Source organism: Coregonus lavaretus (assembly GCF_964263955.1).
Source record: "Coregonus lavaretus genome assembly, chromosome: 35".
Lineage (NCBI taxonomy): Eukaryota > Metazoa > Chordata > Actinopteri > Salmoniformes > Salmonidae > Coregonus > Coregonus lavaretus.
Genome location: NC_140022.1, coordinates 1 through 144,179, shown reverse-complemented (window position 1 = coordinate 144,179; position 144,179 = coordinate 1). Strand labels below are relative to the sequence as shown.

General features: G+C 44.1%; 3 protein-coding genes and 2 long non-coding RNA genes across 10 annotated transcripts in view; 1 reads left to right on the top strand and 4 right to left on the bottom strand.

Annotated features, from left to right (window-relative positions):
- LOC311109678 overlaps positions 1 to 7,268 on the bottom strand; it is a 13,227-nt gene extending 5,959 nt beyond the window's left edge. The window contains exon 1 of the long non-coding RNA XR_014610621.1: positions 7,176 to 7,268. This is a non-coding gene — a long non-coding RNA (uncharacterized lncRNA). The remainder of the gene's footprint in view (positions 1 to 7,175) is intronic.
- Positions 7,269 to 54,122: 46,854 nt separating this feature from the next.
- LOC311109657 (uncharacterized protein) lies at positions 54,123 to 101,987 on the bottom strand. 3 transcript variants are annotated; one of them, XR_014610620.1, is made up of 4 exons: positions 70,949 to 71,042; positions 69,895 to 70,131; positions 58,855 to 59,103; positions 54,123 to 56,610 (listed from the first exon to the last, which is right to left on the bottom strand). XR_014610620.1 is itself a non-coding variant. In XM_084152611.1 (3 exons), the coding sequence occupies exons 1-3, from the start codon at positions 101,959 to 101,961 to the stop codon at positions 55,610 to 55,612; spliced, it is 1,518 nt and encodes a 505-aa protein (XP_084008737.1). In that variant the 5' UTR covers positions 101,962 to 101,987; the 3' UTR covers positions 54,123 to 55,609. The 3 variants fall into 3 exon arrangements, 2 of the variants coding, with proteins under 2 accessions (XP_084008737.1, XP_084008738.1); XM_084152611.1 differs by lacking the exons at positions 69,895 to 70,131; positions 70,949 to 71,042 and adding an exon at positions 101,694 to 101,987; XM_084152612.1 differs by lacking the exons at positions 54,123 to 56,610; positions 58,855 to 59,103; positions 69,895 to 70,131; positions 70,949 to 71,042 and adding exons at positions 81,603 to 82,898; positions 85,674 to 85,922; positions 101,694 to 101,987.
- A 5,569-nt stretch (positions 101,988 to 107,556) lies between these two features.
- Positions 107,557 to 122,433, bottom strand: LOC311109848 (LIM and senescent cell antigen-like-containing domain protein 1). The gene is made up of 10 exons (XM_084152853.1): positions 122,241 to 122,433; positions 120,885 to 121,044; positions 120,575 to 120,641; positions 120,274 to 120,394; positions 119,156 to 119,305; positions 118,530 to 118,680; positions 115,264 to 115,356; positions 111,868 to 111,916; positions 111,714 to 111,789; positions 107,557 to 109,159 (listed from the first exon to the last, which is right to left on the bottom strand). Exons 1-10 carry the CDS (start codon positions 122,267 to 122,269, stop codon positions 109,045 to 109,047), a joined length of 1,011 nt encoding a protein of 336 aa, XP_084008979.1. The 5' UTR covers positions 122,270 to 122,433; the 3' UTR covers positions 107,557 to 109,044.
- On the bottom strand, positions 111,926 to 114,288 carry LOC311109849. 4 transcript variants are annotated; one of them, XR_014610643.1, is made up of 3 exons: positions 113,612 to 114,288; positions 112,479 to 113,456; positions 111,926 to 112,446 (listed from the first exon to the last, which is right to left on the bottom strand). It is a non-coding gene; the product is annotated as an uncharacterized lncRNA (long non-coding RNA). The 4 variants fall into 4 exon arrangements; XR_014610644.1 differs by having other exon boundaries at positions 111,926 to 112,972; positions 113,005 to 113,456; XR_014610645.1 differs by having other exon boundaries at positions 111,926 to 113,456; positions 113,612 to 113,653; positions 113,864 to 114,288.
- Positions 122,434 to 135,349: 12,916 nt separating the features above from the next.
- LOC311109495 (growth arrest-specific protein 6-like) lies at positions 135,350 to 144,057 on the top strand (the record flags this gene model as incomplete). Its single annotated transcript, XM_084152414.1, has 5 exons — positions 135,350 to 135,995; positions 136,271 to 136,431; positions 140,115 to 140,139; positions 141,633 to 141,695; positions 143,935 to 144,057. Coding segments are annotated over exons 1-5 (442 nt in total), but the record flags the coding sequence as incomplete, so codon positions are not given.
- Between the last annotated feature and the right edge of the window lie 122 nt (positions 144,058 to 144,179).

Genomic DNA, 144,179 nt, shown 5'->3' with positions numbered 1-144,179 from the left:
TTATAGATAAAGGTAGAAACAACAGAATGTGTCTGAATATTGCTACACATGTAGAAAACCGATTACCATTACATTCAGCTTCAAAACTGTAGTGCAACCGTGAAATTGTCTCTCTCTCTCTGATCAGAGTGTGTGAGCAGAGCAGAGCGGAGCGGAGCAGAGCGGAGCGGAGCAGAGCGGAGCAGAGCGGAGCAGAGCAGAGCAGAGCGGAGCCCACTTTGACTGGAGAGTTAAGGGAGATTCGCAACCGCTGGAGCGTCGGCCTTCTCGCCCGCTTCAATTTCGCTCCAATAGCGTTCCAGTAGCGCTTACTTCATGAACTTTAATCCATTTTAGAATAAGGCTGTAATGTAACAAAATGTGAAAAGTCAAGGGGTCTGAACGCACTGTATATGTTAAATTTTTAGACTGATTTAATACAACAAAAATGCTGTTTAAATGCTGAGTGCTTAATGTCCCTGACTCCCTACCAGCCTAGTGTCGCACTCGCAAATGCTTCACAATGTATTTCTTTGTAGGCTATAGCATTGAAATAATATAGCCTAAATAATTATATTATGTTCCTTCTTAGGCTCCCTGTCTGGCTCCTGACCCATTTAGAGTGTTTATATGCTGTTTAATATGACATTTAGCCTATTTGAAATGATGAGCGCTTCTTACGTTCACCTTTTCATGTTAATTAAAATACGTTTCTTTCAAATCATATGGTTTGCTTTCAAAACTTAAAAAACAAATGGTAGGTCCATGTAGTCACAAAAAAATTTGATGGGTGTTGGTTAAATTGTGATTTTAATGAATGGAGCTGCATTTTTCTTTCCTGTGAGCTGGGTGCGGTTTTTAGCGGAGCAGTTGGAAAGGACGTGGAGGACCTAGCTCTGTTCGAATACCCATACTAATATACTGTATACTACATACTTAATGAGTATATACTACATACTATTAGTTGTCTTGTTTTGTATGCTTTGTACAAAATAATAAAATGCAGGACAACAGGATATTTATAAACGTAGCTCTTTATTAACTAGCTATAACTGGCATGTCCATGTGTCTCTGGCCATGATCATCTAAGTATGACCTCACCACCTGGGTGGTCTTAACCAATCATAGCACAGTATGATATGACAGTATAATGCATCCAATTACAATTCAGTATGCTGACACATATGAATATTACATCCCCCTTCTTTAAAAAAAAAGAAAAAAATATGTAGAACAATAAAGCGTTTCTTTTGAATATATGCTCTGTAGTTTGAACTCGAGGTAAGTAACCATTTAAACTGCACCAACTGCATCAACATAACAGACAAACAATGATTCAGCATACTGTTACTTTTAGAACAAATATTTCTCAGCAACTCAGCTTTTCACTGTAGCAATGACATCTCAACATATCAAACAAATACCATACCAAAGCATTTCAAGTTACCTTTCAATAACAAGTTTACAATCTGGAACTCTTTTAGGGCAGCGATCCGCCTACACCCTTTGACATTTCACAGGTCTAGGACAGCTCTAGGCTTGACCTCTCTTCCTGACCTTGTGTGATATGAAGCTGAGCATGCTTCTGTGTCAGTCAACAGTTCTTGTGGTGTTGCAGGTAAGTATGGTGTATGTTGTGTTGTGTCTGTGTTTAGTCCACCCCGTTCTCTTTCAGGGGAAAAGATCATCTCGTCAGTGTGTTGTTCTTTTGTGTTCAGTAGGTGACGACGATTGCGGCGGTACACCGCTACTTCTGCGGTGCGAACGAGATATGAACGTTCAGTGTCAGCTGGTTGGATGACGACTGCTGGCTTCCAGTAGCCATGCTCCTGGATTCTAACTGACTCTCCGTCGTTCAGTGGTGGCAGTGGTCTGGCTGACCTGTCGTAGTATCGCTTTTGCTGTTGTTGTCTCTGTGCACGTTTTGCATGCACTTCCTTGTAGCTGACGACCTCAGGTTGCAGCTGCTGGTTGGTGCTGGGAAGGATTGAGCGAAGTCTGCGGCTCATCAACAGCTGGGCTGGTGATTTGAAGTTGTCAACTGGAGTGTTGCGGTATTCAAGGAGACTGAGGTAGGGGTCTCTCTTGTCTGCTTTTGCTTTGTCCATGAGTGATTTAGCGATCTGCACAGATTTTTCAGCAAGGCCATTACTTTGAGGGTAATGTGGGCTTGTGGTGACGCGTGTGAACTCCCATGCTTTTGTGAAGGATTCAAACTCATTTGATTTGTAACAGGGCCCATTGTCAGATATTAAAGTCTCTACAATGCCATGCCTGGCAAAGGCTGCTTTCAGCTTGTGTATCACAGCTGCAGATGTGGTGCTGTGAAGCTTGTCGAGTTCGAAGTATCTGCTGTAGTAGTCCACTGTTATAATGTAGTCCTCGTTGTTCCACGTGAACAGATCGTTTACCACGACCTGCCAGGGTCGGTCTGGGATACGGTGAGGTAACATTGGCTCTTTGGTGTTTGAGGGGCGTCGTTCAAGACAGGTGGGGGATTTACCAACCATGTCCTCTATTTGTTTGCACATTCCGGGCCAAAACAAAATGTCCCGTGCTCTCTGTTTGCACTTTTCCATGCCCATGTGTCCAGCATGGATCTTTGTCAAAATCTCTTCTCTGAGACTGGTAGGAATGATGATTTTCTCTCCTTTGAAAATTATTCTGTTGATCTGTGATAGTTCGTCACGATGGTTCCAGAACTTTGAGACGCTCTGAGGGCATTTTCTCCTCTCCTCAGGCCATCCTGACTGTATGACTTTCCTCAGCTGTGTGAGTTGTGTGTCTTTTTCTGTTTCTGCTCGGATCTCCTTCAGTTTTGTGTCACTAACTGGTAAGTTGCTGTACACAGTGTGCACCTGCATGTCCATGCCTTCACTGAGGCTGCTGTCCTTGTAGGTAAGAAACTTCCTGGAGAGTGTGTCTGCGACAGGGATGTCTTTGCCTGGACGGTGAGTGATTGTGAAGTCGTATTTTTGTAGTTGAAGGATCATTCTCTGTAGCCTTGGCGGGGCTGCGGCTAACGGTTTCCTCATGATTGACTCGAGGGGCTTGTGGTCTGATTCCACAATGACTTGTCGTCCATAGACATACTGATGGAAACGCTTACATCCGAACAGAATGGCGTACAGCTCCTTTTCGATTTGAGCGTAGTTGATTTCACAGTCTGTGAGAGATTTGGAAGCGTAGCCGATGGGTTTTCCTTCTTGCAGTAGCACTGCCCCTAGTCCATACTTTGACGCGTCCACCTGGAGTCTGAGCTCTTTGTTGGGGTCGTAGTATGCAAGGATTGGTCCTGGTTCTCTCGTGATCAAGTCTTTCACTTTCTGGAAAGCGATGTCGTGTTGGTTGTCCCAGAGGAACTCACTGGACTGCTTTAGCAGCTGACGCAGGGGTGCATTAGCATTGGAGAGGCTGGGTGCGAACTTGGCTAAGTAGTTGACCATGCCAAGCACTGTTTCCAGCTCTGCGTGGTTCTTTGGTGGCTCCATTTCCTTTATGGCTGAGATCTTCTGCGGATCTGGCTTGATTCCATTCGCTGTGAGAAGATGTCCGAAGTAGCTGACCTCTGTAGCGCCGACTGTGCTCTTCTCGGGGTTGAGCCGGACTCCTCTCTCGCGGGACCTTTGCAGCATCGCGTTGAGGTTTCTGTCGTGTTCCTCTTTGGTTCGACCATAGACAAGGATGTCGTCCACAATTGCCACGACTCCGTCGAGGCCTTCGTACACCTAGTCGATCTTTCGCTGAAACTCGTCTTGGGCTGAGATAATCCCAAAAGGCAGGCGACGGAACCTGTAGCGTCCAAACGGTGTGTTGAACGTTGTGAGCTTAGATGACTCTTCTGTGAGCTTGATAGCCCAGTAGCCTGATCTGGCGTCCATGACACTGAAGTAGCGTGCGCCCGCTAGCTTGTGTGTGATGCCATCTAGCGTCGGTAAGGGGTAATGGGGGCGTTTGATAGCCTTGTTCAAGTCTCTTGGGTCGAGACATACTCTGAGCTTGCCTGTGCGTGGTTTCTCCACCACCACTAACGCGTTGACCCAATCTGTCGGTTCTGTAACCTTGGTGACAATGTCAGATTGCTCCATGCTCTCCAACTCTTTCTTCAGACGGGCGCGGAGAGCAAGTGGAATCTTTCTCGGTGGGTAGACCACAGGGGTTGCGTCTGGGTCAAGGTGAATGGTACATTCTCCTGGGAATAGTCCTATTCCTGTAAAAACATCAGCAAACTCCTCCATGACATTCTCTATCTCTACTGGTGCTGTCACTGATAAAACTAGCTTGATAAGGTCCATGTCTAAACATGCTTTAAGACCTAGCACTGCAGGTGCTCGAGTGTCAACAACGTAAAAGTCCAACATCACGTCCCTTTCCTTGTATTTGCATTTGAGAGTGCATGTTCCTTTTACTGGGAGCTGTTCACCACCATAACCAGTCAGTCTGCGCGTGGTGGGCTGTAGCTCACACTCAGATGTCAAGCTTCTGTACTTACTCAGAGAAATAATGTTTACTTGTGCACCAGTGTCTAGTTTGAATTTTAGCTCTGTGCCTTGTCTTCCTATCTCAATGTCAGCAAAGGCTTGCTCTGTCTCTGATATGTGACTTTTCTGTGTCACTGAATCAATAAACAGTTCATCAGCATTTGACTCTTTGATTGACATTTCATCTTCACTCACTGTATGTACTGTTTTTCCACGGTAAACTCTGCACACTTTTGCAAAGTGATTCCATTTTCCACATTTAGTACACTGTTTGCCTTTAGCTGGGCAATTCCCCTGTTCGCCATGCACTTTGTATCCACAATATTCACATGTTTTGGGGCGTTTGGAGTCTGTGTCGCTCTGTTTTGGAGTTCTGTCTGTCTCCGTTCTGAAACATGCTCTCTGGGCACTGGAGGTGTGCTTTGATGTCTGCCTGACTGCGTGCACTGCTTGTTCACGTGATGCGCTCGTGCTGCCGCCTGAAATGGTTTTCATCTGAACCTGTGCTAGCTCGTGAGATCTGGCTATGTCGATAGCTTTGTCCAGCGTTAACTCTGATCCAACATTCAAAAGTTTCTCTCTCACTCGCGGTGAGTGTATTCCAAATACAATACGGTCCCTGACCATCTCATCCTTGTTTGCATAATCACAGTCGTTCACAAGCAGTCGCAGCTCAGTGACAAACTGTTCAAACGATTCACTAGCGCCTTGTACTTTCTCATGGAATTTGTACCTAGCGAAAATTGTATTGGTCTTTGGCAAAACATATGCTTCAAAACGATCGTAGTATGTTTTCAGTACCTTTGATTCAGCCTCGGTAAGTGTCCATGTGTTGTAAATGTCTCTCCCTTTTTCACCGATCCAGAGGAGCAGGTAGCTGCACTTTTCCTCTTCTCCTCTTTCCTTCAGAGGACCCGTGAACATCAGCTCCACATGCTGTTTGAACTTACGCCATGCATCGGGTAGATTTGTAGACCCCCAATCCATTCGAGGTGAAGGAACTCCAGCAAAATCCATATTTTAGTCCTTTTACTCTGACACCATGTCTTGTTTTGTATGCTTTGTACAGAATAATAAAATGCAGGACAACAGGATATTTATAAACGTAGCTCTTTATTAACTAGCTATAACTGGCATGTCCATGTGTCTCTGGCCATGATCATCTTAGAATGACCTCACCACCTGGGTGGTCTTAACCAATCATAGCACAGTATGATATGACAGTATAATGCATCCAATTACAATTCAGTATGCTGACACACATGAATATTACATTAGTATACTGTAAACGAACGGTTTCGTTTCAGTTGAGCGTACTAGAGCTTCACCTGTCTACCGGAAGTTGATGCTGTTGCTATGCAACCTCTTGTTAGCTTGTTAGCATAACAAATGACTAGCTAGACATTTGACGATTTTGGGTGTGTTCGTAAATTCAATCTGGAGTGCCAGAGTGCTCTCTGGGCGTTCGTAAATTCAAAGCAGGGTTGATCCGAGCTTTCTGACTATCACAACGGCAGTCACAACAAGCTAACTCTGACCATTGTACTCCCCCTAGCAGAGCTGGTTAGGCTGTTTTCATGTTATCCAGAGCGTTGGTGACTGTAACTGTGCTGCTGGCAACAATTTAAATTAGGCTTTTTTGCCGACGTTAACTAACACTGCCCATTTTCAAAAGGGTGTTAAGCATTCGTAAATTCATCAGTTATTCTGTGCTCTGGCAAACTCAGACAAGAATACTCTGAAATTGGAGTAGATGGCCAGAGCGAATTTATGTCCATTGAGAATGCACAACGACTATACCACTTCGCTAAGAATGACGTGAATAACCAATAAATGTTGGATAGTTAGTTAGATATCATATCATTAATATACTTGCAAGCTCGATGTATTAGTAGCCAACTAACGTTAGGTAGCTAGCTAACATACAGGTACACATTGCTGTAATGATATGCTATACTGTGCGTAAGGATAGCGTAGCCAACAAAATGATAGCCAACACAATGTGTAGTGTAATTTATTTGAAAAGTCATTACTTTATTAGATTACTTAACATTTTCTTAACATTTGTCATAATTAAGTTAAAGCAATGAATTTGTATCTGCTCTCGTCGAACTTCGGCTGCATATTTTCCGCAATTTTCTTAAAATATGAAAACCTGAAGCCACGCCCATTTTCGGAATAATTGCATTACGGGCCCTAAAAGCACGGAAATAGTGTCCACTGCTTGTATACTTCGTATTTTGGCGAATTTAGTACCACATCCGGGAACTTTTGGCATACTAACTCTATCCATACTATGACCAATAAGCATACTACATACTCAATTTACGTCACAAATAGTATGGTTAAGTATGAGTATTCGAACACAGCTTCTGCCTCTGCATCCACACTGCCTGTACTGAAGTCTGGTGATGCAGATTTGGGCTCCGCCATTTTGTCTGCTCGCATCACGAATTAAAAAATCTCAAATAAATGGATCCTTTATGAAATGACCTTGATGAAATGAAGTACATTCATTCAGACAAACCAACGTCTCTAACTATGTCACTTGTAAAATAACTTATCGCGTTCTTCACTCATTCGGTTTGACATAAAAAATAACACATAAAACCTTTACCAAACGTTATACCCAACATGATAATAGACATATTTGTTACCTAGTATGTTATGAAATGTTCCTACGATATTAGAAGGTTTAAACGTGCTATTACATACCTTTAGTAATACAGAAGTGATCGTTTCGACAACACAGTTCTGTTTGTTTCTTTCTTTCTTTCTTTACTTCCTGTTCCCCGCAAGTGCGACAGCAACTTCACAGATAGAACAATGAGACAGATATTTCACTGGATGTATAAATGTGAAGCATCCGCTTGGCGTTTCCACTCACTACCAAATATGGTAGTGAGAGGAAGCCCACTGGCCGGCAGTGGGAGAAGAAAGAAGAAGATTGATTTTGGCCGACATTTTGCTAATTTTCTCATCGATGAAACATCTGATCTCAATACCGTTATAATGCTCTAGTCTACCTTGGTTGAGTTATAAAAACCTTTGGAGACATCTTCTTCTTTTTCAGTATAATGGCGTTTGCAACAATTACATGTGCATTCTGCCACCTACTGTACAGGTGGATAATACAGATCCCCAAAATGAAATAATGTGGGGTACATTTTAAAAATAAAAATAAAAGATTCCATACAAACTATCAAACTATCAAAATGTTAATTAAACTAAATCAGCCTGCTTTCTGTTCTAATCAGGTCTGTAGGCAGAACATTTTCTGGCGACAGTAGTCCTTGCAGTCTTGGAGGCCCAAAAACTTCTCAGCTGCAGATATGATGATGTCCAGCTTCTTGGACTTCTTGTGCAGTACAATTACTAACAGTGGCTATAAATGCAAAAAAATCCACCTTCTTCACAATAAGTGTATCCAGATCACTTGAATGACATATAACATTTGCAAGTGGTTGCGGTGCATCCACCGCCATATATTCTTCAGAACTGTGGTCTCTTTCCCCTTCAACTCTCTTCACTGTCTCCACATAGGAGATTTGCTGTACAGCCCTGATCCTTGACCCCACCACCTCTTTCACCCTAACAAGGCACTCATGGAATTCGGGAATATTATCCCCACCACAGTTGCAACATTTCAATAACGTATTCCTTCTGTCTGCAAAAGCTCTACTGACTTACTATGGGCATGCGACCTACGCACGCTATAGTGGGTATTGTAAGCAGGTAACCATGCCAAAATTAACACAGCATGTATTTATTAACGTATCAAAATAAAATACTGTAGTCAGGCAACATTTGAGATGTGAATGGGCAACATTTAATTCCAAAGTCAGTGTATTTTCTCTTGCTTCAGGTCAAATATTGGCCGCCATTGATTTCAAGAAAATGTGTGTCATGTATTACGTAGTCGCGTCATATTTATTTGCATACGTTCGGTTGAAGTTTGCATCGATACATGCTTCAAAATATGTACAAACGGAGTACGAATTCGAGAAGTGCCCTCCGTGTTCCGTTTCGCATACTTTGATTAGGACTCCGTTTGTTCCGACCCTCCCGTGTTCCAATTTGCGTGCTCGGAGTAGGATGCATTTTGAGGAACACACAGTGTGTAGTAGTGAGATTCTGCTGGGTCCCAGCCCATTCAGGAGTGACTGGGAATGAAATAGTAGACCTGGTAGCCAAAAGGGTGTCGTGTATGACGATTATGACTAGTCTTGAGGGACAAAGAAGAACTGTTTATCTTAAGTTTGAATGTAGCCGTTTGGAGGGTGACGCCCCAGGGGAGACTGGTGATTGGCCAGAAGAGGGAGCCACCCATCTTTTTGCATTGTTTATAAGTAAGGGGCTAGACAAAGAGAGGCAGAGCGGCCATTCTGAGGCGTCGCTCTCCGGGTGGGCATGACATCTGTCACTTATGCTGAAGCTTGTGATCTGAATAAACCTTATGATCAAAGTTCAGTATGAGCGGACTCCTTTGTTTATCAGCAATAATTGCCACCATTCACCCGATACGACAAATGGCGCCCAACGTGGGGCTGGTCTGCATCTCCCCTTTGTTTCATTCAGCCGCCAGGCTAACTCGCTTTGAAGCCATGGCCAGACAAGGGTGAGTTTTTCTTACCGCTTTGGAGCTTGTTAGATTGGATCCTGCTTGTGTACACTGGAGAAATGTACCATACGACCGTGCCTCGTGTGGCGTTATTGCTGTTGACTAGGAGTCTGGTAATAATTATTCTAAAATTGTACAGCGATTGAAGGCAGATATTAACGGCAGATATTGGCAGAATAAAGTCAGGGATACGTATGCAATTATGGCATTGTGAATCTGTTAAAGACCTCGAAACGAGGCGACTCCTTATGAGTGGGCCATAAAATCCTTGCAACGCGCTAGTGTGGGGTCAGGTTGGTTCTGGGAACCATGAGGTGGACGATTATATGTATGTTATGCTCATCTTATAGTCGACGGATTATTCGTTTGGGGTAACCGCTCATATGATTATCCAGAACTTACGGCAGCATAAAGTTAGCGGGGATAAATGGACAATGATTTAGGCACAATGCAGGGTACTTAGGGCGTGGTAGGCCGCAGTTAGCTAAAGGCTAAGGCTAATGTTAATGCTAAATGCTGGATTGGGTTTCATGCTACATGGTACATAGCGGCTAATGCTAAATGCTAAGGCTAAATGCTAATTGTGTTGTGTGCTACATGCTAACGTATCCTTAGAGGTCCTATTGCGATAGGATAAGCCTCTTAAAATATGTCTGTGTGTGTGGAATTTAAAGTTCTACGCAAATGTGAGCTCTGTTATGTGTAATTGTGTGAGTATAAGGTATAAAATAGTGAAGCTGTAGCGTAATGCTATCGTTCTATTGTCTGGGAATCGTATCATTGAATGCATTTGCGCATGCGTTTAATTTTATGACACTAAACTACAAAACGTGGGAGTTGTAGTTTATGGCACGAGATTATGAGACGTTGGGTTCCGGTACTAAAAAACTACAAAACGTTGTTTGCTAAAACTACAAACACGGCATTGTGGGTAAGGGTCATAGGTCTGTGGGGTTACCCTGCAGGGGGAGAAATAGCCACAGAAGAGGAGAGATTTTAACACAAATCTTATAGTTTTAAAGCGGCTGGTGTTTGAACATTAAACTATTTGTTGAGATGTAGTGAATTTATACATTAAATATATGTTGACGGAGTATAATGAATTAAATTAAATGACGGATTAAAATAAAATAAAAATGTTTTTGAGCGATCGATAATTATTCCTGAGTTAATTCTTAGAGCGAATGTAGAACGAACGAATATTGAATATGGTTGAAATAACTCAGTGATTGCATTAACTACAAAAATCTTTTTGTGTCTCTGTTCTTTTGTCATATGAGAGGAGCAATGGAGAGAGAAAGAGAGGGGGTGCTGACGTGCGTCACGTGACAAGGTGTGACGCAGGCAGAGGATCAGATATCAGGCTAGTTCACAAAATCTTCCCCTACAATTTCACATAGGCTTGGCAAATTCATTAAAAATGGCATTTGGGAGGCTCTGTGCATCACTGGGGTTTGATTGGAGTTGTGTTGGGAATCAAGGACTGACATTATTCTGTAAATTTAAGATAATTAGGTGCTTATAGAGCAAGGGGTTATAGAGCAAGGGGTTACAGGCTTTGTTTATGGGTGTTGTAGTCTGAAGTTGACTACTTGCATTTGATGGGTTGTGGTAAGATAGCCACCACTAATTGATAAATTGGTGACATAGGATATAGGAATAAAAATTGGTTTTAATTATTCATGATTTTTAATTGATTTATAAAAAAAAAAAAAAAAAAAAAGTTTTCTTTTTTTTTTTTGGGTTGTTTAGGGTTATATTAATAATTAAAGGGGGGAAGCCATAGGCTATATAGTCTAAAATAAAATAATTAACGATAAAGGAATATAAAAGGGTTGTTACAATGGGGAAAAACGACATCAAGGCTATAAAAAGTCATTACACCGGTTGATATAATACAAAATGGTAATCCTTTAACTAAAGTATTGCTAGGTTATCCGGCAAATGAAACAAAAGTTGCCCTTCATTCTCAAACAAAAACTGATAAAATATTCCAGCGATAAGATAAACAGAGGTATAGAGAAAATGCTAAAGGAAGGAAAGGCGATAGGAAAACTAATGGCAGAAGTTAGTACACCTTTCTCACATACGGATTCAGCAAAAAGACACCCACCTTATGAGAAGGAAGTAGAGCTTAGGGATGTTTATCCTCAGCTTCCAGTGATCATCCAGCAGGGTGATTATTGCATCAGAGATGAAGATGAACGAATAATAGATAGAGGACAAGCAGAAACGACGATAAAGATGAATCCAAACTCCAGAAGGAAGAAAATGAGATGTCTGGAAGAGAAGAGTGAGGTTAAAGAAGACGAGGATGATGAAGATGAGAGTGATTGAGAAGAGGTCATGGGTGGATATGACTCTGTGATCAGAAGGAAGTTGGCAAGAGAGGAAAGAAGAAGGATACTAGAGATTTGATCTCTGATGGAAGTTGAAGGAAGAAGGATACAAGAGATTCGAGTTCAGATGAAGACAGCGATAAAGAGGGGACTAAAGGTGCTGTGTATTCAAAAGGAGGTTATCCTACAATGACTAGCAAAGAAGAAATAGAGATATAAACCGATGTTTATCATGCCTGGATAAAGCAAATAGTTTAGAAGAAGTAACACAGCTGAAGATACAGAAGAGGAGAAACTGCTGAGAAAAGGATCCCAAGAATTGGAGAAGAAGAAGGAGAAGAGAAGCTTTGGTTATGAAGAATCAGAGTGAACCAAATCAACAATCACTGCTACAGCTTCAACTGAACAATATCAAATGCAATTGTACCAGCCAAGGGGGGTACCAGGTGTTTCATATCCACAGCCAGTTTCTGGACAGACACAGAATTGGAGAGGAAGAGGACGAGAAGGCTTAGAAGGAGGAGGAAGATTTCAGCTACACTTCCAGCAACTTTCAGAAGACTGTTATAATTATGGACAGGTTGGTCACTTTACCTGTTAATGCAATGGGCCAGGAGGAAACAACAGAGAACATTTTTAAGGAAGATACAGGGGCCATTCAAGATCACCTGTTCTCCAGGTGAACCCTAAGGATTCTAGAGTGCCTAGAAGATACGAAGGGGGGTGTCAGCTGGTAGCACCAATTAGGAAGAAAATATCTAACAATTGAAGTAAAAACAGGACTATGAGAAGTGATAGTGAATAGTGGAAAAACTTATCTGTGTTCAGCCTAAAGAGGTTAAACATCTCACTATGTAAAATTAACTAATTAGGATAGGGATTTGAGGTAGTAAAACAGCTAATTACTCTTAGGGAACCAATTGAGCTATGCTATAAGAACTCAAAGAGAAATTAAAATAGACATACTAATATTAAAAAATATACCTATTGCATTGTTGGGAAGAGATGCATTGTTTAAATTGAATTGTACAATAAGATGTACACTAAACGGCTGTCTGGTAGAAGATTTAAAAAGTAGGGTTTTTGGGAATCATATTTGCTTAAAAAGATAATATCATAGGAAGGATGATAATCTATTAGACTGCCTATTAGACAATCTGTCTGGAAAATAAAGTTAAAAGGGGTGACTGTTATTCTGGGTTACATTCTTACACCAAGAGATTTCAGGCTAGGCTAAAAGGTGTTTAGTTGTTTGCCAAGTCTGTGTGTAAAGAAGTCAGAAGCAGGTGGGGACTTTCCCAATCACATGTCCTAAAATTAGGTGGTAAAGGGATTTTGTGAATAAATCAGTGGGAAAAGGTTTTTAAAGGTTAGGAGAAAAGATTAGATTAAAAAAAGTTAGGAGAACTAGGTTGAAGGAACTCTAAGACAGTAAGTTAAGTTTCAAAGTTAGTAGTAAGAGAGAGAGAACAGTGGTGAAGGACACTTTAGAGCAGGGAGATCAAGGTAATTATAGGTGTATTTTTTTATAATCAAAAGTTTGAAAGTCAGGGATTAGAGATAGGACTGAGAGTTGGGAAAAAGTGACACTAGTGGTGATAGATGGAAGTACAAGCAAAGAGTTCAAAGCTTTGGGGAAAATGGATGAAGTAACAATAAGGACATTAACACTTCAGTCTATTATAACAACAGTGAGAAGCAATTTAACTCTTTCAACATTGATAGTTATTAAAGCCATAAATATATCGCATTTGATTATAAGGGAACCAATAGCTCCAGCACCAATTTTAGGGGGAAAAAGACTTATTAGGGTTAGGATGGGGACGTTCCTCCCACATGGAGAGATAATTATGGAGAATAAGTATTGTTATCAGGACCAGGAGTAGAAGCTGTTGCACCTAATCAAAGGAGGTATAGTTTGGAAGAGGGTTATGAGTGACTGTTCACTTATGTTGCGTAATGTTACAGAGAAAGGTCAGGGAGAATATATGTGTACTTATCTAGTGCAAGCATTAAAATTTGTTCCGGTTAAGAATTATTGGTTAAAGGGCTATGTAATTCGTAAAGTGACGCTTATAATGGAAGATTTGAAGTCTGTTGAAGTTTCCACAGTCACCAAAGGAGTTCAGGAAGAATATGTTGCAGTAGTCACTCCAACAGTAAATAATGTATATAGGATATCGGTAGCTTTCGCACTAGAAGTAGTTAAAGGTGTTAATACATCAACTAAATCAACTACTTTAATGGTAACTTTGGAAAGCGATTAATGATACGATGGCAATAGCAAATGTAGGAAGTATGACACCGACAACAACTTTCCTGAAATTAAAGGAGGTAGCAAGAAGGACTCAGGGGTTTATGTTACGGATGGAGAGTGCTGTCAATGATAGTACGAATAGGGTTAAAATAGGAGAGCAGATAGTAGTAGAGAACAATATAGATTCATCTGAAATAGTGATATTATCATGGAGGTACAGGATGAGGTCTTTGATTTTAATGACAGACAAGGAGAGGTATCTGCAGTACCGCTCGTTAGGGAAGAGAGAAACTATATGCATGTAGTTTGATTCTTCTGTTGTGAAAATTAGAGATGGGAAGGTAGGAATCTTTGGTTCCAGCGGTTAATTCATTCTGTAAGATCAGTGAGGAATCTTGAGGGTCCATGTCTGTTGAGAATTCCAGTCAAACATTTTAGAGACGGTCGCTCGACCTCTATCAAGTATGTGTAAATCTTATGCTTTGTCATGACTGTTGTATCAGCAACAACACTCAGTAACAGATAAAATAATGTAGTTGTCAAAACATTTGTTTAAGCCTAGGGTTAGGTGGTATTGGGTTAAGTGAATTAACTTGTGTGCATTTGTTAGATGGGAAGAAAACTCAGGTAACAGTATTGGAGGTGAAACCAGTGAGGGCTAAAAGTTGTTTTTGTTCTAATAAAACATATGATGTAAGGGGTATGTTTATGGGAATATCAGATTGTGATGAGTATATGATAACTTTGGATAAGCACGAACATAAGGTTAGAGAGGACAAATATAATGTAACTTTTTATGTACCAGGTAGTAAGAAGAGCAGGACTTTGATGTTAAAAGATCAGCTTTTGCCTGTCAATGTGACTATTGGGAATGTTAAAGATATTTAGAGGGTTTGTGGTGATAAAGCATATATATTCTTACCCTATTGATGGACAGGATGTTGTTACATGTCAACGTTGAAGCTTCCATATGAGGTTTTACCATTAAAAGAGGGGTAGCACCGGACACAGAAATCTGAAGCTAGGTTTGAAATTGGATGAAAAGAGACATGGAGACATGTCATAGTCTTCAAGCCTATCATTGAAGGATGAGTCTAAGGGAGAAGGGGGGACTTTTTCCATGGTATGGTGTAACATTTGGGAAGATCATATTGATAATATTAGTTATACTTTGAGTCCAGATAGTTCAGATATTATCACTAGGTTATATATGCATTGAAGAATATAAGGGATGCGTTTGGGAGATCTGAGGGAGCTGGATGGTCAGCGAAGTCTTGGTTGCAAGATCAGTTAGGTCCAATAGGAGCAGTGATGGTTCAGATTGTAGTTGCAGCTCTGATAGCGTTGTGTGTCATGTTTTGCTTTTGTACTTTGTTACTGACCTTTGCAAAAGCTATGATATTAAGATGGGTTGGTGTTGTGATGCCTGGAGACAACACACAGATGCCGTTGTTGATTGTTCCTGATCTGGACGAAGATGGACGAGGGGGTCTGGATGGACTACTAATGGATAAATATCCTTTTTGATTATTTGATCATTTTTCAATTTTTTCAATATTAGTGTGATTTTTAGTATGATTTTATGAATCAAGGGGGGAAGTGTATGAATGAATAATGAATAATTATCCTAGTTCATTATTCTATCATTTAATGTGATTCATACATCATTTATATATAATTTTTATATTCTTAGTTGATATTGATGGTCAATTTGAAAGTGTTGTTTTGCAAAAGATACTGTTTGGTCTTTCCTTTTCTTCCAGAAGCATTTGGGGGAACATGTGGAGATTGAAATACTCAAACAAGGACAATATGAAGGGACAATGTAAAAGGACAATGACTGGAGGAGATGAAACAAGAAAGGTGTGGAGAGATTCCGATTCCATCATCAACAATCCATTGGAAGTCGAGACTACGGAGGAGATGAAGTGTAGTGGACTACATTCCAGTGTCTGCAATGAAATATAGACATATTTGCATGTATAATACATAATTGTGTCATATTCTTAGGTATTAATTTTTGTAGAATGATATTTGATGTTATTGAATACATGTGAGGAACTTAGATGTTTTTGTTTATTTCGTGAATGCTTAGGGACAGGGAGTCTAGGCAGGGAGAGGTCCACTGTAGGGTCCAATGGGTTGACCAGCCTTAGAGTGGATATTTTTTGGATAGGATTTTGTTTGCAGGGGCTTACATGTGTATTTAATTGCATCATAGTTTCAAATGCATTTACATGGTTTATGAGTTTATTTGGAGTACCGTGGTGGTTGCCTGGGGCAGAGGGACCGTGAGAGAATTTTACTGTCTTGATTGATGGATGGATATCTGAAAAGATGGCTGCCGGACAGTTTTTCGCTCTTACACTCCATAAAGATTTGTTCATATTTCATAGTAATGTATTCACACTTCATAAACAGTTATTCATATTTCATAGAAAGGTATATACACTCTAGAGGAGAATGTTTTTTGGTTTAATGTTAAAGATACTCAATAAGATAAATTGTTACTTGTCATAATCCTATTCTGTTTGTTTTCGAGACTTTTAGTTCGTCTCGAAGGGGGGATATGTCGTGTATGACGATTATGACTAGTCTTGAGGGACAAAGAAGAACTGTTTATCTTAAGTTTGAATGTAGCCGTTTGGAGGGTGACGCCCCAGGGGAGACTGGTGATTGGCCAGAAGAGGGAGCCACCCATCTTTTTGCATTGTTTATAAGTAAGGGGCTAGACAAAGAGAGGCAGAGCGGCCATTCTAAGGCGGTGCTCTCCGGGTGGGCATGTCACCTGTTACTTATGCTGAAGCTTGTGATCTGAATAAACCTTATGATCAAAGTTCAGTATGAGCGGACTCCTTTGTTTATCAGCAATAATTGCCACCATTCACCCGATACGACAAGGGCTTTAAAACTAGATATAATTTATATTCGTGCTCCACTGGGCCACCCTTATGAAAAATATTGCAGTTAGAGTGCAGTAGCACTGCAGTGTGCTGCAAATACTGAGTCCAAAATAACACCGTTTTTTCTTACTGCATTAATTTTGCAGTGTAATGCAGTTAGAGTGCAGTACAATGCAGTTATTCTGCAAATACTGCGTCCAAAATACCACAGTCGACTGCAGTTATTGCACTTTTACTGCAGTTTCAAAACTGCAATCTTTTTTTGTAAGGGCAAATATAAGATTAGAGACATTATTATAGATTTTTGGCAGATGAGGTGGGACACAGAGCCAAAGCGACGGCATTTATATTCCCTCCAAATAAATGTTGGTGGACTAATATTCAAGGGTCAGATTAGGGAGGAAGAGGTGGTGTTTGCTCGGTTGCATCTAGGACATTGAACTCGTCATTATGTTTGGTTGGCAAGCATGTGAATGGTTTGTATACGGAGTGTATGGTTGATGAAACAGTGACGCATGTGTTGATGTATTGTTGTACAGTGGGGGAAAAAAGTATTTAGTCAGCCACCAATTGTGCAAGTTCTCCCACTTAAAAAGTTGAGAGAGGCCTGTAATTTTCATCATAGGTACACGTCAACTATGACAGACAAAATGAGAAAAAAAAATCCAGAAAATCACATTGTAGGATTTTTAATGAATTTATTTGCAAATTATGGTGGAAAATAAGTATTTGGTCAATAACAAAAGTTTCTCAATACTTTGTTATATACCATTTGTTGGCAATGACACAGGTCAAACGGCCACTCCAGGACCTTGAAATGCTTCTTACGAAGCCACTCCTTTGTTGCCCGGGCGATGTTGTCACGGTTTCGGCCGAGACTGCTCCTCCTCCTGGTTCGGGCAGGCTTCGGCGTTCGCCGTCCCCGGAGTACTAGCTGCCACCGCTCTATGTTTCGTCATTTGATTGCTTTTGTCTGTCTGTTACACCTGTGTCCATTTGTGTGTTGATTACGTGTCTTATAAGTTCCTTGTTTTGCACTAGAATGATTGTGTGTTGTTATGACTGCCACTGTGTCGGAGCTACGTGTTTGCACCCTGTTTGTTTTGTGTTTAGTGTTTACGCGTGTGCGTAATTTCCCCTCGCCTCTTGGTGTATTTTGAGGTCGGGGTTTTTTCTCGTAAACATTAGACTATTAAAGTCTGTTGGACTTCACCTCTGTGTCCTGCGCCTGACTCCTCCACCACATCCACATCGGTTCTAGTGACAGAACAACACACCACCATGGAGTCAGCAGGAACAGCGGTGGCACCCGAATCCCTGGAAGACCGGATCAACTACCAGGACACCATGATCCGGCAACTCGGGGCCGCCATGGACGAGGTGTCCAACACTCTGCGCCGATTGGTGAATCGAGAGGTGCCCACGCACTCTTACAACATCCCATCACCAACGGCCAGTCCTCCTCTCTCAGCACCGGAACCCAGTGGCATTCGGCTCTCGCTCCCGAGGGCATATGACGGTTCTGCAGCCGGGTGTCAGGGATTCCTCCTGCAGGTGAAACTTTACCTTACCACCATACACCCGGCGCCCTCGGGATACGAGAGCGTCTCCGCCCTCATCCCCTGTCTATCCGGCAAGGCGTTGGAGTGGGCCAACGCCGAATGGAGGGGAATAGACGGCGCAACCATCACCTACACGGAGTTCTCCCGCCGCTTCAGGGCTGTCTTCGATCATCCACCTGAGGGGAAAGCGGTGGGAGAGCGTCTATTCCACCTCCGATAGGGGAAGAGGAGCGCACAGGAGTTCGCACTGGAGTTCCGGACACTAGCGGCGGATGCGGGGTGGAATGAGAGGGCCCTCATCGACCACTACCGGTGTAGCCTACGAGAGGACGTTCGTCGTGAGCTGGCCTGCAGGGACACCAACCTGTCGTTCGACCAGTTGGTGGACATTTCCATCCGTCTAGACACCCTGCTGGCTACCCGCGGACGTCCCGAGTGGGGGTCGTCCATTCCACCCTCCAGCACCTCCGAGCCGATTCCCATGGAGCTCGGGGGTGCTGGCGCTAGAGAGAGGAGGAGAGGGAACCCGAGGGGGGCCATCCCCTGCACCACCTGTGGTCGTGGAGGACACACCGCGGCCAGGTGCTGGGGAGGGTCTCCTGGGAGAGGTGACAACAGGCCACGCACTGGGGAGTCATTTCAGGTGAGTAGGCGCCCCACTTACCCAGAGCTTTCTGTTGGTCACATGAGTATTCCTGTGAGATTTCCACAGGTGGCACCTCATTCCCAGCATAAGGCGCTAGTAGATTCAGGCGCAGCTGGGAACTTTATTGATCGGGCATTTTGTTGTAGGTTAGGAATTCCCCTTCGGCCGGTAGAAGCTCCATTTCCTGTCCACGCATTAGACAGCCGGCCGTTGGGGTCGGGCCTGATCAGGGAGGTCACAGCACCACTGACGATGACGACGCAGGGGGGTCATGAGGAGATCATTCAGTTTTATCTGATTGGCTCTCCTGCGTACCCCGTGGTGTTGGGCCTTCCCTGGTTAAGCACCCATGATCCTACCATAGCGTGGCAACAGAGGGCTCTTATGGAGTGGTCTGCCCAGTGTGTAGGGAGATGTCTAGGTGTTTCCGTAGGGGCGACCTCGGTAGAGAGTCCGAACCAAGTGCCCGCACTGCGCATTCCCCCTGAGTATGAGGATTTAGCACTCGTGTTTAGCAAATCGAGGGCAACACGGCTACCTCCTCATAGACAAGGGGACTGTGCGATAAATCTCCAGACAGGAGCGGCTCTTCCACGGAGTCGTGTGTATCCCCTGTCTCAAGAGGAAACAGCGGCTATGGAGACTTACATAGCCGAGTCCTTGGCACAGGGATACATACGGTCCTCCACTTCCCCGGTCTCCTCGAGTTTCTTCTTTGTGAAGAAGAAGGACGGGGGATTGCGCCCGTGTATTGATTACCGTAGTCTCAATCAGATCACAGTTAAATACAGTTACCCACTTCCACTGATTGCGACGATGACGGAATCATTACGCGGAGCGCGGTTCTTCACAAAGTTGGATCTCAGGAGCGCGTACAATCTGGTGCGCATTAGGGAGGGGGATGAATGGAAAACAGCATTTAGCACCACCTCGGGTCATTACGAGTATCTCGTCATGCCATACGGGTTAATGAATGCTCCTTCAGTCTTCCAATCCTTTGTTGACGAGATTTTCTTCACCGTAGGGATGGTACCAGGTTTCCTCCAGTCATGACGCTTGGCATTCAGGCCAAAGAGTTCAATCTTGGTTTCATCAGACCAGAAAATCTGGTTTCTCATGGTCTGAGAGTCCTCTAGGTGCCTTTTGGCAAACTCCAAGCGGGCTGTCATTTACCTTTTACAGAGGAGTGGCTTCCGTCTGGCCACTCTACCATGAAGGCCTAATTGGTGGAGTGCTGCAGAGATGGTTGTTCTTCTGAAAGGTTCTCCCATCTCCACAGGGGAACTCTAGAGCTCTGTCAGAGTGACCATCGGGTTCTTGGTCACCTCTCTGACCAAGGCCCTTCTCCCCCGATTGCTCAGTTTGGCCGGGCGGCTAGCTCTAGGAAGAGTCTTGGTGGTTCCAAACTTCTTCCATTTAAGAATAATGGAGGCCACTGTGTTCTTGGGGACCTTCAATAGTGCAGAAATGTTTTGGTACCCTTCCCCAGATCTGTGCCTCGACACAATCCTGTCTCGGAGCTCTATGGACAATTCCTTCGCCTCATGGCTTGGTTTTTGCTCTGACATGCACTGTCAACTGTGGGACCTTATATAGACAGGTGTGTACCTTTCCAAATCATGTCCAATCAATTGAATTTACTACAGGTGGACTCCAATCAAGTTGTAGAAACATCTCAAGGATGATCAATGGAAACAGGATGCACCTGTATAAATGAGCAAAGATATTTAAAAACCTGTTTTCGCTTTGTCATTATGGGGTATTGTGTGTAGATTGCTGAGGATGTTTTATTTTTTTATCCATTTTAGAATAAGGCTGTAACGTAACAAAATGTGGAAAAGGTAATGCACTCTGCATGCTTTCTGAAGGCAGTTGATGTATCAATATATCACTTTGTTTTTTATTCAACATTGGTCTTTTTATATAAAATCGATGCTGCTGTTCCAGTGAACAGCTTTGGAAGATTGAGCCATTGACTGCACCAGTTGGCTATGTAACGAGTGGGTTGCATTTTGACAATAAGGCACCGGACTGTCTACATCCATAAAGTTTAGAACCTAGATGAAGGCCCGAGAGACTGGAGTAGGTAAGAAGGAGTTGGCCTGGGATTAGCAAGAGGAATGTCGAGCAGTCCTGAAAAGCATGGTAAGTGAGTGTCTAGCTAGCTAGCTTGTTGGTTTTACAGCCAGACTGTCAGTTTTACACGTACCTAGCTAGATAATGAACTAAACTGCAATTATTCTAAATCCTACCAGCTCTCACAGTCTCACACCAGAATTAAATGTCTCTCGAACATCACATTTCGAAGTTGTTCCAAATGTCACATTTTAAAGTGTTTAAGGTTAAGTTTAGGAATTAACTCAGAATTTTAAAGGTTAGGGTTAAGTTTAGACATTAACTCAAAATTCTTAAGATGAGGCATTAACTCTGAATGTTTAAGGTAAGGGTTAAAGTTTGGGGAAGGCTTAAAACAAAAATAACTTACTAATCGCTGGATTCGAACATACAACCTTTGGAATCAGAGGCAGATGCTTACGCCCATCTGCCATAAACCTACTACAGGAGGTTGGTGGCACCATAATTGGGGAGGATAGGCTCGTGGTAATGGCTGGAGCGGAATAGGTGGAATGGTATCAAATACATCAAACACATGGTTTCCATGATAAGCAGTGCTCACTTTGCCAAAGGCAGGAGCGCAAAATATTGAGCTTGTCCAGGATGCTCTTGGAGAGACACAGCGCTACGGCTCTCCACCAACGCTCCAACAAATTCCTTTTAACGTATATTATGTAGCATACGGTAGAAAGAGTAGTAGCCTACCCTATGAGGTTTTTCTGTAGCCGATAGACTGGAGACCAAATGTATTACAATGTCATGACAGACTTTTAAAATCATTAACGTATTAATGAGGAGAGAGAGAGAGCGTGCAAGAGAAAGTCAACTAAAAAGGCAAACGGGCAGACATCAGCTTTGGAGCGGCATAATCAAACAGAGGTGGACAGCAAATGGTGCTGAAAGTAATTAATTTAAACAATTGTTTTCATTTTAATTCGACTTCACCTAATGACAAGAAGGTAAGAATGGCTATTTCTCTGTCCGTTCTTTCCTGAAACTTCAATCCACACGCAAATAAATAGAGACAACTAATTTAGAGGCAATGGTGATTTTATCAGTGTAATCAGATAGAAAATATTAGGAGATGTTATTGACATTGAACTGATTATATAGCCTACTAACCAGATGTGTTAAAATTGTGTTTAATTTCTAGCGTAGGCCTACGAATTGGGCTGCTAATATGTGCTGTTCTGCCGACCATTAGCTGAGACAATTTTTTGTCCCAAGACCAAACCTATTGAAGACCACTGCTGTACGCTGTTCTAGTTCAGCAGGTGGCCATTGTTTTGTCTGGCCTAGGGAGACAGAACGTACTGGGGTGCTGATGATACATGTGTTTTTGGTGCACGCGTGTGTCCAGGAGGTCCGGTACCGAGAATAAATAAAATCTACTTCAAGGCAAAGGGTGGCTACTTTGAAGAATCTAAAATATATATATTTGATATGTTTAACACTTTTTTGGTTACTACATGATTCCATATGGGTTATTTCATTACATTTTAGTCATTTAGCAGACGCTCTTATCCAGAGCGACTTACAGTTAGTGAGTGCATACATTATTTTTTTAATTTTCATACCCACAACCCTGGCGTTGCAAACACCATGCTGAGCTACATCCCTGCCGGCCATTCCCTCCCCTACCCTGGACGACGCAGGGCCAATTATGCGCCGCCCCATGGGTCTCCCGGTCGCAGCCGGCTACGACAGAGCCTGGATAGTTTTGATGTCTTCACTATTATTTTACAATGTAGAAAATAGTAAAAATAAATTAAACCCTTATATGAGTAGGTGTGTACAAACCTATGACTGGTACTGTATATGGTTTGTTAAACTTTGAAAATCAATGGTTTTTGTTTGGCATACATTTTAAGTGAAAACTTGAAATTGCACATTTAATAATTGAATAATAATAATAGTAAATGCCATTTATCCAAAGCGACTTAGTCAAACGTGCATACATTTGATGTATGGGTGGTCTATTCACAGATGGATGACATGCACTTTGAAGTGAAGAGCTGGTTCTCACATACTGCGCATTCGTAAAGTTTTCAGACCCCTTGACTTTTGCCACATTGTTACGTTACAGCCTTATTCTAAAATGGATTCAATAAAAAAAAATCCTCATCAATCTACACACAATACCTCATATGGACATTTTTTGCAAATGCATTAAAAATAAAAAACTGAAATACCTTTTTTACATAAGTATTCAGACCCTTTGCTATGAGACTCGAAATTGAGCTCAGGTGCATCCTGTTTCCATTGATTATCTTTGAGATGTTTCTACAACTTGATTGGAGTCCACCTGTGGTAAATTCAATTGATTGGACATGATTTGGAAAGGCACAAACCTGTCTATATAAGGTCCCACAGTTGAAAGTGCATGTCAGAGCAAAAACCAAGCCTTGAGGTTGAAGGAATTGTCCGTAGGATTGTGTCGAGGCACAGATCTGTGGAAGGGTACCAACACATTTCTGCACTATTGAAGGTCCCCAAGAACACAGTGGCCTCCATCATTCCTGAATGGAAAAAGTTTGGAACCACCAAGACTCTTCCTAGAGCTAGCCGCCCGGCCAAACTGAGCAATCGGGGGAGAAGGGCCTTGGTCAGGGAGGTGACCATGAACCCGATGGTCACTTTGACAGAGCTCCAGAGTTCCTCTGTGGAGATGGGAGAACCATTCAGAAGGACAACCATCTCTGAAGCACTCCACCAATCAGGCCATTATGGTAGAGTGGCCAGACGGAAGCCACTACTCAGTAAAAGGCACAGGACAGCACCTAAAGGACTTTCAGACAATGAGAAACAAGATTCTCTGGTCTGATGAAACCAAGATTGAACTTTTTGGCCTGAATGCCAAGCGTCACGTCTGGAGGAAACCTGGCACCATCCTTACGGTGAAGCATGGTGGTGGCAGCATCATGCTGTGGGGATGTTTTTCAGCGGCAGGGACTGGGAGACAAATCACTATTGAGGGAAAGATGAAAGGAGCAAAGTACAGAGAGATCCTTGATGAAAACCTGCTCCAGAGTGCTCAGAACCTCAGACTGGTGCGAAGGTTGAATTTCCAACAGGACCCTAAGCACACAGCAAAGACAACGCATGAGTGGCTTTGGAACAAGTCTTTGAGTGGCCCAGCAATAGCCCGGACTTGAACCCGATCAAACTTTTTTTTTTTTTTTTTTTAAAGCCATTTAGCAGACGCTTTTATCCAAAGCGACTTACAGTCATGCGTGCATACATTTTTGTGTATGGGTGGTCCCGGGGATCGAACCCACTACCTTGGCGTTACAAGCGCCGTGCTCTACCAGCTGAGCTACAGAGACTTGAAAATAGCTGTGCAGCAATGCTCTCCATCCAACCTGACAGCGCTTGAGAGGATCTGCAGAGAAGAATGGGAGAAACTCTTCAAATACAGGTGTGCCAAGCTTGTAGCTTCATACCCAAGAAGACTTGAGGCTGTAATCGCTGCCAAAGGTGCTTCAACAAAGTACTGAGTAAAGGGTTTGAATATTTTTCCTATTTTGTTGCCTTACAACCTGGAATTAAAATGGATTTTTGGGGGGTTTGTATCATTTGATTTACACAACATGCCTACCACTTTGAAGATGCAAACTTAACACCAACACAAATACATGTACAAACTTTATTTTTCATTTGCAGATCATTAAGTTCAATGCAGTTATCCAAACACATTCGTCATCCAAACACAGTTTTAAAAGACACATTTCATAAATAAATGTAGTCATTTCATAGCCAGTGTACCATTAAACAAATAGTAATTTAGTAGCGAAAAATAATCCAGCCAAATGTATGCTGAAAACTGCTCATCACACCATCTCTGTCTGATACATGTTGTGTCTACAAGTTCATTCCCACAGAAAACTTTAGATGGAAGCAGTACCACACAGTCAACCCTCAGACTATTGTTTCAATGTCAGAAGCCTCAGAGGGTATTCAACTTAAGGGTAAATCCAAGGTGATCTCAATATCTCTACAGTAGAAGCTAACAAAACACATTGATCAGTAAAGTAGAGGCTAACATTGTTTAAAACGCTCCCTTTCTACTGCACAGTGAGAAGCAATGGTGTGCTACTTGTGGTGGAAATTCTAACCAAATGGGGAGAGACAGAGATTTCTTCCAACAAACTAACTTCCAGCTTTATTTAAGAATTGCAATAATGGAGCTGGTCAACAAATCTGTTGAGTGCCCAATAATACAGAAAATACAGAGGTCTTATATAGTAGACCTAAAAATGCTGTGTAATGGTTGGTTCCACCCCTCCCTGGCAGATCGGGGCATCACGAGCTACCTTGTGTTCATCTTGTGGTTATGTGTATCGGGTGTGTGAGATCATACAGCACAAACAAGTGATAACGTTCTGTTACTCCTTTCTGCTCAAGCTAGCCTCTGTTCTCTTCATATCTCCACACTGCCCTTGAAAGATACGAAAATAACAGAATGGACTGAAAAACTGTGGTCACTCTGAGAGGCTCTTTGTCTTTGGCCACGTGACCAAGTTTCTCAGAAGCAAAGATAATTGAAAACAATAACAGGTCTGTTCTGTTCCTCACGCTATCTCTATCCCAAATCACACTATGTCCTTGACTATACGCCTAGACCAGCTGTGGGGAGCTAAAGGGAACCATCCTTATGAAAAGCACAGTAGTTATGAAATCCCCTAGCAACAGTAAGACATCTTACAATTGCCAAGCACATAGTTGTTAACTATCAACATTCATACAGATATAATCAACAAAGCAGGTAAATACGCACTTTTTCCCTCACATACGCTTTCTTACTGTTATCAAATTCACTGTTACCACTTCCTTTATGAGGTGAGAATGAAGTGATGGAGTGACTTTAATCTTAACTGGTCTGAGAGACCTGATGAGGCTTCTCTCCTTTATGTATATGTTGGTGTGTTTTTAAGGTATTCAATCTGGAGAAACTCTTCCCACAGTCACAGTGGTAAGGCTTCTCTCCTGTGTGTGTTCAACGATTAACTTTTACCTGATGTTTTGAAGCATTTCCCAAAGTCAGAGCAGGAGTAACGCTTTTCTCCTTTATGTATTAATTGGTGACTTTTTAAGTTATCTAATCGGGAGAAACTCTTTCCACAGTCAGAGCAGGAGTAAGGCTTTTCTCCTGTGTGCATTCGCTGATGAATGGTTAATTTAGCTGATTTAATGAAGCATTTCCCACAGTCAGAGCAGGAGTAAGGCTTCTGTCCTTTATGTATTAATTGGTGACTTTTTAAGGTATCCATTCGGGAGAACCTCTTTCCACAGTCAGAGCAGAAGTAAGGCTTTTCTCCAGTGTGCATTTTCTGATGAACTGTCAGAGCCCTTGATGTTGTGAAGCTCTTCCCACAGTCAGTGCAGGAGTATGGCTTCTCTCCAGTGTGCACTCTTTGATGAATGGTTAAGTTAGCTGATTTAATGAAGCATTTCCCACAGTCAGAGCAGGAGTAAGGCTTCTGTCCTTTATGTATTAATTGGTGACTTTTTAAGGTATCCAATCGGGAGAAACTCTTTCCACAGTCAGAGCAGAAGTAAGGCTTCTCTCCAGTGTGCACTCTCTGATGAATGGTTAATTGAGATGATTTAATGAAGCATTTCCCACAGTCAGAGCAGGAGTAAGGCTTCTGTCCTTTATGTATTAGTTGGTGACTTTTTAAGGTATGGAATTGGGAGAAACTCTTCCCACAGTCAGAGCAGGAGTAAGGCTTCTCTCCAGTGTGTACTCTCTGATGAACTGTCTGAGCTTGTGATGTTGTGAAGCTCTTCCCACAGTCAGTGCAGGAGTATGGCTTCTCTCCTGTGTGTATACGTTGGTGTGTTTTTAAGTGGCACAATTGGGAGAAACTCGCCCCACAGTCAGTGCAGGAGTTTTTCTTCTCTCCTGTGTGTATACGTTGGTGTGTTTTTAAGTTGCCCAATTGGGAGAAACTCACCCCACAGTCAGAGCAGGAGTAAGGCTTCTGTCCTGTATGTATTAATTGGTGACTTTTTAAGGTATCCAATCGGGAGAAACTCTTTCCACAGTCAGAGCAGAAGTAAGGCTTCTCTCCAGTGTGCACTCTCTGATGAAAGGTTAATTTAGCTGATTTAATGAAGCATTTCCCACAGTCAGAGCAAGAGTAAGGCTTCTGTCCTTTATGTAATAATTGGTGACTTTTTAAGGTATCCATTCGGGAGAAACCCTTCCCACAGTCAGAGCAGGAGTAAGGCTTCTCTCCAGTGTGCACTCTCTGATGAATTGTCAGAGCTTGTGATGTTGTGAAGCTCTTCCCACAGTCAGTGCAGGAGTATGGCTTCTCTCCTGTGTGTATAGGTTGGTGTGTTTTTAAGTGGCCCAATTGGGAGAAACTCTTCCCACAGTCAGAGCAGGAGTAAGGCTTCTCTCCTGTGTGCATTCTCTGATGAACTGTCAAAGCCATTGATGTTGTGAAGCTCTTCCCACAGTCAGTGCAGGAATACAGATTATCTCCTGTGTGTATTTGTAGGTGTATTTTTAGCTTTGATGGAAATGGGAAAATCTCCTCACAATGTGGGCAGTGGTGAGACCTCTTCGCTCTGTGATCTTCCTGCTGTTGCTCTCTGAATGTAGAGAATGTCTCAACATGGTCTCCTGTGTGAACAACATCAGAACAACCAGTCAGCTGGTGTGATATACAGTGGGGAAAAAAAGTATTTAGTCAGCCACCAATTGTGCAAGTTCTCCCACTTAAAAAGATGAGAGAGGCCTGTAATTTTCTTCATAGGTACACGTCAACTATGACAGACAAATAGAGAATTTTTTTCCCAGAAAATCACATTGTAGGATTTTTAATGAATTTATTTGCAAATTATGGTGGAAATTAAGTATTTGGTCACCTACAAACAAGCCAGATTTCTGGCTCTCACAGACCTGTAACTTCTTCTTTAAGAGGCTCCTCTGTCCTCCACTCGTTACCTGTATTAATGGCACCTGTTTGAACTTGTTATCAGTATAAAAGACACCTGTCCACAACCTCAAACAGTCACACTCCAAATTCCACTATGGCCAAGACCAAAGAGCTGTCAAAGGACACCAGAAACAAAATTGTAGACCTGCACCAGGCTGGGAAGACTGAATCTGCAATAGGTAAGCAGCTTGGTTTGAAGAAATCAACTGTGGGAGCAATTATTAGGAAATGGAAGACATACAAGACCCCTGATAATCTCCCTTGATCTGGGGCTCCACGCAAGATCTCACCCCGTGGGGTCAAAATGATCACAAGAACGGTGAGCAAAAATCCCAGAACCACACGGGGGGACCTAGTGAATGACCTGCAGAGAGCTGGGACCAAAGTAACAAAGCCTACCATCAGTAACACACTACGCCGCCAGAGACTCAAATCCTGCAGTGCCAGACGTGTCCCCCTGCTTAAACCAGTACATGTCCAGGCCCATCTGCAGTTTGCTAGAGTGCATTTGGATGATCCAGAAGAGGATTGGGAGAATGTCATATGGTCAGATGAAACCAAAATATAACTTTTTGGTAAAAACTCAACTCGTCGTGTTTGGAGGACAAAGAATGCTGAGTTGCATCCAAAGAACACCATACCTACTGTGAAGAATGGGGGTGGAAACATCATGCTTTGGGGCTGTTTTTCTGCAAAGGGACCAGGACGACTGATCTGTGTAAAGGAAAGAATGAATGGGGCCATGTATAGTGAGATTTTGAGTGAAAACCTCCTTCCATCAGCAAGGGCATTGAAGATGAAACGTGGCTGGGTCTTTCAGCATGACAATGATCCCAAACACACCGTCCGGGCAACGAAGGAGTGGCTTCGTAAGAAGCATTTCAAGGTCCTGGAGTGGCCTAGCCAGTCTCCAGATCTCAACCCCATAGAAAATCTTTGGAGGGAGTTGAAAGTCCGTGTTGCCCAGCGACAGCCCCAAAACATCACTGCTCTAGAGGAGATCTGCATGTAGGAATGGGCCAAAATACCAGCAACAGTGTGTGAAAACCTTGTGAAGACTTACAGAAAACGTTTGACCTGTGTCATTGCCAACAAAGGGTATATAACAAAGTATTGAGAAACTTTTGTTATTGACCAAATACTTATTTTCCACCATAATTTGCAAATACATTGATTAAATATCCTACAATGTGATTTTCTGGATTTTTTTTCCTCATTTTGTCTGTCATAGTTGACGTGTACCTATGATGAAAATTACAGGCCTCTCTCATCTTTTTAAGTGGGAGAACTTGCACAATTGGTGGCTGACTAAATACTTTTTTTCCCCACTGTACATATGACTTCATATACAGTGTCTTCAGAAAGTATTCACACCCCTTGACTTTTTCTACATTTTGTTGTGTTTCAGCCTGAATTTAAAATGGATTAAATTGAGAGTTTGTGTCATTGGCCTACATGCAATACCCTAATACCACACATATACACAGCCATGGATACATAATAATAATAATAATAATAAGCCATTTAGCAGACGCTTTTATCCAAAGCGACTTTGACTAGATATTGGATGTTGTTGTACCAAGATGAATTCTACTACGACTCTCTAGCATCTGAATATGAATACCACATCTGTAGATTCTAAACGGCCAGTTGGAGGACAGATGGAACTAAAAAGCAGACATTGAATATCCCTTTGAGCATGGTGAAGTTATTAATTACACTTTGGATGGTGTATCAATATACCGAGTTACTACAAAGATACAGGTGTCCTTCCTAACTCAGTTGCCGGAGAGGAGGGAAATCGCTCAGGGATTTCACCATGATGCCAATGGTGACTTTAAAATAGTTAGACTGAGGATGGATCAACAACATTGTAGTTACTCCACAATACTAACATAAATGACAGAGTGAAAAGAAGGAAAGCTGTACAGAATACATGCATCCTGTTTGCAATGCAATGAGGCACTAAAGTAAAAATGTGGCAAAAATAATTAACTTTATATCCTGAATACAAAGCGTTATGTTTGGGGCAAATCCAACACAACACATTACGGAGTACCACTCTTCACTCTTCGCATGGTTGCGGCTGCATCATGTTATGGGTATGCTTGTCATCGGCAAGGACTTGGGAGTTTGTTTTGGATAAAAATAAACGGAATAGAGTTAAGCACCGGCAAAATCCTAGAGGATAACCTGGTTCAGTCTGCTTTCCAACAGACACTGGGAGACAAATTCAACTTTCAGCAGGACAATAACCTAAAACACAAGGCCAAATATACACTGGAGTTGGTTACCAAGACAACATTGGATGTTCCTGAGTGGTCTAGTTACAGTTCTGAATTAAATTGGCTTAAAAATCTATGGCAAGACTTGAAAATGGCTGTCTTGCAATGATCAACAACCAACTTGAGCTTGAAGAATTTTAATTATGTGCAAATATTGTACAATCCAGGTGTGCAAAGCTCTTCAAGATTTACCCAGAAAGACTCACAGCTGTAATCGCTGCAAAGGTGCTTCTACAAAGTATTGACTCAGGGGTGTGATGTAAATGAGATATTTCTGCATTTCAATTTTAATAAATTTGCAAACATTTCTAAAAACATGTTTTCACTGTCATTATGGGGTATTGTGTGTAGATGGCTCAGAAAAAATATAAACGTAATCCATTTTGAATTTAGGATGTAACACAACAAAATGTGGAATAAGTCAAGGGGTATGAATACTTTCTGAAGGCATACTGTACAAGTATACTGTACAATACAAAAGGGGAATACAACTATTCTAAAAGTGGATAACAGTTGATTGCAAAAAGGAGTGAAAATTATGAGCCATATCATCCTCCACTAACCATCACAAGGCTTAGTAAGTACACAGACACATTTCATAGAACTTTAAAACACTGCCAATTTGTCTACTTCACTTCTTTAGTCTACTCTCTGATCACTCCAGATAACCCAGTGAATAAAACACATGCTGACAATAATGGTGTCAAACCATGCACGTCTCAGTAGCATGAAATAACATCTACCTTCTCATTGAAACAGTTCTACTGGAACTTTTCATGCACAGTGGGAAGTTGGAAGGAACAACACAAGCTTTGTTGTGCAGTCTGGAGTTCTTCAGGGATGTGATATCAAAATGAATGAATTCAACCTATCAATAGACTGGGTCATAACTTATGGAGGTCTAACTTATGAAGAGAACTTATAGATAAATGAATAGAACAAACGTAGTTAGATAGAACCTGCTCTTACCATGAGAAACAGATTTCCCAATCTTCTCCTCCTCTTCTTCATCATCTTTAATGTTGACATTCAGCTCCAGTGTTTGACTGCAGTCTTCCAGCTTCACTGATGCCATCTCTGGATCCTGCAGTGCAAACAGGGCTCCACTGTCACAATCTGGACCCAGTGACTGTAGGTTTAGACTAAGTGTGGAAGGAGAGAGGCAGGCTGGGTTTGTCCTCACTGTTGATGTTACCGGCCTCAGACTTAATCTGAGTCGGCCTGTAGTAATAAAGAGAAACGGACACAATAGTTATTGTCTGGACAGTTCTGGCACTTTCTTTATTCTCTAAAAACATATTATATTTTTTCTTGTTCAATTCTCACTTCAATAGATCAGGTAGCTAAGCACTGACAACAAAACATTCATTAATTCACATTAGACACAAAGTACACACATTACACAACGTAAATGCACTTAACCTATAATAGATTTCCTGAATCCACATACATACATAAATGACTCAAAAACCATTTAGTACAAGGTTTGTTTTAGACAACACTATTAATTATTTTCTTGAATAACCTTGTCTTCATTGTATTATTTCAGTCACAACCAATTGTATTTCCCGATCACACCATAGTAACAATTATAGATAAATATAGAAACAACAGAATGTGTCTGAATATTACTACACATGTAGAAAACCGATGAACATTACATTCAGCTTCAAAACTGTAATGCAACCGTGAAATTGTCTCTCTCTCTTGGAGTTTGCCAAAAGGAACCTAAAGACTCTCAGACCATGAGAAACAAGATTCTCTGGTCTGATGAAACAAAAATTGAACGCTTTGGCTTGAATGCCAAGCGTCACGTCTGGAGGAAACCTGGTACCATCCCTACGGTGAAGCATGGTGGTGGCAGCATCATGCTGTGGGGATGTTTTTTAGTGGCTGGAACTGGGAGACTGGTCAGGAATGAGGGAAAGATGAACGGAGCAAAGTACAGAGATCCTTGATGAAAACCTGCTCCAGAGCGCTCAGTACCTCAGACTGGGGCGAATGTTCACCTTCTAACAGGACAATGACCCTAAGCACACAGCAAAGACAACACAGGAGTGGCTTCAGTCAAGTCTCTGAATATCTTTGAGTGGCCCAGCCAGAGCCCGGACTTGAACTCGATCAAACAACTTGGAGAGACCTGAAAATAGCTGTGCAGCGACACTAACCATCCAACCTGACAGAGCTTGAGAGGATCTGTAGAGAAGAATGGGAGAAACTCCTCAAATACAGCTGTGCCACGCTTGTAGTGTGTCAAGGGCTGATGTAAGTGTGGTGTGGAAGTCAGGCGCAGGACACCGAAGCTTAGTCCAACAAAGTTTACTAGTTAACCACTAGGCAAAAATACAATAAACGGCCTCAAAAACACACAGAGGCGAGCGATTACGCAAACTGTGCGTAAACACCAAAACAACAAACGGAGCAAACACGCAGCACTAACTGACATGCGAAAAACAACACACAACCTAACCAATACAAAACAGGCAACTTATAGAACACATAATCAGACACAAACGGACACAGGTGCAATAGACAGACAAAAGCAATCAAACATAGAAACATTCAACGGTGGCAGCTAGTACTCCGGGGACGACGAACGCCGAAGCCTGCCCGAACAAGGAGGAGGAGCAGCCTCGGCAGAATCTGTGACATAGTGTCATACCCAAGAAGAATCAAGGCTGTAATCGCTGCCATAGGTGCTTCAACAAAGTACTGAGTAAAGGGTCTGAATACTTATGTAAATGCAAAATGTTTTTTTTATACATTAGCAAAAGTGTCTAACTACCTGTTTTTGCTTTGTCGTTATGGGGTATTGTGTGTAGATTGATGAGGGGGAAAAAACAATTTAATCAATTTTAGAATAAGGCTGTAATGTAACAAAATGTGAAAAAAGTCAAGGGGTCTGAATATTTTCTGAACACACTGTATATGCGCAATTTATAGACTGATTTAATACAACAAAAATGCTGTTTAAATGCTGAGTGCTTAATGTCCCTGACTCCCTACCAGCCTAGTGTCGCACTCGCAAATGCTTCACAATGTATTTCTTTGTAGGCTATAGCATTGAAATAATATAGCCTAAATAATTATATTATGTTCCTTCTTAGGCTCCCTGTCTGGCTCCTGACCCATTTAGAGTGTTTATATGCTGTTTAATATGACATTTAGCCTATTTGAAATGATGAACGCTTCTTACATTCACCTTTTCATGTTAGTTAAAATAAGTTTCTTTCAAATCATATGGTTTGCTTTCAATACTTAACCAAATGGTAGGTCCATGTAGTCACAAAAAATTGATGGGTGTTGGTTAAATTGTGATTTTAATGAATGGAGCGAATATGGGGAGCAGCATTTTTGCTCGCGGTGGCACTAAGGGAAGGGGTTATACTTCTTTGTCTTCCACCACACTGCACCCATGTCCTGCAGCCGCTGGACGTGGCATACTTTGGCCCTTTAAAGGCTGAGTTCTCCAAAGTAGCTGGAGACCTTAGCCATTTTGACCACTCCTACACGGTAAACAAATCAGAATTTGCCAGAGTATTCCGCTACCCGTACCAGCGATGCAAGGAAATGCGCTATGTGGTGGAAGGGTTTAAGAAGTGTGGCTTCTTCCCTTTTGACCCTTCAGCCATTGAAGGGTCCCGTTTAATGCCATCTCGGTCCCTACCGGGTCCCACCACCGCCTCTCCTGGAACCAGCAGCACTGTGCCATCCATCAGCACCTCCTCCCCAGTGACCACAGGAGGACCCTCAGCCCCTGCTCCAGTCCCAGCCCCTGTTCCCAGCCCTAGCTCTAGAAGAGCACCCCCTAATAGAGGGGGGGCTGATAGCGAAGGACCTGGTGCACATCCTTACTGTCCTGAAGTATCGGCTGGACCGATACAGAAGACTCCCTGTGGTCGCCACATGCCTCACAGGGGAGGAATACACGTGCCAGTGGCAGGAGAGGGGTGAGAAGGAGAGGGCCGAGGCAGAGGTGAAAGAGCGTCAGGCAGCCCTCAGAACACAGAGGGCACAGGAGAGGGCTGCCATGGATGAGACCATTGACGCCATCGCCTCTGCTGGACCACCTGCTGGAACCACTGCTGACAGCTGCATCACCAATACCAGTGCCTCCCAGTGTGCAACACCTGTAGGAGCCGCCGGAGTCCCCAGCTGCAGAAGAAGGCCACGTGCCTACTCTCCCGGCCACACCATTGTCGGCCCCTCAACCCCACCGTTACAAACACCAGCTCCTCCAAGCCATCGTCGGCAGTTTTGTCCACCACCACCACGATGCACACCACCCCCCCTTTCTGTCACCACCACCGCCTCGTCTGGTGTCCCTTCCCCCTGCAATTTGAATACCGCCACCTCCACAGGTAAACACATGCTAAATTACGAAAAAATGACTGTTATCTGTTTTATAAAACAGCAATGTAAAAAAATAAAAAATCTCTCTTTACATATCTACAGTCCATAGCACCAGCCCTCAAGTCATCTCCACCTCCTCCAAAACCCCTGCAGCTGCCTCCAGAGGTATTGATGTAAAAAAGTTGAAAAGGGTTTTGATGAAACATGCTCTGTCTAACACTACTTTTTCTCAAACTGAAGCACAGAAAAGGAAGAGAAAAGCTCCACCGGTCACACCACCCATGGCACCGTTCTCAGATACTTCATAATCTGTTTTTCTCTCTCCGTTGTATCAATTACTATTGTTGTTGAAAAACTTCTACATTTTGCAAAACCACATGATCCGCCTGCAAGCTCCCTCAGGAGTGTAGATCCGAGGTGCCATGGGTTCCACGCTACTGCCTGGCAAGTTCCATGTATTAGTAGCCAACTACCGTTAGGTAACTAGCTAACATACCGGCACATACTGCTGTAAGGATAGCGTCACTAACAAATTATCAACATAACGTAACTTATTTGAAAAGTCATGACTTTATTACATTGCTCAACATTTTCTTAACATTTGTCATAATTAGTTAAAGCAATGAATTTGTATCCGCTTTCGTCGGACTCGCCAGGACCGTCTCCTAAAGTTGATTCAGCTGCGGGATCGGGGCACCACCAGTGCAGAGCTTGCTCAGGAATGGCATCAGGCAGGTGTGAGTGCATCTGCACGCACAGTGAGGCGAAGATTTTTGGAGGATGGCCTGGTGTCAAGAAGGGCATCGAGGAAGCCACTTCTCTCCAGGAAAAAACATCAGGGACAGACTGATATTCTGCAAAAGGTACAGGGATTGGACTGCTGAGGACTGGGGTAAAGTCATTTTCTCTGATGAATCCCCTTTCCGATTGTTTGGGGCATCCGGAATAAAGCTTGTCCGGAGAAGACAAGGTGAGCGCTACCATCAATCCTGTGTCATGCCAACAGTAAAGCATCCTGAGACCATTCATGTGTGGGGTTGCTTCTCAGCCAAGGGAGTGGGCTCACTCACAATTTTGCCTAAGAACACAGCCATGAATAAAGAATGGTACCAACACATCCTCCGAGAGCAACTTCTCCCAACCATCCAAGAACAGTTTGGTGACGAACAATGCCTTTTCCAGCATGATGGAGCACCTTGCCGTAAGGCAAAAGTGATAACTAAGTGTCTCGGGGAACAAAACATCGACATTTTGGGTCCATGGCCAGAAAACTCCCCAGACCTTAATCCCGTTGAGAACTTGTGGTCAATCCTCAAGAGGCGGGTGGACAAACAAAAACCCACAAATTCTGACAAACTCCAAGCATTGATTATGCAAGAATGAGCTGTCAATAGTCAGGATGTGGCCCAGAAGTTAATTGACAGCATGCCAGGGCGGATTGCAGAGGTCTTGAAAAAGAAGGGTCAACACTGCAAATATTGACTCTTTGCATAAACTTAATGTAATTGTCAATAAAAGCCTTTGACACTTATGGAATGCTTGTAATTATACCTCAGTATACCATAGTAACATCTGACAAAAATATCTAAAAACACTGAAGCAGCAAACTTTGTGAAGACCAATACTTGTGTCATTCTCAAAACTTTTGACCACGACTGTACTTCGTATTTTGGCAAATTTAGTACGACATCCGGGAACTTTTTTCATACTAACTATATCCATACTGGTAAGATAATGGGCATAATGCCAACCCAGAGATGGCGCTAGTGGTTCACCTATCTAGGATATGGATTCATTTTTAACCCGTGACTCAAGCAGAAACGTCTGGTGAACATGTTGTGAGGCTGCGTCAATTGTCTGATTCATGTAATTTCGGGTCAATGAGAGATGAATGATCAGAGACATACTTGTGATTGGCTGTAAAGATTACAGAGTAAGAGCAAGTATGCTGCGCCAACTATAACTCACACTGACTAAAGCTGTAGATATATGACGAGCAAGCGAACAGACACAGCTCCATTTAAAAAAAGATGAACACTGTCCCTGAACAGGTAGAATCTGTTAATTAAGCCACTCAGAACAAATACAGAGACCATGTCGACAAAAAATGGAAACATAATTCATCGGACAGTGACGCAAGGCAGAAAAATACAAAAGATGGATGCAAGAGCCAAATGCCCAGCATATGGGGTTATACGCAAAGTCTGTGGGAAAAAAAGAACCATTTTGCAATAGTGAGCAGACAAAGACAGAAGTAAGCCTGTCAATCTGCTAGAACAGGATACATGCAGTGATCATAATGATGATGAAGTTAAGCCTGTCAATCTGCTAGAACAGGATACATGCAGAGATCATAATGATGATGAAGTTAAGCCTGTCAATCTGCTAGAACAGGATACATGCAGAGATCATAATGATGATGAAGTTAAGCCTCTCAATCTGCTAGAACAGGATACATGCAGTGATCATAATGATGATGAAGTTAAGCCTCTCAATCTGCTAGAACAGGATACATGCAGTGATCATAATGATGATGAAGAAGAAGCTGACATGCTATACATGACAGGTGTCAATTCTGTTCAAAGTGGCAAAGATAAATGGTCTACAAACTTAAAAGCTTGCCCCACTGACATGTGATAACTGTGATTATGATCCAAGTGAAACAGTGTTGCTTCCGTCCCTCTCCTCGCCCCTACCTGGGCTTGAACCAGGGACCCTCTGCACACATCAACAACAGTCATCCTCGAAGCACCGTTACCCGTCGCTCCACAAAAGCCGCGGCCCTTGCAGAGCAAGGGAAACAACTACTTCAAGGTCTCAGAGCGAGTGACGTCACCGATTGAAACGCTACTAGCGCGCACCGCTAACTAGCTAGCCATTTCACACCGGTTACACAAGCAGCACTATAAAATGCCAGCTAGACAGTGGCTCAACTGTTAATATACTCGGCTACAGAGACTTTATACAAGTAATGCAGAATGGAGATGCAAAGCCACAACCAAGCAAGGCTAAGGCTGTTTTTTGTTTGTTTTTTTGTCATTTAGCAGATGCTCTTATCCAGAGCGACTTACAGGAGCAATTAGGGTTAAGTGCCTTGCTCAAGGGCACAGACAGATTTTTCACCTAGTCGGCTCAGGGATTAGAACCAGCGACCTTTCGGTTACTGCCACAACGCTCTTCACCACTAAGCTACCTGACGCCCTACACCAGTAGGGGAGTGTGAACTACAAGCCAATCATGATGGGGAAACGTGCTAAAGTTCCAAGTGGTGAAAACCTTGCAAAAGCCTCTCCTTCCAGCAGAAACGTGTGAAAAGCTTAAGTTGCTCCAGCTCAACCACCAACATGTTGTTCATCATGTCAGCACTAAAGAAAAACTAAAAGGTCCCATCAGAGGCAATACTGAAACAGTTTGAGGATGTTTTTAAAGGGATGGGGGCTCTGCCAGGAGAGCTCCTCCGGGTGGTTGATGAGTCTGTTAGACCAGTTCAACAGTTTCCCCACCAAATCCCCATTCCACTGAAGGAAAATATACTAAAGGCTGTTGATTCAATGGAGGAACAGGGTGTCATTACGAAGGTCACCAAACCTATTAAGTGGATAAGCAACATGGTTGTGGTGGAAAACCCTGGCAAAATAAGAATCTGCCTCGATCCAAGAGCCCAGAACAAAGCCTTATGTAGGGCACATTACCAAATGCATACCATTGAAGAGGTACTGCCAAGCCTGGCAAAAGCGAAAATCTTTTTGGTTATGGATGCAAAAAATGGGAACTGGCAGGTACGTTTGGATGAAGAGAGTAGTTACCTCACCACATTTTGGACCCCCAATGGTAGATACCGGTGGACAAGGTTACCATTTGGAGTGATACCAGCTGCTGAGGAATATCAGCGAAGGCAGCATTATGCACTTCAGGGACTGCCAGGAATAAGCGTCATAGCTGATGACATCCTGGTATACGGCTGTGGTGCTACAAAGGAAGCAGCAGTGCAGGACCATGACCACAACCTGACTCAGCTCTTACAAAGAGCAAGGGATATTAATCTAAAGCTGAATAAAGACAAAGTTAAGCTCAGGCTCACAAGTATTACATACATGGGACATCTCTTGACAGCTGAAGGCCTGAAGCCAGACCCCAAGAAGGTGGAGGCAGTACAGCAAATGCTGCCACCTACAGACACTGCTTGGTTTTGTAAATTACTTAGCCAAATTCTTACCTCATCTGTCTGACATATGTGAGCCATTGCGTCAGCTGACCAATAAAGATGTGCTGTGGGCATGACTTCCTCAACATGATGCTGCATTGGAGCAAATCAAGAAATTGACAAGAAACCAACCAATACTGAGGTATTATGACCTCTCTGAGGAAGTGACCCTACAATGTGATGCAAGTGACAAAGGCCTAGGGGCAGCCCTCCTGCAGAAGGGGCAGCGCACTGCATTTGCTTCAAGGACATTGACACCCACGGAGCAAGGATATGCCCAAGTTGAAAAGGAGTGCTTAGCCATAGTGTTCGCTTGTGACCGTTTTGATCAATGCCTTCATGGTAGGGACTTTATCACGGTGCACACTGCTCACAAGCCGCTTATCTTCAAAAAACCTCTTCTGTCTGCCCCGAAGCGACTTCAAAGGATGATGCTAAAGCTTCAGCATTATCAACTACAGGTAGTATACGAGAAAGGAATAGAGCTTCACATTGCAGATTTATTGTCTAGAGCAGGACTACCAACAACTAGTCACCTGCAATATCGGACAAATGAGACTGTATATGCTCTACAGGCTGAGTTTGAAGATGTGAACCATGCTACTGATCAAAACATCTCCCCGCAGACACGGGATGCTATCAAAGTTCATTCAGCAGAGGACAAGACTTCTCGAATTGCTTCAGTCTTTTATCCTAAGAGGCTGGCCGGACACAAGGAAGAGTACGCCCATCCTGGTGAGGGACTACTGGACATACAGAGACTAACTCACAATGCAGGAAGAGGTCGTCTACAAAGGCGACAGGGTGGTAGTGCCAGAAACTCTACGCCCGATGATTCTCTCTCGTATCCATGCAGGGCACTCATGTGTCGAAGCCAGTTTCAGGAAATCTAGAGACTCAGTATTCTGGCCCAACATGACCCAAGAAAATAATCATTTTGTGGCCGTGTGCGGCATCTGTAATGGTAATCTACCTAAGCGGCAAAAGGAAACGCTGCAGCCACATGACATACCAGCACCTCCTTGGTCTAAAGTGGGAATGGATCTGTTCACAGTCAAGAACATTCCTTTTCTGATTATAGTGGACTACTATTCAGATTTTTGGGAGGTGGAGAAAGTGATTGACACAACAGCCGCTTGCATCATCGACTGTTGTAAGCAGCAGTTTAGCAGATATGGCATACCTGACATTGGTGTAGTTATGGCCCCAGTTCACGAGTCAAAACGTTGCTTTGTTTGCAAAAGCCTGGGAGTTCCATCATGTGACCTCCTCACCCTACCACAGTCAGAGTAATGGTAAGGCAGAGTCAGCAGTGAAAATAGCAAAGACTCTCATCACAAAGGCTATGCAGGAAGGCACAGATGTGTGGGAAGATATTTTGGCATGGAGAAATACTCCCACAGAGGGCTTCGGCAGCAGTCCTGTACAGCGCTTAATGTCTAGACGCACTCGTTCTCTGTTGCCAACAACTCCCAAGCTCCTCGCACCAATTAGGGATGTTCAGGCACACAAGCGTGCACGTCAGGACAAGTCAAAACATTACTGTGACCAGCATGCAAAAAATCTGCCTGTAATAAAACAAGGCCAAGCTGTCAGAGTGCTCCTGTCCCCTTATGCCAGGGATGCCACATGGAGTCTTGGCACATGCATAGGGCACATCAGAACAAGGTCATATGAAGTGGAAGTAAAGGGCCGAAAGTATGGAAGGAACCGGAAGGACATACGCCCAGTTCAGGAGAGCATAGGGCACAGGAGGGCCACATGGGAAGACTGTGAATATCCTCTGGATGGTGTGGGTAGGACACATGAGGAGACTAGGAAGACCCCACCAGGGCAGTTATCAGTTATTTCAGGAGGCTGTGGAAGAGGAAGGAAAGGCCCTGAGGCTCCCAGGGGCGCCCAACGTCCCAGAGGCGCCCAACGTCCCAGAGGTGCCCAATATGCTACTAGTGTGACAAACTAGGACATGGGCTAAAATAAGACCATCCCTGCGGTACGGGGACTATGTCCCTTAAGAGATGGACAATTAATTGTATCTTATTCAAAATATAATTTTAAAAAATTTGTTGATAATGTAAATACATATTTTCACTGTGTTATTAAAATGGTATGAAGTCTTCGAGCTAATTCTATATGAAAAGAAATATGTTAAGATAATGGGCATAATGCCAACCCAGAGATTGCGCTAGTGGGGCACCTATCTAGGATATATAAACAGGTGCATTATGAGTGTCGGATTAGGATGTCATGACCTGTAACACCTTAGTAAAGGATTATGCTTGCAATATAAAAACTCTACGACATGAGTTATTCACATACACATAACACATACTATGACCAATAAGCATACTATTTACTTAAATGACGTCACAAATAGTACAGTTAAGTATGAGTATTCGAACACAACTTCTGCCTCTGATGCAGCCGCACTGCCTGTACTGAAGTCTGGTGATGTAGTCCCGTGTAGCTCAGTTGGTAGAGCATGGCGCTTGCAACGCCAGGGTTGTGGGTTCGATCCCCACGGGGGACCAGTATGAAAAAATGTATGCACTCACTAAGTCGCTCTGGATAAGAGCGTCTGCTAAATGCCTAAAATGTAAAAATATGATGCAGATTTGGACGCCGCCATTTTATCAGCTCGCATCACGAATTAAGAAATCTCAAATAAATGGATTCTTTATGAAATGACCTTGATGAAATGATGTACATTCACTCAGACAAACCAACGCCTCTAGCTAGATGACTCTTTCGGTTTGACAGAAAAAATAACACCTTTACCAAACGTTATACCCTAACATGATAATATACGGATTTGTTACCTGGTATGTTATGACATGTTCTTTAAATATTAGAAGGTTTAAACGTGCTTTTACATACCTGTAGTAACACAAAAGTGATCGTTTCGACAGCACAGTTCTGCTGCTTTCTTTATTATTATTTGTACTTCCTTTTCCCCCTAAATGCAACAGCGACGTCACAGATAGAACAATGAGACAGATATTTCACCGGATGTATAAATGTGAGGCATCCGCTGTGCGTTTCCATTGGCCGGCAGTGGGAGAAGATGGAAAGAGATGGAATTTGACTGACGTTTAGCACATTTTTTAATCGATGAAACATCTGATCTGAATACAGTTTTTTGTTCCCAAAACTAAAATCTGTTATGAACAGAGTGGACTAAGTCTTGTAGACTTCACCCTTTGCAAAAGTTTTTTTTAATTGCATTGTTTAGGAGTACAAAGGCGAATTGAGTTATTTCAAACCCGCGCTTCACAGAGGCGTTCCCTAACGGATATATGCAGATGATGCTAGAAAGCGCCAATAGGATCTCGCTAGCTCGTGCTTGGCTCTGCCCACCTCCTTGCTTGTTCTGCCCACTATGATTTATTTGGTCCCGTTGGAAGGCTGTAGTTGATCTTGGTTTAGTTATTAAAAAATCTTTGGTGACATCTTATTTTTCAGGATAATGGTGTTGGCAATAATAAAGATCCCTAAAAATAAATAGCGCGGGGTAAAAAAAAAAAACGTTTTCTTTATTTTTACATTGTGGAATTTATTTTACCTTAATTTAACTAGGCAAGTCAGTTAAGAACAAATTCTTATTTACAATGATGGCCTACACCGGCCAAACCCTTGTGCCTGGAATCGAACCAGGGAGTCTGTAGTGACGCCTCAAGCACTTAGATGCAGTGCCTTAGACCGCTGCGCCACTCCGGAGCCCAATAATAGTGAAGACATCAAAACTATGAAATAATACATATGGAATCATGTAGTAACCAAAAAAGTGCTAAACAAATCTAAATAGATGTTATATTTGAGATTCTTCAAAGTAGCCACCCTTTGCCTTGATGACAGCTTTGCACACTCTTGGCATTCTCTCAACCAGCTTCATGAGGGCATTTCAATTAACAGGTGTGCCTTCTTAAAAGTTAATTTGTGTGGGGGGGGGGGGGGGTATACAGAAGATAGCCCTATTTGGTAAAAGACCAAGTCCAACAGCTCAAATATGCAAAGAGAAACGACAGTCCTTCTTTACTTTAAGACATGAAGGTCAGTCAATATGGACAATTTCAAGAACTTTGAAAGTTTCTTCAAGTGCAGTCGCAAAAACCATCAAGCGCTGTGATGAAACTGGCTCTCATGAGGACCACCACAGGAATGGAAGACCCAGAATTACCTATGCTGCAGAGGATACATTCATTAGCGTTACCAGCCTCAGAAATTGCAGCCCGAATAAATGAACGGATTATCTCTGCATGTATATTTCCCACCGTAAAGCATGGAGGAGGTGTTATGTTGTGGGGGTGCTTTGCTGGTGACACTGTCTGTGGTTTATTTAGAATTCAAGGCACACCTAACCAGCATGGCTACCACAGCATTCTGCAGCGATACGCCATCCCACCTGGTTTGGGCTTAGTGGGACTATCATTTGTTTTTCAACAGGACAATGACCCAACACACCTCCAGGCTGTGTAGGGGCTATTTTACCAAGAAGGAGAGTGATGGAGTGCTGCATCAGATGACCTGGCCTCCACAATCCCCCGACCTCAACCCAATTGAGATGGTTTGGGATGAGTGAAGGAAAAGCAGCCAACAAGTACTCAACATATGTGGAATCTGCTTCAAGACTGTTGGAAAAGCATTCCAGGTGAAGCTCATCAAAGCAAAGGGTGGCTATTTGAAGAATCTCAAATATAAAATAGATTGATGTCAGGGACAAGATTGTAGACCTACACAAGGCTGGAATGGGCTACAAGACCATCGTCAAGCAGCTTGGTGAGAAGGTGACAACAGTTGGTGCGATTATTTGCAAATGGAAGAAACACAAAATAACTGTCAATCTCCCTCGGCCTGGGGCCCCATGCAAGATCTCACCTCGTGGAGTTGCAATGATCATGAGAACGATGAGGAATCAGCCCAGAACTACACGGGAGGATCTTGTCAATGATCTCAAGGCAGCTGGGACCATAGCCACCAAGAAAACAATTGGTAACACACTACGCTGTTAAGGACTGGAATCCTGCAGCGCCCGCAAGGTCCCCCTGCTCAAGAAAGCACATATACAGGCCTGTCTAAAGTTTGCCAATGAACATCTGAATGATTCAGAGGAGAACTGTGTGAATGTGTTGTGGTCAGATGAGACCAAAATCGAGCTCTTTGGCATCAACTCAACTCGCCATGTTTGGAGGAGGAGGAATGCTGCCTATGACCCCAAGAACACCATCCCCACCGTCAAACATTATGCTTTGGGGGTGTTTTTCTGCTAAGGGGACAGGACAACTTCACCGCATCAAAGGGACGATGGACGGGGCCATGTACTGTCAAATCTTGGGTGAGAACCTCCTTCCCTCAGCCAGGGCATTGACAATAGGTCTTGGATGGGTATTCCAGCATGACAATGACCCAAAACACACGGCCAAGGCAACAAAGGAGTGGCTCAAGAAGGAGCACATTAAGGTCCTGGAGTGGCCTAGCCAGTCTCCAGACCTTAATCCCATAGAAAATCTGTGGAGGGAGCTGAAGGTTTGAGTTGCCAAATGTCAGCCTCAAAACCTTAATGACTTGGAGAAGATCTGCAAAGAGGAGTGGGACAAACCTGGTGGCCAACTACAAGAAACGTCTGACCTCTCTGATTGCCAACAAGGGTTTTGCCACCAAGTACTAAGTAATGTTTTGCAGAGGGTTCAAATACTTATTTCCCTCATTAAAATGCAAATCAATTTATAACATTTTTGACATGTGTTTTTCTGGATTTTTTTGTTGTTATTCTGTCTCTCACTGTTCAAATAAACCTACCATTAAAATTATAGACTGATCATGTCTTTGTCAGTGGGTAAACATACAAAATCAGCAGGGGATCAAATACTTTTTTCCCTCACTGCCATTAGGCCTTGATGTTGTCCTAGAATACTAAATAAAGACTTGCTCACCACAATAATGTTATAAATCTATAGAATTAATGCTTCAATCTAGTTGACATCAGTAACGTTCTCTGTCATCTCTGGTTCTTTCACAGAGCAAAGACGTTTAGGGACCGGGGAGAAAATGCAATAACTCTTAAAAGATTTACTGTGCAAAAATCAGTTTGACCGGTTGTAAGGTACTAGAAAGCTGTAAAAACGACCCAACATGTTTCTGATAAGATATTTTATGTGGTTGAAAAATACTATCAGCTTTTATGATGCTGATAAAGATAGCATCTCTACAGACGGTATCTAACTGCGTATTCGCATTCTATAAAGATGCTGAGAGAAATATCTGTAGCTCAATTGGTAGAGCATGGCACTTGTAACGCCAGGGTAGTGGGTTCGATCCCCGGGACCACCCATACGTAAAAATGTATGCACACAAGACTGTAAGTCGCTTTGGATAAAAGCGTCTGCTAAATGGTATATTATTATTATTATTATTAAATAAATAATTTATCCACTCCTGTTCCCGAGTAAAAATGTTGCATACATTGGTGTATCATGTTACTGCAAGAAATTGAGTTAATATTAAGGCTATGTGAGAGGTTATAGACCTAGAGTCAGTGTCCAGATTCCATTCAACCCATCTGAACAGTAGGCTACAGTTCCCTTGACGTTCCATAGGACTAATTGCAATGTGGTCTCAGAGCATTTCGTAATAAACACTCCATTTAGTATGATATGTTATGTATGTTTCGTATAGTTTGTATACATATGTGGATGTCCATTATCTACTTCGTATGATATGGTACTAATTACAATTTGTACAATATGTTACGAATTGCAACTCGTACAATATGTTACAAATTGCAATTCGTACAATGTTACGAATTTGCGAAACGTACAATATGTTACGAATTTGCAAAACGTATGATACTGTATGTTAAGAATTCAAAATGGCTAGGTTGCTAACGTTAGCTAGGCTAGGGGTTAGGGTTAAGGTAAGGGTTAGGAGTTAGGTTAAAGGGTTAAGGTTAGGGGAAGGAATAGCTAAAAGGGTAAAGGTTAGGGATAGAGGAAGGTTTAGCTAACATGCAAAGTAGTTGCAAAGTAGCATGTAGTTGCAAAGTTGCTAAAATGCTGTCAGTGATGAGATTCGAACATGCAACCTTTGGGTTGCTAGACGTTCGCGTTGTACACCCACCAAACCAGCCTCCTTTAATTTTAGCCTTAAGTAACCCATCTTATGTAACCATACCAAACGTGACATACAGTAGTGTCACGGTTTCGGCCGAGGCTGCTCCTCCTCCTTGTTCGGGCAGGCCACCGCTCTATGTTTCTGTGTTTGATTGCTTTTGTCTGTCTGTCACACCTGTGTCTGTTTGAGTGTTGATTATGTGTCTTATAAGTTCCTTGTTTTGCTCTATGGTAATTGTGTGTTGTTATTTTTCCGTTGCCTCTTGTATTTTTGATACGTGTTTGTTTTCCGTATCATTTTTCTATGTTTAGTGTTTTACGCGTGTGCGTAATTTTCCCTCGCCTCTTCGTGTTATTCGAGGTCGGGGTGTACACTATTGCTTTTGAGACTATTAAAAGTCTTGTTGGACTAAACCTCTGCTTCCTGTGCTTGACTCCTCCACCACATCCACAACGGTTTTATGACAGAACAACACACCATTATGGAGTCAGCAGGATCAGCGACGGCACCCGAATCCCTGCTGGACCGGATCAATTTCCAGGACGCCATGATCCAGCAACTCGGGACCGTCATGGACGAGGTGTCCAACGCCCTGCGCCGATTGGTGAACTCTGAGGTGGCCAAGGACCCTTACAACTTCGCATCACCAACGGCCAGTCCTCCTCTCTCAGTACCGGAACCCAGTGGCATTCGGCTCTCACTCCCGAGGGCATATGACGGTTCTGCAGCCGGGTGTCAGGGATTCCTCCTGCAGGTAGAACTGTACCTTGCCACTATACACCCGGCGCCCTCGGGATACGAGAGCGTCTCCGCCCTCATCTCCTGTCTCTCCGGCAAGGCATTGGAATGGGCCAACGCCGAATGGAGGGGAATAGACGCCGCTACCATCACCTACGCGGAGTTCTCCCGCCGCTTCAGGGCTGTCTTCGATCATCCCCCTGAGGGGAAAGCGGCGGGAGAGCGTCTATTCCACCTCCGACAGGGGAAGAGGAGCGCACAGGAGTTCGCACTGGAGTTCCGGACACTAGCGGCGGATGCGGGGTGGAATGAGAGGGCCCTCATCGACCAGTACCGATGTAGTCTACGAGAGGACGTTCGTAGGGAGCTGGCCTGCAGGGACACCAACCTGTCGTTTGACCAGTTGGTGGACATTTCCATCCGTCTGGATACCCTGCTGGCTACCCGCGGACGTCCCGAGTGGGGGTCGTCCAGTCCACCCTCTAGCACCCCCGAGCCGATTCCCATGGAGCTAGGGGGTGCTGGCGCTAGAGAGAGGAGGAGAGGGAACCCGAGGGGGGCCATCCACTGCACCACCTGCGGTCGTGGAGGACACACTGCGGCCAGGTGCTGGGGAGGGTCTCCTGGGAGAGGTGACAACAGGCCACGCACTGGGGAGTCATTTCAGGTGAGTAGGCGCCCCACTCACCCAGAGCTCTCTGTTGGTCACATGAGTATTCCTGTGAGGTTTCCACAGGTGGCACCTCATTCCCAGCATAAGGCGCTAGTAGATTCAGGCGCAGCTGGGAACTTTATTGATCGAGCATTTTGTGCTAGGTTAGGAATTCCCCTTCGGCCGGTAGAAGTTCCATTCCCTGTCCACGCATTAGACAGCCGGCCGTTGGGGTCGGGTCTGATCAGGGATGTCACAGCACCACTGACTATGACGACGCAGGGGGGTCATGAGGAAATCATTCAGTTCTATCTGATTGACTCTCCTGCGTACCCAGTGGTGTTGGGCCTTCCCTGGTTAAGTACCCATGATCCTACCATAGCGTGGCAACAGAGGGCTCTTATGGAGTGGTCTGCCCAGTGTGTAGGGAGATGTCTAGGTGTTTCCATAGGGGCGACCTCGGTAGAGAGTCCGAACCAAGGGCCCGCACTGCGCATTCCCCCCGAGTATGAGGATTTAGCACTCGTGTTTAGCAAATCGAGGGCAGCACGGCTACCTCCTCATAGACAGGGGGACTGTGCGATAAATCTCCAGACCGGAGCGGCTCTTCCCCGGAGTCATGTGTATCCCCTGTCTCAAGAGGAAACTGCGGCTATGGAGACCTACATAGCCGAGTCCTTGGCACAGGGATACATACGGTTCTCTACTTCCCCAGTCTCCTCGAGTTTCTTCTTTGTGAAGAAGAAGGACGGGGGATTGCGCCCGTGTATTGATTATCGTAGTCTCAATCAGATCACAGTTAAATACAGCTACCCACTTCCACTGATTGCGACGATGACGGAGTCATTACGCGGAGCGCGGTTCTTCACAAAGTTGGATCTCAGGAGCGCGTACAATCTGGTGCGCATTAGGGAGGGGGATGAATGGAAGACAGCATTTAGCACCACCTCGGGTCATTACGAGTATCTCGTCATGCCATACGGTTTAATGAATGCTCCTTCAGTCTTCCAATCCTTTGTTGACGAGATTTTCCGGGACATGCATGGGCAGGGAGTAGTAGTGTACATAGACGACATCCTAGTGTACTCTGCTACTCGAGCCGAGCATGTAGCCCAGGTACGCCGAGTGTTGAGACGACTGTTGGAGCATGACTTGTATGTCAAGGCAGAGAAATGCCTGTTCTTCCAGGAGTCCGTCTCCTTTTTGGGTTATCGGTTGTCCGCGTCTGGTGTGGAGATAGAGGTAGACCGGGTATCGGCCGTGCGTAATTGGCAAACTCCAACCACTGTAAAAGAGGTGCAACAGTTCTTGGGTTTTGCTAATTACTACCGGAGGTTTATTCGGGGTTTTGGACAGGTTGCAGCTCCCATTACGTCCCTGCTAAAGGGGGGTCCGGTTCGCTTGCAGTGGTCGGCTGAGGCGGACAGGGCATTTGTCAAACTTAAGAACCTGTTCACCTCGGCTCCTGTGCTGGCGCATCCGGATCCCTCTTTACCATTCCAGGTTGAGGTAGACGCGTCCGAGACTGGTATTGGGGCAGTTCTATCACAACGGTCCGGCACGCCACCTAAACTCCGCCCCTGTGCGTTCTACTCTAAGAAGCTCAGTGCGGCGGAGAGTAACTATGATGTCGGGGACAGGGAGCTGTTAGCCGTAGTCCAGGCCCTAAAGGTGTGGAGGCATTGGCTTGAGGGGGCTCAACACCCTTTCCTCGTTCTGACGGATCACCGTAACCTGGAGTACATCCGGGCAGCTAGGAGATTGAACCCTCGTCAGGCTAGGTGGAACATGTTCCTAACCCGGTTCGTTTTTAAGATCACATACATCCCTGGGTCCCAGAATGGTAAGGCAGACGCCCTGTCCCGGCGATATGACACAGAGGAGAGGTCCAACGAGCCTACTTCCATACTGCCGGAGTCTTGTTTGGTGGCTCCGGTGGTGTGGGAGGTCGATTCAGAAATCGAGCGGGCACTGCGTACCGACCCTACTCCCCCCGAGTGTCCTGTGGGGCGGACGTACGTCCCGCTCGAGATTCGTGATAGACTTATTTATTGGGCTCATACATCACCCTCCTCTGGACATCCTGGTATTGGCCGGACATTGCACTGTCTTAGCATGAAATACTGGTGGCCAACGTTAGCCAGGGATGTGAGGGTTTATGTCTCCTCCTGCTCGGTGTGTGCCCAGTGTAAGGCGCCTAGACATTTGCCCAGGGGTAAGCTACATCCCCTGCCCGTTCCGCAACGACCATGGTCACACCTATCGGTGGATTTCGTAACCGACCTTCCCCCCTCCCAGGGGAATACCACCATTTTGGTCGTTGTGGATCGGTTTTCCAAGGCCTGTCGTCTCCTTCCCATGCCGGGTCTCCCTACTGCCCTACAAACCGCTGAGGCCCTATTCACCCATGTTTTCCGGCACTATGGGGTCCCCGAGGATATTGTGTCTGACCGAGGTCCCCAGTTCACTTCCAGAGTTTGGGGAGCGTTCATGGAACGGTTGGGGGTCTCGGTAAGCCTTACCTCGGGGTACCACCCAGAGAGTAATGGGCAGGTGGAACGTGTCAACCAGGATGTGGGTAGGTTTTTGAGGTCCTATTGCCGGGACCGGCCGGAGGAGTGGTCGAGGTTCATCCCCTGGGCAGAGATGGCCCAGAACTCTCTCCGCCACTCCTCCACCAACTTAACACCTTTCCAGTGTGTTTTAGGTTATCAGCCGGTCCTGGCACCGTGGCACGAGAGCCAGATCGAGGCCCCTGCGGTGGACGAGTGGATTCGGCGCTCGGAGGAGACGTGGGACGCTGCCCATGTCCATCTGCAGCGTGCCATACCTCAACAAAAGGCGAGCGCCGATCGCCACCGCAGCGAGGGGCCGGTGTACACACCGGGAGATCGAGTCTGGCTCTCGACTCGAAACCTGCCCCTCCGCCTGCCCTGCCGGAAGCTGGGTCGGCGGTTTTTGGGGCCCTTCAAAGTCCTGAGAAGATTGAACGAGGTGTGTTACAGGTTACAACTGCCAATTGAGTATAAAAATATTAACCCCTCGTTCCATGTGTCTCTTCTCAGGCCGGTGGTAGCTGGCCCACTCCAAGAAGATGAGATAGGAGAGACCCCTCCGCCCCCTTTGGACATCGAGGGGGCCCCGGCGTACAGGGTCCGGACCATCCTGGACTCGAGGCGCCGGAGGAGTGGTCTCCAGTATCTCGTGGAGTGGGAGGGGTACGGTCCGGAGGAACGGTGCTGGGTGCCCAGGGGGGACATACTTGATCCATCCCTCCTGACTGAGTTTCACCATGGGCATCCCACGCGCCCGGGTCCGCGTCCTCCTGGCCGTCCCCAAGGCTGGAGCCGCGCGTCAAGGGGGGGGTACTGTCACGGTTTCGGCCGAGGCTGCTCCTCCTCCTTGTTCGGGCAGGCTTCGGCGTTCGCCGTCCCCGGAGTATTAGCTGCCACCGCTCTATGTTTCTGTGTTTGATTGCTTGTGTCTGTCTGTCACACCTGTGTCTGTTTGAGTGTTGATTATGTGTCTTATAAGTTCCTTGTTTTGCTCTATGGTAATTGTGTGTTGTTATTTTTCCGTTGCCTCTTGTATTTTTGATACGTGTTTGTTTTCCGTATCATTTTTCTATGTTTAGTGTTTTACGCGTGTGCGTAATTTTCCCTCGCCTCTTCGTGTTATTCGAGGTCGGGGTGTACACTATTGCTTTTGAGACTATTAAAAGTCTTGTTGGACTAAACCTCTGCTTCCTGCGCTTGACTCCTCCACCACATCCACGACGGTTTTATGACAAGTAGTCCTTGTGCATAGAGTTATATGGTTTGTTAAACTTAGAAAATCAATGGTTTTTGTTTGGCATACATTAAGTGAAAACTCTTCTCTCAGCGCACTTACAGTGGGGAAAAAAAGTATTTAGTCAGCTACCAATTGTGCAAGTTCTCCCACTTAAAAAGATGAGAGAGGCCTGTAATTTTCATCATAGTTACACGTCAACTATGACAGAGAAATTGAGAAAAAAAAAATCCAGAAAATCACATTGTAGGATTTTTTATGAATTTATTTGCAAATTATGGTGGAAAATAAGTATTTGGTCACCTACAAACAAGCAAGATTTCTGGCTCTCACAGACCTGTAACTTCTTCTTTAAGAGGCTCCTCTGTCCTCCACTCGTTACCTGTATTAATGGCACCTGTTTGAACTTGTTATCAGTATAAAAGACACCTGTCCACAACCTCAAACAGTCACACTCCAAACTCCACTATGGCCAAGACCAAAGAGCTGTCAAAGGACACCAGAAACAAAATTGTAGACCTGCACCAGGCTGGGAAGACTGAATCTGCAATAGGTAAGCAGCTTGGTTTGAAGAAATCAACTGTGGGAGCAATTATTAGGAAATGGAAGACATACAAGACCACTGATAATCTCCCTCGATCTGGGGCTCCACGCAAGATCTCACCCCGTGGGGTCAAAATGATCACAAGAACGGTGAGCAAAAATCCCAGAACCACACGGGGGGACCTAGTGAATGACCAGCAGAGAGCTGGGACCAAAGTAACAAAGCCTACCATCAGTAACACACTACGCCGCCAGGGACTCAAATCCTGCAGTGCAGGACGTATCCCTGCTTAAGCCAGTACATGTCCAGGCCCGTCTGAAGTTTGCTAGAGTGCATTTGGATGATCCAGAAGAGGATTGGGAGAATGTCATATGGTCAGATGAAACCAAAATATAACTTTTTGGTAAAAACTCAACTCGTCGTGTTTGGAGGACAAAGAATGCTGAGTTGCATCCAAAGAACACCATACCTACTGTGAAGCATGGGGGTGGAAACATCATGCTTTGGGGCTGTTTTTCTGCAAAGGGACCAAGACGACTGATCCGTGTAAAGGAAAGAATGAATGGGGCCATGTATCGTGAGATTTTGAGTGAAAACCTCCTTCCATCAGCAAGGGCATTGAAGATGAAACGTGGCTGGGTCTTTCAGCATGACAATGATCCCAAACACACCGCCCGGGCAACGAAGGAGTGGCTTCGTAAGAAGCATTTCAAGGTCCTGGAGTGCCCTAGCCAGTCTCCAGATCTCAACCCCATAGAAAATCTTTGGAGGGAGTTGAAAGTCCGTGTTGCCCAGCGACAGCCCCAAAACATCACCGCTCTAGAGGAGATCTGCATGGAGGAATGGGCCAAAATACCATTAACAGTGTGTGAAAACCTTGTGAAGACTTACAGAAAACGTTTGACCTGTGTCATTGCCAACAAAGGGTATATAACAAAGTATTGAGAAACTTTTGTTATTGACCAAATACTTATTTTCCACCATAATTTGCAAATAAATTCATAAAAAATCCTACAATGTGATTTTCTGGAAAAAAAAATCTCATTTTGTCTGTCATAGTAGACGTGTACCTATGATGAAAATTACAGGCCTCTCTCATCTTTTTAAGTGGGAGAACTTGCACAATTGGTGGCTGACTAAATACTTTTTTTCCCCACTGTATGTTACCGTGAAATTTCACATTTAATAATAAATGCCATTTAGCAGACGCTTTTATCCAAAGCGACTTAGTCATGCGTGCATACATTTTATGTACGGGTGGCTCTGGTTCTGGTGGTTGTATTCACAGATGGATGACACGCACTTTGAAGTGAAGAGCTGGTCCTCACCTGGCCAGATCTACATAGTGGACATGTATCTGGAGAGATCGTCCTCACCTGACCAGATCTACATAGTGGACATGTATCTGGAGACATGCAGTTGTCCAGTGGGACAGGTACCCATGCAAGCACCAGGCTCCTTAATTATTTTCTTGGCCTTCCTTTGACACCGGGTGCTGTGGATGTCCTGGAGGGCAGGCAACATGGCCCCGGTGATGCGTTGGGCTGTCCGCGCCACCCTCTGGAGAGCCATGCAGTTGAGGGCGGAGCAGTTTACGTACCAGGCGGTGATGCAGCCCGACAGAATGCTCTCAATGGTGTATCTGTAGAAGTTTGTGAGGGTGTTAGGGGCCATGCCACATTTCTTCAGGCACTGTTGCGCCTTCTTCACCACAACGTCGGTGTGCTGAGATCATTTCAGGTCCTCAGTGATGTGCACGAGGAACTTTAAACTTTTGACCCCGGTCAAGGAAGATTAAGAAGAAAATGGGGGCGTGCACCCTCTTCTGTCTCCTGTAGTCCACAACAAGATCCTTTGTTTGTTGATGTTGAGCGAGAGGTTGTTTTCCTGGTACCACTCCGCCAGGGCACTAACCTCCTCCCTGTAGGTTGTCTCGCCGCAGTTGGTAATCAGGCCTACTACTGTCGTTTCGTCAGCAAACTTGATGATTGAGTTGGAGTCGTGCATGGCCACGCAGGCATGGGTGAACAGAGAGTACAGGAGGGGACTGAGCACACACCCCTGGGGGGCACCAGTGTTGAGGATCAGCATGGCGGAGGTGTTGTTGACTACCCTCGCCACGTGAGGTCGGCCCGTCAGTAAATCTAGGACCCAGTTACACATGGAAAAGGTCAGACCCAAGGCCCTGAGCTTAGTGACGAGCTTGGAGGGCACTATGGTGTTAAAAGCTGAGCTGTAGTCAATAAACAGCATACTCACATAGGTATTTGTATTGTCCAGGTGGGATAGGGCGGTGGGCAGTCCAATGGCGATTGCGTCGTCCGTGGATCTATTGGGGCGGTATGCGAACTGTGTGGGTCTAGGTTCTCGGGTAAGGTGGAGGTGACATGGTCCTTAACTAGCCTCTCAAAGCACTTCATGAAGACAGAAGTGAGTGCTACGGGGCGATGGTCATTTAGTTCAGTTACCTTTGCTTTCTTGGGTACAGGAACAATGGTGGACACCTTGAAGCATGTGGGGACAGCAGACTGGGAAAGGGAGGGATGGAATATGCCCGTAAACACTCCAGCCAGCTGAATAATACAAAAGAGGAGGTTGCCCAACACAAATACATTTTATTTTTCATTGGCAGATCAATTAAGTTCAATGCAGTTATCCAAACATATACATCATCAATGACAAAAATAACAAATCTAGTTTTAAAAGACAAATTAATAAACATGTAGTCATTTCATAGCCAGTGTATCATTAAACAAATAGTAATTTAGTAGCAAAAAATTATCCAGCCAAATGTATGCTCGTCACGAACGTTGAGAGACGGGTCGGACCAAGGTGCAGCGTGAAAAGCGTACATGTTTATTAACTCAAATAAACATTCAACAAAACAAGAAACACCGTAAACGTGAAGTCCAAATGGCTATACACACACCAGCCTAACAGGAACAAGATCCCACAATACACAGCAGGCAATGGGCTACCTAAGGATGATCCCCAATCAGAGACAATGAGCGACAGCTGCCTCTGATTGGGAATCATACCTGGCCAGACATAGAAACAGAAAAACTAGAACCTAAACATAGAATGTCTAACATAGAATTCCACACCCTGACTCAACAAACAAGAGTTCTATAGGTCAGGACGTGACAATGTTGAAAACTGCTCATCACACCATCTCTGTCTGATACATGTTGTGTCTACAAATTCATTCCCACAGAAAACTTTAGATGGAAGCAGTACCACACAGTCAACCCTCAGACTATTGGTTCAATGTCAGAAGCCTCAGAGGGTTTTCAACTTAAGGGTAAATCCAAGGTGATCTCAATATCTCTACAGTAGAAGCTAACAAAACACATTGATCAGTAAAGTAGAGGCTAACATTGTATAAAACGCTCCCTTTCCACTGCACAGTGAGAAACAATTGTGTTCTATGCTTTCTTCAATTGATCAAATTCACTGTTACTACTTCCTTTATGAGGTGAGAATGAAGTGATGGAGTGACTTTAATCTTAGCTGGTCTGAGTCAACTGATGAGGCTTCTCTCTTTTATGTATACGTTGATGTGTTTTTAAGGTATTAAATCTGGAGAAACTCTTCCCACACTCACAGTGGTAAGGCTTCTCTCCTGTGTGTGTTCTCCGATGAACTTTTACCTCAGCTGATGTTTTGAAGCATTTCTCACAGTGAGAGCAGGAGTAAGGCTTTTCTCCTTTTGTCACGACTTCCGCCGAGGCTGCCTCCCTTCCTTGTTCAGGCAGGTTTCGGCGTTCGTTGTCACCGGCTTACTAGCTACTGCCGATCCCATACTCATCACTCCACTTGTCATGTCTTGTCTTGTCAATCACACACACCTGGTGCTCAGTCCCCTAATTAGTATGTGTATAAGTGTTCCCTCTGTTCCCCTTGTCTTTGTGAGTGATTGTTTCATTGTGAGATCGAGGAGCTCGGTTGAGCTACTCTTCCATTTGTTATTGCTAAGGTGGAATATTTCCCTTGTGTTAGTTTCGTTTTGACGCTGGGTGCGTTTTATTTATGTAAACGGAATAAACTCTTGAGTTCGGTATTTTACCTCCTGCGCCTGACTCCTTCATTCACACCTCGTCACACCTTTATGGATACGTTGGTGGGTTTTTAAGTTACCTGACATGGAGAAACTCTTCCCACAGTCAGAGCAGGAGAATGGCTTCTCTCCTTTATGTATACGTTGGTGGGTTTTTAGGTTGCCCGATACGGAGAAACTCTTCCCACAGTCAGAGCAGAAGTAAGGCTTCTCTCCTGTGTGTATACGTTGGTGGGTTTTTAAGTTGCCCAGTTGAGAGAAACTCTTCCCACAGTCAGAGCAGAAGTAAGGTTTCTGCCCTTTATGAATTAGTTGGTGACTTTTTAAGGTATCCAATCGGGAGAAACTCTCTCCACAGTCAGAGCAGGAGTAAGGCTTCTCTCCAGTGTGCACTCTCTGATGAATGGTTAATTTAGCTGATTTAATGAAGCATTTCCCACAGTCAGAGCAGGAGTAAGGCTTCTGTCCTTTATGTATTAATTGGTGACTTTTTAAGGTATCCAATCGGGAGAAACTCTTTCCACAGTCAGAGCAGAAGTAAGGCTTCTCTCCAGTGTGCACTCTCTGATGAATTGTCAGAGCCTTTGATGTTGTGAAACTGTTCCCACAGTCAGTGCAGGAGTATGGCTTCTCTCCTGTGTGTATACGTTGGTGTGTTTTTAAGTGGCCCAATTGGGAGAAACTCGCCCCACAGTCAGAGCAGGAGTAAGGCTTCTCTCCTGTGTGCACTCTCTGATGAATGGTTAATTTAGATGATTTAATGAAGCATTTCCCACAGTCAGAGCAGGAGTAAGGCTTCTCTCCTGTGTGCATTCTCTGATGAACTGTCAAAGCCCTTGATGTTGTGAATCTCTTCCCACAGTCAGTGCAGGAATACAGATTCTCTCCTGTATGTATTTTTAGGTGTATTTTTAACTTTGATAGAATTGGGAAAATCTCCTCACAATGTGGGCAGTGGTGAGACCTCTTAGCTCTGTGATCTTCCTGCTGTTGCTCTCTGGATGTAGAGAATGTCTCAACATGGTCTCCTGTGTGAACAACATCAGAACAACCAGTCAGTTGGTGTGATATACATATGACTTCATATACAGTGTCTTCAGAAAGTATTCACACCCCTTGACTTTTTCTACATTTTGTTGTGTTTCAGCCTGAATTAAAAATTGATTAAATTGAAATTGGCGCAGTGGTCTAAGGCGCCGCATCACAGTGCTAACTGTGCCACTAGAGATCCTGGTTCGAATCCAGGCTCTGTCGCAGCCGGCCGCGACCGGGAGACTCATGGGCGGCGCACAATTGGCCCAGCGTCGTCCAGGGTAGGGGAGGGAATGGCCGGCAGGGATGTAGCTCAGTTGATAGAGCATGGCGTTTGCAACGCCAGGGTTGTGGGTTCGATTCCCACGGGGGGGCAGTATAAAAAAATAAAAAAATATGTATTCACTAACTGTAAGTCGCTCTGGATAAGAGCGTCTGCTAAATGACTAAAATGTTGATGTAGTGCTTATGAAGCGTATATTAATGCTTTATGAAGCCTTCATAAGATGCACTTAAAATAAAGCGGGACCAAAATATGTACTTTCTACTTAATAACTTTTCCCACCACTGTACTTGAAGGTGCAGTGGTGGAAAAAGTTATGGGATGGTTGGTGGGCAGCTCTCAGGGAACTGTGGAGGGGTCGTGGATGGTTGGTGGGCAGCTCTCAGGGAACTGTGGAGGGGTCGTGGATGGTTGGTGGGCAGCTCTCAGGGAACTGTGGAGGGGTCGTGGATGGTTGAGGGGCAGTTATTAATTACACTTTGGATGGTGTATCAATACACCCAGTCACTACAAAGATACAGGCGTCCTTCCTAATTCAGTTGCCGGAGAGGAGGGAAACCGGTGCTTAACTCTATTCCATTTATTTTTATCCTAAAAAAAACTCCCAAGTACTTGCCGATGACAAGCATACCCATAACATGATGCAGCCACCACCATGTGAAGAGTGGTACAAACATAACGCTTTGTATTTAGGATATAAAGTTAATTATTTTTGTCATATTTTTACTTTAGTGCCTCATTGCAAACAGGATGCATGTATTCTGTACAGCTTTCCTTCTTTTCACTCTGCCATTTATGTTAGTATTGTGGAGTAACTACAATGTTGTTGATCCATCCTCAGTCTAACTGTTTTAAAGTCACCATTGGGAAATCTGGTTCAGTCTGCTTTCCAACAGACACTGGGAGACAAATTCACCTTTCAGCAGGACAATAACCTAAAACACAAGGCCAAATATACCAACCAATACTGAGGAGACCATGTTGAGACATTCTCTACATGTTATAAACATAAACATAAATGTTGCTTACCAAGACAACATTGAATGTTCCTGAGTGGTCTAGTTACAGTTCTGAATTAAAATCGGTTTAAGAATATATGGCAAGACTTGAAAATGTCTGTCTTGCAATGATCAACAACCAACTTGACAGAGCTTGAAGAATTTTTAAAATAATTATGTGCAAATATTGTACAATCCAGGTGTGCAAAGCTCTTCGAGACAGCTGTAATCGCTGCCAAAGGTGCTTCTACAAAGTATTGACTCAGGGGTGTGATGTAAATTAGATACTTCTGCATTTCAATTTTAATAAATTTGCTAACATTTCTAAAAACATGTTTTCACTGTCATTATTGGTATTGTGTGTAGAAGGCTCAGAAAAAAAATACTAATTTAATCAATTTTGAATTTAGGCTGTAACACAACAAAATGTGGAATAAGTCAAGGGGTATGAATACTTTCTGAAGGCACTGTAAGTACACTGTAAAATACAAAAGGGGAATACAACTATTCTAAAAGTGGATAACAGTTAATTGCAATAAGTAGTGACAATTATGAGCCATATCATCCACAACTCACTATCACAAGGGTTAGAAACTACACAGACTCATTTAATAGAACTTTAAAACATTGGCAGTTTGTCTACTTCACTTCTTTAGTCTACTCTCTGATCACTCCAGATAGCCCAGTGAATAAAACAAATGCTGACAATAACATCTACCTTCTCATTGAAACAGTTCACAATGAATCAGTTCTACAGCAACTTTTCATGCACAGTGGGAAGTTGGAAGGAACAACACAAGCTTTGTTGTGCAGTCTGGAGTTCTTCAGGGATGTGATATCAAAATGACTGAATTCAACCTATCAATAGACTGGGTCATAACTTATGGAGGTCTAACTTATGAAGAGAACTTATAGATAAATGAATACAACAAACGTAGTTAGATAGAACCTGCTCTTACCATGAGAAACAGATTTCCCAATCTTCTCCTCCTCTTCTTCATCTTTAATGTTGACATTCAGCTCCAGTGTTTGACTGCAGTCTTCCAGCTTCACTGATGCCATCTCTGGATCCTGCAGTGCAAACTGGGCTCCACTGTCACAATCAGGACCCAGTGACTGTAGGTTTGGACTCAGTGTGGAAGGAGAGAGGCAGGCTGGGTTTGTCCTCACTGTTGATGTTACCGGCCTCAGACTTAATCTGAGTCGGCCTGTAGTAATAAAGAGAAACAGACACAAAAATTAGTCTTGACATTTCTGGCACTTTCTTTATTCTCTAAAAATAAATTATTGTTCAATTATCTCATTACAATAGATCAGGTAGCTAAACATTGACAACAAAACAGTGCACACTATAAATTACACAACGTCAAGTGCACTTCAAGTGGAACTGACAGCGTTTTAACTACTTTGCAGATATGAAACAGACAATGATAATAGCAGTCCAAAATATACAATTCCCCGTATATTCTACAAAACTAACTTTATGAGGTTTTAAAAATAGGTTTTATTTGACTCAACATTCCATGACATAGAGTAAGACATTGTTGGCAGAATAGATGGATGCAGTTCAATGCATGATTAGTATAATTCACCAATACATTTTTTTCATTGAATATTAAAAACATACAATCTACCTGCAGTGAAGACGCTCAACATTTACATTACATTCAGTCATCTAGCAGACACTCCTATCCAGAGCGACCCACAGGAACAACCAGGGTCAAGCTCCCCGCCAAGGGCACGTCGACAGGTCTCCCACCAAGTCAAATAGGGGACCCAAACCAGGGACCTATCGGCCACCAGCCCAAGCTCCCAACTGCCAGGCCACCAACCATCCATGACCCCTCCACAGTTCCCTGAGAGCTGCCCCTCAACCATCCACGGCCCCTCCACAGTTCCCTGAGAGCTGCCCACCAACCATCCACGACCCCTCCACAGTTCCCTGAGAGCTGCCCACCAACCATCCACGACCCCTCCACAGTTCCCTGAGAGCTGCCCACCAACCATCCCATAACTTTTTCCACCACTGCACCTTCAAGTACAGTGGTGGGAAAAGTTATTAAGTAGAAAGTACATATTTTGGTCCCGCTTTATTTTAAGTGCATCTTATGAAGGCTTCATAAAGCATTAATATACGCTTCATAAGCACTACATCAATTGGTCACAAATCATCTATAACCGTATTTCATGCTCTATAAAGGATGAATAAATGTGAACAACTAAATTGATGGTTATGTCACACAGTTAAGCCACATTATGAATATTTATTGAGCATGATATTAGGGCAAACAACGTTTCCACTCCAAGAATGATGTACGATAAATGACTGTAATTAACCCATGCATTAACAGCACTCATTGTTATTATAGCCTGCACATCTAACTTTTTACAAAGCTTTCACAAATCCTGTTGTGATTTTGTGGTAAAATATTTGCTTCCATTTAGGTTCAAAATTGTTTTTGGCATGTTATTATAATAATATAATGTAGCTTTTTATATATCTGGAAGTGGTCCAGCTTATACAACTCAGTAGTTTATTGTCTTGTCTAAATAAAAAAATACTAAATATGTCTATGCTCCAATTTGCCCATATTTCTTGGACATCCTGAATGGTTTTGTGATACTCTCAACTCTGCAGTATTAAGCACATTCATCACTGTTTTATAACACCTCAGATGAATGTCACTCTATTATAGTGCACACTATAATGGCATATGACATGGTTATAACATGGTTATGTCATGGTTATGACATGGTTATGACGCCCATCATTCCATACAATGTAATAGTTGCGTAATAAGGCATGAGAACCCAGGGATTATCGTGTGATAACTCCCGGAGGGCTGTTCTTAGGCCCAAGGCAAATAATGACATGTTTTCATTAAAAACATTATTTCATCCTTTCACCAGACAATGGGTGTGATCATAAATTCACCCTGGCAATCTACTCCCGATTTCAGAGCACTCTGGTTTGAGAGTGCCAAAACGCAGAATAACTGAGGAATTTACGAACGCCCTGAACTCGGGATGTTATGACAGGTGTAAGTAAACAGCAGCTATAAATATGAATTAAATAGTTTCCAGTAACACAGTTAGTCACTAACCTCTTGATAACATTAACCAGCTCTGCTAGGGTGAGAAACATTTTCAGGGTGAGGTGTTCTCATTTGTGTCTGGAAGTAGCTAGCAAGCTAGCCAACTTTAGCCTGTTATAACGGCAGTCAAGCCGAGGTCAGAACTCTCGGAGCAACAGTACTCCTGCCCAGAGTGCACTCTGGACGCACTGACACTCCAGAGTGAATTTTCAAACACACACGATATAGTCCGGGCAAATGGCAGTTATTAGTTCTGAAGTTGCTAACCAAACAGGCTGGTCGTTAAATTATTTTGGGATGTTTTGACCCAGTCACTCATTCTATTCATTCCACGTAGGGCTGTGGCGGTAATGACATTTTGTCAGCCGGTAACTGTCATGCAAATGACTTCCGGTCTCACGGTAACTGACCGTTAATTAACATAAACATGTTTAGCATCTCCGGGCTGCCATGCATACAGGCTGCTGATGCGCCTTTGGAACATCCACATTTGAAAAAGTCTAATAAATCCATGTAATATATCCTCCACCTGGGCTCTCCAACCCTGTTCCTGGAGACCTGCTGTCTCTTTAAAGCAATAGCTGTTTGCTTTGACAAACTGTTTTCCGCGATTGCATTTTTAAATATTGTGATATGTCAGGCTGGGTCGCTCTGCTTCAATGACAGTCGCAACTCAACAATCATCTACTTGACATTTGCTGCGCGCCCAAATTGCAGGGTCCTTCCGACTGTAGGCTATGCAATTTAAAACCATCCACAGCTTTTTTCTTTTAAAGAAGCTAAATGATCCTCTGTGGCCAAATCATGCTTTCTGGTGTAGTAGCCTATTTTGAATGATTTGATTTATTTCTGTAAAGACAGACTGTCTTACTCACACACACACATTCACACACACCGCATGGCCTCGGCTCTCTAATAGCCTACAACTGCTCGCTCTGTGCCCCTAACTCTCTCTTCTTTTCACAAACGTCTCGCTCTGTGCCCCTAACTCTCTCTTCCTTTCACAAACGTCTCGCTCTGTGCCCCTAACTCTCTCTTCCTTTCACAAACGTCTCGCTCTGTGCCCCTAACTCTCTCTTCCTTTCACAAACGTCTCGCTCTGTGCCCCTAACTCTCTCTTCCTTTCACAAACGTCTCGCTCTGTGCCCCTAACTCTCTCTTCCTTTCACAAACGTCTCGCTCTGTGCCCCTAACTCTCTCTTCCTTTCACAAACGGCTCGCTCTGTGCCCCTAACTCTCTCTTCCTGCTCAGTCCCCTCCTGTACTCCCTGTTCACCCATGACTGCATGGTCAGGCACGACTCCAACACCATCATTAAATTTGCCGACGACACAACAGTGGTAGGCCTGATCACTGACAATGATGAGACAGCCTATAGGGAGGAGGTCAGAGACCTGGCCGTGTGATGCCAGGATAACAACCTCTCCCTCAACGTGCTCAAGACAAAGGAGATGATTATGGACTACAGGGAAAAAAAGAGGACTGAGCACGCCCCCATTCTCATCGACAGGGCTGTAGTGGAGCAGGTTGAGAGCTTCAAGTTCCTTGGTGTCCACATCACAAACAAACTATCATGGTCCAAACACACCAAGACAGTCGTGAAGAGGGCACGACAAAGCCTATTCCCCCTCAGGAGACTGAAAAGATTTGGCATGGGTTCTCAGATCCTCAAAAAGTTATACAGCTGCACCATCGAGAGCATCCTGACTGGTTGCATCACTGCCTGGTATGGCAACTGCTCGGCCTCCGACCGCAAGGCACTACAGAGGGTAGTGCGTACGGCCCAGTACATCACTGGGGCCAAGCTTCCAGCCATCCAGGACCTCTATACCAGGCGGTGTCAGAGGAAGGCCCTAAATATTATCAAAGACTCCAGCCACCCTAGTCATAGACTGTTCTCTCTGCTACCGCACGGCAAGCGGTGACGGAGCGCCAAGTCTAGGTCCAAAAGGCTTCTTAACAGCTTCTACCCCCAAGCCATAAGACTCCTGAACAGCTAATCAAATGGCTACCTGGACTATTTGCACTGCCCCCCCACCCTAACCCCCTCTTTTACACTGCTGCTACTCTGTTTATTATTTATGCATAGTCACTTTAACTCTACCCACATGTGCATATTAATTCAATTACCTCAACTAACCGGTGCCCCCGCACATTGACTCTGTACCGGTACCCCCTGTATATAACCTCCCTACTGTTATTTTTAATTTACTGCTGCTCTTTAATTATTTGCTTTTTTTTTTTTTTCTTAAACTGCATAGTTGGTTATGGGCTTGTAAGTAAGCATTTCACTGTAATGTCTACACCTGTTGTATTCGGCGCATGTGGCAAATACAATTTAATTTGATTTGATTTCCTTTCACAAACGTTTCACTCTGTATCCTTAACTCCGGTTGAATTAAGTTGCTTTTCTGCTGCTTCCCTCGGATTGGATGTCCTTTAGGCCCTTTCGGAACAGGTTAAAAAAATTAATTCATATTGGGTTCAGGGATTTCCTGTGTCCATTTCAGAAAGGGAGCTCTAACTTCCCATCACCATTTCTCCTCATCATTCAGATTATTCCAATTCAATCATGAAGTGTTTAGAGAGTGATTTGAGGGACAATAGACTGCTGAGTACCAGGCCGTTAGTGAGGGCCGTTAGCCAGTTGGTAGGGTACCCAACAGCGCCATTCATTTGCACAGTTTTGATGGGAATACCATTACCAACGGCAGCAGGGAATTTGACTGCGGTCATGACTCCAGTGGGCGGTAATACAGTCACCGCAACAGCCCTAATTCCACGTTGCTATGCTAAACAAATCATTGGCATGTAGCTAGCTAGCTAACAGTGGTTCAATGACGAGAGACAATAACTTAACAAACTCAATAAATAATGATTTCATAAATAATTTATAAATAGGCAACAACCATCTGATTGTCAAGTCAATAAGATACACTTAAATATACACACAAAGGTATGTGGACACCCCTTCAAATTAGTGGATTCAGCTATTTCAGCCACACCCGTTGCTGACAGGTGTATAAAATCAAGCACAAAGCCATGCAATCTTCATAGACAAACATTGCCAGTAGAATGGCCTTACTGAAGAGCTCATTGACTTTCAACGTGGCACCGTCATAGGATGCCACCTTTCCAACAAGTCAGTTCATCCAATTTCTGCCCTTCTAGAGCTGCCCCGGTCAACTGTAAGTGCTGTTATTGTGAAGTGGAAATGTCTAGGCGCAACAACGGCTCAGCTACGAAGTGGTTGGCCCCACAAGCTCACAGAAAGGGACGGCTGAGGTTTGAAGCGCGTAAAAATCGTCTGTCCTCGGTTGCAACACTCACTACCGAGTTCCAAACTGCCTCTGGAAGCAACGTCAGCACAAGAACTGCTCGTCGGGACCTTAATGAAATGGGTTTCCATGGCCAAGCAGCCACACATAAGCCTAAGACCACCATGCGCAATGCCAAGCGTCAGCTGGAGTGGTGTAAGGCTCACCACCAAATCAAATCAAATCAAATCAAATTTTATTGGTCACATGCGCCGAATACAACAGGTGCAGACATTACAGTGAAATGCTTACTTACAGCCCTTAACCAACAGTGCATTTATTTTAAACAAAAAAAAGTAAGAATAAAACAACAACAAAAAAAGTGTTGAGAAAAAAAGAGCAGAAGTAAAATAAAGTGACAGTAGGGAGGCTATATATACAGTAAAATAAAGTGACAGTAGGGAGGCTATATATACAGGGGGGTACCGTTGCAGAGTCAATGTGCGGGGGCACCGGCTAGTTGAGGTAGTTGAGGTAATATGTACATGTGGGTAGAGTTAAAGTGACTATGCATAAATACTTAACAGAGTAGCAGCAGCGTAAAAAGGATGGGGTGGGGGGGCAGTGCAAATAGTCCGGGTAGCCATGATTAGCTGTTCAGGAGTCTTATGGCTTGGGGGTAGAAGCTGTTGAGAAGTCTTTTGGACCTAGACTTGGCACTCCGGTACCGCTTGCCGTGCGGTAGCAGAGAGAACAGTCTATGACTAGGGTGGCTGGAGTCTTTGACAATTTTGAGGGCCTTCCTCTGACACCGCCTGGTATAGAGGTCCTGGATGGCAGGGAGCTTTGCCCCAGTGATGTACTGGGCCGTACGCACTACCCCCTGTAGTGCCTTGCGGTCAGAGGCCAAGCAGTTGCCATACCAGGCGGTGATGCAACCAGTCAGGATGCTCTCGATGGTGCAGCTGTAGAATTTTTTGAGGATCTGAGGACCCATGCCAAATCTTTTTAGTCTCCTGAGGGGGAATAGGCTTTGTCGTGCCCTCTTCACGACTGTCTTGGTGTGTTTGGACCATGATAGTTCGTTGGTGATGTGGACACCAAGGAACTTGAAGCTCTCAACCTGTTCCACTACAGCCCCGTCGATGAGAATGGGGGCGTGCTCAGTCCTCTTTTTTTTCCTGTAGTCCACAATCATCTCCTTTGTCTTGGTCACGTTGAGGGAGAGGTTGTTGTCCTGGCACCACACGGCCAGATCTCTGACCTCCTCCCTATAGGCTGTCTCATCGTTGTCGGTGATCAGGCCTACCACTGTTGTGTCGTCGGCAAACTTAATGATGGTGTTGGAGTCGTGCCTGGCCATGCAGTCATGGGTGAACAGAGAGTACAGGAGGGGACTGAGCACGCACCCCTGAGGGGCCCCCGTGTTGAGGATCAGTGTGGCAGATGTGTTGTTACCTACCCTTACCACCTGGGGGCGGCCCGTCAGGAAGTCCAGGATCCAGTTGCAGAGGGAGGTGTTTAGTCCCAGGATCCTTAGCTTAGTGATGAGCTTAGAGGGCACTATGGTGTTGAATGCTGAGCTGTAGTCAATGAATAGCATTCTCACGTAGGTGTTCCTCTTGTCCAGGTGGGAAAGGGCAGTGTGGAGTGAAATAGAGATTGCATCATCTGTGGATCTGTTGGGGCGGTATGCAAATTGGAGTGGGTCTAGGGTTTCTGGGATTATGCTGTTGATGTGAGCCATGACCAGTCTTTCAAAGCACTTCATGGCTACAGACGTCAGTGCTACGGGTCGGTAGTCATTTAGGCAGGTTATCTTAGAGTTCTTGGGCACGGGGACTATGGTGGTCTGCTTGAAACATGTTGGTATTACAGACTCAGTCAGGGACATGTTGAAAATGTCAGTGAAGACACTTGCCAGTTGGTCAGCACATGCTCGGAGTACACGTCCTGGTAATCCGCCTGGCCCTGCGGCCTTGTGAATGTTGACCTGCTTAAAAGTCTTACTCACATCGGCTACGGAGAGCGTGATCACATAGTCATCCGGAACAGCTGGTGCTCTCATGCATGCTTCAGTGTTGCTTGCCTCGAAGCGAGCATAGAAGTGGTTTAGCTCGTCTGGTAGGCTTGTGTCACTGGGCAGCTCGCGGCTGTGCTTCCCTTTGTAGTCTGTAATAGTTTTCAAGCCCTGCCACATCCGACGAGCGTCAGAGCCAGTGTAGTATGATTCAATCTTAGACCTGTATTGACTCTTTGCCTGTTTGATGGTTCGTCGGAGGTCATAGCGGGATTTCTTATAAGCGTCCGGGTTAGAGTCCCGTTCCTTGAAAGCGGCAGCTCTACCCTTTAGCTCAGTGCGGATGTTTCCTGTAATCCATGGCTTCTGGTTGGGGTATGTACGTACGGTCACTGTGGGGACGACATCATCGATGCACTTATTGATGAAGCCAGTGACTGATGTGGTGTACTCCTCAATGCTGTCTGAAGAATCCCGGAACATGTTCCAGTCTGTGCTAGCAAAACAGTCCTGTAGCTTAGCATCTGCGTCATCTGACCACTTTTTTATTAACCGAATCACTGGTGCTTCCTGCTTCAGTTTTTGCTTATAAGCAGGAATCAGGAGGATAGAGTTATGGTCAGATTTGCCAAATGGAGGGCGAGGGAGAGCTTTGTATGCGTCTCTGTGTGTGGAGTAAAGGTGGTCTAGAGTTTTTTTCCCTCTGGTTGCACATTTAACATGCTGGTAGAAATTAGGTAGAACGGATTTAAGTTTCCCTGCATTAAAGTCCCCGGCCACTAGGAGCGCTGCATCTGGATGAGCGTTTTCCTGTTGATTAATGGCCTTGTACAACTCATTCAGAGCAATCTTAATGCCAGCATTGGTTTGTGGTGGTAAATAGACAGCTATGAAAAATATAGATGAAAACTCTCTTGGTAAATAGTGTGGTCTACAGCTTATCATAAGATACTCTACCTCAGGCGAGCAAAACCTCGAGACTTCCTTAGTATTTGATTTTGTGCACCAGCTGTTGTTTACAAATATACACAGACCGCCGCCCCTTGTCTTACCAGAGTCAGACGTTCTGTCCTGCCGATGTAGCGTATAGCCTGCTAGCTGAATGTTATCATTGTTGTCGTTCAGCCACGACTCCGTGAAACATAAGATATTACAGTTTTTAATGTCCCGTTGGTAGGATAACCGTAATCTTAACTCGTCCATTTTATTCTCAAAAGATTGAACGTTGGCTAGTAGGATTGATGGGAGAGGCAGTTTACTCGCTCGCCGTCGGATCCTTACAAGGCACCCGGATCTGCGTCCGCGATATCTACGTCTCTTCCTCATTCGAATGACGGGGATCTGGGCCTTGTCGGGTGTCTGTAGGATATCCTTCGCGACCGCCTCGTTGAAGAAAAAATCTTCGTCCAATGCGAGGTGAGTAATCGCTGTCCTGATATCCAGAAGCTCTTTTTGGTTATAAGAGACGATGGCAGAAACATTATGTACAAAACAAATTACAAATAACGCGGAAAAACACACATAATAGTACAATTGGTTAGAGGGCTGGACTCTAGAGCAGTGGAAACATGTTCTCTGGAGTGATGAATCACGCTTCACCATCTGGCAGTCCGACGGACAAATCTGGGTTTGGCAGATGCCAGAAGAACACTACCTGCCCCAATGCGTAGTGCCAACTGTAAAGTTTGGTGGAGGAGGAATAATGGTATGGAGCTGTTTTTCAAGGTTCGGCCTAGGCCCTGTAGTTCCAGTGAAGGGAAATCTTAACACTACAGCATACAATGACATTAGAGACAATTCTGTGCTTCCAACTTTGTGGCAACAGTTTGGAGAAGGCCCTTTCCTGTTTCATCATGACAATGCCCCCATGCACAAAGCGAGGTCCGTACAGAAATGGTTTGTCAATATCGGTGTGGAAGAACTTGACTGACCTGCACGAGCCCTGACCTCAACTCCATCGAACACCTTTGGGATGAATTGGAACGCCGACTGCGAGCTAGGCCTAATCGCCCAACATCAGTGCCCGACCTCACTAATGCTCTTGTGGCTGAATGGTAGCAAGTCCTCCACAGCAATGTTCCAACATCTAGTGGAAAGCCTTCCCAGAAGAGTGGAGGCTGTTATAGTGGCAAAGGGGGGGACCAACTCCATATTAATGCCCATGATTTTGGAATGAGAGGTTCGACGAGCAGGTGTCCACATACTTTTGGTCATGTATTGTAGTTATTCTCCTTTGCTAGCTAGCTAGTCAACTAAAGCTAACACACAATCACATCAAGCAGCTGAAATGACAGCAAACGATGTGCATTTTCGTTTGTTTTAGCTACTACCTTAGCTATTGCCAATTATTTGGATAAATCCATTATAATGATCCTGAAAAATGTATTAGCCTGGATCAGAGAAGCTGTCAGACTCGTCACGTTCATATGCATGGTGCACGGTGGAAATGCAACATGTTGCACAGGTCCGACAGGCTAGTAGCGTGGGGAAATATTGTCTAGACGCTTTTTTTCCCAGGGGAGATTAGGTTTATAAATTGCCTGGCTGGGCTGTGGGACAGTGGATGTGCATTGATAAATCTAATGGAACCGTTAACAGGCATTATGCGTGGAATGTGTGGATTGTGGTGATAACTCCTTGCTATCAACCAATCAGCATCCAAGATCCAAACAACCCGTTTTATAAATGTGACAAAGAGTTTGGTAAATGATATATAACGCCCCGTTATAACATCTGGTACGCAGACAATTATGTAGCATGTAATAGCATATGACATAAGTTGTCATGCAGACTGTGTAATAACCATTGTTATTAACAGTAGACATTAGTGCATATGACAACAGGATAAACAGTCATATAACACACATTATTATTGTTGGTCCTCTGTAGCTCAATTGGTAGAGCATGGCGCTTGTAACGCCAGGGTAGTGGGTTCGATCCCCGGAACCACCCATACGTAAAAATGTATGCGCACATGACTGTAAGTCGCTTTGGATAAAAGCGTCTGCTAAATGGCATATTATTATTATTATTAATATTATTATTATAACTAGTTTCGTAACATTTTATGGCGTTACTCATTACTATTTAAAACTACTTATCACAGTTTATGTCAACTGTAATGTGTTATATAGGTGTTATAAAAGGCTTTATGAATGCATGAATAAGGACACCTACAGTAAAGTGTTACCCCAACTTTTCTTGATCGAAAAGCATTGAAGAGAATTGAAATTAGAACGAGTGTATTTACTGAATTGACTGGAATTGAAATGGAATTGACACCAATCCTGGCAACCACACAGACTCATTTCATAGATCTTCAAAACACTGGCAGTTTGTCTACTTCACTTCTTTAGTCTACTCTCTGATCACTCCAGATAGCCCAGTGAATAAAACACATGCTGACAATACTGGTGTCAAACCATGCAGATTTCAGTAGCATGAAATAACATCTACCTTCTCATTGAAACAGTTCTATAGCAACTTGTAATGCACAGTATGAAGTTGAAACGAAGAACAGTCTTGAGTTCTTCAGGGATGTTTGAGTGTCAGAATTATAGAATTCAACCTAGCAATAGACTGGGTCATAACTTATGAAGATAACTTAAAGATATAATCTGCTCTTACCATGAGAAACAGATTTCCCAATCTTCTCCTCCTCTTCTTCATCTTTAATGTTGACATTCAGCTCCAGTGTTTGACTGCAGTCTTCCAGCTTCACTGATGCCATCTCTAGATCCTGCAGTAAACTGGGCACCACTGTCACAATCAGGACCCAGTGACTGTAGGTTTGGACTCAGTGTGGAAGGAGAGAGGCAGGCTGGGTTTGTCTTCACTGTTGATGTTACCGGCCTCTGGCATAATCTGAGTCGGCCAGTAGTAATAAAGAGAAATGGACACAATATTTTTGTCTTGACAGTTCTGGCGCTTTCTTTATTCTCTAAAAATAATTTATATTTTTTCTTGTTCAATTATCTAATTTCAATAGATCAGGTAGCTAAGCATTGACAACAAAACATTCATTCATTCACATTAGACACAATTTGTACACTTTAAATTACACAAGGTAAGTGCAATTTACATAAATGCATACATGACTCAAAAACCATTTAGTACAAGGTTGCAGTTTGTTTAAGGCAGTACTATGAACTATTTTCTTGAATAAGCTTCTCTTCACTGTATTATTTCAGTCACAAAAAACAATTGTATTTACAATTTTCACACCATAGTAACAATTATAGATAAAGATAAAAACAATTGAATGTGTCTGAATATTGTTACACACAAAAAATAAGAGAATCATTACATTAAGCTTCAAAACAGTAGTGCGACCGTGAAATCGTCTCTCTCTGATGCACCCTCACTGCCTGCACTGAAGTCCGTTGACGCAGACAGTGGGCACCGCCATTTTATCAGCTCGTGAATTTTACACAAAACCAATAACGAACTCAGAAATCGCAAATAAATTGATTTTTTCAATGAAATTAGCTTTACTAAATTATGTTCATTCACTCAGCCAAACCCAACGTCTCTACCTATGTGGCTTATAAAATAGTTACGCTCACTCGACTTGACACAAAAAGAACACATAAAACCAAATGTTATAATACCTTAAGGGATTTGTTAACTAGCACGCTATGACATGTTCTTTCGATATTAAAACGTTTAAACGTGGTATTACCTGTAGTAACACATGTGAAACGGACACAAAAGTGATCGTCTTGACACCACAGTTCTGGCGCCCACTGCAACAGAGCAAAAGCGACATCACAGACAGAACAATGAGACAGATATTTCATTGGATGTATAAATGTGAAGCATCCGGTTGGCGTTTCCACTCACTACCACATATGGCAGTGAGAGGAAGCCCAGTGGCGAGCAGTGGGAGAAGATGGAACGAGATGGATTTTGACCGACTTTCTGCACATTTTCTCATCGATTAAGCATTTGATCTCAATACAGTTTTCTGTTCCCAAAACTATCATCTGTTATGAACAGAGTGGACCAACTTTTGTATACTTTACCCTTTTCAAACGTTTTTTAAAATCTCGCTGTTTAGGACTGCAAAGGCAAATTGAGTTATTGCACACAAGCACTTCACATAGTAGACGTTCCCTAATGGAAACATGCAGATGTTTGCTAGAACGCGCCAATAGGATATCGCTAGCACGTGCTTGTTCTGCGCACTATGATTAATTTGCTCCCATTGGAAACGACAAGATGTGTTCTATCTTTACTTATAAACATATTTGGCGACAACTTCTTCTTCTTCGTGTGAATTTACGGCAGACTAGACACTCTTATTGCTGCCTGTCGCAGGTCAGAGTACGGATTGCACATTTAAGTCACACACAAAAAAAACTGGGAAAAGGAGAATGGGAAAATCTTAAATTGCACCATCTAATCATGCACCTATACACTATCCCCCATAACTCATCACCCCATCCCACTACTTTGGCCCTAAACGATCCTACACAAGGCCATCGGCCTGGGAGGATGGAACCCCTTCCATCAAAACTTATTCTGCACTAAAATCTCTCACACCCAAATATTTATCTGCAGCTGCAACTACCACATCTATCTAATGTGATTTCCACTCCATCAGTGCAGTGGATCATCATGGCTATAAACGCAAGAAATCAAACCTTACTAAAACGCATCCTCAGCAAGACTACAAATTCCTGCAGGAAGCTCCCGCACTTCATCTCTTGCCGACACTGTCAGCTACCGTTCACCACTGCGATCAGCGAGACCTTCTGTGACCAATCCATGAATTTACATTAACTTTCTCTGTTTTAGCTAGCCACTGGCTACACGTTAGCTAGCTAGTTAGCAGAGCGGTAGATCAAAAAAGTATTGTTTTACTTAGCATAGTGTTGGTGAACACATTTTTGGAGAGGAAGTACAAAACCAACGACGCTAGACAGAGAGGAATTTGCTTTAAGCAAAAAGCAGTTTATTAAAACAGAGATAGCTGGTACTGCTCAAGCTACATGCATGGGCCCTATGCATGGACCCAATCAATTGCCTCTTATGGAGACAGTTGAGAAAGATGATTAAACAGAGTTTACAGCATACTTTATACAATGTAACACAAAGGAAGGGGTCCTTCTTCTAGTCCCTGATTGGTTCCCGAGGCGTAGGAGGCGGGTCTGCTCTGTCCAGAGTAGAAGCCCCATTGGTGCACGGCAGAGTCCTCTGCCCTTGGCACCCGACCAGTAGAGGGGGGGGTTGAGAATGAGTGTGCGTCCACATTGAGATGTCTGTGTGTGTCCAGGGAACTCCTGAGGAGTATCTGTTGTTTATGGCCGGAGGTGGGGGTGTTGTCTATTATCACATTCCTAGGCCATTTGGTGATAAGATAAGGTTTTCTCTGTCCTTTTGTTCTCTGACCTTTTGCTCTCTGACCTGGCACAGCATTTATTGAAAACAGGCTCCAAATGGGTCTTACAGAACATTTTAGTCAGACCAATCTATAACAAATTATTTTTACTACGACAAATCCCCCTCTTCACGTCTCCCAGACGTGATCCATTATTTATGGTGGCATGAAGCATAGTTGAATCAGTCTTAAAAGAAAAACAATAATGCAGAAAGAAAACAACACATGATAACGCATAATGCAATTGTAAAAAATTTCAACCATCCCCCTCTAGCATACTAATTATATGGCCAGTTAATTAAACAATGTTAGTCCCCCTCTAGTGCACGATTAAATACATCAAAGCTGTTGTTCAAATTCTATTTCATCTTCATTTTGGTGTCAAAATTTAGGTTTTGGCTGCTCAAATCAGCCCTGACTTCTGTCAGTGATCTAGAAGGAGTGGGGGCTGGTGTGCAATGTGTTAGATGGTGCCAGGGTGCGCCTAATTTACCTCTGACCTGGACTGAGTGTGAAGTAACCTCCTTCACTTCGTACGGTCCAGTCCACCTGGGTTCCAGCCACTTTCTCTTGTGGACTTTAACCCTCACCCAGTCTCCCACGTTTACCTTCAGTGTCAGCGTACTTCCCGACAGCTCCCCCTCTTGGGCCTTCTGCACCTGAGAAGAGAGTGCTGCAGAAAATTCCGTCAATTTCATCACATAATCAGTCATTTCTATCTGTTGTACATCAAGGGAGGGCATATGACCTCCCTCCCTTGGTGGACCTATGTTAATTTTGTTCCTGCACAAACCTTTGTTATTTTAGCTTTAAATGTTTGGTTGGGACTGTGGATGTTACTGAACCGAATCCGTGCATGATTCCGAATCTTACCTCCACCTTTTCCAGGTGTTTGTTGCTAAAATGTGTGGTTGTCAGATCTTATCTGCCTTGGTATACCATATCTGGGTATTAACTTAGTTTGTAGCCACTTAATGACTGACCTATCATCCTCTAATTCTGTAGTTTTCTGTAGGAATTGCCTCTACCCATTTTGAAAACCTGTCTACAGTTTCTGTCATGTGAGGGTGCCACCAGATGTGTGAAACCTTTTGGAGGGTCTTCTCATGCAACAGTTCAGGGCAGAGTCTAACTGGTTCAACTAGTCTTCCATCATTGGCACGTCCAGAGTTTTGTCCTGTCCTCTGCCGCCCCCTCCTGGGCCCAGACTGAGTGTTCATAGGGTTCTGCTGAGCTCTGTAACTGTGCTATATCGCCTTGGTTGAGTTCAGTCTGTGATGTGGGTGGTAGTAGTATTGGATGAGGATCACGCCTTCGGGCCCCTGGAGTTCAGACAGGTGGGTTTATGGTTGTTGTGGGGGTCCTCCCCTTCCTCTACCTCTCCATTGTGGTGTACCTCTGCCTCTTCCCCTCCCTGGGGGTTGATGGTTAAATTGTGGGTGTTCCTTACAATCACGCCTAAAATGTCCAGCTCCTCCACAATTGTAACACAGGTAGTTCCCTCCTCTTGGATGACCTAATGGGGTGCCCTGCTGAGGCCATGGTTGTGGTTGTGGGCCAAAAGTCATGGTGCCTTTTAGGCTGTATAGTGAGGTGGGGCCAGGAGTGGTGCTGGTACTGGCCTCCGGGGAAGCTGCTTCAGTGGCCACACACATCGTCTTTGGCTGCACCCTCCTGCTCTCCACTATTGCCCATGTCCCTATTCTCAGCTCTTCCTCGGCTTTCTCAACTGCCACCTCTAGTCCTTTCTTCATAATCTTGAGTTCTTCCTCTGAAGGAGGTCCCCCTCTAAGGTAACCTGCCTGTGTCCATCTTAACTTTACCTCCTCCCACACTTTTTTAACTGTCTTATACTGTTCTTTTCCCCCTGCTCTCTCTGTCATTCGTTGTTGTAGGTATTCATAAAATTTGGGTTTAGTTATGTTTGGCCCTGCCATCTTGCTTTCTCTATCTTTATACACTTATCCCGTCCCTGGTGTTTTATTTCCAAGGATGTATTATCGGTATCAAATACAGACTTATCTCATGTATAACACCCTCGCATATAAAGAGGCTAATTTATATAGTTTGTAATGCAATTTTTATCATAAGAATAAGAATTCCAATCACGTACACCAATGCAGTAATTTCCACACACAGCACACACCACGCTCTAGTTATCTAACGCTTGTTCTAGAATCATGCACAACCTCAATATCAGTCCCCCCAGTCCCCGGTTCCTGAAACCCTAGGTCAAATTCACTCAGTTTAACAGTTTGGTATTCAGTTTCATAAGTCTCACTATAACTTCCCATCATTCATTACACGTTATAATACATCAAAACACACAGCCAAAAATTACACGTTATAATACATGATGACACACAGCCAAAAGCCAATTGGAATTGCAATGCTAGAATGTATTCAGGCTATCAAGAGTCCTTGAATACATTCTCAGTTCGACTACCACCCTTCACACGTCCTTTTGTAAGGACCGGTTTAAAATGTGAAGTCGGAGAAGCAACTGGAATTTAGATTACCAGAGCGTCCTAAAACATAGTCTCAGTTCGACTGCACCCTTCACACAACCTTAAAAGGCACCTTTATTATGTGAAGTCACAGCAGCAACTGGATCCCTATCAAGGGAATTTTATTATTATTATTTTTTTTTTTTAGACAACTCAATCACTAGGAAAGACTTAGTCTCAGCTTAATTGTACCTTTCACACAGCCATTTAAATGGAACGTTTTAAATGTGAAATCACAAAGATAACTGTTATCCCCGGGAATTTAGTGCCTCTGGTCAATTTCGGTGATTCTCCCCCACCTAATGTCTAGAACTCTGCCACAGTTTTGACTTCAACCTCCTCGCAACCTATAGGGTAGGACCTCCCCTAATAGGATTTATGCAAAAAGTCTCAGTTCAACCTGGGTCCTTTTAGGAATCTAGTTGTGGGTCAAATCTTATCCACATACTGTGTTAAATCGTAATTTAACCCATAAGATACAATCCTCAGTCTTCAGCCACTGGTAAGACTCTCATAATATACAACCATCAGTATTCAGTGTTCACAGCACCAGATATCTCATTTATGCCTTAATTCATTTAGGATGGAAATTATTTAACAAGTATTCATACTCACACTCAGTACTACTGATCATAATTTGGTATTGGTCTACAATACAATATGCAAGATTTTGTTTTAACAGGCTCTGCTTACCTTTTTAGAAGAGAGCTCTCTGATCAGGTTCCTGAGGCAAGACGAATAGTTGATTTCTCCTGGATTTCAGATCACTCTTCCGTCTGTTTTTAGATCGATGATTTGCCTTTTCCTCTCGCACCAACTTTTAGATCGAATTAAAAACCATCCTCTGCTACCAATTTGTTGGTGAACACATTTTTGGAGAGGAAGTACAAAACCAACGACGCTAGACAGAGAGGAATTTGCTTTAAGCAAAAGGCAGTTTATTAAAACAGAGATAGCTGGTACTGCTCAAGCTACATGCATGGGCCCTATGCATGGATCTTTCTCAACTGTCTCCATAAGAGGCAGTTGATTGGGTCCATGCATAGGGCCCATGCATGTAGCTTGAGCAGTACCAGCTATCTCTGTTTTAATAAACTGCCTTTTGCTTAAAGCAAATTCCTCTCTGTCTAGCGTCGTTGGTTTTGTACTTCCTCTCCAAAAATGTGTTCACCAACAATAGGTAATTGTTTGTACAGTATGTCGACTTTGGTGTCTATTTCAGGCCTAATGCTCATCCTTGAAAAATGCCATAAGGGCATTAAAAGGGGAGAAGACCACTATAAGTCTGGCCATGTGGAGAAGTGCAGCTACAGTGAGGGGCAACTTAACGGTTTGGTCAGGGCCAGCATGAGGGATAAAGTTTATCCTGTGTTGGTGAGTGTAGCTATTAAGGGAAGTTTGAGCATCATAGTGATACAATGTGTTCTATACAGCTGTCAACATTCTACAAGGAAAGAGCCACTTAACTATATAAATCATTAACCAGATTACCCCGGATACCAGACTTCGATGAGTGAAACTCAGTTCTAGAATGTTGTCATTGATGAGAATGAATCTAAATCTATTGACATTCAGAATGTATTTTGTTTAGACATCCAGCCTGTTCTGTAGTTTAATGACCAGAGCCAAATCTTCAAAAGAGACAGTATTTATTTATTTGGATTGGTACATGCATTCACACAGTCTTGATTTATAGGATCCTTCCCAATGTATGATTGATATCAAATGATAAAATCCCAAGTTATCAATTAAAAGTTTATAGAAAAACTTCACTTGTCCACATGTGAAAATTACATTTTATTAAATATTCTACAGCTGTAATGTCATCAATCAAATCAAACTTTATTTATATGTGTCACGAGAATTTTGTTATCTCAATGGTTGAAGTCAAACACTTCTTAAATCTTTGAATAATTCCCAGAGGTGTAAATCTCTAGTTTAAATAAATTAAACAAAGACCCAATTCTGCAGTGGTCAGCCTTTATTCATTGAGAGCACTCTGCAACAAAATGGTCGTACAATCTTTTTATACACACACGTCAGAGAAGAAGTCCCACCCCGCTTTAGGCGGGCTGTATTTTTCCACTGTACACATCTTGTAAACTCACACCTGGGTTTAGCTCATGTGATTTTCCTCTGCTCTCCTGACCATCAGGTCACACACACACACACACACACACACACACACAAACGTTCTTATCATAGTCTACTCCTTGCTCGGGCAGGTTTTCTCTTTCGCTGTTCTCACAATATTATGCAAGCCTTTCACTCCCCTTCCCTATGTGTTTTTGGAACCAGTCTCCTGGTATTGGTTTCAATCGTTTTGCACTTCTGCTTGCCTAATTACAAGACACAAATACTCTGTTGCTGGGCAAATATGCATATTATATAAAACACATTTGATTAACTCTCTAAGCTCTAGTCTACTAATAGTCATACATTATTAGTTTAACTGAGGGTTTTACATTTTAGTAATATCTTACTCACACATTTCTTTATCAATATGGCACATTTCTTGCAGCGCACTTACATCCTTCCTCTTGGCAGGTCTCTATAGGTGACCAGGGGATTCTCTCTACCACATGTGAATGCCTCCGTGGAGCTCAGAAGTGTAGCCATGCAGCCTATTTTGGCGGTTCACAATTTTGTCTGTACGGATGCCAGCCGTGCCCAACCAGGTGCAGTCAGTGTAGGACCTGTACCCGGCCGAAGATTACAACCCTCTGTCCCGAGAGCCCATAGAGGAGGATCATCAGTTGCTAAGGAACCATCGCTGGGGCAGGTTCAGTGGAATGGTATGTCTTCTTGAACCTGAGCAAGAAAAACCGCTACCCTCTGTCATCCCTGTCTGTGCCGGACATTGTTAAAAAACAAGGGCACCTGGGGCATGCAGGCATGACGCTGTCGGTGGAGCAGCAGGAGACTATACGGCAGTTGGACAGCGCAGCGACACCAACTGGCAAACCATGCAGAGAGGGAGGTTGACGACCAGCAATTATGGAGCAGTGGTTAGGGCCAAGCGAGTTACTCCATTGCTGCTAAAAAGGGTCTTCAGATCAGTCGTTGGATGCGGTGTTGTCAGATACCATTGAAGAGGAAGGATTTCGACTTCACTGAAAAATGTGAATGTTCTATCATAAAGTGAGAACAATTACCGGTAGTTTCCCTGGCTGATATGGTTGCTACTTAGAAATACTATAACAGTACATTAATAGATTACATTCACTGCTATAAATCGGTCTCCAATTTAATCGCATAGTTTATACAGACCCACAGCGGACCTTTGACAAATACATCTCGTATCGCATTATTCCAACGGATCGAGTTCTCACCACACCTCTGGTTCGAAAACTTGGCATCATAGTTCTGTCATGCCACTTTGTTGACAACTCGAACCATCTCACGACACGGGTATTCAGCCAATCAGCGGCCGCCGCTGCAGTTGAGAGTAACTTTGAGCAAGACAAAATATTTCAGTGCCTTTGAACAGGGTATGGTAGTAGGTGCCAGTCGCACCAGTTTCTGTCAAGAACTCCAACGCTGCTGGGTTTTTCAGGAATGGTCCACCACCCAAAGGACATCCAGCCAACTTGACAACTGTGGGAAGCATTGGAGTCAACATGGGCCAGCATCTCCATGGAACGCTTTCGACACCTTGTAGAGTCCATGCCCTGACGAATTAATAATAATAATAATAATTGGTCATTTAGCAGACGCTCTTATCCAGAGCGACTTACATGAGCAATTAGGGTTAAGTGCCTTGCTCAAGGGCACATCGACAGATTTTTCACCTAGTCGGCTCGGGGATTAGAACCAGCGACCTTTCGGTTACTGGCACAACGCTCTTACCCACTAAGCTACCTGCCGCCCGTATTGAGGCTGTTCTGAGGGCAAAGGTGTAACTCAATATTAGGAAGGTGTTCTTAATATTTTGTACACTCAGTGTAAATACCTGCTATGTTGACGACGAAACATAAACACTACCATAGATACCTGCTATGCTTATGAGGAAACGTTATAATCATTACCATAGCCGCGGGAAGTAGGGGTGTGGGCTCCACTGTCACAATCAGGACCCAATGACTGTAGGTTTGGACTCAGTGTGGATGGAGAGAGGCAGGCTGGGTTTGTCCTCACTGTCAATCTGGGAACTCTGGATAGGATCCCAGTCCTAAATGGAAGTCTGAGATAAACTTCCTGGTCCTCCCTTGTGCATGCCACACCCCCTCCCATGTATGAACACATTTTGATCAATGGCTGTCTTAAAATGCTATGGCGCTAACTAACACGATTGGAAAGGTTGTGGTAGACGTGGGCCATCACAGGTGAGTTCACAGCTCTTTTACTCTAACAGTTGGGCGTGGAAAGGGGAACACAGGCTTCCTCTCTGGTTCTACTCCCCAATAGTAACTGGGTCATACTTGAATTGTGGTTGTAATGCTGTCCCTGGACTTTGGCAACATAGAAAACACATTACAATCGTAAATTGACAAAATAAATGATTTGTTTTATTTAACTTATATTGAAATATGAAAAAAATTCCTTTAAAACTGCAAAACATATACAGTGCATTCGGAAAGTATTCAGACCCCTTTACTTTTTCCACTTTGTTACGTTACAGCCTTATTCTAAAATAGATTAAATAGTTTTTTTCCCCTCAATCTACACACAATACTCCATAATGACAAAGCAAAAACAGGCTAAGACATTTTTGCAAATGCATTCAAGATCAAATTGAAAATTACATTTACATAAGTATTCAGACCCTTTACTCAGTAGTTGAAGCACCTTTGGCAGCGATTACAGCCTCAAGTCTTCTTGGGTATGACGTCACAAGCTTGGCACACCTGTATTTGGGGAGTTTCTCCCATTCTTCTCTGCAGATCCTCTCAAGCTCTGTCAGGTTGGATGGGGCGCATCGCTGCACAGATATTTTCAGGTCTCAAGAGTTGTTCGATTAGGTTCAAATCCAGGCTCTGGCTGGGCCACTCAAGGACATTGAGACTTGTCCCGAAGCCACTCCTGCGTTGTCTTGGCTGTTTGCTTAGGGTCGTTGTCCTGTTGGAAGGCGAACCGCCACCCCAGTCTGATGCTCTGAGCGCTATGGAGCAGGATTTCATCAAGGATCTCTCTGTACTTGGCTCCATTCACCTTTCCCCTCGATCCTGACTAGACTCCCAGTCCCTGTTGCTGAAAAGCATCCCCACAGCATGATGCTGCCACCAACATACTTCACCATAGGGATGGTGCCAGGTTTCCTCCAGATGTGACGCTTGGCATTCAGGCCAAAGAGTTCAATCTTGGTTTCATCAGACCAGAGAATCTTGTTTCTCATGGTCTGAGAGTCATGTGCCTTTTGCTGTCATGTGCCTTTTACTGAGGAGTGGCTTCCATCTGGCCACTCTACCATAAAGGCCTGATTGGTGGAGTGCTGCAGAGATGGTTGTCCTTCTGGAAGGTTCTCCAATCTCCACAGAGGAACTCTGCAGCTCTGTCAGAGTGACCATCGGGTTCTTGGTCACCTCTCTGACCAAGGCCCTTCTCCCCCGATTGCTCAGTTTGGCCGGGTGGCCAGGTCTAGGAAGAGTCTTGGTGGTTCTAAACGTCTTCCATTTAGGAATGATGGAGGCTACTGTGTTCTTGGGAACAGTCAATGCTGCAGACATATTTTGGTACCCTTCCCCAGATCTGTGCCTCGACACAATCCTGTCTCTGAGCTCTACGGACAATTCCTTCTGTCAACTGTGGGACCTTATATATAGACAGGTGTGTGCCTTTCCAAATTATGTCCAATCAATTGAATTTACCACAGGTGGACTCCAATGAAGTTCTAAAAACATCGAGTATGATCAATGGAAACAGGAAGCACCTGAGCTCAATTTCAAGTCTCATAACAAAGGGGCTGAATACTTATGTAAATAAGCTTATTTTTAATTTGCACATATTTCTAAAAACTTGTTTTTGATTTGTCATTATGGGGTATTGTGTGTAGATTGATGAGGACATTTTTTTATTTAATCAATTTTAGAATAAGGCTGTAAAGTAACTAAATTTGAAAAAGGGAATTCGGATGCATTGTAGAACATACTGGGGGCTAGCTAATTGGCTTGTAGAGGTTTAGTGACATGTATTGAGTAGATACATATACATTTAAATTAGTTTGAATGCCATGAATTAAACAAAAACATTGCATTTTCTGTATAGATTACCCAAAGTTTGACCAGCACAAATTCATGTTGAATATTTATTTTTCATTTGTAGATCAATTAAGTTCAACGCAGTTAACCAAATAAATTAATCAATGACGAAAATAATAAATCTAGTTTGAAAGACAATTTAATAAACACATGTAGTCGTTTCAAAGTATGTGTATCATTAAACAAAATGTTGCTTAGTAGTAAAAAAATAAGAAATTCACCCAAACTAATGGTGAAAACTGATCATCACAACATCTCTATCTGATACATGTTACACTTGTGTCTACTAACTCATTCACACAGAAAACTGCAGAGGGAAGCAGTACCACCCAGTCAATCATCAGACTCCATTGTTTCAATGTAAGAAGCCTCACAGAGGATATTACATTTTTACATTTCAGTCATTTAGCAGACGCTCTTATCCAGAGCGACTTACAGTTAGTGAGTGCATACATTTTCATACTGGCCCCCCCGTGGGAAACGAACCCACAACCCTGGCTTTGCAAGCGCCATGCTCTATATTCAACCCTAAGGGCAAATTCAAGGTACTCTCAATACCTTTAGAGTAAAAGATAAAACACACTAAAACTGACAAAGTGCTCACTGATCAGTAAAGTAAAGAGATGCTAACATTCTATAACGCTCCCTTTCCTCTGCACAGTTCTCTCACAGTGAGAAACAATAGGATTACAATAGTGTGTTACTCTTTCTTAATGTTATCAAATTCACTGTTCCCACTTCCTTTATGAGGTGAGAATGAAGTGATGGAGTGACTTTAATCTTAACTGGTCTGAGACAACTGATGAGGCTTCTCTCCTTTATGTATACGTTGGTGTGTTTTTAAGTTGCTCTGTTGAGAGAAACGCTTCCCACAGTCAGAACAGCAGTAAGGCTTCTCTCCTGTGTGTGTTCTCTGATGAACTTTAAGCTCAGATGATGTTGCGAATAACTTTGCACAGTCAGAGCAGTAGTAAGGCTTCTCTCCTGTATGTACACGTTCATGTACTTTTAAGGTATCCATCCGGGAGAAACTCTTCCCACAGTCAGAGCAGCAGTAAGGCTTCTCTCCTGTGTGTGTTCTCTGATGAACTGTTAGCTCAGTTGATGTTGTGAAGCATTTTCCACAGTCAGAGCAGGAGTAAGGCTTCTCTCCTTTGTGTATACGTTGGTGTTTTTTGAAGTTGCTCTGTTGAGAGAAACTCCTCCCACAGGCTGAGCAGGAGTAAGGCTTCTCTCCTGTGTGTATACGTTGGTGTTTATTTAAGTTGCTCTGTTGAGAGAAACGCTCCCCACAGTCAGAGCAGTTGAAAGGCTTCTCGCCAGTGTGCACTCTCTGATGAACTGTCAGAGTCCTTGATGTTGTGAAACTTTTCCCACAGTCAGTACAGGAATACAGATTCTCTCCTGTGTGTATTTTTAGGTGTATTTTTAGCTTTGATAGAATTGGGAAAATCTCCCCACAATGTGGGCAGTGGTGAGACCTCTTAGCTCTGTGATCTTCCTGCTGTTGCTCTCTGGATGTAGAGAATGTCTCAACATGGTCTCCTGTGTGAACAACATCAGAAGAACCAGTCAGTTGGTGTGATATACACTGAGTGGACAAAACATTAGGAACACATGCTCTTTCCATGACATAGACTGACCAGGTGAAAGCTATGTTCCCCTATGGCTGTCGCTTGTTAAATCCAATTCAATCAGTGTAGATGAAGGGGAAGAGACAAATTAATGAAGGATTATTAAGCCTTGATACAATTGGAGACATGGATTGTGTATGTATGCCATTCAGAGGGTGAATGGGCAAAAAAATATTTAAGTGTCTTTGAACGGGGTATGGTAGTAGGTGCCAGGCACACCGGTTTGTGTAGAGAACTGCAATGCTGCTGGGTTTTTCCACGCTCAAAAGTTTCCTGTGTGTATGAAGAATGGTCCACCACCCAAAGGACATCCAGCTAACTTGAAACAACTGGGAAGCATTGGAGTCAACATGGGCCAGCATCCCTGTGGAAAGCTTTACACACCTTGTAGATTCCATGCCCCGACGAATTCAGGCTGTTCTGAGAGCATAAAGGGGGGTTCAACTCAATATTTGGAAGGTGTTCTGAATGTTTTGTACACTCATTCTACATGTCAATCAAATACATTTTTCCGATGCACTTTTTACATCAGCAGTTGTCACAAAGTGCTTACAGAAATAGAGCCTAAAACACCAAAAAGCAAGCAGATGTAGAAGCACAGTGGCTAAGTACAACTCCCTAGAAGGCAGGAACCTAGGAAGAAACCTAGAGAGGAACCAGTCTCTGAGGGGTGGCCAGTCCTCTTCCGCCTGTACCTGGTGACATACAGTGCATTCGAAAAGTATTCAGACCCCTTGATCTTTTCCACATTGTTACATTACAGCATTACTCTAAAATTGATTAAATAAATAAAAATCAATCTACACACAATACTCCATAATGACAAAGCGCAAACACATTTTTAGAAATCTTTGCAAATGTATTAAAAATAAAAAACAGAAATAACTTATTTACATAAGTATTCAGACCCTTTGCTATGAGACTCGGAATTGAGCTCAGGTGCATCCTGTTTCCATTGATCATCCTTGAGATGTTTCTACAACTTGGAGTCCACCTGTGGTAAATTAAATTGACTGGACATGATTTGGAAAGGCATACACCTGTCTATATAAAAGGTCCCACAGTTGACAGTGCATGTCAGAGCAAAAACCAAGCCATGAGGTCGAAGGAATTGTCAGTAGAGCTCCGAGACAAGATTGTGTCGAGGCACAGATCTGGGGAAGGGTACCAAAAAATATCTGCAGCATTGAAGGTCCCCAAGAACAGTGGCCTCCATCATTCTTAAATGGAAGTAGTTTGGAACCACCAAGACTCTTCCTAGAGCTGGCCGCCCGGCCAAACTAAGCAATCGTAGGAGAAGGGCCTTGGTCAGGGAGGTGACCAAGAACCCGATGGTCACTCTGACGGAGCTCCAGAGTTCCCCTGTGGAGATGGGAGAACCTTCCAGAAGGACAACCATCTCTGCAGCACTCCACCACCAATGGTAGATTGGCCAGACAGAAGCCACTCCTCAGTAAAAAGGCACATGACAGCCCACATGGCGTTTGCCAAAAGGCTCCTAAAGACTCTCAGACCATGAGATACAAGATTCTCTAGTCTGATGAAACGAAGATTGAACTCTTTGGCCTGAATGCCAAGCGTCACGTCTGGAGGAAACCTGGCACCATCCCTACGGTGAAGCATGGTGGTGGCAGCATCATGCTGTGGGAATGTTTTTCAGCGGCAGGGACTGGGAGACTAGTCAGGATCGAGGGAAAGATGAACGGAGCAAAGTAGAGAGAGATCCTTGATAAAAACCTGCTCCAGAGCGCTGAGGACCTCAGACTGGGGCTAAGGTTCAACTTCCAACAGGACAACGACCCTAAGCACACAGCCAAGACAACGCAGGAGTGGCTTCATGACAAGTCTCTGAATGTCCTTGAGTGGCCCAGCCAGAGCCCGGACTTGAACCTGATCTAAATTCTCTGGAGAGACCAGAAAATAGCTGTGCAGCGATACTCCCCATCCAACCTGACAGAGCTCAAGAGGATCTGCAGAGAAGAATGGGAGAAACTCCACAAATACAGGTGTGCCAAGCTTGTAGCGTCATACCCAAGAAGATTGAAGGCTGTAATCGCTGCAATGGTGCTTCAACAAAGTACTGAGTAAAGTGTCTGAATACTTATGTAAATGTAATGTCCGTTTTTTTATTTGACATAAATTTGCTAAAATGTATACAAACCTGTTTTTACTTTGTCATTATGGGGTATTGTATGTAGATTAGAGGGGGGAAAAAACAATTTAATCAATTTTAGAATAAGGCTGTAACGTAACAAAATGTGGTAAAAGTCAAGGGGTCTGAACACTTTCCGAATGCACTGTATGAATTCATATCAGTAGGCTGTGCAATACAAAAGGGGAATAAAACCATTCTAAAAGTGGGTAAGAGTAAAAAGCTCAAAATGCGCAAAAGGAGTGAAAATAATGAGCCAACTCACTATCACAAGGGTTAGTAACTACACAGACTCATTTCATAGAACTTTAAAACACTGGCAGTTTGTCTACTTCACTTCTTTAGTCTACTCTCTGCTCACTCCAGATAGCCCAGCGAATAAAACACATGCTGACAATACTGGTGTCAAACCATGCAAGTCTCAGTAGCATGAAATAACACAACCTTCTCATTGAAACAGTTCTACTGCAACTTTTCAAGCACAGTGGGAAGTTGGAACAAACACAAACTTACAAAGATAGAACCTGCTCTTACCATGAGAAACAGAATACCCAATCTTCTCCTCCTCTTCTTCATCTTTAATGTTGATATTCAGCTCCAGTGTTTGACTGCAGTCTTCCAGCTTCACTGATGCCATCTCTGGATCCTGCAGTGCAAACTGGGCTCCACTGTCACAATCAGGACCCAGTGACTGTAGGTTTGGACTCAGTGTGGAAGGAGAGAGGCAGGCTGGGTTTGTCCTCACTGTTGATGTTACCGGCGTCAGAGTTAATCGGAGTCGGCCTGTTGTAATAAAGAGAAACGGACACAAAAATTGTCTTTACAGTTCTGCCGCTTATTTTATTCTCTTAAAAACATTTAGTTTTTTCCTTGTTCAATTATCTAATTTCAATAAATCAGGTAGCTATGCATTGACAACAAAACATTCATTCACATTAGACAAAGTGCACACTTTAAATTACACAAGGTAAGTGCACTTAACCTATAGTAGATTTCCTAAAATTTACATAATGCATAAATCACAAACCATTTAGTACAAGGTTACAGTTTGTTTTAGGCATCACTATGAACAATTTTCTTTAATAACCTAGTCTTCCCTGTATTATTTCACTCACAAAAAAAACAATTGTATTTCCCATTCACAACATAGTAACAATTATCGATATAGATAGAAACTGAATGTGTCGGAATATTATTACACATGTGTAAAATAAAATAAAAGATACATTACATTCAGCTTCAAAACAGTAGTGCAACCGTGAAATTGTCTCTCTGATGCATCTGCCCTGCGCGCACTGAAATCCGTTGACGCAGACAGTGTCGGCGGCCATTTTACCAGCTCGTGAATTTTACATAAAACCAATAACATGTCAAACGAGCTTAGAAATCTAAAATAAATAAAATATTTAATGAAATTACCATAAATAAATTATGTTCATTGACTCAGACAAACCCAGTCTCTAGCTATCGACTTATAAAATCGTTTTTAAATCATGTTTTCCACTCACAAAAATAACACATAAAACCTTTAACAAACGTTATAATACCTTAACGGATTTGTTACCTAGCATGGTATGACATAAGCCTCTTAGTCTAGGTCATTACCAGCAAGGATGGAGATAGCATCAGGATCCTGTCTTAAGTCTTCAACAGAGCCTGTTGGGCTATTCTCACCTCCGTATTTGGTAGTGGGTGGAAACGCCAACCGGATGCGTCACATTTATACATCTGGCAAAATATCTGTGCTACATTAGTGCAAAAGCGACATCTTCATCTTCTTCTTCGTGTGAGTTTCTCAATACTTTGTATTTGGTCAATAACAAAAGTTTCTCAATACTTTGTTATATACCCTTTGTTGGCAATGACACAGGTCAAACGTTTTCTGTAAGTCTTCACAAGGTTTTCACACACTGTTGCTGGTATTTTGGCCCATTCCTCCATGCAGATCTCCTCTAGAGCAGTGATGTTTTGGGGCTGTCGCTGGGCAACACGGACTTTCAACTCCCTCCAAAGATTTTCTATGGGGTTGAGATCTGGAGACTGGCTAGGCCACTCCAGGACCTTGAAATGCTTCTTACGAAGCCACTCCTTCGTTGCCCGGGCGGTGTGTTTGGGATCATTGTCATGCTGAAAGACCCAGCCACGTTTCATCTTCAATGCCCTTGCTGATGTCACTCAAAATCTCATGATACATGGCCCCATTCATTATTTCCTTTACACGGATCAGTCGTCCTGGTCCCTTTGCAGAAAAACAGCCCCAAAGCATGATGTTTCCACCCCCATGCTTCACAGTAGGTATGGTGTTCTTTGGATGAAACTCAGCATTCTTTGTCCTCCAAACACGACGAGTTGAGTTTTTACCAAAAAGTTCTATTTTGGTTTCATCTGACCATATGACATTCTCCCAATCCTCTTCTGGATCATCCAAATGCACTCTAGCAAACATCAGACGGGCCTGGACATGTACTGGCTTAAGCAGGGGGACACATCTGGCACTGCAGGATTTGAGTCCCTGGCGGCGTAGTGTGTTACTGATGGTAGGCTTTGTTACTTTGGTCCCAGCTCTCTGCAGGTCATGGTTCTGGGATTTTTGCTCACCGTTCTTGTGATCATTTTGACCCCACGGGGTGAGATCTTGCGTGGAGCCCCAGATCGAGGGAGATTATCAGTGGTCTTGTATGTCTTCCATTTCCTAATAATTGCTCCCACAGTTGATTTCTTCAAACCAAGCTGCTTACCTATTGCAGATTCAGTCTTCCCAGCCTGGTGCAGGTCTACAATTTTGTTTCTGGTGTCCTTTGACAGCTCTTTGGTCTTGGCCATAGTGGAGTTTGGAGTGTGACTGTGAGGTTGTGGACAGGTGTCTTTTATACTGATAACAAGTTCAAACAGGTGCCATTAATACAGGTAACGAGTGGAGGACAGAGGAGCCTCTTAAAGAAGAAGTTACAGGTCTGTGAGAGCCAGAAATCTTGCTTGTTTGTAGGTGACCAAATACTTATTTTCCACCATAATTTGCAAATCAATTCATAAAAAATCCTACAATGTGATTTTCTGGATTTTTTTTCCTCAATTTGTCTGTCATAGTTGACGTGTACCTATGATGAAAATTACAGGCCTCTCTCATCTTTTTAAGTGGGAGAACTTGCACAATTGGTGGCTGACTAAATACTTTTTTCCCCCACTGTAGTTGTAGTAATATGTACATGTGGGTAGAGTTAAAGTGACTATGCATAAATAATTAACAGAGTAGCAGCAGCGTAAAAGGATGGGGTGGGGGGGCAGTGCAAATAGTCAGGGTAGCCATGGTTAGCTGTTCAGGAGTCTTATGGCTTGGGGGTAGAAGCTGTTGAGAAGTCTTTTGGACCTAGACTTGGCACTCCGGTACCGCTTGCCGTGCGGTAGCAGAGAGAACAGTCTATGACTAGGGTTGCTGGAGTCTTTGACAATTTTGAGGGCCTTCCTCTGACACCGCCTGGTATAGAGGTCCTGGATGGCAGGAAGCTTGGCCCCAGTGATGTACTGGGCCGTACGCACTACCCTCTGTAGTGCCTTGCGGTCGGAGGCCAAGCAGTTGCCATACCAGGCGGTGATGCAACCAGTCAGGTTGCTCTCGATAGTGCAGCTGTAGAATTTTTTGAGGATCTGAGGACCCATGCCAAATCTTTTCAGTCTCCTGAGGGGGAATAGGCTTTGTCGTGCCCTCTTCACGACTGTCTTGGTGTGTTTGGACCATGATAGTTCGTTGGTGATGTGCACACCAAGGAACTTGAAGCTCTCAACCTGTTCCACTACAGCCCCGTCGATGAGAATGGGGGCGTGCTCAGTCCTCTTTTTTTTCCTGTAGTCCACAATCATCTCCTTTGTCTTGGTCACGTTGAGGGAGAGGTTGTTGTCCTGGTACCACACGGCCAGGTCTCTGACCTCCTCCCTATAGGCTGTCTCATCATTGTCAGTGATCAGGCCTACCACTGTTGTGTCGTCGGCAAACTTAATGATGGTGTTGGAGTCGTGCCTGGCCATGCAGTCATGGGTGAACAGGGAGTACAGGAGGGGACTGAGCACGCACCCCTGAGGGGCCCCCGTGTTGAGGATCAGTTTGGCAGATGTGTTGTTACCTACCCTTACCACCTGGGGGCGGCCCGTCAGGAAGTCCAGGATCCAGTTGCAGAGGGAGGTGTTTAGTCCCAGGATCCTTAGCTTAGTGATGAGCTTAGAGGGCACTGCTGTTGAATGCTGAGCTGTAGTCAAGGAATAGCATTCTCACGTAGGTGTTCCTCTTGTCCAGGTGGGAAAGGGCAGTGTGGAGTGCAATAGAGATTGCATCATCTGTGGATCTGTTGGGGCGGTATGCAAATTGGAGTGGGTCTAGGGTTTCTGGGATAATGCTGTTGATGTGAGCCATGACCAGCCTTTCAAAGCACTTCATGGCTACAGACGTCAGTGCTACGGGTCGGTAGTCATTTAGGCAGGTTACCTTAGTGTTCTTGGGCACAGGGACTATGGTGGTCTGCTTGAAACATGTTGGTATTACAGACTCAGTCAGGGACATGTTGAAAATGTCAGTGAAGACACTTGCCAGTTGGTCAGCACATGCTCGGAGTACACGTCCTGGTAATCCGTCTGGCCCTGCGACTTTGTGAATGTTGACCTGCTTAAAAGTCTTACTCACATCGGCTACGGAGAGCGTGATCACATAGTCATCCGGAACAGCTGGTGCTCTCATGCATGCTTCAGTGTTGCTTGCCTCGAAGCGAGCATAGAAGTGGTTTAGCTCGTCTGGTAGGCTTGTGTCACTGGGCAGCTCGCGGCTGTGCTTCCCTTTGTAGTCTGTAACAGTTTTCAAGCCCTGCCACATCCGACGAGCGTCAGAGCCGAGTGTAGTACGATTCAATCTTAGTCCTGTATTGACTCTTTGCCTGTTTGATGGTTCGTCGGAGGGCATAGCGGGATTTCTTATAAGCGTCCGGGTTAGAGTCCCGCTCCTTGAAAGCGGCAGCTCTACCCTTTAGCTCAGTGCGGATGTTTCCTGTAATCCATGGCTTCTGGTTGGGGTATGTACTTACGGTCACTGTGGGGACGACATCATTGATGCACTTATTGATGAAGCCAGTGACTGATGTGGTGTACTCCTCAATGCTGTCTGAAGAATCCCGGAACGTGTTCCAGTCTGTGCTAGCAAAACAGTCCTGTAGCTTAGCATCTGCGTCATCTGACCACTTTTTTATTAACCGAGTCACTGGTGCTTCCTGCTTTAGTTTTTGCTTATAAGCAGGAATCAGGAGGATAGAGTTATGGTCAGATTTGCCAAATGGAGGGCGAGGGAGAGCTTTGTATGCGTCTCTGTGTGTGGAGTAAAGGTGGTCCAGAGTTTTTTTTCCTCTGGTTGCACATTTAACATGCTGGTAGAAATTAGGTAGAACGGATTTAAGTTTCCCTGCATTAAAGTCCCCGGCAACTAGGAGCGCTGCATCTGGATGAGCGTTTTCCTGTTGATTTATGGCCTTATACAACTCATTCAGTGCAATCTTAATGCCAGCATTGGTTTGTGGTGGTAAATAGACAGCTATGAAAAATATAGATGAAAACTCTCTTGGTAAATAGTGTGGTCTACAGCTTATCATAAGATACTCTACCTCAGGCGAGCAAAACCTTGAGACTTCCTTAGTATTTGATTTTGTGCACCAGCTGTTGTTTACAAATATACACAGACCGCCACCCCTTGTCTTACCGGAGTCAGCCGTTCTATCCTGCCGATGTAGCGTATAGCCCGCTAGCTGTATGTTATCCATGTCGTCGTTCAGCCACGACTCGGTGAAACATAAATTATTACAGTTTTTTATGTCCCGTTGGTAGGATAACCGTAATCTTAGGTCATCCAATTTGTTCTCCAATGATTGAAGATTGGCTAATAGGATTGATGGAAGAGGCAGTTTACTCCCTCGCCGTCGGATCCTTACAAGGCACCCCGACCTACGTCCACTATATCTCCGTCTCTTCCTTATGCGAATGACGGGGATTTGGGCCCTGTCGGGTGTCTATATGATATCCTTCGCGGCCGCCTCGTTGAAGAAAAAAATATTCGTCCAATACAAGGTGAGTAATCGCTGTCCTGATATCCAGAAGCTCTTTTTGGTTATAAGAGACGATGGCAGAAACATTATGTACAAAATAAATTACAAATAACGCGGAAAAACACACATAATAGTACAATTGGTTAGAGGGCTGTAAAACGGCAGCCATCTTCTCCAGCGCTGTTCTGTACATCTTCTGTACTAAAATCTCACACCCAAATATTTCTCTGCTGCTGCAACTACCACATGTACCTTCTGTGATTTCCCCTCCATCAGTGCATTGCAGTTCATTACCATGGCTACAAAACGCAAGAAATCCAACCTTACTAAAACTCATCCTCTCTGGATCGTTCTCTCTTCAGGCCTACTCACTGGGAGGCTCTCTCACCCTTGGGCTACCCTCTACTCTCTTTACTGCCTCAGCATAGGAAACGTTCTGCCCCACTCGAACTCTGGCAATCTCAACCCGTCTCTCTCACAGGGCACGTCGGGTCCCCAGCTGCATGGAAACCCCCACAGTTGACACACAGCGCTTTCTCTATCCCAACTCACATGGTAGGATCTCCCTTCTACACACTGCTGCAACGTGTCTGAATCCTTGGCAACTAAAGCACCGTAGCGGATTCGGAACATAGGCCCTCACAGAATACCAAATATAACCTGACATGACCTTATCAGGTAGAAAGGTAGAGTCAAAGCTCAACAAGACAGACAGGGTATTCTTAGTCTCGCCATTGCCACCGGGTCTCACCAAACAGCGGGTGTCACAAACACTAGGAATATTCCTTTTCATTTGATCCACCTCTACCCCACTGATCACTCCTTTGAGCGGTGCCGTACTCCGGAGCGCAAAGTACACCACAGGTTGAGACCCAAGCCGCGTGACTCGAAGCGCCCGCTTCCTCTGGGAGGTGGATACACAAAAAAATCTAAACAATTCCACTTCTCTAATGTTTCACAGATGTAACTATTCCCAGTTTGTCCTTGACACAATGTATGGGTGGGACAAAAAGCAGGAATCCACGCTTTCCAAACATCTCACTCCTACCGGTCCAAAATCATCTCTGGTAGGATTCTCAGGGCAAATGTTGGAAGTTGCCACAGGTAGGCCGACTTAATCCTGGACATGCTCAACCTCAGAGCGCTCATCACTTGTCTTCTGACTCCATTGCGAGATGATCAAGGTTCTCAAGAGAGCATGTAGACTAGTGGAGGCTCCTCAAAGGAGGAAGGGGAGGACCATCCTCCTCAGTGAATTTCATAAAACTACAAGTTGTAAAACATTTAAAAGGTTATCCTTTTTAGATAAAACTATACTAAATATAATCACGTCACCAAATAATTGATTAAAACACACAAAGAAGGTCTACAGTAGCCTCAACAGCACTCTGTAGGGTAGCACCAGGGTGCAGCCGGAGGACAGCTAGCGTCCGTCCTCCTCTGGGTACATTGACTTCAATACAAAACCTAGGAGGCTCATGGTTCTCACCCCCTTCCATAGACTTACATAGTAATTATGACAACTTTAGGAGGACATCCTCCAACCTATCAGAGCTCTTGCAGCATGAACAGACATGTTGTCCACCCAATCAAAGCATCAGAATTAATCTAGTGCTGAAAGCATAAGCTACAGCTAGCTAGCTAGCACTGCAGTGCATAAAATGTGGTAAGAAGTTGACTCAAAGAGAGCGAAAGACAGTAGTTGAACAAAATTAATTTCTTCCACAATGAAGGAGAAGCAAGAGAGAAATGGAGAGAGAGATTTTCATTTTTCTTCACTTTCAGTTTCACTTACTTACCTAGCTAGTTTAGCCTACTGAAACACCCTGCTCAAACAGAGGGATGCTATGTTAGCTAGCTGGCTATGGCTATCCAACACTGGAACTCTTTCAAGTAAAGGTAGCTTTTGGTTGTATTAATTTATTGCCACCGGGGCCCGCCGGTGTACTTTAACTCTTACTGACTAATGTTACTGCATGATTGTAGCGGGTTTACAAACACATTAGTTCTATTAGCTATGCGGACTATGATGTTAATTTAGCTAATTTGGTGACAACGATGTAGACTGTGTGTAGTGGTTTGGCTTGGAAAGGTTTTTTCGCCTGGTTACATACAGCTGATGTGTTGTGCATTGAAGTCCACAAGCAAAGGGAAGAGGTGAGAGGAGGAGAGCGCATAGATGCGAGAAGGAATTCAACATGGCTGCTATGAAAGTGAACTGTGTCTACACACGATCAGGGGTGTACAATGCTTTCGGAAATTATTCAGACCCCTTGACTTTTTCCACATTTTGTTACGTTACAGCCTTATTCTAAAATTGATTAAATTGTTTATTTCCCTCAATCTACACACAATACCCCATAAAGACAAAGCAAAAACAGGTTTAGACATTTTTACCCCCCAAAAAATAAACGGAAATATGACATTTACATAAGTATTCAAACCCTTTACTCAGTACTTTGTTGAGGCACCTTTGGCAGAGATTACAGCCTCAAGTCTTCTTGGGTATGACGCTACAAGCTTGGCACACCTGTATTTGGGGAGTTTCTCCCATTCTTCTCTGCAGATCCTCTCAAGCTCTGTCAGGTTGGATGAGGAGCGTTGCTGCGCAACATGCAACATTTTCAATGATTTTACAGAGTTACTATCGTATCTGAAGATTATGCCTTTGTTAAATGTTTTTCATGACGAAATGGAATGTTGGTTGTTCAGGCCAAAGGGGGGATGTTTTATGATGTTATTTGAAATGTGCCGCTTGGAGGGTGATGCCCGAGGGGAGACTGGTGATTGGCCAGAAGAAGGGAGTAGCCCCTCCCTTTGCATTGTTTATAAATAGGGGGTAAACGATGAGATGACAGAACGGCCATATCAATCTGGGAGCCGTTCTCCGGACATCGCGAGTCTGTATCTATGCTGTAGATTCGTGATTTTAATAAAAGCCTCTAACACGATGCAGTATGGCGAACTCTTTGTTGACAGCGATAATTGCCACCATTCATCATATACGACATAATGGCGCCCAACGTGGGGCGGGTTTTGCGTCTCTTCCTTGTTTCAGTCAACCGCCGGCCTAACTCTCTCTGAGGCATGGAAAAAAAGGGTGAGTTCTTACCGCTTCGGAGTTTGTTAGATTGGATATGACTTGTGTACATTGAGGAGATGTTCCATTATGACCCGGCCTCGGTGGTGTTGTTGCTGGTCAACTAGAGTCGGCTAAAATTTATCCCAGGGGAAACGGCAGATAATTGGGAGTTTTTAGAGCATGAAACGGTAGGATTTGAGTATTGAACGTGTATAATTCATTGGTAACGGGTGACAATGGGTTAGTAGAGAATAAAGGTTGGAAGACGTCTGCATAATTAGGGCACCGGGAATACGGAAAAGACCTCGAAACGAGGCGACTCGTAATAATTATTATTATTATTATTGAGTGGGCTACAAATCCTGGGCTTAGTTAGTATTGGGTCAGGTTGATTTCTTAAGCGGGAATTATGAAGTGAATTGGTGTATTTATGTTATACTCCTCCTCTGGCCGACGGGAAATTGGTTTGGGGATAACCGCTTGATATGAGATTCATCTTTCAAGGCAACAAAAAGTTAGACGGGGAGATAATTGTGATGATGATGATTTGGCCACGGTGCAGGGTGTTCATTTGTATAGTTAGTAGGCCGCAGTTGGCTAGAGGCTGAAACTAAGGCTGGATTGTTTCAGGCCACGTGGTACATCGTTGCTCAGGCTAATCTTTGTAAGGCTAAAGTGTGAATCATGCTATGGTGTACCTTAGGCTATGCTACAGGCTAATTGTGTTGCGTGCTACATGCTAACGGATATCCTTAGAGATTCCGTTGCGACGGGTGAAAGTCTCTTAAACTTGTTTATGTGTTTGTAAGTCAGGTTATATGTTTTGTGAGCGCTGGTAAATGTTGTTTGATTACAAGGGGGAAATGGGGAATTACAGCTGGACTGTTATTATGTTTGGGGAGAGAGAGTAGAGAATCTTCCTTCCACGGTGAAATTGTATTGAGGAATGGGTATGCGCATGCGTTTAATTTTGCGACACTACACTACAGAAAGGGGGAGTTTATGACACGAGATTAGGACACGTTTTGGTTTACGGCACTAAATCTACGACATGCGGTCGACGAAACAAAATGGTGGCGTTAGTAAATGTATGGGGATGCGTTTAATTTTAAAATGATATTTGCGCATGCGTGGGATTCTGCAAAACAACACATTGGTTAAACTGCAGGGAGAGGAACACAGACGACGGAACAAATACGCATAAAGAGATTTTAACACGATGATACTAGTTTAAACTGCGATTGGTTAAAGATGAAACTTGTTTTGTAGCCTATTGAATTTATACATTAAATATAGGATAACGGATTATAATAGATTGAATTAAATAATTAAATAACGGATTAAAATAAAAAAAAGGTTTTTGAGCGATTTATTTAATTCTGAGTTTAGTCTTAGAGTGAATAATGTAGAACGAATGAATATTGAACGGTTGGAAATACTCAGTGATGGCATGAACTACTAAAAGCTGTTCTTGTGTCTTTATCCCTTGTCATGAGAGACAGGAGAGAGAGGGGGAGCGAGGAGATACAGGAAGTGATCACGTCACGTGGCAGAGGATCAAGTCAAAAAGGTTTTGGTACTGATTATGGTTACAAAATCTTTCCCTAACAGGATATGTGATGTTATGACGATTTTACAAGGGGCTTGGCAAATTCTATTTCAATAAAAGTTACATTTTGGAGGCTATGTGCATCACTGGGCTGGATTGCAGTTCGATTGGAAATCAGGTACTGACATTATTCTTTAAATTTATGACAATTAGGGGTTATAGAGCAAGGGGTTAAAGGCTTTGTTTATGGGTATTGTAGTATGAAGTTTACTAACTTCATTTACTTGCAGTTGATGGGTTGTGGTAAGATAGCTAACACTAATGGATAAGTTGGTGACATAGGATATAGGAATAAAAATTGGGTTTAATTATTCAGGATTTATTTGGAGTTGTTAGGGTTATATTAATAATTACAGGGGGGAAGTCTATATAACTTATACAGTCTAGAATAAGATAGTTCACAATAAAGGAATATAAAGGGCTTGATATAGGGGAAAATTGACTAAAATAGTAATTATTTAACTAAGGTAGTGTTAGGAGAGACTAATGGCAGAAGTTAGTACACCTTTCTCACATATGGATTCAGCAGAAAGACATCATCCAGCAGGGTGATTATGGCATCAGAGATGAAGACGAATACGAGCAGAAACAACGATGAAGATGAATCCAGAAGGAAGGAAAACCGGGATGTCTGGGAACTTAAGGAGATGAGGATGATGAACATGAGAGTGATTGAGAGAGGTCATGCATGGGAGGTGACTCTGTGATCAGAAGGAAGTGGCAAGAGAGGAAAGAAGGATACTGGAGACTTGATCTCTGATGAAAGTTGAACGAAGAAGGAGACAAGATATTCGAGTTCTGATGAAGAAAAGTAAGAAGATGATGGAAGATGATATTTCAAGAACAGAACTTAGAAGATAACCTTTTAAAGAATACTGATAGGTCCACAACGAGAAGAACCGGACGAAGAAAACTCTATCAAATACAACTTATAACTGGTGGTGGAGAAGACGAAAAGAAGTGTTGGTTATGAAGAATCAGAGTGAATCAAATCAACAATCACTGTTACAGCTTTAACTGAACAATATCAAAGGCAATTGTACCAACCAAGGGGGGACCAGATGTTCCATATCGACTGTCAGTTTCTGGACAGACACAGAATTGGAGAAGAAGAAACAGAGGAAGATCAACGAGCAAGTGAAGATCACCGGTGCTTCAGGTGAACACTAAATATTCTAGAGTGCCGAGAATATCCGGAAGGGGTGCATTGCTGAGAGCCTCGATTAGAGAAGAAGAGAAAATAGCTAACAGTTGAAACCACCGGCCATTAGAAGTGATAGTGAATAGGGGAAAACTTATCTGTGTTCAGCCTAAAGAGGTTAAACATCTCACTAATTGATAACTAATTAGGATAGGGATTTGAGGTAGTACTTACTCTTAAAGTACTAATATTAGAAGATACTGTTATTGTAGTGTTGGGAAGAGAATTGAAGCGTACAATAAAGATGTACACTAGACGACTGACTGTCTGGTAGCATATTTTAAAAAGTAGGGTTTTTGGGGAATCATTTGCTTAAAAGATAAATATCATAGGAAGGATGATAATGTATTAGATTGCCTGTTAGACAATCTGTCTGGGAAAAAACTTAATACGGGTGACTGTTATTTTGGGTTACATTCTTACACTAAGAGATTTGAGGTTAGGCTAAAAGGTGTTTAGTCGGTTTTGCCAAGTCTGTGTGTAATGAGTCAGAAGCAGGTGGGGAACTTTCCCAATCACATATTCTAAAATTTGGTGGTAAGAGATTTTGTCAATAAGTCAGGGGAAAAGGTTTTAAATGTTATGAGAGAAAAGATTAGATTAAAATAGGTTAGGAGAACTAGGGGTGAAGGAACTCTGAGACAGTAAGCTAAGTTTTAAAGTTAGTAGTGAGAGAGAACAGTAATGAATGACACTGTACAGTAGGGAGATCAAGGTCATTATAGGTGTATTTTGTGTAATCAAAAGTTTAAAGTTTAGAGGTAGAACTGAAAGGGGAAAAAGTGACACTAGTGGGGATGGATGGAAGTACAAGGAAGGAGTTCAAAGTCTTGGGGGAAAACTAGGAGTAAATAAGGACATTAACACTTCAGTCTATTAGAACAACAGGGAGAAGCAATTTAACTCTTTCAACATTGATAGGTATTAAAGTCATAAACATATTGCATTTGATTATAAGGGAACCAATACAGCACCAATTTTAGGGGGAAAAATACTTATTAGGGTTTAGGATGGGGACGTTTCTCCCATATGGAGAGATAATTATGGAGAATAAGTATTGTTATGAGGACCAGGAGTAGAAGGAGGTATAGTTTGGAATAGGGTTAGGAGTGACTGTTCACTTATGTTGCGTAATATTATAGAGAAAGGTTAGGGAGAATATATGTGTACTTATCTAGTGCAAGCATTAGAATTTGTTCCGGTTAGGAATTATTGGTTAAAGGGCTATGTAATTCATAAAGTAACGCTTATAATGGAAGATTTGAAGTCTGTAGAAGTTTTCAGTCATTGAGGGAGTTCAGGAGGAGTAGAACTGAATGGACAGTAGTCACTCCAACAGTAGATAAGACACAGAGGATAATGGGAATGGGAACTTTTGCACTAGAAGTAATTAGGGTTGATACAGCAGCTAAATCAACTACTTTAAGGGTAACTTTGGAAGGGATTAATGATACGATGGTAATAGCAAATGTAGGAAGGATGACAACAACTTTTCTGAAATTAAAGGAGGCAGCAAGAGAGACTCAGGGGTTTAGGTTACTACGAATAGGGTTAAAAAAGTAGAGCAGATAGTAGTAGAGAGCAATATAGATTAATCTGAAATGGAGAAGAGAGATTCATCATGGAGGCTGCAGGATGAGGTCTTTTGATTTTGATGACGGAGGGGGGGGGCATCTGATCAGTGCTGCTCGTTCCTCTGTTGTGGAAATTAGAGATAGATTAACTCATTCTGTAAGAATCAGTGAGGAATCTTGAGGGTCCATGTCTGTTGAGAATTCCATCCCGGACCTGTTAGACGGTTGCGCAGCCTCTGTCGGGTGTGGGTCAGTCTTGAGCTTTGTCATGACTGTGGAATTGGCAACAGTCATTGACAGATAAAATAATGTAGTTGTCAAAACAGTAGGGTTTAAGTGTTCTTGGGTGAAGGGATTACCCTATGAGCATTGGTTAGAGGGAAAGTAAAATCAGGTAATTGCAAACTCTGAAGTATTCAGGTGAAATATTGAGGGATAAAAGTTGTTTTTGCTCTAATAAAACATATGAGGTAAGGGGTATGTTTATGGGAAGATCAGTGTGATAAATTTGGATAAGCATGACCTTAAGGGTAGTAATGACAAATAATAGGTTACTTTTTATATATCAGGTAGTAAGAAGAGCAGGACTTTGATGGTTAAAAGATTAGCTTTTGACTGACAATGGGACTATGGGAATTTTAGAGATATTTGGTGGGTTTGTGATGATAGAGTATATTCTTACCCTATGGGGGATAGGATGTTGTTACAGGTCAACGTTTAAGCTTCCATATGAGGTTTTACCATTATAAGAGGGATAGCATTGGACACAGCTAAATCTAGGGTTAAAAGGGTGACATTACATTTACATTTCAGTCATTTAGCAGACACATGGCGACATGTCATAGTCTTCAAGCCTATCATTGAAGGGTAAGTTTAAGGGAGAAGGGGGGACTTCATTCATGGTATGGTGTAACATTTGGGAAGATAATATTGATAAATATTAGTTATACTGTGAGTCCAGATAGTTCAGATAATATCACTGGGGTTATAGATGCATTATAAGGGATGCATTTGAAAGGATTTGGTTGCAAGATCAATTAGGCCAGTAGGGGCAGTGATGGGTCAGATTCTAGTTTAAGCTTTGATAACACTGTGTGATGTTTGTACTGACTTTTGAGAAAGTTATGAGATTGAGATAGGTTGGAGAAGTGGTGCCTGGAGACAACACTAAGATGCCGGTGTTGACTGTTCCGGATCTGGACGGAGACGGACGAGGGGGTCTAGATGGACTACTGAATGGATAAATATCCTTTTTGATTATTTGATCATTTTATTTTTATTGTTTCAAGGAAAACATTTTTTTTTTTAGTATGATTTTAGTATGATTTATGAATCAAGGGGGGGATAGGTTAATGTGATTCATACATCATTTATGTATCATTTTTTAAATTCTTAGGTGAAATTGAGGTTTAATTTGAAAATGTTGTTTTGCAAAAGATACTGTTTGGTTGTTTATTTTCTTGTCATTACAGAAGCATTTGGGAGAATATGTGGAGATTGGAATACTCAAACAAAGACAATATGAAGGGACAATATGACTGGAGGAGATGAAACAAGGAGGGTGTGGCTGATTCCATCATCAACAAGTCCATTGGAAGAGGACACTACAGGGAGAGGAAGTGTAGTGGACTACATTCCAGTGTCTGCAATGAAATATAGACATGTGTAATACATAATTGTGTCATATTCTTAGGTATTGATTTTAGTAGAATGATGTTTGATGTTATTGAATGCAGATGAGGATCTTAGAGGCTTTTGTTTATTTCGATGGGGTTAGGGACAGAAGGTCTAGGAAGGGAGAGATTCATTGTACGATTCGATGGGTTGACCAGTTGTACAATGGATATTTATGGATAGGATTTTGTTTACATGTGTATTTAATGGCATCATAGTTTCAAATGCATTTACATGAGTTATGAGGTTATCTGGAGTACCGACGGTGGTTGCCTGGGGGCAGAGGGACCGTGAGAGAATTTTACTGTCTTGATTGATATGGATGGATGGCTGCTGGACAGTTTTTCGCTCTCACACTCCATAGAGATTTATTCATAATTCATAGTAATGTGTTCACACTCCATAGAGATTTCTTCATAGGTCATAGTAATGGATTCACACTTCATAAACAGGTATTTCATAGGAAGGTATTTACACTCTAGAGGAGAATGTTTTTGGGTTTAAGGTTAAGAATATTCAATGAGATAAATGGTTAATAGTCATAATCTTATTCTGTTTGTTTTCGAGACGTTCATTTCGTCTCGAAAGGGGGGAATATCGTATCTGAAGATTATGCCTTTGTTAAATGTTTTTCATGACGAAATGGAATGTTGGTTGTTCAGGCCAAAGGGGGGATGTTTTATGATGTTATTTGAAATGTGCCGCTTGGAGGGTGATGCCCGAGGGGAGACTGGTGATTGGCCAGAAGAAGGGAGTAGCCCCTCCCTTTGCATTGTTTATAAATAGGGGGTAAACGATGAGATGACAGAACGGCCATATCAATCTGGGAGCCGTTCTCCGGACATCGCGAGTCTGTATCTATGCTGTAGATTCGTGATTTTAATAAAAGCCTCTAACACGATGCAGTATGGCGAACTCTTTGTTGACAGCGATAATTGCCACCATTCATCATATACGACATTACAGTTCATACGAGGAAAATCTGTCAATTTAAATAAATTCATTAGGCCCTAATCTATGGATTTCACATGACTAGGTATACAGATATGCATCTCTTGGTCCCATATACCTTTAAAACATGTGCCTCAGGATCTCGTCACGGTATTTTTGTGTATTAAAATTGCCTTCGATAAAATGCAATTGTGTTCGTTGACCGTAGCTTATGCCTTTCCATTACATAACACCACCACTCTGTTCACAACGTTGACAACAGCAAACCGCTCGCCCACAAGACGCCATATACGATAGAACCAGAATTCAACCTAGCGATACACTGGATCATAAATCATGGAGGTCTAATTTATGAAGCTAATGTATAGATAGATAGAACCTGCTCTTACCATGATTAACAGATTTCACAATCTTCTCCTCCTCGTCTTCATCTTTAATGTTAACATTCAGCTCCAGCGTTTGACTGCAGTCTTCCAGCTTCACGGATGACATCTTTGCATACTGCGGTGCAAACTGGGCTCCACTGTCACAATCAGGACCCAGTGTGGAAGGAGAGAGGCAGGCTGGGTTTGTCCTCACTGTTAATCTGTCAACTCTGGATTGTCTGAGATCAACTTCCTGGTCCCCCTTCCCATTGAACTGTATGCATGAACACATTTTGAACAATGGCGTCCTAAAATGCTGTGCTGCTTTCTAACAGAATTGGAAAGGTTGTGGTAGACGTGGCACATTACAGGTGAGTTCTTCGATGAGGTTTAACGGCGGTTGGCATCCAATAAATGTTGCATTACCGCCACCTACTAGACTGGAGTATAACTTCCTTATACTTTGCTTGAAAAATAAAATAAAATTACAGGTGAGTTCACAGCTCTTTCACTCTAACAATGAAGCGTGGAAAGGGTGACAAGCCTCCTCTCTGGTTCCATTCCCCAATAGTAAGTGGGTCATACTTGAATTGTTGTAGTAATGCTGTCCATGGACATTGACACAATATAAAACACTTTAAAATGATAAAAAAATGAAATACATTTTTCGTTTTTATTTAACTTAAATATGAAAACGTCCTTTATACTGCAAAACATATATTTGTATGCATTGCAGAAAATACTGGGGGCTAGCTAATTGGCTTGTAGAGGTTTAGTGACATGTATTGAGTAGATACATAGATATTTAAATTAGTTTGAATGCCATGAATTAAACAAAAACATTGTATTTTCTGTATACATAACGCAAATTCATGTAGAATATTTATTTTTCATTAGCAGATCAATTAAGTTCAATGCAGTTATCCAAATACATTTATCATCAATGACGAAAATAAATCTAGTTTTAGAAGACAATTTAATAAACACTTGTAGTCGTTTCAAAGTATGTATATCATTAAACAAAAAAATTGTTTAGTAGTAAAAAATATATAATCCACCCAAACTAATGATGAAATCTGATCATCTCTATCTGACACATGTTGTGTCTACTAGCTCATTGCCACAGAAAACTGCAGAGGGAAGCAGTACCACCCAGTCAACCATCAGACTACATTGTTTCAATTTAAGAAGCCTCCAAGGATATTCAACCTTACTGGCAAATACAAGGTCATCTCAGTATCTTTACAGTAGAAGCTAACAAAACACACCAAAACTGACAAGGTGCACACTGATCATTAAAGGAAAGTATTTGACCCCCTCTCAATCAGAAAGATTTCTGGCTCCCAGGTTTCTTTTATACAGGTAACGAGCTGAGATTAGGAGCACACTCTTAAAGGGAGTGCTCCTAATATCAGTTTGTTACCTGTATAAAAGACACCTGTCCACAGAAGCAATCAATCAATCAGATTCCAAACTCTCCACCATGGCCAAGACCAAAGAGCTCTCCAAGGATGTCAGGGACAAGAATGTAGACCGACACAAGGCTGGAATGGGCTACAAGACCATCGCCAAGCAGCTTGGTGAGAAGGTGACAACAGTTGGCGCGATTATTCGCAAATGGAAGAAACACAAAATAACTGTCAATCTCCTTCAGCCTGGGGTTCCATGCAAGATCTCACCTCGTTGAGTTGCAATGATCATGAGAACTGTGAAGAATCAGCCCAGAACTACACGGGAGGATCTTGTCAATGATCTCAAGGCAGCTGGGACCATAGTCACCAAGAAAACAATTGGTAACACACTACGCCGTGAAGGACTGAAATCCTGCAGCGCCCGCAAGGTCCCCCTGCTCAAGAAAGCACATATACATGCCTGTCTGAAGTTTGCCAATGAACATCTGAATGATTCAGAGGAGAACTGGGTGAAAGTGTTGTGGTCAGATGAGACCAAAATGGAGCTCTTTGGCATCAACTCAACTCGCCGTGTTTGGAGGATTAGGTGTGTACACAGGAGACGACAGTGGCGGTCGGTGCCGTTTAAGACGGAATGATGATCATTTCTATTACAGCATATTGGATGACTACCACATTAACTTTTCTTTCATTTTGATTTCGGCAGAAATGTTATCTTGCAAATTCAGCAGGATATGGTGTGGAATACGCTATTAGAAGTGCCTTTCTTTTATTGCGTATAGTTAATGTCATGTGATAGGCATTTTAATATTAGTATTTTTAACACAACAAAAAACATTTAATGAATACAATATTTAATCAGTCATCTTCCGCAAATGAATGGGATGATGACGGAACCTTTGAGAGCGGGAGGAAATCTGATTTCATTGGTCTTTAACTCGCTGCTTAGACACTTCATTCAGGACCCCCTGTAGCTCAGTTGGTAGAGTATGGCGCTTGTAACGCCATGGGTTGTGAGTTCGTTTCCCACGGGGGGCCAGTATGAAAATGTATGCACTCACTAGCTGTAAGTCGCTCTGGATAAGAGCGTCTGCTAAATGACTAAAATGTAAATGTGATATTCCATTCACCCATCTCAATGTAACATCGATAAGTGTAGGCTACTACACAACTACATTTTTCCCTGTACCCATCATGAGGTTGCTACAACCTAGCCTATGAATGAAAGAATTTTGAGTAATCAAGATGACAGATAGTGACACATTCACAGTGGCGGCTCCTGAAAAAATTCTCAGGGGGGGCAATTTTTCTGATGATTTAGGTGACCTACACACATTTTAAAAAAGATATGTCCAGCAACAACATGAAGACAGGGGCAGCATATAAGTCAATACCAGAAGCATTTATTGACTGATCTCAAAAGTGTTGGCTTACCAGGGTTGGTGGAGCCCTCAGTTTCATCTTTGCCTCGCAAAGCTAACTCAAACACTCCGCAAAACTTCACACACTGGATTAGCCGGCTGAGGATGTGGCGGTTCTTGCTAATGTCGTAGTAAATATATTTGTTATAGTGAATATGGAATATGATATGTTGAGTAAAATGTTGTGCTAAGATCTATTTAGGTCAGGAGCTGGTTATAAGTTCTGTTCCTATCCAATAACAATGGACAAAAGGGTCCTATCTTGTCAGCCTTGTCAGTTTCAGTTCTCCAGTAAACTTGTGATTATCAACACTAACCTCATCGTTGTGGCGGCGGACAGCTAGCCTGTATCCCTCATCCAGTTGAGTGGGAATGTTCACTCTCCCCAAAGCAGACAATCTCAAACAGCTATCCATGTGGGTCTTTGACAGCTCATGTTTCTTAATCTTTCCTGAAAGATGGTGCATGTCCGTTACACACCAGTCGCTGTCCAAGCGGTGCTGTCTGCCGTGCCGCCTTCAGGGTGAAAGAGTAAGCAGGGGGTAGCAGAAGACTGCATTAGCTACATCGCAGCCTGCTAGCCAGGTTTTTCGTTCGTACCAATTTTTGGAAAATCCTCGGGTGTAGGACTTCCCCCCTTTAGTAGAAACCTGTTGAATTATTAAATTTGGTCTGGGAGGTCCTAATTGTTTCGTTGCCAATTTATCTTCATTTGTTCGCCGACAAAAAGGAACTTCTTTCAAAGACACAATCGAGTTGCACTGAAGCCTAGCCATTTTTACAGTAGTAGTGAATTGATTGATGAGGCTACCCGCTCTTTTCTTAGTTACGTTCATGGTTACGTTACGTATGACGAAAGCGCGTAAGTGCAAGCCCTCAGAAACCCATAGAGATTGTATTGAAAGCTCTGATATTTGAAAAAAATAGATTTTACATGGGAGTCTATGACAGACTTCTGGGCGATTTTCAACCTGACTGAAATCGCCCCAAAAGGGGGGGGGAGGCCATTTGAAGCACGACTTTAGCCTGATTGGACATTTAGTGGCACTGTGGCAGATCAGACGTCTAGATTACAACACTGATAACTACTGTTGCCGTGATATAATTGATTAGAAAAAAAATCCCTTCCTTTTCCCGTTTGGCAGTGCGTCGCCCATATCGCCCTATTGAACACACCGCCCCTGCACATTCAATACCGCCTTGCACACTCTTGCCTGCATCTAGCTGATCTAGGGTGTAATCATTAGTTCAACAGTTGCAAATGAGAGTTTCTATTGGACAAATTCAGGTATGTTTATCCCTGTTTGCTTCCGTTTAAGAAAAGTTTTTCAACAGAATCGGCTAAATGAATACACCCCTGATCACACGCAAACACAGTTCACTTTCATAGCAGCCACATACAAACAGCATGATCACTTTGCGCGCATCTATCTATGCACTCTCCTCCTCTCACCTTTTCCCTTCGCTTGTGGACTTCAGTGGACAACACATCAGCTGACCAGGCGCAAAAACGTTCCAAGCCAAACCTTCATAGCATGACCGCTAACCGCTGCACACAGCCTACATCGTTGTCACCGTATTAACGTCATAGTCAACATAGCTACTAGAACTAATGCGTTAGTAAAGCAGCTACAATCATGCAGTACAGTGTACAGTCAGCAGAAAGCAGTTTAGCAGTTACACCGGTGGCAATAAATTAATAAAACCAAAAGCTACCTTTACTTGAAAGAGTTCCAGTATTGGATAGCCATAGCCAGCTAGCTAACATAGCATCCATCTCTGTTTGTGCCGGGCGTTTGAGTAGGCTAAACTAGCTAGCTGCATTTGCTAGCTAAGTAAGTGAAAGGGTAAAAAAAAAAATGAAATATTGCTAGCTCTCTCTCTCTTGCTTCTCCTTAATTTTGGAATAAATTAATTTGTTCAGAACTGTTCAACTATTGTCTTTCTCTCTCTTTGAGTCAACTACTCACCACATTTTATGCACTGCAGTGCTAGCTAGCTGTAGTTTATGCTTTCAGTACTAGATTCATTCTCTAATCCTTTGATTGGGTGGACAACATGTCACTTCATGCTGCAAGAGCTCTGATCGGTTGCAGTTGTCATAATTACTGTGTAGGTCTATGGAAGGGGGTGAGAACCATGAGCCTCCTAGGTTTTGTATTGAAGTCAATGTACCCAAAGGAGGACAGAAGCTAGCTGTCCTCCGGCTACAACATGGTGCTACCCTACAGAGTGCTGCTGAGGCTACTGTAGACATTCATTGCAAAACAGTGTGTTTTAATCAATTATTTGGTGACGTGAATACATTTAGTATAGTTTTATCTAAAAAGGATAACGTTTTTTAATGTTTCACTATTTTTATGAAATTCACTGAGGATGGTCCTCCCCTTCCTGCTCTGAGGAGCCTCCACTGGGAGACGAATCTCTGATCTAAACATCACACCTTCCTTCCCGTCTCGTTGGAAAGCCAACAGCGACATCTATTGGACTGATGGACTAACTAGTTCTTCTTCAAGGACTCGTGACAGTTCATCAGAGTGAAAAACCCAGCAGCGTTGCAGTTCTTGACCAAACCGGTGCGCCTGGCACCTACTAGCATACCCCATTCAAAGGCACTTAAATATTTTGTCTTGCCCATTCACCTTCTGAATGGCACACATACACAATCAATGTCTCAATTGTCTCCTCAAGGCTTAAAAATCCTTCAACCTGTCTCCTCCCCTTCATCTACATTGATTGAAGTGGATTTAACAAGTGACATCAATAAGGGATCATAGCTTCACCTGGTCAGTCTATGTCATGGAAAGAGCAGGTATCCTTGGATTTAACAAGTGACATCAATAAGGGATCATAGCTTCACCTGGTCAGTCTATGTCATGGAATGAGCAGGTATCCATAATGTTTTGTACGCTCAATGTAGTCTGATGTTTGACTGGGTGGTACCGCTTCCCTCTGCAGTGTTCTGTGGGAATGAGCTAGCGATGATCAGTTTTCACCATTAGTTTGGGTGGATTCTTTTTTTACTACGTAACGTTTGTTTATTGATAGACAGGCTCTGAAACGACTACGTGTTTATTAAATTGTCTTATATAACTAGATTTATTGTCAACAAATTCATAAAGCATCTTCCATTATTTATCTTTATGCAAAAATACCTCCTTTAGCAAAGTGTTAATCAAACCCAACTATTAGTATGTTTAAGACCTTTATATACGTATGTTTATCATATGTATTTATCTTCTTCAACTTAAGAAAATGTGCTCCATGAAACACTAACTTGTTTATACATGATAGAAACTCACAGTGATGTAACAAAATGGAGTAGTGGTCTAAGACATGTAATCTACATTCCTTTCAACTCTCCCCCTCTGAAACGGCTGGGAGTAATATTCAAACAAACCTCTGACATTTTATTACAAGCAAATGTTAGGATACATGATATACCAGACTCATAGGCTCCACATTCTGATACATGGCTAGAATTCTCATTCTTACACAGAAGTGAGGAATATTCTTTTCACCTCTGATTAAGGCAGTTGCAGTAAGTCTAAGAGTGGGTCACATCCCAGCATATTGGACAATCACATGCATATTATCTGACACACGGAGTATACCAAACATCAGGAATACCTTCCTAATATTGAGTTAAAAATCCTTCTTTAACCAGTCTCCTCCCCTTCATCTACTGATTGAAGTGGATTTAACAAGTGACCTCAATAAGGGATCATAGCTTTCACCTGATCAGTTGTTAATGTTTTGTATACTCAGTGTATATTCATACCCAAGGCACATGACAAAAGCTATTTTAAGTGTATTCGAAGCACCTTCTCATCTCTTTAAGACAGTGTGTAAGTATTTTGTTAGATGTCATGGCGGCTTAGGTTATAAACCCTATATAAGGCTGTTAATGTGGTCGGCTCGTGACCAATCCAAATTTCATGTCCCCAGTGAGTTCTCATTGAGGTATGTATCTCTGGGTCCTGATAGGACCATTTCAGACATGTTTGGCTTTTGAAAAGTATGCCATAGTTAAGACATAATACACAAAACAAAAAAAACACACATAAAAGTATCTAAATATTCTGAACGCATTTTTTTTTTGTCCATGCTTTCATAGGTCATTGTCAGGCAGTACGAGGTTCTATATTATTTGAATAAGACTCTGGACAGCTAGAAAACAGCTCCACATGCAAAAGCCACTTGCATTGCACAAAAATAAACAATTAAAAAGTGAGACAAAATATTTCAACACGTTATACTGAGTACCTGAGGATGTCAAATACTAAAATGCTGGTACAAACAGACAGGAGTCTAATCTGACACATTTATACGATTAATTTGACTAATTTTGGCGCTTGTTAGGGTTAATATTAGGTTTCAGCGTTGCTCGTAGGGTTAGAAACCTCCGGTAACTTTCCTAAAATCCCAGGTTTCTAGAAGCCCAAATGGAACATCCGGAAAGCCAGGAAATTTGGGGAAAGTTACTGGAATTTTGTAACCCTGGTTGTTGGGTTGAGTGTCGCCCCCTTGGTACTCGGAGGTCTACTTGCGTCCGACGGTCTCAGCCAGTTTCTTCAGTCTCTTCTTCAGCTCCAGAGGAAACTTCTCGTAACATTTCTTACACACAGGCTTCATGTCAAACTCCACAAACTTGTTCCTGTCAACAGAGGACAGGAGAGACACAGAGTCAGTATTTTGTTTTAAGTGCCATTTTGAGTTGCATTGTGTGTATGAAATGTGCTTTACAAATAAATGTATTATCATTCATTATTACTGTCATGAACAGCAGCACGTTACACTATGATCACACAACTAGCATGAAGGATAGAAACACAGGCAGTTGGATTGAAGTGGCACCAACACTAAATATTAGATTTTTAAGGCAAATTACAAATTACATATGCAAGATGACACATTACACTCTTACTGCTTTGATCACAATGGCTGCTTCCCAAATGGCACCCTATTCCCTTTATAGTGCACTACTTTTGACCAGGACCCATAGGGTGCCATTTGGGACGCATACAATGTCACATAACAGAAGAACAATGACAGAACAGAACACATCAAGCAAACTGGAGGGGAAATATAACAATAACAAAGACAATAAAAGGAAAAGCTCAATGAAGAGTGAACAGGAAGTGGAATTACTAACCAATGGAGGGAAACAAGAGAGAGGAGGATAGTGAGGATGACAGGAAGTGGAATTACTAACCAATGGAGGGAAACGAGAGAGAGGAGGATAGTGAAGATGACAGGAAGTGGTATTACTAACCAATGGAGGGAAATGAGAGAGAGGAGGATAGTGAAGCTGACAGGAAATGGAATTACCAACCAATGGAGGGAAATGAGAGAGAGGAGGATAGTGAAGATGACAGGAAGTGGAATTACTAACCAATGGAGGGGAACGAGAGAGAGGAGGATAGTGAAGCTGACAGGAAGTGGTATTACTAACCAATGGAGGGAAACGAGAGAGAGGAGGATAGTGAAGGTACCAGGAAGTGGTATTACTAACCAATGGAGGGAAACGAGAGAGAGGAGGATAGTGAAGGTGACATGAAGTGGAATTACTAACCAAGAGGGAAATGAGAGAGAGGAGGATAGTAATTCCACTTCCTGTCATCTTCACTAACCAATGGAGGGGAACGAGAGAGAGGAGGATAGTGAAGCTGACAGGAAGTGGAATTACTAACCAATGGAGGGAAACGAGAGAGAGGAGGATAGTGAAGCTGACAGGAAGTGGAATTACTAACCAATGGAGGGAAACGAGAGAGAGGAGGATAGTGAAGCTGACAGGAAGTGGAATTACTAACCAATGGAGGGAAACGAGAGAGAGGAGGATAGTGAAGCTGACAGGAAGTGGAATTACTAACCAATGGAGGGAAACGAGAGAGAGGAGGATAGTGAAGTTGACAGGAAGTGGAATTACTAACCAATGGAGGGAAACGAGAGAGAGGAGGATAGTGAAGCTGACAGGAAGTGGAATTACTAACCAATGGAGGGAAACGAGAGAGAGGAGGATAGTGAAGCTGACAGGAAGTGGAATTACTAACCAATGGAGGGAAACGAGAGAGAGGAGGATAGTGAAGCTGACAGGAAGTGGAATTACTAACCAATGGAGGGAAACGAGAGAGAGGAGGATAGTGAAGTTGACAGGAAGTGGAATTACTAACCAATGGAGGGAAACGAGAGAGAGGAGGATAGTGAAGCTGACAGGAAGTGGAATTACTAACCAATGGAGGGAAACGAGAGAGAGGAGGATAGTGAAGCTGACAGGAAGTGGAATTACTAACCAATGGAGGGAAACGAGAGAGAGGAGGATAGTGAAGCTGACAGGAAGTGGAATTACTAACCAATGGAGGGAAACGAGAGAGAGGAGGATAGTGAAGCTGAGGAAGAGGACTGGAAAGGTCTACAGACAGATAACAGGTTTCTTTTTGCGGTCTTTTGAGGCATCCCTCTCGCGACGGGCCAGTCTGCGTTTCAGCTCCTCAGGCATCCGCTCGTAACAGTGCTTACAAACAGGCTTCAGATCTACCTCTACAAACTTGTCTCTGTTACACCACAGGGAGAGGGGGAGAGGAGGAGTGGAGAGAGGGAGAGGAGAAGTGGAGAGAGGAGAGGGGGAGAGGAGGGGTGGAGAGAGGAGAGGAGAGGAGAAAGGAGAGGAGGAGCGGAGAGAGGAGAGGAGAATGGAGAGGGGGAGCGGAGAAAGGAGAGGAAAGGAGAGGAGGAGAGGAGAAAGGAGAGGAGAAAGGAGAGGAGAAGAGGAGAAAGGAGAGGAGCGGAGAGAGGAGGAGAGGAGAAAGGAGGAGAGGAGAGGAAGAGGAGAGAAGGGGGGAGAGGAGAGGAGAGAAGGGAGGAGAGGAGAGGAGAGGAGAAAAAGAGGATGGAAAAAGCACAGGGTGGAGAAGTTAAGTCAGGAGACTGTAGTGAAATAAGAGGAAAAACAGATTGTGTACAATGGGAGGAAGGTTAGAAAACACAGATTGTGTCCAATAGGAGGAAGGTTAGAGAACACACAGATTGTGTCCAATAGGAGGAAGGTTAGAGAACACAGACTGTGTCCCTATGGCACCCTACTACACTTTATAGGGAATAGGGTGTCATTTGGGACGCACCCAGATTGAGAGGACAGCAGGACAACGACAGACAGGGAAGAGCCCAGTATAATACTACTCCTATATAATAATAATGTAATAATAACATACTTGAGGGTGAGCTTGGTGTTGCAGGTGGCACAGGAGAAACAGTTGACACACCATGCTTTGTTCAGGGCTGACACCACTACGAGAGGAAGAGGAACTCCATTATGGCTTTAGATCATTCTAAAACAATTCATCAATTACAATAGTTTATGCTTACCGTCTCCTTCAATCACTCTGTTGCAGTGGTAGCATACATCACCAAAGAGCTAGAGGGTTGAGACAGCGGCAGAGATTAGCTTTTCATTCACCAAACAGCACTTGATTTAACCGTTATCAAACTTTACATTTCAGTCAATTCCAGCCAGAACAACATGCAATAACTCTAGAACTCAGCAACCCTATCGCATGAAAGGTTGTGGACACAAGCCCTATGGGTCCTGGTCAAAAGTAGTGCACTACATAGGGAATAGTGTGCCATTTTGGACACAGCACATAGGTTTACCTTGTTGTAGTGGGTCTCACAGTCAGATCATAGTTTTATTACCTGGTTGTAGTGGGTCTCACAGTCAGATCATAGTTTTATTACCTGGTTGTAGTGGGTCTCGCAGTCAGATCATAGCTTTATTACCTGGTTGTAGTGGGTCTCTCAGTCAGATCATAGTTTTATTACCTGGTTGTAGTGGGTCTCGCAGTCAGATCATAGCTTTATTACCTGGTTGTAGTGGGTCTCTCAGTCAGATCATAGTTTTATTACCTGGTTGTAGTGGGTCTCACAGTCAGATCATAGTTGTATTACCTGGTCTCACAGTCAGATCATAGTTTTATTACCTGGTTGTAGTGGGTCTCACAGTCAGATCATAGTTTTATTAACTGGTTGTAGTGGGTCTCACAGTCAGATCATAGTTTTATTACCTGGTTGTAGTGGGTCTCACAGTCAGATCATAGTTTTATTACCTGGTTGTAGTGGGTCTCACAGTCAGATCATAGTTGTATTACCTGGTCTCACAGTCAGATCATAGTTTTATTACCTGGTTGTAGTGGGTCTCACAGTCAGATCATAGTTTTATTACCTGGTTGTAGTGGGTCTCACAGTCAGATCATAGTTTTATTACCTGGTTGTAGTGGTTCTCACAGTCAAATCATAGCTTTATTACCTGGTTGTAGTGGGTCTCACAGTCAGATCATAATTGTATTACCTGGTTGTAGTGGGTCTCACAGTCAGATCATAGCTTTATTACCTGGTTGTAGTGGGTCTCTCAGTCAGATCATAGTTTTATTACCTGGTTGTAGTGGGTCTCACAGTCAGATCATAGTTGTATTACCTGGTCTCACAGTCAGATCATAGTTTTATTACCTGGTTGTAGTGGGTCTCACAGTCAGATCATAGTTTTATTAACTGGTTGTAGTGGGTCTCACAGTCAGATCATAGTTTTATTACCTGGTTGTAGTGGGTCTCACAGTCAGATCATAGTTTTATTACCTGGTTGTAGTGGGTCTCGCAGTCAGATCATAGCTTTATTACCTGGTTGTAGTGGGTCTCTCAGTCAGATCATAGTTTTATTACCTGGTTGTAGTGGGTCTCACAGTCAGATCATAGTTGTATTACCTGGTCTCACAGTCAGATCATAGTTTTATTACCTGGTTGTAGTGGGTCTCACAGTCAGATCATAGTTTTATTACCTGGTTGTAGTGGTTCTCACAGTCAGATCATAGCTTTATTACCTGGTTGTAGTGGGTCTCACAGTCAGATCATAATTGTATTACCTGGTTGTAGTGGGTCTCACAGTCAGATCATAGCTTTATTACCTGGTTGTAGTGGGTCTCTCAGTCAGATCATAGTTTTATTATTTGGTCTCACAGTCAGATCATAGCTTTATCTGGTTGTAGTAGGTCTCAATGTCAGATCATAGCTTTATTATATGGTTGTAGTGGGTCTCACAGTCAGATCATAGTTTTATTACCTGGTTGTAGTGGGTCTCACAGTCAGATCATAGTTTTATTACCTGGTTGTAGTGGGTCTCGCAGTCAGATCATAGCTTTATTACCTGGTTGTAGTGGGTCTCTCAGTCAGATCATAGTTTTATTACCTGGTTGTAGTGGGTCTCGCAGTCAGATCATAGCTTTATTACCTGGTTGTAGTGGGTCTCTCAGTCAGATCATAGTTTTATTACCTGGTTGTAGTGGGTCTCACAGTCAGATCATAGTTGTATTACCTGGTCTCACAGTCAGATCATAGTTTTATTACCTGGTTGTAGTGGGTCTCACAGTCAGATCATAGTTTTATTAACTGGTTGTAGTGGGTCTCACAGTCAGATCATAGTTTTATTACCTGGTTGTAGTGGGTCTCACAGTCAGATCATAGTTTTATTACCTGGTTGTAGTGGGTCTCACAGTCAGATCATAGTTGTATTACCTGGTCTCACAGTCAGATCATAGTTTTATTACCTGGTTGTAGTGGGTCTCACAGTCAGATCATAGTTTTATTACCTGGTTGTAGTGGGTCTCACAGTCAGATCATAGTTTTATTACCTGGTTGTAGTGGTTCTCACAGTCAAATCATAGCTTTATTACCTGGTTGTAGTGGGTCTCACAGTCAGATCATAATTGTATTACCTGGTTGTAGTGGGTCTCACAGTCAGATCATAGCTTTATTACCTGGTTGTAGTGGGTCTCTCAGTCAGATCGTAGTTTTATTACTTGGTCTCACAGTCAGATCATAGCTTTATCTGGTTGTAGTAGGTCTCAATGTCAGATCATAGCTTTATTATATGGTTGTAGTGGGTCTCAGTCAGATCATAGTTGTATTACCTGGTTGTAGTGGGTCTCGCAGTCAGATCATAGCTTTATTACCTGGGTGTAGTGGGTCTCTCAGTCAGATCATAGTTTTATTACCTGGTTGTAGTGGGTCTCACAGTCAGATCATAGTTGTATTACCTGGTCTCACAGTCAGATCATAGTTTTATTACCTGGTTGTAGTGGGTCTCACAGTCAGATCATAGTTTTATTAACTGGTTGTAGTGGGTCTCACAGTCAGATCATAGTTTTATTACCTGGTTGTAGTGGGTCTCGCAGTCAGATCATAGCTTTATTACCTGGTTGTAGTGGGTCTCTCAGTCAGATCATAGTTTTATTACCTGGTTGTAGTGGGTCTCACAGTCAGATCATAGTTGTATTACCTGGTCTCACAGTCAGATCATAGTTTTATTACCTGGTTGTAGTGGGTCTCACAGTCAGATCATAGTTTTATTACCTGGTTGTAGTGGGTCTCGCAGTCAGATCATAGTTTTATTACCTGGTTGTAGTGGGTCTCACAGTCAGATCATAATTGTATTACCTGGTTGTAGTGGGTCTCAGTCAGATCATAGCTTTATTACCTGGTTGTAGTGGGTCTCTCAGTCAGATCATAGTTTTATTACTTGGTCTCACAGTCAGATCATAGCTTTATCTGGTTGTAGTAGGTCTCAATGTCAGATCATAGCTTTATTATATGGTTGTAGTGGGTCTCACAGTCAGATCATAGTTTTATTACCTGGTTGTAGTGGGTCTCACAGTCAGATCATAGTTTTATTACCTGGTTGTAGTTGGTCTCAATGTCAGATCATAGCTTTATTACCTGGTTGTAGTGGGTCTCACAGTAGGCCAGACCCTTCCTCTCATAGTGGCGGTGTCCAAGGAACGGCTTCTCACACTTAGCACACACAAAATGCTGCAAACACAGGCAACATCACATGTTAGCATGGCTAATGGCTAACTGTAGTCACTTGGAAGTAGCACCCCAAGTTAGCATGGCTAATAGCTAACTCTACTCACAGGCAAACAGCAGTTAAGTTAGCTAACTTGGCTAACTCTAGTCAACTGCCATCAGGGCACGTATTCACAAAGGGTATCAGAGTAGGAGTGCTGATCTAGGATCAGGTGATCCACCTGTCCATGGAATGTTATTCATTATGATCTTAAAAAGGTCATGAACAGTCAAAATCATGTTTTTCATGAAATTAGATGATATTTGGATGAAACCAGATCAAAGTATGATGACCTTAGTATGAAAAATGACTGTTGCTTCTACATTGATAAAGTATGATAATAAAGTTACTGGTCCCCTCCTCCATTTCAAACACTTGGATTCATTATTAAGGGGATAGGGTGACATCACCCAAACTCATTTTAATACACCAATGGTAACATGACATTCTCTTACCTAATTTAAATAAGTACCGCCTTGTAACCAACATCAGAGAAGGCGTGTTTGCGGAGGGGCGTGGTTTATATCGCTAGATAGCTACACTACTGGTGCCAAAATTTGACTGTAGGGTGTCAGCAAATATAATTAAACGTTTACCCTATTCATCTATCGCAAAGACACCTCTAGGTTTCCCCATTCATCTGTGTCTGGTGTTAGCTAGTTACTGGTTAGCTAGGTCTTCATCTGTCTGGTGTTAGCTAGTTCCTGGCTAGCTAGGTCTTCATCTGTCTGGTGTTAGCTAGTTCCTGGCTAGCTAGGTCTTCATCTGTCTGGTGTTAGCTAGTTACTGGTTAGCTAGGTCTTCATCTGTCTGGTGTTAGCTAGTTCCTGGCTAGCTAGGTCTTCATCTGTGTCTGGTGTTAGCTAGTTCCTGGCTAGCTAGGTCTTCATCTGTCTGGTGTTAGCTAGTTCCTGGCTAGCTAGGTCTTCATCTGTCTGGTGTTAGCTAGTTCCTGGCTAGCTAGGTCTTCATCTGTGTCTGGTGTTAGCTAGTTCCTGGCTAGCTAGGTCTTCATCTGTGTCTGGTGTTTGCTAGTTACTGGTTAGCTAGGTCTTCATCTGTCTGGTGTTAGCTAGTTCCTGGCTAGCTAGGTCTTCATCTGTGTCTGGTGTTAGCTAGTTCCTGGCTAGCTAGGTCTTCATCTGTGTCTGGTGTTAGCTAGTTACTGGTTAGCTAGGTCTTCATCTGTGTCTGGTGTTAGCTAGTTCCTGGCTAGCTAGGTCTTCATCTGTCTGGTGTTAGCTAGTTCCTGGCTAGCTAGGTCTTCATCTGTGTCTGGTGTTTGCTAGTTACTGGTTAGCTAGGTCTTCATCTGTGTCTGGTGTTTGCTAGTTACTGGTTAGCTAGGTCTTCATCTGTGTCTGGTGTTTGCTAGTTACTGGTTAGCTAGGTCTTCATCTGTGTCTGGTGTTTGCTAGTTACTGGTTAGCTAGGTCTTCATCTGTGTCTGGTGTTTGCTAGTTACTGGTTAGCTAGGTCTTCATCTGTCTGGTGTTAGCTGGTTCCTGGCTAGCTAGGTCTTCATCTGTGTCTGGTGTTTGCTAGTTACTGGTTAGCTAGGTCTTCATCTGTGTCTGGTGTTTGCTAGTTACTGGTTAGCTAGGTCTTCATCTGTGTCTGGTGTTTGCTAGTTACTGGTTAGCTAGGTCTTCATCTGTGTCTGGTGTTTGCTAGTTACTGGCAAGCTAGGTCTTCAGCCAGCATGGAACAAAAAGACTGGGGGAAGGGTCGTTCAAAACTCTGACGCAGCTGTCATGCCAACACATCCATCTGCTGTGAACCGCATCACAAGACACATGCCAAACTTTGCTGCAACACTGCATCCAAGTTGCTTGACATAGGGGTTTCAAAGAGCTGTCAGTCAAGGTGAGCTCATGAATATAAGCTCCCCGCCCACTCAGCCTGTCTTTTCAAACTTCCTGGTAGTTAGCCATTAGAGAAAAAGTAATTTCTCACATTTCTCACATTTCTATGCAAAACGAATATTATGGGTGATATTTTCGTCACTCAAAAGGCTATTTTACATGGGAATTAGAATGACTGTCCGGGACCTTTAAAGGCTAAACTGATCCTAGATCAGCACTCCTACTCAGAGCTTTATGAATCCAGCCGGCCCAGGTACCTCAATGGGGCTTGGTCAGAAAGATGCATGGCACACACAGCAGCCATTCAGGACAGGCAGAGGAACAGTGACATCTAGTGGAGAGAATGTCAACAGCAGGCAGGCCAGGCGCTGTAGACTACTTGTAGTGTATTTAAAATCAGCACTGTAAAGTTGTGAGAGATTGCAATATTGTGCATGTGTTTGGGCACCCACACCCATGTATTTCTGGGTAAGAAGAAGCTATCTATGAACGTGGTAATGGTATGCCTCTTGTCTCTATTGACATATGATGGGTGTACGTGGCTGAAGAGTGTCGCTGTGTAGCTAGCTATGCAATGTAACTTTCCTGCAGTTTCTATGTGTGGGAGGAGAACACAATGCCCTCCGTTCTCCTTACATGTGTCCCAAATGGCACCCTATTCCCTACATAGTGCACTAATTCTGACCAGAACACTATGGGCTCTGGTCAAAGGTAGTGCACTACATAGGGACTACAGCCATCTGGGATGTAACCCCCTTCTCACCATGTCAAAGTGCCACTCGCAGTAGGCATAGCCCTTACATTCATAGTAGGGATGGCCCTGGAAAGATCGCTCACATACACTACACACAAAGTGCTGGGAGAGGAGGAGGAAGAGGGGGGAGGAGGAAGAGGAGGAATGAGGAAGAGGGGGAGGAGGAAGGGGGGAGGAAGAGGGGAGGAAGAGGAGGAAGAGGCGGACAGAGGAAGAGGAAGAAGATGAGGAAGAGGAGAGGAAGAGGAGGAGGAAGAGGGGTAAAAGAAGCCACAAAGATGAGGAAGTAGAGAAAAATAAAGTATGAAGGAATGTGTTGGAAGGAAAAGAAACATGTCACAGGATGGAGAGGAGAGAGAGTTACTCACAGTCCAATCAAACACACACTATCTGAACATGTAACATATCATTTCTTTGTAAAAGCCTACTCAACAAACGTCTGACTAAACCATTACATTGGAGTCCAAATATGTATAAAATCCCACTAGAGCCCATCATGTAATTTACAAACACACACCTCGACGTGCCACTGCTTTCCCATGGCGTTGACCACGCGTCCCTCAATGGGCCTCCTGCAGGCGCCACAGATCGGCACCCCCATCTTATCATGGCAGGGCAGACAGTACAGCTCTCCCTTCAACTCCCTGGCATCTGCTGTCAGCTCCTTACTACAGGGAGAGAGGAGGGACAAACATTACTACAGCTCCTTACTACAGGGAGAGAGGAGGGACAAACATTACTACAGCTCCTTACTACAGGGAGAGAGGAGGGACAAACATTACTACAGCTCCTTCCTACAGGGAGAGAGGAGGGACAAACATTACTACAGCTCCTTACTACAGGGAGAGAGGAGGGACAAACATTACTACAGCTCCTTACTACAGGGAGAGAGGAGGGACAAACATTACTACAGCTCCTTACTACAGGGAGAGAGGAGGGACAAACATTATACACCATTACATTACAGAGGAACCAACACACACACACACAAACTCCAGCAATTCTGAGTGCTTTTCAAGCACGGTAAATGGTAACATATTATACACTCTTGCTTTTTATTATTCCAAATACTGACTGAACCACATAATTGGATCAGGAACATATTATGTTAAATATCAGGAGGGAGCTGTGAAGCGTACTGACCCACAGTTGTTGCAGTTGAAGTGGTCGGGGTGGTAGGGGTCGTTCTTAAAGATGAGGGGGCTATCCTCGATGATGGCATGGCATTTCTGACAGATGTACTTCCCCAGACCTCTAGCCTTCTCACGGTTATGGCAGGGCCGACACAGGTGCCTGGGTAGGGACAAAGCAGAATGGTGTCATCCTATGTATGTACAGTGCCTTCGCAAAGTATTCAGACCCCTTTACTTTTTCCACATTTGTTACGTTACAGCCTTGTTTTTTCCCCCTCATCAATCTACACACAATACCCCATAATGACAAAGCAAAAACAGGTTTGTAGAAATGTTTGCTAATTTATAAAATAAAAACTGAAATATTCAGACCCTTTACTCAGTACTTTGATGAAGCACCTTTGGCAGCGATTACAGCCGTGAGTGGGACCTTATATAGACAGGTGTGTGCCTTTCCAAATCATGTCCAATCAATTGAATTTACCACAGGTGGACTCCAATCAAGTTGTAGAAACATCTAAAGGATGATCAATGGAAACAGGATGCACCTGAGCTCAATTTCGAGTCTCATAGCAAAGGGTCTGAATACTTATGTAAATAAGGTATTTCTGTTTTTTTATTTGTAATAAACTTGCAAAAATGTATAAAAACCTGTTTTGGCTTTGTCATTATGAGGTATTGTGTGTAGATTGATGAGGACATCCATTTTAGAATAAGGCTGTAACGTAACAACATGTGGAAAAAGTCCAGGGGTGTAATAAGAAGGGGAAAGGGTGTGAACAGTAGAAGTCGCTCCTATGCTTTATTTACAGGCCTGGGGGAAACTACGCCCCATTTCTGATTCTCTGCTTTTGCATATTTTAGATTCTGAATGTTATCAGATCTTCAACCAAAACCTAATATTAGATAAAGGGAACCTGAGTTTACAAATAACAAAAATATAGAAAATCAGAAAGGGGGCAAATACTTTTTCACAGCACTGTATGTACAAACATACTTATGTGAGTATTTATTTGTATTTCTTGTGATTGGTTAAATATTCACCTACCATGGTATAATGTGCAGTGTGATTGGTTGACTACTCACCTGCTCCTGTATAATGTGCAGTGTGATTGGCTGGGGACTCACCTGCCAGCGTTCTTGACGAAGCCGACGTCAGCGAGCACAGCCTGGCAGATATCACAGCAGAAACACTCAGGATGCCAGCTGTTGTTCATGGCCTTGATCACACGGCCAATGATGAACTCCCCTGAGAACACACACCCACACCAATACAACATGAAAACACACCCACACCAATACAACATGAAAACACACCCACACCAATACAACATGAAAACACACCAATACAACATGAGAACACACACATTCACACACACACACACAGGGGATTTACATGGAGATTCTGTGTGTGTGTGTACGTACTCACCACACTGGTGGCAGCAGGGAGCGAAGAGCATCTGGAAGTCATGTTCACAGTATTTCCTGCCTTCAAACTGTCAGGGAGAAAATGAGGACATTTTTACCAGGATACTCACACAGTAAACCCAAACATTGATCAGTTTGACATTTGATTAGCGGCAACTTTCCAAAAAATGTCCCAGTTTTCCCGAAATCCTGGAGGGAATAAGCCGGAAATCCAGAATCCTCCAACCAGGATTTTTGGAAAAACCTGGGAATTTGGGGGGAAATTACAGGATATTTTGCAACCCTACATTTTATGCCCTGTGTTAGTCTACCTCATAGAAGAGCCCCTCAGGGAACTGCTGGAAGCACTGTGCGCAGACGAAGCAGCCCTCGTGGTACAGCTCCCCGTTGCTGTTGACGATCTTCTCTGCCGGGGCGAAGCCGCTCTTACAGCGCTCGCAGGACGCGTTTGCCAGGGCGTTCGCCATGTTGCTATGGTGACAAAAAAGAAAGTATGACGATCAGAACAGACGACAAACTCCACAATTATTTGCAGTTGTTCTGTTGATCACTTTTTGACACCCCAATCCCCATGAAGTTAACCCAGATCTGTTTGTGTTCTTGCCAACTCAATTGATTGCAGTCATTGGCATGATAGCACCAAGAGACTGGTACTCTGGCTATCACACAGCCGCATATTCTCCTGAAGTCGGCTTGAAAAGGCCAATGCAATGTGAACGAAATCCAAAGTTAAAGTTATTCCAATGCAGAACTGCTGGGCTGTTGTAAATCCACCTTGTGTGTTTTTCCAGTAACAATATTGGCAAAGGTCCACTATATGTTCCTCTCTACTACAGGTCAGTGTTTTACAGAGTGGGGTACGTCCCAAATTGCACTCTATTCCCTATATAGTGCAGTACTTTTAAACACAGCCCAATGGGTCCTGGTCAAAACTAGTACACTACATATGGGAATAGGGTGCCATTTGGGACATAAACTGGTCCTTACTCACACACCACTGCTGTCACCATGGAGACACTGTGATGAGACACACAGACTCTCTGCGGTTGCTCAGGGTCTGTCTCCTAATTTGGTCATCTGAGAGCAGTCAGACAACATAGAGCATAGCTGTCTGATGGTATTCAGTGTTGGTTTATCATTTAACAGATCAGAGACACGTACTGTGTCTGTGTCGCCTCAACACTCATTTGGCTTATTCCTATACCCCAAATCAAGTGCCAATAAATTACAACATGGTCTACAAATAGATCGTGTGTAATGATCCAAATAATCACTAGTCTAATCACACTTGTTGAAATCTGAAAACAGATGGAATATTTAGACCTAAAAGTTGAAGAGAAACTAACCAAATAAGAGGCTAACGTTCCCTAGCTAGAGAGAAAAACGGAGTTTGAAGTAGGTAGTTAGCTAGCTAGTTCCCAACACACACGTCCACTGATTAACGTTACTAGGCTACTGTAGCAGTCAGATTAGCAAGCTAACTAGTTAGTTCACTTTATTTAAAAGCAATATACCGTTTCAAGGCCATCATAAAAAGTTGCTAGAGGTGTTACACTTTGCCACATACAGTGCACCAAACAAATTAGCTAACGTTAGCTGCCAGGCTAGCTATTAGCATGGTAGCCTGCTGTGAATTCGAGTGATCTTACTTGGGTCCAAAATCTTACCTGCCCGTCATTTCTACGACTCCCAGCATCACCTCTCAACACCACAGTTTCGGAAACCTATCGACTTTTTCCCGGGGTCTTGAAATGGGACCAGTACTGGTAATGGATTGATCCGAGAGGCGACTGCTAGCCAACTAGCTATTTTTTTCCTCCAGAATCTTGGTGGAGCCACCCTTTCCAAAAGAAGAGGAACGAAATAGCGCCCTCTAACGGCTATTACATTAATAGCTCTTCTGTTGCACTGACTGCAGTGTCCTGGTCCTACCGTTCTTCTAAAACAGGGCTGGGCAACATACCCCTGGCCCGTGGGAGGTTTGAGTAAAAATCTAAATGTTTTGGTGGGGGTGGTATTATTATTATTATTATTATTAAACACTCCAGGCCACTCGTGAACATCTAAAAGTAGATAGAGACTGAATTTTTCTGAATTTTGAAATTGTGATGTGGCCCTTGAGACAAAATTATTGCCCACCCCTGTACTAGACCCCTAACAAGCTGTTCCAATAATTTGAAGATGCATCACACCTCTGCAATGATTGGATATACATGTCTTAATTATTCAAATCAACGTTTATTAGTCGTGTACACAAATTTGCAGATGTTATCGCAGGTGCAGCGAAATGCTTGTCATAGAAGTTTGACCATGTAAAAGCCAGTATTTGGTATTTTTTGTATTTTATTAGGATCTCCATTAGCTGTTGGGGGTCCACATGAAACATAACATAATACAGAACATTAATAAACAAGAACAGCTCAACGACAGAACTACACAAATGTAAAAATGACACACATAGCCTACATATCAATACATACACACAATATCTAGGTCCAATACGGGGAGGCGTTGTGCCATGAGATGTTGTTTTATCTGTTTTTTTAAACCAGGTTTGCTGTTCATTTGAGCAATATGAGATGGAAGGGAGTTCCATGCAATAATGGCTCTATATAATACTGTACGCTTTCTTGAATTTGTTCTGGATTTGGGGACTGTGAAAAGACCCCCAATGGCATGTCTGGTGGGGTACGTGTGTGTGTCAGAGCTGTGTGTAAGTTGACTTTGAAAACAAGTTGGATATTTCAACACATTAATGTTTCTTATTTAAAAAAACGTGATGCAGTCAGTCTCTCCTCAACTCTTAGCCAAGAGAGACTGGCATGCATAGTATTTATATTGGCCCTCTGATTACAATGAAGAGCAAGACGTGCCGCTCTGTTCTGGGCCAGCTGCAGCTTAACTAGGTCTTTTTTTGCAGCACTTAACCACACGGCTGGACAATAATCAAGATAAGACAAAATTAGAGCCCGCAGGACTTGCTTTTTGGAGTGTAGTTTCAAAAAAGCAGTGCATCTCTTTATCACGGACATACCTCTCCCCATCTTTACAACCATAGAATCTATATGGTTTGACCATGACAGATTACAATCTAAGGTAACAACAAGTAATTTAGTCTCCTCAACTTGTTCAACAGCCACACCATTCATTACCAGATTAAGCTGAGGTCTAGAGCTTAGGGAATGATTTGTACCAAATACAATGCTTTTAGTTTTAGAGTTGTTCAGGACCAGTTTATTACTGGTCACCGATTCCAAAACTGACTGCAACTCCTTGTTAAGAGTTTCAGTGACTTCATTAGCTGTGGTTGCTGACACGTTTATGGTTGAATCATCAGCATACAGTGGGGAAAAAAAGTATTTAGTCAGCCACCAATTGTGCAAGTTCTCCCACTTAAAAAGATGAGAGAGGCCTGTAATTTTCATCATAGGTACACGCCAACTATGACAGACAAAATTAGAAAAAATTTCCAGAAAATCACATTGTAAGATTTTTAATGAATTTATTTGCAAATTATGGTGGAAAATAAATATTTGGTCAATAACAAAAGTTTCTCAATACTTTGTTATCTACCCTTTGTTGGCAATGACACAGGTCAAACGTTTTCTGTAAGTCTTCACAAGGTTTTCACACACTGTTGCTGGTATTTTGGCCCATTCCTCCATGCAGATCTCCTCTAGAGCAGTGATGTTTTGGGGCTGTCGCTGGGCAACACGGACTTTCAACTCCCTCCAAAGATTTTCTATGGGGTTGAGATCTGGAGACTGGCTAGGCCACTCCAGGACCTTGAAATGCTTCTTACGAAGCCACTCCTTCGTTGCCCGGGCGGTGTGTTTGGGATCATTGTCATGCTGAAAGACCCAGCCACGTTTCATCTTCAATGCCCTTGCTGATGGAAGGAAACAGAAAAAACAGCCCCAAAGCATGATGTTTCCACCCCCATGCTTCACAGTAGGTATGGTGTTCTTTGGATGCAACTCAGCATTCTTTGTCCTCCAAACACGACGTGTTGAGTTTTTACCAAAAAGTTCTATTTTGGTTTCATCTGACCATATGACATTCTCCCAATCCTCTTCTGGATCATCCAAATGCACTCTAGCAAACTTCAGACGGGCCTGGACATGTACTGGCTTAAGCAGGGGGACACGTCTGGCACTGCAGGATTTGAGTCCCTGGCGGCGTAGTGTGTTACTGATGGTAGGCTTTGTTACTTTGGTCCCAGCTCTCTGCAGGTCATTCACTAGGTCCCCCCGTGTGGTTCTGGGATTTTTGCTAACCGTTCTTGTGATCATTTTGACCCCACGGGGTGAGATCTTGCGTGGAGCCCCAGATCGAGGGAGATTATCAGTGGTCTTGTATGTCTTCCATTTCCTAATAATTGCTCCCACAGTTGATTTCTTCAAACCAAGCTGCTTACCTATTGCAGATTCAGTCTTCCCAGCCTGGTGCAGGTCTACAATTGTGACACTCTGGCTCTATGGACTTTGAGAATTGAGCCAGGGTTGTTCATTTTCATGTGTTTGGGTGTATTTCATTTGGTGGTGTTGGGGATGGGTGAGTTTCATTTTGTTTGTGTCTATGGTGATTGGTCTGTGACTCCCAATCGGAGGTAACGAGTGTCAGCTGTCGGCTCGTTATCTCTGATTGGGAGCCATATATATTCTGTGTGTTTTCTCCTTTGTTTTGTGGGTTATTGTTTCTTTGTAGCTGTTAGTCGTATTCAGTTTAGAACTTCACGTATCGTTATTTGTTGTTTTCTTCGTGGTTGCTTTAATTAATAAAGTCATCATGTTCACTCGCAACGCTGCGCATTGGTCCAATCCTTCAGACGATCGTGACAGAATAACCCACCACAAAAGGACCAAGCAGCGTAACAAGCGGCAACAGGACCTACCTACACAGGAGTTATGGACGCCTCCTAAGGTCGGGACATGGGAAGAGTTATTGGACGGAAAGGATCCTTGGGCACAACCGGGAGAATATCGCCTCCCTCGTGAAGAGCTGGAGGCAGCCAAAGCCGAGAGGAGGTGGTACGAGGAGGCAGCGCGAAGGCGAGGCTGGAAGCCCGTGGAAGAGAAGCAACCCCAAGAAATTTTTTGGGGGGGGCACATGGCTTGGGCAGCTGGGCAGCAGGAGGCTGCCACAGGGAGAAAAGGAGTGAAGGCTAACGGAGTACGGGAGCCATTGGCGAGTGGAAGGAGGGAAGTTGTTGTGGCACGGCATGAGAGACTGAAGTGTGTTCCCAGTCTGGTCCGGTCCGTTCTTGATCCCCAGTTAAGGCCAGTGGTGGGTGTTCCCGGTACGGACCGGTCTGTTCCTACTCCACGCACCAGGTCCACGATGTGCGTCGCCAGCCCGGCCCGGCCTGTTCCGGCCACTCGCACCAGGGATAAGGTGCGCGTCGCCAGCCCAGCCCGGCCTGTTCCTGCTCCACGCACGAATCCTACGGGGTGCGTCACCAGTCGGCCAGAGTCTGCCGTCTGCCCAACGGCGCCTGAACTGGCCGTCTGCCCAACGGCGCCTGAACTGCCCGTCGGCCCTATGGCGTCTGAACTGCCCGTCTGCCAAGCGCTGCATAAGCCGCCCGTCTGTACTGAGCCTGCAAAGCCGTCCGTCTGCCATGAGCCTTCAGAGCCTTCCGCCAGACAGGAGCCGCTAGAGCCTTCCGCCAGACAGAATCATACACCTGCTATGGAATCAGCAGGAGCCGACGCAGCCCATACTAGACTGGAAGCTCGGGTTCGGGACCAGAAAGAGCAGCTCCTGCAGATGGGAGCCGCCCTGCTGGAGGTGATGAATGCAATCCGAGGCTGGGGTCCGCCTCCACCGCCAGTCTCCCAGCCAGCACCATCAGCCAGCCATGAGCAGCCAGATCTGTCAACCAGCCATGAGCAGCCAGATCCGTCAGCCAGCCATGAGCAGCCAGACCCGTCAGCCAGCCATGAGCAGCCAGATCCGTCAGCCAGCCATGAGCAGCCAGATCCGTCAGCCAGCCAGGATCTGCCAGAGCCGTCCAGCCAGGATCTGCCAGAGCCGTCCAGCCAGGATCCGCCAGAGCCGTCCAGCCAGGATCCGCCAGAGCCGTCTCGCCAGGATCCGCCAGAGCCGTCTAGCCAGGATCCGCCAGAGCCGTCCAGCCAGGATCCGCCAGAGCCGTCCAGCCAGGATCCGCCAGAGCCGTCCAGCCAGGATCCGCCAGAGCCGTCCAGCCAGGATCCGCCAGAGCCGTCCAGCCAGGATCCGCCAGAGCCGTCCCGCCAGGGTCCGCCAGAGCCGTCCAGCCAGGGTCCGCCAGAGCCGTCCAGCCTGGATCCGCCAGAGCCGTCCCGCCGGGATCCGCCAGAGCCGTCCAGCCGGGATCCGCCAGAGCCGTCCAGCCGGGATCCGCCAGAGCCGTCCAGCCGGGATCCGCCAGAGCCGTCCAGCCGGGATCCGCCAGAGCCGTCCCGCCAGGATCCGCCAGAGCCGTCCCGCCAGGATCCGCCAGAGCCGTCCCGCCAGGATCCGCCAGAGCCGTCCCGCCAGGATCCGCCAGAGCCGTCCAGCCAGGATCCGCCAGAGCCGTCCAGCCAGGATCCGCCAGAGCCGTCCCGCCAGGATCCGCCAGAGCCAGCCAGCCAGGATCCGCCATCTAGTCAGGTGATGCCCCTTAGCCCGGTGCTGCCCCTTAGTCCGGTGCTGCCCTTTAGCCCGGTGCTGCCCCTTAGTCCGGTGCTGCCCCTGAGTCCGGTGCCGCCCCTTAGCCCGGTGCTGCCCCTTAGTCCTGTACTGCCCTTTAGTCCGGTGCAGCCCCTTAGTCCGGTGCTGTCCCTTAGCCCGGTGCTGTCCCTTAGCCCGGTGCTGCCCCTTATCCCGGTGCTGCCCCTTATCCCGGTGCTGCCCCTTAGGCCGATGCTGCCCCTTAGTCCGGTGTTGCCCCTTAGTCCAGGTGGGGTTAGTTGGAGGGTGGTCATTGGGAGGAGGCTACCGAAGCAGGTTGTGACTGTGGTGGGGTGGGGATCACGACCGGGGCCAGAGCCGCCACCATGGACAGACGCCCACCCAGACCCTCCCCTAGTCCTGATGTTGGTGCGCCCGGAGTTCGCACCTTTAGGGGGGGGTACTGTGACACTCTGGCTCTATGGACTTTGAGAATTGAGCCAGGGTTGTTCATTTTCATGTGTTTGGGTGTATTTCATTTGGTGGTGTTGGGGATGGGTGAGTTTCATTTTGTTTGTGTCTATGGTGATTGGTCTGTGACTCCCAATCGGAGGTAACGAGTGTCAGCTGTCGGCTCGTTATCTCTGATTGGGAGCCATATATATTCTGTGTGTTTTCTCCTTTGTTTTGTGGGTTATTGTTTCTTTGTAGCTGTTAGTCGTATTCAGTTTAGAACTTCACGTATCGTTATTTGTTGTTTTCTTCGTGGTTGCTTTAATTAATAAAGTCATCATGTTCACTCGCAACGCTGCGCATTGGTCCAATCCTTCAGACGATCGTGACAACAATTTTGTTTCTGGTGTCCTTTGACAGCTCTTTGGTTTTGGCCATAGTGGAGTTTGGAGTGTGACTGTTTGAGGTTGTGGACAGGTGTCTTTTATACTGATAACAAGTTCAAACAGGTGCCATTAATACAGGTAACGAGTGGAGGACAGAGGAGCCTCTTAAAGAAGAAGTTACAGGTCTGTGAGAGCCAGAAATCTTGCTTGTTTGTAGGTGACCAAATACTTATTTTCCACCATGATTTGCAAATAAATTCATAAAAAATCCTACAATGTGATTTTCTGGATTTTTTTTCCTCAATTTGTCTGTCATAGTTGACGTGTACCTATGATGAAAATTACAGGCCTCTCTCATCTTTTTAAGTGGGAGAACTTGCACAATTGGTGGCTGACTAAATACTTTTTTCCCCCACTGTACATGGACACACAGGCTTTGTTTAATGACAGTGGCAGGTCATTGGTAAAAATAGAAAAAAGTAGAGGTCCTAGAGAGCTTCCCTGCGGTACATCACACCCTACATGTTTGACATTAGAGAGGCTTACATGAAAGAATCCATGATATGGCAGAGGTTGAAAAGCCCTAAAACATACGTTTTCTCAACAACAGGTTATAGTAAATAATATCAAAGGCTGCACTGAAATCGAACAACACAGCTCCCGCAATCTTCTTATTATCAATTTCTTTCAACCAATCATCAGTCATTTGTGTCAGTGCCCTTCTCTATAAGCATGCTGAAAGTCTGTTGTCAATTTGTTTACAGAGAAATAGCATTGTTTTTGTTCAAACACATTTTCTCCCAATAGTTTGTCCAACGGTTTGCTAGCATGGTGAAGGTCATAAGGGCTTTTGCTCTGTGTAATGGACATTGAGTCAGGCATGGTTGCTCATGGTCATGAAATGAGGTAGCCCTGCCTGCGAACTTCAAACCCAGTGTCTGCCCTCGGACCAAGATGGAATTTCCTATTGGTCTAAGACAGTGGTTCCCAAAACTGTGGGGTCAGCAGGGGGATCAGAGCTATGAGAGTAACAACAATCAATATAAGCCACGCGGGAATACAAAAGCTGTTCATATCAACAAATACGTTCAAATAAATTACAAATATACATGAGAAGAGGAAACACCCAATAAACACAGCCTTGTGTGTTCAGTGAGTCTGCCAGATCGGAGGCAGTGGGAATGACCAGGGATGTTCTCTTGATAAGTGTGTGAATTGGAGGACCATTTGTCTGTCCTGCTAAGCATACACAATGTAATGAGTCCTTCTGGGTGTCAGGGAAAATATATGGAGTAAAAATAACATTCTTTTCTTAAGGAATGTAGTGAAGTAAAAGTAAAAGTTGTCAAAAATAGAAATAGTAAAGTAAAGTACAGCTATCCCAAAAAACGACTTAAGTAGTACTTTAAAGTACTTTTACTTAAGTACTTTACACCACTGGCACCGCCCACCGGGTGAAATGGCGTGAAAAGAGTGTATCCTGAATCCAGAGAAGAAGAGGCGAAGTGAGAGGTTTCACTCTCGCCAAAATCTGTCTTAAATAAGCCCAATGTGTTTCTATGGGCTTATTTTGGACCTTAGATTGTCACCTGCCTTCCTGCCTTTGGGATAACGGCTCCCATTGTCAGGGCAGAGACATGAGCATCGCTTCATTATACACTGAGTATACAAAACATTAAGAACACCTGCTCTTTCCATGACATAGACCAGGGTTTCCAAAACTCGGTCCTCCGGATCCCAAGGGGTGCACGTTTTGTTTTTTGCTCTAGCACTACATAGATGATTCAAATAATCTGCTGATCATCAAGCTTTGATAATTTGAATCAGCGGTCTAGTGTTAGGGCAAAAACCAAAACGTGTACCCCTTGGGGTCCCGAGGACCGAGTTAGGGAAACACTGACATAGACTGACCAGGTGAAAGCTATGATCCTCTATTGATGTCACTTGTTAAATCCACTTCAATCAGTGTAGATAAAGGGGAGGAGATGGATTAAATAAGGATTTTTAAGCCTTGAGACAATTGAGACATGGATTGTGTATGTGTGCCATTCAGAGGGTGAATGGGCAAGACAAAAGATTGAAGTGCCTTTGAACGGGTTATGGTAGCAGGTGCCAGGCGCACCAGTATGTGTCAAGAACTGCAACGCTGCTGGGTTTTTTACTCTCAACAGTTTCCTGTGTGTATCAAGAATGGTCCAACACCCAAAGGATATCCAGCCAACTTGACACAACTGTTGGAAGAATTGTAGTTAACATGGGCCAGCATCCCTGTGGAATGCTTTCAACACCTTGTAGAGTCCATCCCCCGATGAATTGAGGCTGTTCTGAGGGCAAAAGGAAGGAACTCAATATTAGGAAGGTGTTTTTAGTCATTTAGCAGACGCTCTTATCCAGAGCGACTTACAAGAGCAGTTAGGATTAAGTTCCTTGCTCAAGGGCACATCAACATATTTTTCATCTAGTTGGAGCTGGGATTCGAACCAGCAACCTCTCACCATGGAGACCTGAACTTGCAGTGAATATCCGGCAGGGGGAGTAGTTGTATCATGAATGCACCAGTGCATACTAAACTGGCATTTACTGTAGCCAGATAAGTCCTAGGTTTCAATCCCACCCTTGCAATCTAAATGATGTGTTCTAACCTACATGTAGGAAATGATGAGATTTATACTTTTTCCTAAAGAGGTTATTGCACGTTTTAGTATCAACCTTTGATTTTCACATGTTTTGTAGTGGATGAGTAGCCGGGATGCCAGTCTGTTTGTGCTATCATGCCAACTCCTTGTCACTCCTTGGCTTGACCATGAGCAATGTTGCAAGACCACAAACAGATCTGGGACCATGCTCGTGGAGGAGTATTTGTTCTGTAGTTTCTGCAGCTGGACAGTTGAGACATAAACCTTGGTCGACCCCCTACAGCTTGGAATGTAATCAATTTTGCAGCGAGCGTCCTTTGAAACATACCCACCTGCTGTGTGGTTTAAATGTGTTACATGTGACATCTGATCTGAGTCAACCTTGTGAGTCTCAGGGGCAACATTAACTGTAAAGATGGCACCGACGAAGAAGGGAGACATCTTATGAGTTCCAACCCGACTTTTCTATGTAGTGACTTTTTTTGTGTTCATCTTTAATTTTATTGTACAGGGAGTTCATACTATTATCACATATGACCGCCAAGCACTTCTGGACGTCAGATCGACAGTTACCAAACTCGATTTTGATTTCAAATCCGACTTCAACTTCGACTCAGCTATTCCCTTGTTCATACCGGACCCCTCCCTTGTTAATATCAGACCCCATTCCTTTGTTTCATGGGCTACCAAAACTCTGCAGGCATAGATGCGGTAGATGAGAAGGCATCCCAGTGAGATTGAGACAAGAGAAAAATCGACCGGCACTACCCTCCTTCTATTAGCAAATGTCCAGTCACTTGAGAATAAGATGGATGAGCTTTGTTCGAGAGACTTGAACATCTGCAATATTATATGCCTTGCAGAGACGTGGCTGAATTACTCTGTATGCAGAACTCAGTGGTTTCTCTAAGCAGAGGCACGATCGGATGAAGGCGGCCTCGGGCATGTCCAAAGGGGGAGGGGTGGACCATAAAAACAACAACTGGTGCGCTGCTTCCAGTGTGAAGGAAATCTCAAGCTTTTGCTAACCTGATATAGAATAGCTCATGGTAAGCTGCAGACCCTTTTATCTACCAAGATAGTTCTCATCCGTAATTATCACGGCTGTCTACATCCCTCCACAAGCCAACACCACTTTGGCACTCCACGAACTGTATGGAGCCATAAACAAACAAGAAACCGCTCACCCAGAGGCAGCGTTTCTGGTGGGAGGAGACTTTAACGCGGGGAGACTAAAAACCGTTCTACCTCACTTTTACCAACACATCTCCTGCACCACTAGGGACACTAAAACTCTAGGCCACTTTTATTCTACCCACAGAAACACATACAAGGCTCTCCCTCATCCTCCATTTGGCAAATCTGACCACGACTCTATTCTCCTGCTTCCTGTTTACAGACAAAAACAGGAAGTACCAGTGACAAGCTCAATACGGAAGTGGTCCAATGAAGCAGATGCGAGGCTACAAGACTGTTTTGCTAGTACAGACTGGGATATGTTCCAGGATTCATCCGATAGCATTGAGGAGTTTATCACATCAGTCATGGGCTTTATCAATAAGTGCATGGACGACGTCGTCCCCACAGTGACTATACGAACGGATCCAAACCAAAAACCATAGATACAGGAAATATCCGCGCTGGGCTAAAGGCTAGAGCTACAACTTACAAGGAACGGGACACGGACATGGACGCATACAAGAAATCCCGCTATGACCTCCGACGAGACATCAAACATGCAAAAGGACAATATAGGAGGACGGTGGAATCCTATTACACCGGCTCCGACACTTGTCGTATGTGGCAGGGCTTACAGTTGATAACGGATTACAAAGGGAAACCCAGCTGTGAGATGCCTAGTGATGCAGAACACCCAAACGAGCTCAATTTTACCAAGAAGGAGAGTGATGGAGTGCTGCATCAGATGACCTGGCCTCAACAATCACCCGACCTCAACCCAATTGAAATGGTTTGGGATGAGTTGGACCGCAGAGTGAAGGAAAAGCAGCCAACAAGTGCTCAGCATATGTGGGAACTCCTTCAAGACTGTTGGAAAAGCATTCCAGGTGAAGCTGGTTGAGAGAATGCCAAGAGTGTGCAAAGCTGTTATCAAGGCAAAAGGTGGCTACTTTGAAGAATCTAAAATTTAAAATATATTTTGATTTGTGTAACACTTTTTTGGTTACTACATGATTCCATATGTGTTATTTCTTAGTTTTGATGTCTTCACTATTATTCTACAATGTAGAAAATAGTAAAAATAATAAAGAAAAACCCTTGAATGAGTAGGTGTGTCCAAACTTTTGACTGGTACTGTATGTGAGAATGCTGTTCATAGACTACAGCTCAGCGTTCAACACCATAGTGCTCACAAAGCTCATCACTAAGCTAAGGACCCTGGGACTGAACACCTCCCTCTGCAACTGGATCCTGAACTTCCTGACAGGCCAGCCCTTGGTGGTGAGGGTAGGCAACAACACCTCTGCCACACTGATCCTCAACACGGGGGCCTCTCAGGGGTGTGTGCTTAGTCCCCTCCTGTACTCTCTGTTCACCTACGACTGCATGGCCACGCACGACTCCAACACAATCATCAAGTTTGCTAATGAGACAGCCTGCCGGGAGGAGGTCAGAGACTTAGCAGTGTGGTGCCAGGACAACAACCTCTCCCTCAACGTCAGTAAGAACAAGGAGCTGATCGTGGACTATAGGAGAAAGAGGGGAGAGCATGCCCCCATCCACATCGACTGGGCTGTAGTGGAGCGGGTCGACAGTTTCAAGTTCCTTGGCATCCACATAACTCAGGACTTTAAATGGTTCACACTCACCCGCACAGTCGTGTAGAGGGCATGACAGTGCCTCTTCCCCCTCAGGAGGCTGAAAAGATTTGGCATGGGCCATCGGATCCTCAAAACGTTCTACAGCTGCACCATCTAGAGCATCTTGACTGGCTGCATCACTGCTTGGTATGGCAAATGCACCACCCTCAACCACAAAGCGCTACAGAGGGTGGTGCCAACGGCCCAGTACATCCCTGGGGCCGAGCTTCCTGCCATCCAAGATGTCTATGTCAGCAGTGTCAGAGGAAGGCCCAAAAATTGCCAAAGACTCCAGCCACCCAAGCCATAGATTGTTCACTCTGCTACCATCTGGCAAACGGTACCAGAGTATCGGTTCTCGGACCAACAGGCTCCGACATAGCTTCTACCCCCAAGCCATAAGACTGATAAATAGTTCATTAATTGCACACACACACACACACAGACACAACACAAACATACACACACACTTTTGCCCTCATCATATGCTGCTGCTACTCTGTTCTTTATTTAATTCTTATTAGTATCTATCCTGATGCCTAATCACTTTACCCTGCCTTCATGTACAAATCTACCTCAAATAGCTTGTACCCCTGTACATTGATCTGGTACTGGTATCCCTGTATATAGCTGTACATTGATCTGGTACTGGTACTCCTGTATATAGCTGTACATTGATCTGGTACTGGTACTCCCTGTATATAGCTCCACATGATCTGGTACTGGTACCTCCTGTATATAGCTGTACATTGATCTGGTACTGGTACTCCCTGTATATAGCTCCATTCTTGTGTATTTCATTCCTCCTGTGATACTGTTTTGATTGTTTAACTCTGCATGGTCGGGAAGGGCTCATAAGCAAGCATTTCACAGCAATGTCTACACTCATTGTATTCGGCACGTGACAAATAAAATGTGATTTTGATTTGATTCTGTTGTAACATTGTTCCACTACCCGACTCAGATCTGGACAAACATGAGGAGGACAGGGAAGAGAGAGAGAGAGACAGAGAGCTGCAACCTATACTTATGTTTATTTATTTTCCCTTGCCATTCTTACATCAACTATTTGCAATTGTTATAACACTGTACTATGTAAACATATGTTTCCATGCCAATAAAGCCCATTTGAATTGAATTGAGAGAAAGCGTGAGAGAGAGAGAGAGAGAGAGAGAGAGAGAGAGAGATACATGATTTCTGAGAAAACATAATAGGATGTGAGTCCAAAAAATAGGTGATTAAAAACAGAGTAACAGAGTTCTTGGCAGAGGGTATATGTTGTGCAAATGTGAGCCTTAACACAGATGGGGGGAGAGAGAGAGAGAGAGAGAGAGAGAGAGAGAGAGAGAGACATGATTTCTGAGAAATCATAACAGCAAGTGAGTCCTTAAAAACGAAAGATAGATTCTGGGGAATGATGACAAAATGAAAGGAATGTGAAGGCTTAAAATAAACTGCTGGGAAGAAAGAGGGGGGAGAGAGAGAATCTGGGTCGAGACTTAGCTTTCAACTAATGTCACAAACAGACTGTTTAATGCTGACGGCTATTTTCATCCACTCATACAGGAGTAATATTGTGAAATACTTTTACATTTTTAAAATTAATTTATCAGTCACAATCCCGCGGTGATTGGGAGTCCCATAGGGCTGAGCACAATTGGCCCAGCGTCGTCCGAGTTTGGCCGGGGTAGGCCGTCATTTTAAATAAGAATTTGTTCTAAACTGACTTGCCAAGTTTAATAAAGGTCAAATAAAAAAAAATCAGGCGGTGCTGCAGTACCCTCAGCACTAATACTTCCTGCGTCTATGTCTGGCATGCTATAGCCTAGGTAGGAGTCGTCTGTTGTACTAAGCCTAGGCTACGCAAAGCACTGCAGGTAAATGGGCAGAGAGAGAGAAGAGAGAGAGAGCATAGCTCCTGAAGCACTGCCGAAGGGTAGAGCAAGAGCAACTCTGCATTGCTGACTCCTGCCTGTGTGCATCCGACGTAACTTTTCAGAAGCAACTCCCCTTCTGATGTGTAGGTTGTGGTCTTTGTCCACAGTTCGGGCTAGTAGCTGGGTTTATTTTACGCCTGCTACGTTAGTAGCTGGGAGAACCAAACGAGATGGGCGCGAAGTAGGTGGCTCTCTAGCTAGATAAGAGTGAAGGTCGGACTTTTTGTACTGCAGTGGCTGTACGTAGCCTTGGTTGTGGTATGCGGACTATGTAGCTAGCGAGCTAGCAAGGCTGAACATTGAAGAAGGAAAACGCTGAGTTAAGTGTAACTGCATTCTTGCCTGCTGGGAAGTGAATGTTTGAACTTGCAGTGTGTTTTATACACGACTGCTACCTGGTTGCTAGCTACAAGCTACATTGAACAGAGAGAGAGAGAGCGAGTAAAGGAGAAACTTTCCAGCCTGACGCAGAGCAGCAACCATGCAGTTGACAGAGCTCCTTGCTTCAGGAAGCTTCCTGCTCCTGCTCCTCGTCCGGTGCTCCGACAGCCGTAAGTAAACAACAAAGCCCACTAAGCTCTTTCTGGCGTTGTTGGCACTGCGTGGGGATAGCCTTGTTGTTTAGCTTGCCAGCTAGTTCATTGTTGTTGAATAATGTTATTTTTGTCTGCTTAGCTGATGCTTTTAAATCTCAAGTCCATGACTTTTTGTCAGTAAGTTAGGGGCTGGATCATTTTAGCAACTAAAATGTAGTAAGGTAACTAATGGGAAATTCTGTTCAGTTTGATTCTGTTCTGTGGCACACTGTGCTTGTGGTTATTTTCAGTTTCCTTGTCCCCGGAAGAGGCTAACCAGTTCTTGAGGAGACACAGGAGAGCGAATCACGTTTTCGAGGAGACGAAACAAGGGCACCTGGAGCGAGAGTGTGTGGAAGAGAAGTGTAGCAAAGAGGAGGCGAGAGAAGTATTCGAGAACGACCCTGAAACAGTGAGTACACTACACACTTGATCACTACACACTTGATAATGTCAAATCAAATAGCACTCATTGCACTTCTTTCCATTGCGTATAAAAAACGGACTAGCTGCACACATTGGATTTGTCTTGCCATAATAACAGATCCTATAGCCTACTTGTTTATAACGTAATGATCCTGTGTTTTGTGTTCAAGCTCCAAAAAGTAAATCACCAGATAGATACTACTAATTACTGTCAAACAGTTACCAGTCCAATCAAGTAGTGTGTGTATCAGTGGAGGCTGCTGAGGGGAGGCCGGCTGATGATAATGGCTAGAACAGAGCGAATGCAATGGCATGTATTTGATACCATTCCACTTATTCCGCTCCAGCTACTACCGCGAGCCCGTCCTCCCCAATTAAGCTGCCACCAACCCCCTGTGGTATGTACACTGTACAACTAGACCTCCAAGAGTTGCTGAATTTGATGTTCACTTAAGTTTGCTCCTCAATTCATTGCACTTTGGTTTGAAAACGAGGTAGCGGTAGTGTTCCTGTTGTGTTCAACTAGCACATTGGGCTGTGGGGAAACCATGCCTGATTATGTAAATGTTCATACTACTGTAAGGTTTGTGATTATGTTAATGATCCTGCTTCTGCGTGATGGGATCATGCATGGGAGTGATTATGTTAATATGTGGTGTACTGCTGTGTTTTTGATTGGTCCTCGGATCAAGTAAGTGCTTACAGTAAGCGGATTGAACGTGACCAGGGGGAATGTGTTTTTAATCACAAATGAATTCCAGGCAGAGCAACAATGCGCTCACACAAGCTTTAAGCCTGTCACACAGGGCTCCCATCCCCTCAGGGATATATAGATTAGGTTTAGGTTCTGCCAGCTAGCTTCATGAATGTGTTGATCAGCCTCCAGCATCCATTTGAATAATAAATCTGTGTCCCAAATGGCACCCTATTCCTTATATAGTGCACTACTTTTGACCAGGGCCCATGGGGGCGTCCAGTATAATTTTTCCTGGGTTGGTGCCGTTTGGGAAGTAGACAATATGTAGATCAAAATTAAGCCTGTTTAATATGCTAATCTAGAAATATTGTCAGATGTTATTAATACACTAATATGTCAATGTTTTGATTTGTTGTAAGAAAAACATGTTTTGTGAGGAAAGAGCTGGAGAGGAGGCGAGCTGGGGTGAGAGTGGAGAGATGTGAATCGGGGTGACAGTGGAGAGATGTGAATCGGGGTGACAGTGGAGAGAGGTGAATCGGGGTGACAGTGGAGAGAGGTGAATCGGGGTGACAGTGGAGAGAGGTGAATCGGGGTGACAGTGGAGAGAGGTGAATCGGGGTGACAGTGGAGAGAGGTGAATCGGGGTGACAGTGGAGAGAGGTGAATCGGGGTGACAGTGGAGAGAGGTGAATCGGGGTGACAGTGGAGAGATGTGAATCGGGGTGACAGTGGAGAGATGTGAATCGGGGTGACAGTGGAGAGATGTGAATCGGGGTGACAGTGGAGAGAGGTGAATCGGGGTGACAGTGGAGAGAAGTGAATCGGGGTGACAGTGGAGAGATGTGAATCGGGGTGACAGTGGAGAGAGGTGAATCGGGGTGACAGTGGAGAGAGGTGAATCGGGGTAACAGTGGAGAGAGGTGAATCGGGGTGACAGTGGAGAGAAGTGAATCGGGGTGACAGTGGAGAGATGTGAATCGGGGTGACAGTGGAGAGAGGTGAATCGGGGTGACAGTGGAGAGAGGTGAATCGGGGTAACAGTGGAGAGAGGTGAATCGGGGTGACAGTGGAGAGATGTGAATCAGGGTGAGAGAGGTGAATCAGGGTGAGAGTGGAGAGAGGTGAATCAGGGTGAGAGTGGAGAGAGGTGAATCAGGGTGAGAGTGGAGAGAGGTGAATCAGGGTGAGAGTGGAGAGAGGTGAATCAGGGTGAGAGTGGAGAGAGGTGAATCGGGGTGACAGTGGAGAGAGGTGAATCAGGGTGAGAGTGGAGAGAGGGTTTGGAATAGGCTCAGAGAGGGTGTGTGTGTGCATATGATGAGAGAGAGGGGGTGTGAACCCAGAATCAGGAGTGGAGGATGTGCGTGATACTAGTGGTGGTGGTGGGGGGGGGGGGGGTGTATCGTGACAGGACTGCAGCCTCATTCACAGATCTATTATTCATTTTAAACGTGCCTATCTCTGACTCTGCAGTTTTCTCACAATGCTGCAGTTCCCTGGCTCTGCAGAGGGAGTGTTCCTTCCTGGTTAACATACCACTAACCTACAGTCTCCCTAGCAACCAAGAGTCTTCAACTGCAGCCTCAGTCTCTCTCTCCGCAGTAGTTGGAAAGTTTCTGCCTGGTCCCCCTCCCACTCTATCTCTCTGCCTCTCTGTCTCTCTCTCTCTGTCTATCTCTCTCTGCCTCTCCATCCCTCTGCCTCTCTCCATCCCTCTCTCCATATCTTTCTCTCTCCCTCTCTCTCTGCTTCTCTCCATCCCTATCTCTCTGCCTCTCTTTCTCTCTCTCTGCCTCTCTCCATCCCTCTCTCTCTCTGCCTCTCTCTGCCTCTCTCTCCCTCTCTGCCTCTCTCTCTCTCTCTCTGCCCCTCTCTCTCTCTCTCTCTGCCTCTCTCTCTCTCTCTCTCTGCCCCTCTCTCTCTCTCCCTCTCTGCCTCTCTCTCTCTCCCTCTCTGCCTCTCTCTCCATCTCTAGAATGAGATTAGACGTATAAGGATAGGATAGTGTTAGAAGTGTCTCAGTAGAACTACACACGGTCAGGAATCTCTTATCTATCTGCTGCCTTCCATTTAATGTACTCTTCTTCTTCTTCCTCTTTCAGTGCAGCGGAACTCTCTGGAGAATCATGTCATTGTCCCATCAAGTCTTGTTCTAATTTTAACTTTCCCCAGTTACCTCCATATACTATACTGCAGGCAGGCAGCCCGGTCCCCAGTTACCTCCATATACTATACTGCAGGCAGGCAGCCCGGTCCCCAGTTACCTCCATATACTATACTGCAGGCAGGCAGCCCGGTCCCCAGTTACCTCCATATACTATACTGCAGGCAGGCAGCCCGGTCCCCAGTTACCTCCATATACTATACTGCAGGCAGGCAGCCCGGTCCCCAGTTACCTCCATATACTATACTGCAGGCAGGCAGCCCGGTCCCCAGTTACCTCCATATACTATACTGCAGGCAGGCAGCCCGGTCCCCAGTTACCTCCATATACTATACTGCAGGCAGGCAGCCCGGTCCCCAGTTACCTCCATATACTATACTGCAGGCAGGCAGCCCGGTCCCCAGTTACCTCCATATACTATACTGCAGGCAGGCAGCCCGGTCCCCAGTTACCTCCATATACTATACTGCAGGCAAGCAGCCCGGTCCCAGAACTGTTTGTGCTCTTGCCAATTCCATTGCTGTCATGGTCAAACCAAACACATGACAATGAGTGACAAGGAGTTTGCATGATCCAGACTGCTACTCGGGCTATTCTGCAGGAGAGAGAGTTGTGTAGAACATTCCCAGGAAGCCCTGGAGGGGCTCCTAGGCTGTGTGGTCCCATTAACATGAGATGAAATGATGCATGTCTATCATAAGACATACATGTAGTCTTAATCTGTCATGTTTGACCTCATAGTATTCAGCATACTGTTATCAAACATCACTAACAGCCCATCTCCTTCTGTTCCCCTCTCCTTCAGGACTACTTCTATCCAAAGTACTTAGGTAAGTTTGGTTCATGTTCCCAACCTCTTCAGCTTTGGGTGAAATTGTTATTACTTGATTAGGTCATTAGCATCTGTTGTATGGTGTTTAACTATCTCCTGTCTCTGCCCTGTCGCTCTGTCTCTGCCCTGTCTCTCTTTCTCCTGTCTTTGCCCTGTAACTGTCTTCCTGTCTCTCTGTCTTACTGTCTCCTGTCTCTGCCCTGTCTCACTGTCTTTTCCCTTTCACTGTCTTCCTGTCTCTCTGTCTTTTCGCTGTCTCTGGGCTAACTCTGCCCTGTCTCTGTCCTGTCTCCCTGTCTATGCCCTGTCTCCCCGTCTCTGCCCTGTCTCTCTGTCTCCCCGTCTCTGCCCTGTCTCTCTGTCTCCCCGTCTCTGCCCTGTCTCTTCCCTGTCTCTTCCCTGTCTCCTGTCTCTGCCGTGTGTCTGTCTCCCTGTCTTTGCCCTGTATCTGTCTTCCTGTCTCTGTCTTACTGTTGCCCTGTATCTGTCTTCCTGTCTCTGTCTTACTGTCTCCTGTCTCTGCCCTGTCTCGCTGTCTCCGTGTCTCTGACCTGTCTCTGTGTCTCTGCCCTGTCTCTGTCTCCTGTCTCTGCGCTGTTGCTCTGTCTCGCTTTCTCTGCCCTGTCTCTGTCTCCTCTCTGCCCTGTCTCTCTGTCTTTGTCTCTGCCCTGTCTCTGCCTCTCTGTCTCTTCCCTGTCTGTCTGTTTCTGCCCTGTCTCTCTGTCTCTCCCCTGTCTCTGCTCTGTCTCCCTGTCTCTGCCCTGTCTCTGTCCTGTCTCTCTGTCTCCTCTCTGCCCTCTGTCTCTGCCCTGTCTCGCTGTCTCTGTCTCCCTGTCTCGGCCCTGTCTCTCTGTCTTACTGTCTCTGCCCTGTCTCTTCCCTGTCTCTCTGTTTCTGCCCTGTCTCTCTGTTTCTGCCCTGTCTCTCTGTCTCTGCCCTGTCTCTCTGTCTCTGCCCTGTCTCTCTGTCTCTGCCCTGTCTCCCTGACTCTGCCCTGTGGCTCTGTCTCCCTTTCTCTGTCCTGTCTCTCTGTCTCCTCTCTGCCCTGTGGCTCTGTCTCCCTTTCTCTGCCCTGTCTCTCTGTCTCTGCCCTGTCTCGCTGTCTTACTGTCTCCGCCCTGTCTCTGTCTCCCTGTCTCCACCCTGTCTCTGTCTCCCTGTCTCTGCCCTGTCTCTCTCTTACTGTCTCTGCCCTGTCTTTCTGTCTTACTGTCTCTCTGTCTTACTGTCTCTGCCCTTTCTCTCTGTCTTACTGTCTCTGCCCTGTCTCTCTGTCTTACCGTCTCTGCCCTGTCTTACTGTCTCTGCCCTGTCTCTCTGTCTTACTGTCTCTGCCCTGTCTCTCTGTCTTACTGTCTCTGCCCTGTAACTGTCTTCCTGTCTCTCTGTCTTACTGTCTCTGCCCTGTCTTACTGTCTCTGCCCTGTCTCTCTGTCTTACTGTCTCTGTCTCTCTGTCTCCTGTCTCTGCCCTGTCTCCCTCTCTGACTAGCGTGCATGGAGAAGTTTGGAGACACGGACAAGAAGAAACAAGACCTGATCACCTGTGTCCACAGTGAGTTCCTCACCTGTCTGTCCTACTGACTAGGGCTCTGGACAGACACACTGACTGACGTACAGTAGATTTGAGCATGTAGCGCTCACTCTCTTTCTTTCTTTCTTTCTTTCTTTCTTTCTTTCTTTCTTTCTTTCTTTCTTTCTCTCACTCTCCTCCACTTTTATCACACACCTCTTTCTATCATACTCTATCTCATTCACCCTCTCTCTCTCTCTCTCCCTCTCCCATTCCCTCTCTGTGTGGTTTATAAATAGTGCCTATGAGGAGCAGTGAGCACACAGTTCCATCTGTTGGGCAGGGCAGGCTGCACTGCACCAGCTCACTATTGCAGAACACTGAGAGAAAGTTCTCATTAAAGGTGGAGAAGATAAGAGGAGGAAGGACTGGAAGAAAGAAAGAGAGAGCATTCTCGGGAGGGAGGGAGAGGGGGAGAGGGGGAGGGAGGGAGAGGGAGACGCGTGTGGAACTCTGCAGTAGCTAGCCTAGTGTGCGTGACACACCTCCTTCCAGCGTCACGCACTCTGTGACTGCAGATCTGAGATCAGTGACGTGAGCGAGCTGTGACGCCAGTGAGAGGAGGAGGAGGGAGAGGAAAAGAGAGAAGGTGGAGAATGGATAGAGGTTTCTGCTGCATCAGGGCTGCTGAGTCGAGGAGTGAGTGGGACTGCCGATCCTGTCTGCTGATTGGTTGATGGAACTCTAGTCAGAGAGAGTCAGCCAGGGAGTTATGACTCAGCAGTGCGTCCAGGACAGAGAACACCATCAGCAGTAGGGGCTCTTAAAGGAGAAAGAACTGCAGGGAACTATTAGGTTAGATATAACACTCCAGGATAGATAGGGGGGGGTGAGAGAGAGAGACAGGGGGGGTGAGAGACAGGGGGGTGTGAGAGAGAGACGGGGTGTGAGAGAGAGACAGGGTGTGAGAGAGAGACAGGGTGTGAGAGAGAGACAGGGTGTGAGAGAGAGACAGGGTGTGAGAGCGACAGGGTGTGAGAGAGCGACAGGGTGTGAGAGAGAGACAGGGTGTGAGAGAGAGACAGGGTGTGAGAGAGAGACAGGGTGTGAGAGAGAGACAGGGTGTGAGAGAGAGACAGGGTGTGAGAGAGACAGGGTGTGAGAGAGACAGGGTGTGAGGGAGAGACAGGGTGTGAGAGAGAGACAGTGTGTGTGAGAGAGAGACAGGGTGTGAGAGAGAGACAGGGTGTGAGAGAGAGACAGGGTGTGAGAGAGAGACAGGGTGTGAGAGAGAGACAGGGTGTGAGAGCGACAGGGTGTGAGAGAGCGACAGGGTGTGAGAGAGAGAGAGGAGCTATTTATACTGTGAGTCCTCAGAGATCCTGGGAGGGGAAAATACCGTTCTCTCTTTTCTCAATGCAGGCATTTTAGGCTACGTCACAAATGGCACCCTATTCCCTATATAGTGCACTACTTTTGACCAGGGCATTTATCAATGGCATCACAGGGGGCATTATATAGTAACATAGCGCTATGTACCTGCCTGGAACAGCCTGGCTAAAGCACTTCACATCTATGACTTGCTGTACTGTAGGATGTTATTTCTCTGGTACGATGACCTCTAATGCTCTCTTTCTTTCTATCTCCCTCCACCCACCTCCTCTCTCCCTTCCCCACCCTCTCTCTCTCCCTCTCTCTCTCCTTTCCCCACCCCCTCTCTCTCTCTCTCTCTCTCCCTCTCTCTCTCCTTTCCCCACCCTCTCTCTCTCCCTCTCTCTCTCCTTTCCCCACCCCCTCTCTCTCTCTCTCTCCTTCTCTCCCTTCCCCACCCTCTCTCTCTCCCCTCTCTCTCTCTCTCTCCCCCTCCCCCTCTCTCCCTTCCCCACCCTCTCTCTCTCTCCCTTCCCACCCTCTCTTCTCTCTCTCTCTCTCTCCTTCCCCACCCTCTCTCTCTCTCTCTCTCTCCCTTCCCCACCCTCTCTCTCTCTCCCCCCCCCCCCTCTCCCTTCCCCCCCCCTCTCTCTCTCTCTCTCTCTCTCCCCCTTCCCCACCCTCTCTCTCTCGCTCCCTTCCCCACCCTCTCTCTCTCTCTCCCTTCCCCACCCCCCCTCTCTCTCTCTCTCTCCCTTCCCCACCCTCTCTCTCTCTCCCTTCCCCACCCCCTCTCTCTCTCTCCCTTCCCCACCCCCCCCCTCTCTCTCTTCCCCACCCTCTCTCTCTCCCTCTCTCTCTCCCTTCCCCACCCCCCCTCTCTCTCTCCCTTCCCCACCCCCTCTCTCAGATATTCCAGACCAGTGCTCTCCGTCTCCCTGTAATCCTCGAGGTATGGTGCGCTGTGAGGACAGAAAGGGTGAATTCCTCTGCCACTGCTTCACTGGCTGGACAGGAGTCAGGTGTGAGAAAGGTAGTGTCACATGGTCTTCAGAAACACTGCTGCAAACACAATGGGCTTGTTCCACAGTGCAGCCCACTGACGGATCTACAAATCACCTCGCATCATAAATAACTACTCGTTACTAGTTGTAG

Coding starts and splice junctions, on each gene's coding strand:
- LOC311109657 (XM_084152611.1), bottom strand. CDS start 101,961: ATGTGTTCATGCATACAGTTCAATGGGAAGGGGGACCAGGAAGTTGAT. Junction 59,104..101,693: donor TGTGAAATCTGTTAATCATG/GTAAGAGCAGGT, acceptor TTATTACTACAG/GCCGACTCAGATTAAGTCTG. Junction 56,611..58,854: donor TGGGAAATCTGTTTCTCATG/GTAAGAGCAGGT, acceptor TTGTTCACACAG/GAGACCATGTTGAGACATTC.
- LOC311109848 (XM_084152853.1), bottom strand. CDS start 122,269: ATGCTGGGAGTCGTAGAAATGACGGGCAG. Junction 111,917..115,263: donor GTGAGACCCACTACAACCAG/GTAATAAAGCTA, acceptor TCAACCCTCTAG/CTCTTTGGTGATGTATGCTA. Junction 109,160..111,713: donor AACACCAAGCTCACCCTCAA/GTATGTTATTAT, acceptor CTCTGTTGACAG/GAACAAGTTTGTGGAGTTTG.